A 140588-nucleotide genomic window follows, 5' to 3' on the forward strand; every position below is an offset into this window, starting at 1 on the left:
CTGCCTTAGTCCCCATTTCCCCTGCCTCATTTACATGCTGACTGGAGCGGAGACAGAATACACATCTTTAGGGTGTTAATCCACTCCCTTCTCAAACTGCCAGCTCTAGGAAGAAAGCACCCCTGAAGAGGCTAGAGAGAATGTCAGAACCAGCAGAGGCAAGTGGACAACAACCACAAGGGAAGATAAGGGAGAGTTAGAACGTGCGTCCCCTTTTCTCCTCTCAGGCAGTAGCTACCACTGTTCTCTCCCCACAGTTGCCATTTTGAACTTCACATGAAGAATCATACAGGGTGTGATTTTTGTGTATCTAGCCTCTTTCACCATTTTATTTGTAAGAGCTAACGTTTCCTTGACAATAACTTGTTTGTTACTGTCGTGGGATAATTTTATGAGTAAGCAACTACTGACACATATATTTGATAGAGACAGACTCTCATTCCCTTCAGGTACTGGTTATGAGTGATTTGGCTGGGATTTTGCTTTCAGACAGGGTATCATACAGAAAAAAATAGTCTTGAACTTCTGGTGCTCTTACCTCACAACATGCAAAGTTTATAAGATTGAAAGACACAACCTTAAATTATTTACCTAAAAAACGTTTTGAGGTTTAAAAAGATAGTTTTAAGGTGGTAACACATAATAAATGGTTTAGGTATAAAACTTAAAGATAAGATAAATAGTATAGTATTTTCTTCAAATATGCCAAATACAAATGGACTGAACATTGTGACTGCAATTCTTACCTGATAACTGTTCTTATTATATAGTTTTCCTATGTTAGAATTAAAACTTTCCTTTTTATTTAGACAAAAGGGGGGGAGATATTGTAGAATAATCTTTTTGTACACTGTGAAGATGTGTCACTCTGATTGGTTTAATAAAAAGCTGAACATCCATTAGCTGACAGGATTTCCAGGCACAGAGGATGCTGGGAAGAAGGGAAGAGTCCTGAGGAGACACAAAGGAATCATGACATGTAGGAAATGTTTTAACAAACCATGAGCCACATTGCAGCACAGAAATTAATGGAAATTGGTTAACTTAAGTTATAAGAACTAGTTAGAAACAAGCCTAAAAATCAACTGACCTTTCATCACTAATAAGAACTGTCTGTGCCCTGATTTAGGAGCTGGCTAGTGGGACAAAGAAAGTTTCCTAATTTCTTTCTCCAAGAGTAGATTGTCAGTTCAAATGAATGCTGCTCTAGAGACAAATGAAAAGGAAAGCAAATCTTGTCACAGCCTCTGGAATGAAGCCAGGGCAGCCCTAAGGGGAAAGTTTATAGCTCTAAATCCTCAAATTGAAAATCTGAGTGATAGCCAGTGGTGGCATACACCTTTAATCTCAGCATTTGAGAGGTCGAGGCAGTGGATCTCTGTGAGTTTGAGGTCAGCCTGGTCTACAGAGCGAGTTCCAGGACAGCCAGGGCTAAACAGAGAAACTCTGGCTCAAAAACACAAACCAAAATCAAAATAAACTCAAGAGATATGAAAAATGTAATGATGAACCCTCAAGGCTCTCAGAAAGCAAGCAGCTACCCCTAAACATAGTAGACAGGGGAAAAAAAATACAGTTTAGGAAAGAAAGTAGTGAAATTGAGATTAAAATGACAGTACACAAAATCAAAGAGCTGGTTCTTTGAAAAAGTAAGATAAACAAGTTTTAGCTAATGTGACAAGAAGACAGACATCAATAAAATTAGAGCTCAAGGGTGTTGCTACAGTGATTGCTACTGAAATAAGAACATCATTAGAAATTACTGTGAACGACTATACTCAGAAATGCTGGACACTCAGAGGAAATTTCCTAAGCTCATGTCATCTACCAAGATGAAGCCCTAAAGATACAAAGAACTTCAACAGTATGCACACAAGTCACGGTCCTTGGGTGGAGGTCAGAGGATGCTTGCTGGGGTCAGTTCCCTCCTTTCACCATATGGGCCCTGGGCTCTAACTCAGGTCACTATGCCAGCTTGTGGCCTTTACCCCCTGAGCCATCAGTGGATGCTCCTTCAAGTTGTCACTTGATTACTCTTTATTTTGAGAGACTCATAGGTTCATACATAGTTGCAAGAAATAATGCAGAAAGATTTCATGTGCCCTTCAGCCCATTTTACTCATTGGCACATCTTACATAACCATAATGCAATATAATAACCAGGAAATTGATTTCACCAGTTTTACACATGCTCACTTGTGCATACGTATTTAAACCTCTGTGATTTTATCACATTGTAGGTTTGTGTGACCACCACTTAGGTCATGAGACTGAAGAGTCATCACCACAGTATACCCAATGTTACCCTTAACCTTGGGCAACCATTAATGTGGTCTCTGGTTACGTGATTTTCTCCTTTAAGAATGTTTTATAATCAGAATCATTTTATATACACATACACTCTTATGTGTTTTTATTGGCCTGGTAATATGGCTTAGTGGGCAAAAAACTGCTGCCAATACTGATGACCTGAGTTCAAATCCCAGAACCCCATATGGTAGATGGAGAAGGTATCTGAACCATGGTGTATGTTCATGTACACACACACACACACACACACACACACACACACACAGTGATGGTTAGGTTTTGCTTGCTTGACACAAGCAAAAGTTACCTAGGTAGAGGGCCTCAGTTGAGGACTTACCTCTATTGTGGGCCTGTTTGTGGGATGTTTTCTTGAGTTAAATGATTGGTGTGGGAGTACCTAGCTCTCTGCGGGTGGTGCCACCCCGGAGATGGTCTTGGGTTTTATAAGAAACATATTAAGCAAACCAAGGTTTTGATTTGGTTTTTGTGTTTTGGGTATGCCCAGGGTAAGCCCTGGGAATACAGATGAGTATGTCCTGGCTTGGAATGCTTGGTTTCCTACCACTGAGTTGTAAGTTTTCCATGCACTTTAGCTACATGTCTTTTCTCAGATGTGTCATAAGTACTGGAGATGTAACCCCATTTGTCTAAGTAGTTCCCTTCCTTTCTGCTGTGACAAGTGCTTGAGCTTTCTCCTATTGAATAGGACATGTACAGTAAGATGAGTTGCTTTCATTGTAACTAGATTAAGAAACTCCTAGGGCATCAGTGATGCAGGCCTTTGAGTGTGTGTGTGTGTGTGTGTGTGTGTGTGTGTGTGTGTGTGTGTGAGCATCCAGAGAGAAGTGAGGGATGTGTACAGCATCATCTCATCCAGTGGGGATGGGGCTCTGGGTTGAAGAAAAAGGGAGGAAGAAGCCAACTGAGTGCCACCATTGCCCTTCCTCTGCTTTCTGATCTGCTGGGATAGGAGCCAACAGCCTTCTGCTCCCATGCTTTCCCCACCAGTATGGGCTGCATGCTCTGAGCCACAAGGCAAAGCAAACCAGTCTCAAATTGCTTCTTTAAGGTATTTCATTATAGTAACTAATACAGAAAACTAGTACTGGGAGTGGGGTCTCTACTGTGGCTTCCTGACCCTGTAGTATTGCTAATCCCAGCAGTGGAGATAAGACCACTACCACAGTTTAAAGCTAAATTTGAAGCAAACTTTAATAAAACACTGACTAGGTGGATGGACTCTGGTCCGGTCCATACCAGGGTTCCCAGGAAATGGCCCCGAGTCACATTTTGCAGGGGCTTAAGAATTAACTACATATCCCATGAGCTCTAATCAGGGACAAAGGCACATCCTGACATATTCCCTGTCCCCACACATCCCACCTACATGTCATCAAGCACATCTGGTGCAAATGTGTCAAGCACCCTTATTTAGGGGAGTGAGCACATGTGGTTTTCTCCACGTAAACAATCCCAGACTACTGCCTCTTCCTTTTATGACTCTCAAATCCTGGGATTAAAGGTGTCCAAGTGCAGCCATCACCTTTGTGTGAGCTATTTCTCTTTAGGTCTGGGCTAATTACATGTAGTTCAGTGTGGCCTTGAACTAACAGAGATTCATCTGCTATTCTCTTGAGTCCTGGGATTAGAAGTGTTTGCTACCACCACCTGGCTCAATGGCTAGCTAGTATACCTGCTGGAATTAAAAGTGTGTATCACCATTGCCAGACTCTATGACTTATGGCTAGCTTTATTTTCTGTACCCTCAGGCAAGCTTTCCTAAATCATAAATAATATATCACCACATACATGTGCTACGAGCACTTTCCTGCCAGACTGGTCCCACAGCCATGTCAATCCCAAAATAACACCCAGAGACTCTATTAGTTATAAAGCTCTTAGCCAGTTACTAGCATTTCTTATTGGCTAGCTCTGTCTTAAATATTAACCCATAATCACTAATATATGTATTTATACATGGTCCTACCTTACTAAGAATGCCAGATTCTCATCCTCTCTTCCCAAGATCACATCGAGATGCCACTACATTTCCCAGAATCCTCCACCTCTCCTAGTCCCACCTATCTTGTTTTCCTATTTGCCAAAAGTGCTTTATTCATTAACCAATAAGAGAAGCATATTTACAGAACGCCATCTTTCATCATACATGTATGTATTTTCTCTTTCCAACTGATTCTCTTCTACTTTCTGGCCAGTGGCCATGTCAAGAGCAGCATAGGCAATTGAAATTCAAGGTGACGGTGTTATGCCCAAGCCACAAAGACCCCCAGAAACCACCAAGGAGGCAGACTCACCAAACTGCAAATGCAAAGCTTTATTGTTTAATCCTACTGGTAGGGATTTCGTCTAGCAAGCTGATGCAGCAGACTCCAGAGAAAGTGGCCACCTAGTCTACTGAAGGAGTTTTAAAGACAAGAAAAGAAAAAAAAAAAAAAAAAAATCACAGGATTACATCAGTAGGCAGGAAGAGGCAGGAGTGGGATCCTGATTGGTTGACATTTTGGGGAACAATTAGGGAAACTTCTCTCAGAGTCAGGGCAACTGGTTAATCTTCTGATTGGTTGGCTACAGATGGGAATTTGGTGATTTCTATGGCTTTGCTTGTTACTTGCAGGTAGCCTGTTCTCATTGGTTGGTGCTGGGAGAGAGCATTCTGTAGTTCCTATGGCTTGTCTGTCTCTTGGAGGTGGATTGTTATACATAGTTTCCAGGTACCAAGATCCTGGACTTTCTAAACAGTTTCCAGGAAGATTGTCTTGGAGTTTTGCTTACAACACAATCTCTAAATTTCCTTGAGGCTAGGGGGAAGGGCGGACTGGGTTTGTTCTGAAGGTTTTCCCACAACCTTTACATTTATATGGTTTCTCTCCAGTACGAATAATAAGAGTTAAATGGGAACTTAAGGCTTTGCCACATTTATACAATTTCTCCCCTGTGTGAATTATTAGAAGTGAAGCCTTTGAGTTTAGTTTACCCCTTTCAGTCAGCCCACCAGGAGGAAACTCTCTGATGGACCAATCTTAGTTAAGCAAGGCTATGAAACTACAGAATGTCTTTTTCTTCTTGTGTCTTTTTTTTTTTTTTTTAAAGATTTATTTATTGTGTTTACAATGCTCTGCTTACATGTCTGCTTCAACACCAGAAGAGGGTACCAGACCCAATTACAGATGGCTGTGAGCCACCATGTGGTTCCTGGGAATTGAACTCAGGACCTTTGGAAGAGTAACCAGTGCTCTTAACCTCTGAGCCATCTCTCCAGCCCCCTCTTCTTGTGTCTTTACATGTTTGCTACTGAAATATTTCTCTGTTATCTATCTAGCATGGTGTGAGTGGATGTGCCTGTAATGTGGTGTGTTCATTTTATGAATACACCCTCATCTTCTGGACATTTTATCTGTGGATTATCAAGAAGATGATCCCTCCCTAAGTTGTACTGTCTAAGCTGATAATAATCATAGCTTATTCAGAGTTTTGATGAGAATAAAAATAAATACAAAAATATGTGTCACAGCCACAGTGTATGAGTTCACCTTAGGAGCTGTCTTAGATCCCAGCTCAGGCTGATGATGAAGGAAAACATTTGAGTCCAGGAGCCAGGCTGGCTCTAGTTCTCTTAATGCTGAAAGATGCAGTCACAGGTTTCACATGCACCATTAGCTGAAGCAAAGCTTCAAAATAATGTCAGGTTAGACCATATACCTTCCTAATAGTTTAAAGATAAATAACCCCAGAAAACAATCTAAAGTTCACAAGGACACATAGTTGAGCTGTCTGATCATTAGGCTAGGGTCGAGAATACCAAACAGCCTAATTGTTCCTAGCTTTCCTTGCTAGGTCTGGTTGATAATCAAAGGTAATTCCTCAAACCTGTTCCTGACATCAACTTTCTGATACAAGAAACTATTGATGAATCCACTGAGGATTCAAAGTTCAGCTGTTTTTAATGTATAAAAGTTGAAGTTTATGACTCTCTTAAAATCCTTCTAAGATTACCTTTCAAGATAGATAATTTAGTGATTTTTTTTCTTCCTCTGTAACCACAATTTGCAGCCTGACTGAGAAAATGCTCCTTGCTTGCTTGTGATCTAGATGTGAGTTGTCGGGATGATTTTTTAATCATCTGAGAGAGATGAAAAACATGTTTTTACCTATAATCATTCACTTGAGAAATGGAATGTAGCCCCTTTGTGACCTCTGTATTGCCTGACAAGATTCTGTTGGAGTATATAAGCTGTAGAAAAACATGAGATGAGTAAGAGACAGAAACTGTCAACAGAATATGTGTCCTTTTCCCTCTAACCCCTCACATAGAAAAGTCTCAGCTGCCGCCAATGCTGTGGATTTTCCCTTTGAGCCCTGTGCAGCCTAGGGGCTGGATCCTCCCAGACTGCAATAATGTTCATGTCTGTTTTCCCTTTTTTGTTTGATGTGCCTCATTGAATTTCCTCAACCTGGATATTTACAGGAACACAGCACCTTATCAATTGCTACACCACTAAGGAAAATGTCCCTCCCCAGCCAACATTAACTGCCTATAGATCAACAAGGAGCTTTGTGAGCCCCTCCCTGACCTCATCAAGTTCTTGGCCCCTCAAACCCTGCAGCATTAGCCTGCCCCTGCCCTGGTGTTCTTGGAGCTCCTCCTTTCATCTGTGTCCAGCTTGTCTCAAGCTTCCTTGATGTCATACTTGGTCTGATTATTGCATCTCCATTCCAGGAGCACCTGCCAGCACAGGCTGCTCACGTGCAGCTGTAGAGTATCTGAGCCTGTACCTAACTCTTCTGTGGGGTCCAAGGTGCAGGGCCCCAGGAAGGGCTAACAAAACAGCAGCTGCTTTATTTGTACTTTCTTCCCCCTGCCAGCCTAAGGAACAGCAAACCAACACTTTGTGATCTCATTCCAGGGGATCCAATGTCTTCGGGCCTCTGCAGGCATAATGCATGTATTCTGTGCACAGACATACACACAAAACACCCATACATATAAACATTTTTTAAAAAAGACACCAACAATAGATCACAGAAATGATTCTACCCAAGTCTAGCTTAAAGATCTAATGACTTTATTGGAGTTACTTACAGAGGCATAGAAAGCCCATTTGAGCACGAAGCTAACTCACAAAATCTGCCTCTCTAGAGCTAGCATGCATGCAGCTCCACAGGCTACAGGGAAGCTGCTCCTAATCCAACAAATGTTTATTGTTGAATGACCTTGGGGAGGATCTTGTGAAGCATTTATGTCTATGAACCACATGCATGCCTGCAGCTAACAGAAGAAAGTATCAGATCCTGTGCAAGAGCAGTCAGTGCTCTTAACTACTGAGCAGTCCTGGTTCCTGCACATGTGTGGCACACAAGAACTCATTCAGGCATACATACAGATGCTAAATAATGAATGAATGAATGAATGAATGAATGGAGAGAAAAGAAGGAAGGAATCTACAATAAACACATTTTACTAAAAGGGATGATAAAACCCAGAAAAAAATAATTAGGGAGGCTACACACACACACACACACACACACACACACACACACACACACACACACAGTTTTACCCTATATGTGTACCACATGTGTGTGGGCGGACTATCATATGGGTGCTAGTAACTGAACTCAGGTCCTCTGTAAGAGCATCAAATGCTCTATTCTAATAGTGCCCTAGAACTTAGCACCATAGGCTCCATGGAGGTAGTACCATTCAAGCTGCAAAACTAAGCAGGTACACAGAGTACCACCTGCCAAAACTAAAACAAAGGCCTAATCCATCAAGTCCATGGTTCTGAACAGTGAATTCATCTTGTTCTTTTGCTTCTGTGGTTGTGCTTATGGCTAACTGTTCTTGTTGACTAAAGTATGACAACCCAGAACATGGATTTTGTGCTTAAATTCTCACCCTGAGAAAGGCTCCTAGCTACATTGAGATCCCAAACACCCAGTGTAGTCACTGGCTGCCTAATACTTTCTATTACCTGTGTTCAAGCAGTGTTCTCTGTAGACATCCCACAACGCTTTCAGAGCCATCTCGCCAGCCAAATTGGTTTTTTTCCCTCAAAGATAGGGTGTCTCTAGCTGAGTGTGGCAGCACATGTCTTTAAACCTAGCACTTGTGCAGCAGATGCAGATTTAATTTCAAGACCTGTCTCAAAAAAAAAAAAAAAACCCAGTGTATCACTATGGTGCCCTATCTGTCCTGGAACACAATTCACAGACCAGGCTAGCCTTGAACTCAGGCTACCTGCCTCTGACTTTGTAGAACTGGGATTAAAGTTCCACATGTGTCACCACTTCCTGCTTGAATGTAGTTTTGTGTTGTTGGTTTTTTTGTTGTTGTTTTGTTTTTCCAAGGTAGTTTCTCTGTGCATTCCTGGCTGTCCTGGCACTCCGTCTATAGACAGGCTGGCCTTAAACTGAGATCACCTACCTTTGCCTCCCAAGTGCTGGGATTAAAGGCGCATCCCACCACCGCCCAGCTTGAATGCAGTTCTTAAGAAGCCAGTTTTGGGTCTTTTGCCTCTGAGGATTGCTGGAGACAGGATCAGCTATTTCAGCTGGGTAGAGGCCACTCTGACTTGAGCCTGCCCACCACATCTTTCCTGGGTGACCTCAGGCTGCCATGAAGCCTTGCTGCTTCTTCACTTCCTGATTGTGAAGGAGTCTTCTGGAAAACTTCTCTCTTATCCATCAGAAACCAGGGTAGGCCTAGTCTGGATTAGTAGTTTACTAATCAAGGTCAAGGGAATCCGATGGGAAACAGCCAGGACCACAGGCTGCTTCTTCCTCCAGTCATTGGGAGCAGAATCAAAGTGCATAGGAGGCAGCCTCTCACCTACTGAGCTACATACATCCCCAGCCTGGTTCCTACAGCGCACAGTCTCGTATGGCCCTGCCTAGCATTAGCAGCTGAGGATGACCTTCAGCTTCTGATCATCCTGCCTCCACCTTGTAAGTGCTGGGGGTTGCTGGCATTCATCACCATGACTGTTACCCAGGTGGCCTTGAATTCCTGGTCTCAACAACCTTCCTACTAAGTAATGGGGATTATAGGCATGTACTTCCATCCTGGCCTCTTAAAATTATTTTTTATGAGTCTTCACCTTCATGTACGCCTATGTACCAAGTCCATGCATGGAACTGGAGTTACAAATGTTTATGAATCACCATGTGGGTGCAGGGAAACGAACCTGAGTCCCCTGCAAGGGCATCAAATGTCCTGAACTACTGAGCCATCTCTCCAGCCCCAGTACACCATCTTTTTAAATAAATAAATGTACTTATTTATTGGGGGGGGGGAGCCAGTTTTGGGGACTGGAGAGATGGCTCAGGGTTAGGGTTAAAAGCACCTGCTTCTCTTCCACCAGACCTGAGTTCAGTTCCCAGCATCCATACAAAGTGGCTCACAAACTGCCTGTGAATCCAGCTCCAAGGGATTCAATTCCTTCTTCTGCCTCTGTGGAAACTAGGCAACCATTCGTGTGGTGTACATTTTTGAAGAAAAAAATATAGAGTGGGTGTGGAATGCTTTACCCGTAAGTAGTGAGACAAAATCCCATTGGGAGTGTCTGACTTCTCAGTAGTTAGCAGCATGGCTGCGCAGAAACTCAGCTTGGCTCCAAGACCAGACACAATGTGCATGGGGGTAAGCTGCTAAACCAGCAGTCCATCATTCTATGAGAGGAAAGCTGAGCCACGCCCGGCCCGTGAGCCACACTCACCAGGGCAGCCACTTCTCCCTTTACTCTTGTAGTTGTGTTTCTAGCACTCTAACTGTATCCAGCCAACACCAGGTATGGACTAGAGTAGTCACTGATGGGAGTGTGTGTGGTACACAGTCTCCCTTCAAGAAAGCAGCTCCCACTGTCTACTTAAGTGCTGCCAAGCAGCCAGCCCTCTCCCACTACACTGCCTCAGCTGGAAAGCTCACCAGATCACACACCTTCCCTGAGCTGCAGCCATGACTGGTTTGGCACTGTTGTATAAAAGACCCACTTTCTTTGCCTCAACCCACAATATGACTATTCAGATCCTGGGCTGGGAATGTAGACAGGTGGTAGAGCATTTGCCAGGCACACACAAGACCCTGGGCAACTGTTCATCATTAGCCAGCTTCACAACCATACATACTTCTGATGTACCAAACCAGGATGTCACAAACGAGAGTGATTGTCATACTAAAGTCTTAGCATATTAATGAAATACATTTGAAAGTAAGTCTTGGACTACTATTTCCAGTTATAATCATTTACTTATCCCACACCGAATTTGTTCTTTCAGGATATCAGGTTGTCTTCCTCATAGCTCCAGGTGCATAAAAAGGGCTACCTCTAAGATTTTCAGAACCAGATGGTTTGTGCTCATATGCCAGCCTTGGAAGGCTAAAACAGGTGCAGTGAGTTCAAGGTCAGGCTGGGCCACAGACACCTAATCCCAATAATTACTTAATTTAGGCAAGAATTAATCTTTGCAGGGCCAGGTGATGATACATAGACTTGGCTGGTAAAGGCACTACTACCAAGTCCAACAACCTGAGTTCATTTTCTGGGACCCACATTCACAAATTGTTCTGAGTCCCACATATGTGTCACTGCCATGAGAGTGTACACATTCACACACACACACACACCTTCTAGGTTATCTCCTGCGATTCTTCAAGAAGCAAACAATAGGTAAGATTCCAGTACTTTCAGTGAACTTGAGGCTGGCTTTATGGCTTAATCTATATTTTCTTAGTGTAGACCATTTTATAGCTTTCCTTTAGCAAGCATCTCTTATGATATGGAAAGAAATTCATTAATTCCAGCAACTGTTAGAGGCACAGACAATAATATCTCTAAATTGGAGGTCAGCACGACAAATCCCAGGAGTAAGAGGGTTGCAAAGGAAAACCCTATCTGAAAACTGAAAACTAACGGGGGGGGGGGGAATGGGGAGAGACATGGCTCAGTAGCTAAGAGCACCAGCTGCTCTAGCAAGGACTCAGGTTGATGAACTGCTTGTTATGTGAGCAAGAGGACCTATGTAAAAGCATGATAGGACAGTGTGCCTGTATTCCTAGCACTAGGGAGACGAGGATTTCTGGGACTTGCTGTCCAGCCAGTCTATCCAAACTGTCATGGTCCAGATTCTGTGAGATATACTCATCTCAAAAACTAAGGTGACGAGGGATTGAAGAGGATATCTGGTGTCCACTTTTTTCACAACATAAGCACACTTGGGTATGTGAACCTGAATGCACACATGAGCATACAAAGCAATTGAACACATTCTGATACATGAGGCTCTAATAGTTTAATAGTAGGTACCTAGCTACTATTAATATACATGTATAAAAAACTGGTTCCCAAAAAGGAGCTGATAGGACCTGGAAGATGGCCCAACAGTTTAAGAGCACTTACTGCTTTTGCAGAGGACCTGGATTTGGCTCCCAGCACCTATACAGACCATGTGTAATGCCAGTTCTAGGGAATCTGATGCCTTCTCTGGCCTCCTTGAGTACCAAGCAGGCACAACATCCATACACATACAACTAAAAAAATAACCAATCTTTGGGCTGGAAAGATGGTTCAGAAGTTAAGAGTACTGACTGCTCTTCCAGTGGACTCAGGTTCAGTCTCAGTACCCAAGGGTAGCCCACAACTGTCTAACTGCAGTCCCAGGGGACCTGGTGCCCTCCTCTGTTCTCCACAGGTACCAGACACAAAACTGGTAGACAAATGCAGCAAAATACCCATGCACATAAAAATAAATTGTTAAAATAAAAACCAGTAAATAAAAGAGGGCAAGATAGCTCAGAAGATGCTGGGCAGTGGTGGTGCACACCTTTAATCCTAGCGCTCAGGAGGCTGAGGCAGGCAGATCTCCTTGAGTTTGAAGCCAGCCTGGTCTACAAGGTAAGTGAGTTCCAGGCAGCCAGAACTGTTATACAAAGAAACCCTATCTTGAAAAAAAAAAAAAAAAAAAAAAAGCTCAGTAGGCAAAGGTGCTCGCTACTATGACAACCTAAATTCAATCCAATCCCTAGAACTCACAAGGTAGAAAAGGGAACAGACTCCTACAAATTGCCTAACCTTCAGACTCATGTTTTTGTATGGACACCCCCGACACACATACACACAAGTAAGCACCAATGCCAGGCTAAGTTGTTTCCTAGGTTGAAAAGGCACACATAATCAATCACTGAACATGGGAGCACCACCATGGAGGCACCGCCTATAGTCCTGTCTTTAGAGGCTGATGGATCTCTGTGAGTCTGAGGTCAATTTAGTATACTTAGTCAGTTACAGCTCAGCTTGGCCTGGACTGAGACGATCTCAAGAAGAGCACAGAAAAAGTAAAAACAGCCTGTGTACGTACGTACACACACACACACACACACACACACACACACACACACACACACACACACACACACGATGCCAAGCATTCCGGCTCCCCAGTGCTTTCATGTGTTTGTCTTCTATTTTATGACAAAGATAGGTTCAGTATTTCCTACTTGTCGGGTAATAATCAAGGAGAAACCACAAGTGACATTGCATTAGGGAATTAGGGGAATCACCACTAACTAGTTTTGAGACCAGCCTGGGGTACCCAGATCATGTCTCAAAACTTCACTTGAGTTCTATTCCATAAATTCCCAGAAAAGCTTCCTTGGAATTTGGCACCCTGTAAAGACACACCATTTTTTGTACCTTCATAGGAAGCTAAGCCGAAAGGACTCCTGGTCCTTGGTGTCCTGGGCCACTGCTCAGGTCTTCAAATGTTTCTCAACCTGCCTGCACACCCCCATCTCTTCCTTACTGGTTTTTTCAGAGAACGCAAATGTTCCTCAGGAGTTTGCTCTGAGGTTACCAGGGCCTAGAGCTTTCTTCTGACTGTGATAACTGGTACCTGGTTATAGTTTTTGTATTTGATATTCCATCTGCTATTATGGGGGGGCACTTAAATGGATATGAGAGGACAACTCTGACCTCAGCTCCTCCTTACAGCTTTATGTAGATTCTGAGGATCAAACTCTTATCATTAGAGGCTGGAGGGGTGGCTCAGCAGTTAAGAGCACTGGCTACTCTTCTAGAGGATCTGGGTTTGAGTCTCAACACCAACATGGCAGCTCACAACAATCCGTAACTCCAGTTTCTGGGGATCCAATACCATCTTCTGGTCTCCATGGGTACCAGACAGATAGGCATGTGATATATATATATATATATATATATATATATATATATATATATATATATATATATGCAGGCAATTACCCATACACAAAACTGTTTTTGTTAATTCTCAAAACAGGGTTTCTCTGTGTAGCCCTGGTTGTCTTAAAATTCACTTTATAGACCAAACTGGGCTCAATCAGAGATCTACCTGCCAGGATTAAAGGTGTGAACCACCACCAGCTGGTCCATATACAAAAACTTTTTTAAAATCATGAAGTGCCCTTACCTGCTCAGCCATTTTGCCAGACCCCTCATAATTCTCTTTTGAGCCAAGCATGGTGGTCCATACCTTTAATTGCAGCAAGGACAGGCTGAAGCTAATGGATCCCTGTTGAGTTTGAAGCCAATTTAGTATACTTAATGAGTACAGCCCAGTGGTGGTGCACACGCCTTTAATCCCAGTACTTGGGAGGCAGAGGCAGGTGGATCTCTGTGAGTTCAAGGCCAACCTAATCTAAAGATCGAGTTCTAGGACAGCCAGGGCTACACAGAGAAACCCTATCCCGAAAATCAAAATAAGTGCACGCACGCATGAATGAATACAAATTCTTTGACCTATCAGACATGGGCTGTTCATTACAAATCAGCTTGTCCCTAGACTGCAACCATGGTGCTGTTCTCTCTCTCTCTCTCTGCCCCCCCTTCCCCCCACCCCCACTCTGCACTCTGCTGTTCTCTCTTAGTGACAAAGGAAAAGAGCCCGAGGAACTACCTGTGGGGGATAGAGAAGGAGGAATCATCTGCAAAGCAGGGAGTGGAGGACAGTCCACAGTCCTTCAGGTCAGCAAAAGGAAAAACTTGCCAAGCTTTATTCGGGTTGTAAAGGCTGCAGACAGCACATCTGAGTCTATGTCCACCCCTCTTTACAGCCCCCTGGGCAGACTCAGCTACTCTCCCTCCAGTCTCACTTCTTCTCTTCTTCTTTCTTGTCCTTCTTGCCTTCCTTGGTGGCCTGGGAGGCCAGAGAGCCCATTGCATTTCGAATGGCTTCATTGTTGGGATCCACACCTGGAAGGTTCTCTAGCACACTCTGAAGGAACTCCGGGTCTTGCATCACATCATAGTCATCCTCCTCCTAAAAAAGGGGCACCATGAGCCGGGGCACATGGGGCAGCAAGTGGGGTAGCAAGGAGTGTACAGTATAAGGGACAGAAACATGATGCTGCGCACTCCTGCCTACAGGGTGGGGAAGTCCCACCAAGGGAAGGAAAGGGACAAGTAAGCAAGACCCATGCCCATAAATGGCATGAGCTTTATTGACCACAGAAGCCTGAGAACTCTGCTAACTGAGCACAGAGGGTAAAACCAGACACCACCATATGCAGCTTTCCTACTGGGAAATACCCAACACTCCTTCTCCCAGACTTTTTTGGGAGGAATCCTATAGAACTATCCAGACCACTCCCACTAGAAAATTCCAGAACGATAGCACACTTCTCCAATTTACTGTTACCCTGGCAAGGTTTACAGAGAAGATAACACACATCTACGTGTTTCCTTCCTCAGAGGCTTCATTTATGAAATGCTAGGGAAGAATGGCCCCAGGCCTCAAAGGCTGAGGATCTAAATCCAAAGGGATCTCAATCCTGAATGAATCAGAGGGTCACTGCTGGTTCTCACCTTGACTGGCTCAGATGTGTCCATGGCTGAACTGGCATCAATGTCAGCTGACTCTGCTTGGCCAAACTCTGAGGAAAGGAGAACAGCAGTGTGCTCAGTGCCATCCATCTCTTCACCCACCCTCTACCCAGGCCCTGCAACACAGGCCCTGCTCACCTGCCCCCTGCAGTGACATCTGCATGGCATAGGCAATCTGCTCTTCCTCAGTCATGCTGCTTAGGTCAGGAAGCCCAGCACGGCCAAACTCCTGCTGGCTGATGGTCATCTTCAGTAAGGCATCGTCCGAGTCTGGGAAAGGACAGAAGGGCAGGAAAGACCTAGTGGACATTCCACAGGGCTGACCATGGCATTACTCAAGCTTGGCCCAGGCTTCCCCATCCAGCTCCACCCTCAGGCCCGGGACTTCAGAATCCACCTCTTTCACCTTCAGTCCCAGACGTAGCAATTCCAGCCTCGGCTGCAGAGGCTGCAGCCGCCCGCCGTGCCTCCTCCTCCTGCCGCTGCCGCTGCTCTTCCATAGAAACACGAAGAGCCTGGTAAACAGCAAGACAAGATCACTACTGGGCTGATGCTGTGGCTAGAGAACCAGGAGGGCACCTTCCGGTTTATCACAATGGGAAAGAAGCTATGACCCTCAGAAGGGATAAGGGTAAACGGAAGCAGCAGACAGGGCCCAGCATTTAACTAGGAAAAATGAACAAGCTAGAGTCCTACAGACACAACTACAGAGAAAGGGAGAGAGGGACTTCGAAAATGATGGTACAGAAGTGCTTAGCATTGTCCAGTCCCACAACTGGGTATGTGTAGAGAGGGTCAGTATTTGCTTACTAGGGCCAACTCAGGATCAGCACTGGGGTCTACTCCAAACTCGAAGTCACTGGCACCAAGACCCAGCATGGCACCGCCTTCACCGGCCAGAATAGGAGAACTGATGAGGGCATCAGCCAAGCTGGGTCCAGGAGGCACCGTCACCAGATGTGATCCGGTTCCATCCTTGCCATTCAGTGTGTTCACAAAGGATGTCAGCTTCTCTGTGTTCACCTCCTGCAGAGCAGAGAGCACAAGACAGCTCTTTCAGTCAGTGTTCCTCACAGCTGAAGCTGTCTCCAGAGTGCCAGGGGACTCTAGGAGAGGACTGCCCTGTTCATAGCCAAACGGACTGGACCCATGCCTACACTCCTGACTTACCTCCTCCCCAAAATTGATGATGTCAACATTCACTTTTTCTTTCTTGAGGCGTTTGGCTAGTTTCACCAGCTAGGAAGTAAGGGAGAAAAATCAAGAAACTGATTGTATATAGTAAGCACTGAACTAGCCTCACAAATACAGAAATTCAAGGGAAATCACACATCCACCTTTCCCCCAGATGATGAGCCCAACACCTCTGCCCAGTTCTAAGTGCTTCGGGACATTTCCAAATGTAGGCTCTGCCTGGAGGGCTGTCTGTGGACTCACATCCTTCTCGTTGTCCTCCACAGGGCTACCCACGAAGGCAATGATGCGCATCTTGTGATTCTTGCCCTGGCGGTGCTTCAGAGCCAGCTGGGAAAGGAAAAGCGTCAACCACAGGAAGCCCACGTCCCTCCTCCCTGTGTCACCCTGCTCCTTCTCTTCCTTACGCTGTAAGTCTACCATCACGCTCATAGGACATGCACTCCTCTCCTGCTGGTGAGCCTCAGGTAGATCAAAGTGTAAGACCAATTCTCAAGTCTAAGGCTTTTCCCTTCACATTCCTCACATTCATCCCGTCCCATCCTTCCTATACTGAGTAAGCTTCCTCTAGGTCAGTGGTTCTCAACCTGTGGGTCATGACATGGTTTGGGATCCAAATGACTCTTTCACAGGGATTGCCTAAGATCATTGGAGAATACACATTTATTCACATTACAGTTTGTAACAACAGCAAAATGAGAGTTATGAAGCAACAACAAAAATAATGTTATGATTGGGGGGGGGGGTCACTATAACACAAGAAATGTATTAAAGGGTCACAACGTTAGGAGGGTTGAGAACTACGGCTCTAGGCCAACTCTAACTCCAGATTACAGTTCTGAAGAAAAATGATCACTGATTCTCACGGCAGGGAGCCAGCAGGACTCACATGGGCCACTCGAATGCCGGTGCAGAAGGTGATCTTGCCCTTGGGTTGGACAGTATGGAGCTTGGAGAGGATGCGGCCAGTGTCAGGGGTGAGTGTGGTCAGCACTTCACAGTCACTAGGTGTGAGCAAAGCACAGGGGTTCGGGTCACACACGGTCTCCCAACCACTCCCATTCATCTTTTCTTTTTTTGGTGGGGGTGGGAGGGTGGCATTCAAGACAGGGTTTTTCTATGTAACCCTGGCTGTCCTAAAACTTGTTCTGTAGACCAGGCTGGCCTCTGCCTCCCAAGTACTGAGATTAAAGGTATGCACCACCACCGTCTGGCTATTCATGTTTTCTTTAGAGACCTTAAAATCAACTCCTCTCCCTCCCTTGGCTTTTTGAGACAGGGGTTTTGTGTAGCCTTAGCTGTCCTGGAACTCACAAAGATCTACCTGCCTCGGTAGGTAGTGCTGGGATTAAAGGCATGAGCCACCACCGGTTCAAATTTAATCACTTTTAAGATAGGGTCTCTTGAAGGGCAAGATGCTGCAAGCCTTTAATCTGCCCTAGGGAGGCAGAGGCAGCAGATCTGAGTCTGATGCCAGCCAAGGCTATACGAGACTGTCTAAAAAAAAGAGGAAGTTGAAGAGATAGCTCATTGGTTAAGGGCACTTACTGCTCTTATAGAGGCCCCAGCTTCATTTCCCAGCACCCACATGGTGGCTCACAATCAGTTATAACTCCAGTTCCAGGGATCTGAACCCCTTTTCTGACTTCTGTGGACACCATGCATGCCCATGGTGCATATACACAAACAGAGCAGGAAAAATATTCATACACATGAAATACAAAATAAATAAATTTTAAAAAAGAAAGGAGATCCAAAAGGTTAGGGCTAGAGCTAAGTGGCAGAGCACTTCTGTAGCACACAGAAGGCCCTGGGGTCACCCTCAGCATAAAAATGACAAGAAAAAGTTAAAAGCTGAGCATGGTGGTGCAGGCCTGCAGTCCCAGAACCTGGGAGGCAGGAGCAGGAGAGTCTACCCAAGTCCAGGGGAGCCTAAGGTACACAGCAAGTCTGCAGTCAGCCAGGGCAATGTGTAAAACCCTGTGTGGAAAAGAAAAGTCAACAAATCCTCCCCACCCAACAAGCTGCACTGCCACCTGAAGGAGGCAGAAAAGCAGCCTGTGCTATCCACAAGGGCAGCCACCTACAAACCCACCTTCACAGCCCCACTCCTGGGTCCCACGTACTTGGCCAGTGTGATGAGGCCCACGTTATTCTCAGGGTTGCTTCGGGTCTTTGAGTGACATACGATATTGACGGCATCCTGCTGGGCCTGCAGCCGGGTGGGAAGGAAGTCTCCATTCCGCATGTACTCACTGTTGTCCACACTGCCGGATGAGGGGGAAAGAGATGAGGGGGGGAAGGGGAACCAACACTAGAGGGTTCCCTGAAACAGAGTTAAGGACACCTCCTGCCAGATACGCCGTGGCATAGCAGTGAGTGAGTGGCTTTCAGGGTTAAACACAGAATCACTTACAACTCCTATCTTGACAGAGTATATAAGTCAGGTGTGGCAGCACACATCTGTAACCCTAGAACAATGAAGATGGAGCGAGGAGGATCAAGAGTTCATGGCCAGACTCAACTACATTGTAAGTTTGAGCCAGCCAAACCAAACAAAACCAAACCAAACAAAAACCCAGAATCAAGATTATATGAAATATAGACTCCATCTTCTCTGCCTTTCTGTCTTGAGGTGGGGCAGAGGGGATCAGTCGCACAATCCACCACTGAGCCACATCCCTGGCCCAGGAGCAACTCGTGATGACCCTCAAGGTCTAGGAGAGTTCTTCCAGCCAGTGATACAGCCTGTGCTAAGAGAAGGGAGCAGTGCCAGGAACTAGACATGTTACTCGAAGCAACACTCTGCTCAGTGATGACTTTTCCACCTTATAAAGCTTTATCTGATAATAGGGAGTTACTGAAAAACAAGCAGAAATAGGAGTATCAGGTAGTGTTGAGACACGGGTTCATATTCTCATTCTGCCACTCACTTTTAAAACTGTATTTATGTGTATAGCTGTTCTGTCTGCATCTGTGTACTCAAACCATGTGCACGCTTAGTGCCTAGGGAGGCCTGACGTGGGTGTTGGATCCCCTGGAACTGGAGTTAGACTGTTTGAAAAGCATGTCAATGCTGGGAATTGAAACTGTGTCCCTTCTAAGAGTGGTCAGTGCTCTTTTGACTACTGAATATTACCCCAGACCCTGGTCGATTTTTTTTTTTTTTTCCCTATAAGAAAGTTGCTTATTTCTCCAAGGTTCAAGTACTTCACTATTTTTTGTAGGGCAGGACGAATATTCAGACATGTGCTTGCCACAACATGCATGTGCAAGTCACAGGACAACTTTTGGGAACTGGGTCTATCCTTCAGGCGGTGGAACAATGGAGGCTTTAAACACAATTCATATGAACAGCTAAGAAGTGCAAGGTCTGTGGGCAAGAGTAGTGAATGGCTAAGGATGTGGGGAATGGCCGGACTGTGAAAGGCTTGAGAGGGAGAGAAAACTGACAGTGAGCAAAGCAGTTGTGCTGCCCTCACAGCCACTGGGGAAGGAGAGTGGCTACTGCTGGAAAGGATACCTTATCACCTATGCATGCATCCCTGAAAAAGCCACACTGCCCATGTGAATCCCAGTATTCCAGCAGCAGGACTACAGGGAATTCCAGGTACGGCTACAGAGCAAGCTCCTGTCTCAAACAAAAGAAAACACTGCACGACTGCCTGGCTTTCCCTGTCTCCAGTAGGTATGAATAGGGTAATGTTATTTGTGTTTCGTAGAACTGCTTCCCCTCAGCAGCATTCCCTTCTCACCCTCACCTCCAAAATCATTACAAAGTTGGGCTTAAAGAATTACCTGACCTTCCCATGACATAATTTTAAACTGAATAAAGCAGAGATGCAGTTCTGTGCTAGTGTGCTTGTCTAGCATGGACAAGGCCCTGGCTTTAATCCCTGGTACTGCAAAATCAATCAATCCATCTGTCAGATACAGGACTGGCAACAAAGCATGTCTGCAGGCTCAGCTACTTGGGAAGTCAAGGAAAGGATTTCCTAAATCCAGGATTTGGGAGCCAGCCAGGGCAACATACTGAGATCCCATCCCTGTTCCCCACCCCAACTCTCTCCCAACCTCAGTCTCCCTTAGAAGCAGGGTGAGCTTTCTATGCTGAAGATGACACTGAACTGACCTTCCTGACTCTGCCCTCTAAATTCTGGGATTACAGGTATGTGCCAGCACATCAGGCTTGAGATAACACAACAGCAAAAACAACAGAGCAGCTGGGCAGTGGTGGTGCACGCCTTCAACCCAGGAGGCAGAAGCAGGCAGATCGAATTTGAGGCCAGCCTGGTCAACAAAGCAAGTTCCAGGACAGGTTCCAAAGCTACAGAGAGACCCTTGTCTGAAAAAAACAAAAGAAAACAACAAAAACAGAAAGGAAGGGAGAGAGGGAGGGAGCAAGGAAGGAAAGAAGAAAGGAGAGTCTGACAAGACAAACATCAAAACACATTCATTTTAAGTAGCCCCTATAGAGAACTGATGCCCAGAAAGGAGGGAGACCCCGTGGAAAACAGGAGGGCTCTCTCTCATCAATCTGTGCCTGGGCAATTACACTGACACTAATGTGTACAGTCCTAATCTTTCCTTTTACATAGCAATCTAAACTGGAGGGCGGGGGTGGAAACAGAACTTCATTATGTACTCCAAGCTGGCCTCAAACTCATGATCCTTCTGTCTCAACCTCTCCTGTGCCATGACAGGTGTGTACCACAACACCTGGTCAGATTACATACATACATACATATACTTTTTGTTTTTGTTTGTTTTGTTTTTCGAGATAGGGGTTCTCTGTGGTTTTGAAGGCTGTCCTGGAACTAGCTCTTGTAGACCAGGCTGGTCTCAAACTCACAGAGATCGGCCTGCCTCAGCTTCCCTAGTGCTGGGACTAAAGGTGTGCGCCACCACCGCCCGGCAAGATCATTATTTTTAATTCAATGACAGTTGGTATGAAGGTCTGCCTCCATCACTCTCAAAATCTTCTCCACAAGGCACAGAACAGAATGCAAGCTCTTCAGCTGTGATTTCTTCCTACAGCCATCCTTTCCACCTTAAACCAACATCCATGTTAAGGCCATTCTGCTCTACCCCCAACAGTAGCCTTCCTCAGCATCTACACTCTTCACAGCTCTTAGATTCTGAGGACTTCCCAAATGCCATGGCACTACAGAGCACACCACATATATCCTACCTACTTATTCCAAGAGACACATGGAAGTTACTACAATTCTCCCAGAATGTGCAAAAGATGAAGTGCCAGAAAAGACTTTGGATTCCAAACCATCTTCTTTCTATTCTAAGGTGCTCTCTCCTAGAAGTGAACAAACTTAGAAAACAAAAATATATGACTTGAGACTAACTTTTAATTTCAGACGATTAACAAGTAACTTTTAAGACTTATTTTTATTGTTTTTAATTTTGTGTGTGTACCTACAGAGGTCAAAGGCACTGGATCTTCTGGGCCTGCCAAGAAGGCATCTGTGAACAGTACAATGTGGGTGATGGGGACTTAACTCCTGCCCTCTGAGGGACAGCAAGTGCTCTGAACCACTGAGCCACTCATCACCCCAAGTAACTTTTAAGAGCAACATTTGGGTTGTAATTAAGACCACTTTCTTTACTAAAAGCTACTCATTATTTGCCGGAAATTCAACTTGAGCTGGGCACTCTGGTTGTGCTATTTTGAGGTAGTCTTGATAGGTAGTCCTGACTCATGGAATCCCCTGCCTCACCTCCCAAGTGCTGGAAATACAAGCTTGAACTATCAAGTCTGGCAACATCTTGTATTTTAGTCAGCAGTGCTAGCCAATCTCCAATGAGAAACATGGGCTTGGTGACTCAGGCTTATAATCCTACACTCTCGTGAGGTGTAAAGAGAACATTCCAAGTTCAAGACCAGCCTATATATCTTCTGGAATAAAACTTCAAAGTCAGCCTGAGCTACAGTGTCAAAGTCCATCCAAAAAAATAACAATGATGAACTCAGCAGCGGTGGCGCACACCTTTAATTCCAGCACTCCAGAGGCAGAGGCAGGAGGATCTCTGCGAGTTAGAGACAAGCCTGGTCTACAAGAGCTAGTTCCAGAACAGCCACAGAAAAACCCTATCTTGAAAAACCAAAACCAAAACAAAATTGATGAGCAATAATAAATGTAATAAAGAAGGGGTGTGGCTGTAGCTCATTGGTAGAAAGAGCACTTTCCCAGTATTCACAAGGCTCTGGATCCAATTCCTAGTATCTATCTAAAATCCCTCTTTTAGCCATGAGAAAATATATGTCCTCAGCATAATTATTTTGTTGTTGTTGTTTTTCCAAACAAGGATTTTCTCTATTGTCCTGGAACTAGCTCGGTAGACCAGGCTGGCCTCGAAATCAGAGATCCGCCTGTCTCTGCCTCCCGAGTTCTGGGATTAAAGGCGTGTGCCACCAACGCCTGGCTCTCAGTATGATTTTTTAAATTTCTTTTTCTTTTTTTTTTTCCTTGTTCTCAGCTTCTAACCAAACTCATAACAAGTACTCATCCCAAATATAAAACTGATAAAAGAGTTAATTCATCGGAGAAGAGCATTGTACAATCGCTTTAAATTTGACTCCTGCGTATCACGACCACTTAATTGCTATGTGACTTGAGCAAATCACCCAAAGGCCTTCCGACTCATTATGAAATGAAGGACTATTTTCCCTGAACGTTGTGATGAGACTTGCAAGAGAAAAAGTACAGGGAAAGGCAATGAAGTTAGAGACAAGAGGCTGGAACAGTTGGCCTCTCCTCCTAATGACCTCTGCTCCTAATTCCTTTACGGGAGACACGGAGAGCAGGGTCTGAGAACCAGGCTAAAAGCAGGCTGGGCTGGAGAACCGGGGTTCCGGGGCCTGCGTTCCTGGGCCGGGATGACTCAGGGAGTCGCCGGCCTGTCTCCCGTGGGCCCCAAGGCCACATCTCGCCCGGTGGCCTCATCCCCACCCCAGGCCCTCGGGCCTCGGCGCCATGAGCAACCGCGACCCGGACGCGCCCCCCGGCCAGGTCCGAAGCTCCTCACCAAACCATAGTGCTCTCCAACACCATCTTGCCACCTTCCCTCTGCCGACCGGCTCCGAGACTGTCTAACAACAGCGCCTCCGATTGGCTCGGCGCTCGGCGCCAACCATAAAACTCGGCCTCCACGCCGCCCCGCCTCCACGGCCCCGCGGTGCGTTATGGGACTTGTAGGCGCTACAGAAAAGGAAAGGCCAGTAATTCTGTGGCACCTACTTGCTACCTTCACTTCAGAATTAGCTCTTGCAGGCTCCTGCAGCTGCGAGTGCTCTGCACAACTGAGCCAGGCGTCAGCACTCTGCAGTCTGAGAAAGGAGGGTTATAATTTATCCCCTCCTATGCTCTTCTTCTCTTTTGTTTACTTGGGGTTTTGAGAAAGGACGGCTGCATATTTTCTTTGGAGCTGAGGCTGTATTCCTGGTCCTGACTCCCCGCCACATCTACCCCCCCCCCTTACATCCCACACACACCCCCGCCTTCACCTCCCAAGTGCTATTTACAACGTACACCAACGTACCCAGATCTGAACTGCACTTTCAAGGCCAATCTGGGCTCCACAGCTACATAATGAGACTGTCTCAGACACACACAGACACTCATACATGCACACACTACTGTGGATATCTCAGTTTGAGCTTGATCTTTTAAAAAGTATAGGATCAGTAATCACATTCTAACTCTCAGCTTCCCATTGCACTTTGTCCATCCAACTACTATAAACACCTATACCCACCTGGGACTGATAGTTGATGCCTTTAATCTCAACACTCCAGAGGTAGAGGCAGGTGGATCTCTGTGAGTTTGAGGCCAGCCTGGTCTACAAAGCGAGTTTGATTTGTTTGTTTGGAGACAAAGTTTCTCTGTGTAACAACCGTGGCTGTTCTGGAACTCACTCTATAACCAGGCTGGCTGGCCTTGACTCACAGAGATCCATCCACTTGCCTCTGCCTCCTGAGTGCTGGGATTAAAGGAGTGTGCCAACAACCGACTATTTTCTTGTTTCAGAGATTTATGTTTACATTTTATTAGTGTGTGTGTGGGGGAACAGGGGTTTCTAAAAAAAAATTCTAGCTTGTTTGTTTGTTTGAGTCTGTGGCTTTGGAGGCTGTCCTGGAACTAGCTCTTGTAGATAAGGCTGGTCTCGAAGTCACAGAGATTTACCTGCTTCTGCCTCCCAAATGCTGGGATTAAAGTTGTCCATCATCACCACCTGGCAAAATTCTAGCTTTTTAAAAAGACCTAATTTTTTCTCCCTACAAACTTGCATGTGTGTGTGCTCACCCAAACCAGAAGGCATTGGATCCTCTGAACCTGGAGTTCCAGGACAGCCAGGGCTGTTATGCAGAGAAACCCTGTTTCAAACAAATAAAATAAGAAGAGAAAAGGACCTATAATTGACCCAGATTATTTCAACATTTAATAATAAAGAGAACATAAGAAACAAGACAGTATGGAGGTTGAGCAGCATCCAAGAGAGAAGTAGAATCTCAAAAACCTAATGAAGAAAATGTCCCCAGGACTTAGATGGTGTTGCAGCAAAGAGCACTGTGGGATGGTCTTCAAGAGGTCCTGAATTCTGTTCCAAGCCTCACATGGCAGCTCACAACCCCCTGTAACTCCAGAACCAGGGGATCCAATAAGCTCTTTTGACCTTAGATACCTACATACAATTCTCTCTCTCTCTTTCTCTCTGTCCCTCTTTCTCTCCCTCCTTTCCTCCCTCCCTCCTCCCTTAACACATACAGGTAAAAATTCTAACCAGGTGGTGGCAGCACACACCTTTAATCCCAGCACTTGGAGACAGACGCAGGCAGATCTCTGAGAGTTGGAGGCCAGCCTGGTGTACAAAAAAAGTTCCAGAATAGCCTGGGCTGTTACATAGAGAAACCCTGTCTCAAAAACAAACAAACAAATACGTAAATTCTAAAAAAAAAAAAAAAGAATAAAATGCTTCAAGGAGGAAATCAAGGGATGCCAACATGCCAAGAAACATGACAACATTTATTTAGCAACATGGAGAATAGTTGTAGCTTTGACAAGAAATGCTTTGGGTTGTGGGAACACAAACTCTTAGTTCACTAGACAATAGGGTAAAACATGTGGGGGTGCATGCCTGTTGCTCCTGGCACTTGAAAGGTGAAGACAGGAGTGTGGGGAGTTTGGCAGTCTCAGGCACATAGGCAGCTCTAGGCCACACTGGGTTATACGAGACCCTATCACAAAAAAAAAAAAAAACTACAAATGGTCTCTTCAGAGGCTAACAGCCCACTTCTTCCCTGCAGAGTATCTCCTCTGTATTCTCACATTACTTCTGTACAAGACTTCACTATTGAAAAGAAAAAAGAGAGGGGCTGGAGGGATGGTGTGCTGGTTTGAATGAGAATGGCCCCCATAGGCTCGTAGGTTTGAATACTTGGCCACCAGGGAGGGACAATATTTGAAAGGATTAGCAGGTGTGGCCTTATTGGAGGAAGTGTGTCACTGGAGATGGACTTTGAAGTTTTCAAAGCCTAAGCCATGCCCAGTGGCTCTCTCTCCTCTTGTGGATCTGGCTGTAGAACTCTCAGCTACTTGTCCAGTATCATGTCTGCCTGTGTGTGGTCATGCTTCTCATCATGGACTGAGCCTCCAAGACTGCAAGCAAGATGCAATTAAATGCTTTCTTAGTTTTTTTTTTTTTTTTTTCACTCTTTGCTCTTTAGAGGCATACCATCCAACTCCCAAATAAATACACAGAAACTTTTTCTTACTTATGAATGCCTACGGTTAAATGAGGCAAACAGGACACCAAAAGGAGTGACTGCAAACCTTGAGAAGACAAGGTGGTCCAGTCCTTCAGATTATCCTGATTCACAGAAATGTCTGCTGGATATGCTAGGCCTCTATGGTTAGCTAGTGGCAAGTTCCATTCTCTGACACCCCCCCCCCCAGACAGGCTTTATTTGTGCAAGAAAGATATTACCACAAATGCCTGGCCTTAGCTTGGCTTATTTCTAGCCAGATTTTCTTAACTTTAATTATCCTGTCTACCTTTTACCTTTGGGCTTTTACCTTCCTCTATTTCTGTATGTCTATATTTTCAGTCCTTTGTGTTTGGCTGTGTGGCTAGGTGGATGGCCCCTGGCGTCCACTTTTCCGCCTTTTCTCGATCCCTCTCTTCTTGTTCTTTCCTCCTATTTATTCTCTCTGCCTGGCAGCTCTACCTATCCTTCTCCTGCCTAGCTATTGGCCATTCAGCTCTTTATTAGACCAATCAAGTATTTAAGACTGACAAAGTAACACAGCTTCTCAGGGTTAGACAAATGCAACATAAAATGGAACACATTCTTGAATCATTAAACAAATATTCCACAGCATAAACAAACATAGACACCTAATGCTGGAGGGGATGTAGGGATAGGGCTTTCATTCACTTTTAGTGGGATTGCAAACCGCTCCAGCCTGTATGGAAACCAGCAGGGAGAATTCTCAAAAAGACAAAAACAAATCTGCCAGAGGACCCAGCTATACCACTCCTTGGCATATGCACAAAAGACTTGACAGTTCTTCTGCACAGACCCTTGCTCAGCCATGTACATTGCTGCTCTATTCAAAGTAACTAGGAAATGGAAACAACCTAAATGCCCTTCAACTGATGCGTGGGTAAAGAAAATGTGCTGCACACATACTATGGGGTTCTTTCTGGCTGTAACATGGATTCATTCATGAACCTCTCAGGTAAAAAGACGGAACTGAAAAAAGTGTCATATTGAATGAGGTGACCCAGACACAAAGAAAAATGTTTCATGTTCTCTCTCATCAGAAGCTCCCAGCTCCAAATCCTCAGATGTGAGCACATACCCTGGAGTAACTGCATAAGCCAGGAAAGTAAGAATGGAAGACTGCTGGGTTAAGAGTTAAGGGAGAAATAGAGAAACAGGGTACATAAAAGTGATGTGATTGGGAAATGGGAAAGGAGGAGGCTTTCATTAGGGAGGGGAAAGGAGACAGATACAGGCAGGAAGATGGGAACTTGACTGGGGGTGTGTGGAAAAGTCATAAAGAGTCATGTTATCAACTATTTACCTTTTAAAAACACAAAACTATCGGGTATTGGTGGCACACACCTGTGATCCCAGCACTCAGGAGGCAGAGGCAAGGGGAGCTCTGTGAATTTGGGGCCAGTCTGGTCTACAGAGCAAGCTCCAGGACAGCTAGGGCTATAGGGAACCGAAACACCAAAAACATAAAAGTAAAAGAAAAAACCCCAAAACTATAATACTCATAAATTTGTCTATATAGTTTAAATGAAAATTTCCCATCTGAGCTGAAAATGCTCTCTCCAAGAGCCAAAGACCACCTAACAAAAAAGCCATCTAACATCAACAACAGGTATGAGGAGCCCTTTTTGTTGTTGGTCAGAGTTGCCCAAGAGACTCCCAAAACATTACAGGCTATTGTTATTGTCCTTGGGTGCGTGCGCCAGAGGTAGAAGATAAAGACCCTGTTGCTGAAGACACCATGCATTTCAGAAGTAGGGCCCAGAGGCCACTGCGCTGACCTGATCATAGTGTCACTTCCCTGAGGACTAGCTCTCAAGGTACCAGAAGGAACCATGCGAGCTTCCAAAGGAGGGAAGCTAACAAGAGTCTTACCCAGGTATGATGCCTATGAACCACATCAATGAAAAGCATGTCATGACTACTCTAAATGTGCAGTAGAGGCATGTAGACCTTGGTGGTAACCAAGGGCCCTCTGATTGGCTTTAATCCTGCTCAACAAGAGGAAACCATGCCCAGTACTGGAAAACCAGGGCTAGTGAAGTCATGGATACTGGAGGATAGCCTGCAATCACCACTTTACTAAGCCAGCATAATCCTAACTACACCCTAAATATTTATCCTTAAGCCCACAGATAAGTGTGGTCCTCACCCCTCATTGAGGCAACTTCTTTGCAGTAAATGGAGACCATTACAGAAAACCACATAAATCAAAATGCAGTTATGGAGCCCAGGCCCAGTGAATACAACCATAATACACAGGGATCACTGTAGAAGAGAGGGTAGAAAGATTGTAAGACCCAGATTCAGGGAGTTTGCTGGGAGACTGTCTGTCAGTGATGTCAGAAACTACACCATAATGTCTCACCAACACGACTGCCTAAACATGAACTGAACAAGTACAATACACGTGCCAACGTGGACAGGGAGCCCGCGAGGCCTCAACCCTACACAAAGAACTACAGGCAACTAAGGAATGCTGGGGGCAGGGGGTCTTTTCCCAGAGAAGAGTACACCAATTGGTTATCCAATACACAATTATGATGATATTTATGATTTATTAAAGTTTATCTGAGGATTCAGAAAGCAATGCCAGTTTCAAGCTATAGAGATTAGGCAGTGGTGATATACACCTTTAATCCCAGCAGCCAGAGAAGCTAAGAGGTGGTGGTGCACACCTTTAATCCTAGGACTCAGGATTAAGAGATAGATGAATCTCTGTGAGTTCAAGTCCACCCAGATCTACACAAGATTGATCCAGTCCTAAAGAGAAACAGCTCACACAAAGATGTTCTCAGCACCTGGGATTACATGCCTTTAATTCCAGCACTAGAAGGGTATAAAAGATAGAAGCAGCCCTGGGCATTGGTGTCGCTCACATTTAATCTCAGCACTCAGGAGGCAGAGGCAGGTGGATCTCTGTGAGTTCGAGGCCAGCCTGGTCTACTGAGTGAGTTCCAGGACAGCCTCCAAAGCAATACAGAGAAACCCTGTCTCAAGGGAAAGAAAAAAAAAAAAAAAAAAAAAAGGAGCAGGGTCTTCAGTAGTCAATATTAGACATTCATTCTCTAGTCACACTGAGGATAGAAAGACACTGAAATCTCAGGATTCTCCAGCCATGCTAAGTAGAGGTTTCATTTGCAGTTTGGTGAAGCCAGAATAGCATTTCAGTCTGAGGTAGAGTGAGAGCTAGTGGCTTGGCTGCTTTGTTTTTCTGATCTTCAGCTTGAAGCTTGAACCCCAATATCAGCCTCTGGGTCTCTTATTTTTCATGCTACAAATATGTAAATTATACATATACATATGCAAATAACAGCCATCAACAGCCATCAGTGAGAAATGGCTATGAATTTGGAAGAGAAGGGTGTATAGAAGAGCTTGGAGGGAAGAGAGGGAAAATGTCAAAAATAAATTTATTTTTAAATAGTATATGTTTGTGTGCATACAGTGCCTACAGAGGCCAGAGGGGGGGTGTCAGAGTCGCTGGGACTGGCATACCAGACTCCACATGGTGGTTCACAACTATCCGTAACTCTCTTCTGACTCTGAAGACCCCCCCACACACACACCACGGTGAATGTACATACATACACAAAGGCAAAACATATACATAAAAGAAATACATCTTAAAAAGCCACAAAATTTCACAAAAATATCTTTTAATGAAAAAAAAAATAAAGAAAAAACTGATAACTGGCCAAATACTTGGGAAGACAGAGTGTTTCGAGTTCAAGGCCAGCATCACAACATAGTCATTTCAAAGTCAGCCTTGGCTGAGACCCTGTTCTGAAAAAAAAAAAAAAAAAAAAAAAAAAACAAAAGGATAGAGCAAGGACTAGGTGGGTAAAGGTGCTTGCTACCGAGTCTAAGGATGCAAGTTCAACACTAGGACCTATACGGTAGTGGTAGGAGAGAACTACCTTGATGCCTTGACCTCTACTCATCCCATACTAATAAGTGTGAAAAAAAAAAATAAAAGTACCCTAATATGCAAAAGTTAGCAGGGTATGGTGTGGTTCTACGCTCTGGGGGTAGAGGCAAGTGGATCTGATTTTGAAAGCAGCCATGGTGAGCTCCAGATTAGTTGAGGTTATGCAGCAAGACTATCTCAAACAAACAAGAAAACCCACACAAGTTTTTCAGGCTTACAGTGTCGGTGTCTACCTGAATCTATTCCAGTGTCTTAACCAGAAAACATGAAGACCATTTTCATTCTTTTTCAAAGCAGGGTTTCTCTATATTGCTTTGGAACCTGTCCTGGAACCCGCTCTGTAGACCAGGCTGGCCTCCAAACTCAGAGTTCTGCCTGCCTCTGCTGGGATTAAAGGCATGTGCCACCAATGTCTGTTAACCATTGTTATTCTTAAACACCTTTGTGCTTGAGATTTTTGCCAACACTTCTGGCCCGTATTATCTACTCTAATTTGTTTTTTGAGAGCTTGTTTGGAGGTTCCAGCAGGAGAGCGCTACTCATATGCCCTTGACAGAAGACTGGTCCTTTTTTATGGGGCAGGAGTCATTCTCACTGCTCCATGTGCATCTGTAACAAAAATAAACAAAAGACCCAGAGACCGATATTGGGATTCAAACTTCAAGCTGAAGACCAGAAAAACAAAGTAGGCCACTAGCTCTTCGCCAAGCCTCAAACTGTAACCTCTCCTTAGCATGGCTGGAGAATGAATGCCTTCTATGAATACTGAAGACACTGTTTATCTTTTATACCCCTCTATTGCTGGGATTAAAGTAGTGTGATCTGTTACTTTTAGACTTCCAATCTCTAGTATCCATGGGTGTTCTTGAACTCAGAGATCTGTCTACCTCTTAATCCTGAGTCCTAGGATTAAAGGTGTATGCCTGGCTTCTATGGTTTGTGGCTGATTTTGGTTTCTGAATCCCCAGGCAAGCAAGCTTTCACAAATCATAAACAATGTATCACTATGTGCATCCATTCCGAGCTACATGCTTTCCAGAGCTATGCACATAGTGTGGGATGAAAGGGACACCAGCTTAGCCAGTCACATCAGCCAAATCTCCCCTAGAGATCAATGGGGTGACATGTCACAGCCAGATTGCTCTCACATGTTTTTGAGATAGGACCCTTGTATACCAGGCTGTCCACAAACTTGCTATACTGTCAGATGACCATGAACTTCAGATCCTCCTCCGTCCACATGCTGAGTTCTGGAACTACAGGTGTGTAAACCACACCCTTCATGTGACGCTGGGAAACTAAACCAGGGCTTCAAGCATGCTAGACCCACTGTCCCTCGATGTATTTCCGGCCACTCTAACTTCCACTAACTTCCACTATTTGTTGTGTATCACAGCTCATGATTTTGTGTATGCATTTTGCTCCTGTTAACTCTTGATGGCCAGTCTGCTTCTTTTGATCTCCATGTTCCATGTATTAGTCAGGAGCTGCTACCAAAGTTTATAATAATATTATTATTTTTGTCATTAGTTTATTATCAAGGAAATTATTTACATGATATAGTTCAGAATTCCAACAGAATGGACAGCTTCATGTGACACCATTTTAACAGTGATTTTAGTACCCATACTTCCCAAGAATGTCACCATCTCTAAGTAAGGAACAATCCATGTCATCACTTTGGCGCCTCCATACTCTGGGAGAACTTTGCCTCCAACTTTCACACTAACTGGTTGAACCTCTCCACCCTTCCCTTTCCTGCCTGATCTCACAGCTACTGCTGCTGCTCACAACACTTTTCTAGAAGCATGCTGCCACCTTTGGTTACAGTCTCAGATGCATTCATTTCAACAAATACTCAGTAAGTGAAGAAACTTCCTAAAAGCCCGTCCAGCTAGGATTCTTATAATCATCTTCACAGGACAGGGAATATTGGTGTGAAAAGAACAGTTTTAGTTGTCTTGCTTGCTGTGCAAGAACAAGGACCTGATATACAGAAGGCAGGTGCAGTGGTACAATCTTGTAAGTAATCCCAGCCCTGGTAAGACGCTGAGATAGGGGGATCCGTGGGGCCCACCGGCCAGCAGGACTGCCTATTCTGGTTGGTGACCTCTAGGCCAATGAAGAGACCATGTTGTTGTTGTCGCCCCCCCCCCCCAGACAGGGTTTCTCTGTGTACTGTTAGTTGTCCTGGAGCTCACTCTGAAAACCAGGCTGGCCTCAAACTCAGAGATCCACCTGCCTCTGCCTCCAGGTGCTGAGATTAAAGGCGTGCGTCACCATCCAGCTGAGAGACCATGTCTATAAAACAAGGTAGGTAACACTCCTGGGAAAGGAACTCAAGGTGATCCTCTTGCTTCCACACACACGTAACCTGTACATATGCGAGTGCGCACGCACTCACATACCCAGAGAAAGAGAGAGAAAATCTGACTCGAAAGCTTTCCCATTTTCAGGCATTAAGACGAGCCCAGCTCACTTGTCTAGTTTCACACTGAAGAACCTAAATGAAAATTTATACAAGTTTTATCTAAAAAAAAAAAAAAAAGAGAGAGAATCATTTTGTGTTGCCTGCATTCATATATATGCATCACATACATCTGTTATCTAAAGAGCCAGAAGAGGGTGCTAGGTCCTCTGGGACTGGAGTTACAGAGGGCTGTGCTGGGAAGCACACCAGCAAGTGCTCTTAGCCACAGTCCTCTCTCCTGCCCCAGAAAAAGACCTTCACTTAAGAAGGGGCCTCACAGTGGTTAAAAGCTTATTGCTGCTCTTCCAGAGGTCCTGAGTTCAATTCTCAGCAACCACATGGTGGCTCACAACAACCATCTGTAATGAGATCTGGCGCCCTCTTCTGATCTGCAAGGATACATCAAAAGAGGAAAAGAAAAAGCGTGGGTGACACACACCTTTAATGGCAGGGGCAGGGGCAGGGAGTCTCCAGAGAGAGTTCCAGGCCAGCATGGTCTACAGAGAGTTACAGGACAGGCTCCAAAACTATAGAAATCCTGTCAAAAAAAAAAAAAAAAAAAAAAACAGCCTCTGTGATTTTCAAGAGAACCACACTAGGTTAGTCAGAAGGGTTTCTAGAGACAACTGATATCTTACTCTCCTCACTCTTCCTCTTCTCTTCAACCCAAGTCAACTCTGAGCTTTGGATTCTCAAACCCTGTCAACAAACTGAGCTACAGTCTACACAAGGTTTCTTCATCAAGTTCAAACTGATCCGATGCGGAAGAGACCGCACAGTTGGGAACCGAAGCCACTGCTCTCAGCTTGCGTTACAGCTGTTGAAGGGTTCAAAGGCTGGGTGAAGATCTCATCCATGTGAACCCAAACAGCCTCAGTGGAGGAGGGAGCAGGAGCAGAGGCCGACAAGGAGGTGAGATTTCGCATGCATATGATGCACACATACGAAAATCTACTGAGCCAGCACCATCAAGCTGGGTCTAAAGTGATAGAATTGTAAGACATTAAAACCAGATATTTATTACTTTTATATTGCATTTGTCATTTTTCAACAATACAAAGTAGAGACAAATAGTAACACTCCATAAAAATGTTGAATCCCCATGTCCTTTCCCTAAGTCCCAGCCCTCCCTCCAATATCCCCTCCCACCCCTTACAGAACTCTGTCCTGAATAAAACACTTAAATACATCATAAATAGTAAATTATGAAAAAAATAGCAAGAATTGTTTCTTTCCTTCTTGTAAAAAAGAACATGGCAGCAAAGACAGGCAGCCAGAAACTGGCTGGGGGTGTCTAATATAGACAGTTACTTGGGGGATAGGCTAACGTGCTATCAAGGTGGGATGGGATGGAGAAACAAGGGGAGATTTCAACAGCCTGCCTGAAACACTGTGCATTGCCCCAAAGGCCGGGACCAGATGGACCACAAGCCTGAGAGGGAGGGGAGGGCTTGTGAGGCCCCACTTCCAGCTTCTCTACACAGAGCAAGGGGCAGGCCAGGCCTCACAGCAATCACCCTACTGAGGGAAGTCTGCGGCTCCCCAGGAGCTTAAGAAAATATTCTCTAGCCTCATAGATACAGACTGCCTGTTAAACAGACACAAATGTCTCCCTCCACCATAGCTCCACAAAGAGCACAATACTGCTGGAAAATAAGGGAAGAACAAAGAAATCTCCTTTGGAGAATGTTCTAAAATCATTTGATAATTCTTTATATTTAGAAAAACTATTAGAATACATTCCAAATTGCAAAATAGTAATAATTACATGACCTGGCAGTGAGTAGAGTCCTGCTAAGGTCTACTCTGCTAACATGGCTGCCCCACTGTCATCACAAAGGTGCAGGTGGCCATACCTCATCCTCTCTACTCCCGACCTCATCCTCTCTACTCCCGCAACGCTAGGTTGGGGAAAGGGAGCAGCTTATGGCGGGGCAACCACAGCCTTTCTGCTTCACCAACACTAGGGCTCTTCTTAACACTTACAGAACTTTTATCTGAGTCTGGCTCGAATTGATGTCGTGTGCTGTTTGTTCTTTTCCTTTCTTAAGGAAGAAGGCTGGGAGTAGGATCATCCTTACTCTCCCCCCAAAACCTTTATAAAAATCACTGGGGTCTTCTCAAAGACCAGAGGGAAGAGCGCAGGCGAGAACAATGTCCAGCTAGTCTATCCTGAGGAAGTTTAGAGTCCAGCTCCAGGTGAAAGGCGAAGAGAAGAAGACCACCTAGTCCAGCAACCCCACATCTGCATGAAGAGTCGGGGTTTGAAAAATATTCAGTTACAGATGTCACGAGTGGCCCAGGGAAAATTCATGCCACCCAATTCTAGAGTGGTGGGGACACTGCTGTCCTCAACTGTCAAAGGCACTAATGCCCAGAGGAAGGGGGACACTGTGTTGGAGAGCCCTGCTAGCTCCACATTTCTCTCCTCTTTCGATGACCAAGAAGACAAATCAGCATTCCTGGGGCAAGGGCTGACATCTTGGGATCAAAGCAACAGTGAGTCTTCTTTTAGGGACTCTGAGGCTCACTGCTCACTGGAAAGAGAAAGAATGCAAAGTTAACCAAAAACACGAGTCAAGGAGGCAGGAACAGAATTCAAGTCATCCTAGCTAGTGAAACTGACTTTTTTCTTTCTCTGTTTAGTTTCAGCTTTCAAAGTATGAAGTCCTTTTTGTTTGTTTTATTTATTTTATTTTGACACAGGGTTTCTCTGTGTAGCCCTGGATGTCCTGGAACTCTGTAAACCAGGCTGGCCTTGAACTCACAAGAGAGCCACCTGCCTTAGCCTCATGAGTGTTGCGATTAAAGGCATCTGTCACCACGCCCTCCTTCAAGTATGAAGTTCTAAAACCACAGGCAAAATCTCACTACATAGTCCTGGCTAGCCTGGAAAGATCAGGCAAACCTTTGTAGTCAGATGTCTCCCTGTCATGACCGCGCAGTCCCAAAAAACTATTAAGAGGCTTAATATTACTTGTAAGTGCTTAGCAGGCCTTAAACTCTGCCTTCTAAGTACTGGAATTACTTAGTGCCATCATACCTGACCACGAAACTTTTAAAAAGCAAGGTTCAAAAGGAATACCAGTATGTCCCAATCAACTTTCCCTCTAGTCCATCAGTGATTCTCTTTACACCCTTCAGGCAGTCACCTCCCTGGATGCCAGATACTCACATGGGTGAACTCTGACTCTGCAACTTCAAGCTTGTCCAAGGTTGAACTAACAGGAGAAAAGAGAAAAGAGGTAGAATTGGGGGGGGGGGGGGGCCTGGAGAGATGGCTCAGAGATTAAGAGCACTAGCTGCCCTTCCAGAGGTCCTGAGTTCAATTCCCAGCAACCATGTGGTGGTTCACAACCATCTATAATGAGATCTGGTGCCCTTTTCTGACCTGCAGGCAGACATGGAGGCAGAATGTTGTACATAATAAATAGATCTTAAAAAAAAAAAAAAAAAAAAAGACAAAAGGGTCTACGGGTATAACTCAAGTGGCAGAACACATGCACAGCATGTATAATCATGGCTTCCATCCCTAGCACGTCCTCTAAGGTCAATTATATTGTCACTTCATATTTCTTTTAAGATTCAGACTACACAAGTGGGCTGAAGAGCCTGGCGTTGGTGGCGCATGCCTTTAGTGCCAGCACTCAGGAAGCAGAGGCAGGTGGATCTCTATGAGTTTGAGGCCAGCCTGGTCTACAGAGCGAGTTCCAGGACAGGCTCCAAAGCTACACAGAGAGATCTTGTCTTGAAAAAAAAAAAAACAAAACAAAACCCACAAGAAAACAAGTGGGCTGAAGAGCCGGCTCAGTGGGTAAAAGCCTAGCGACCTGAGTTTGACCCTTGGAATCCATACCAAGGTTGAATACTAATATCACAGAAAGAAAACCTAAGAAGTGGGGCTGGAGAGATGGCTCAGTGGATAAGACGACTGACTGTTAATTCTCAGCACCCACACAATCACGGATGGAAGGATGGAAAGACAGAAAGAAAGGGAGGGAAGGAGGGATGATTGTGCATGCCTATAATCCCAGCTACTTGGAGGCTAAGGCAGGAAGATTAATAGTTTAGGGTCTGTGTAGCTTCAGAGTGACCTCAAAGCTATTCTGGGAAACCTTATGAGATACTGTTTCAAGATACAAAGTCAAAAGCCCAGGTATGAAGAACACACCTTAATTTCAGCATACAGGAGACAGTGTTTCTGTGTAGCTTTGGAGCTTGTCCTGGAACTCACTTTGTGGACCATGCTGGCCTCAAACTCAAGAGAGTTTGCCTTCCAAGTGCTGTGATTAAATGTGTTCCCCTCCTCCCCCAACCTTCCTCTTCTATGTGGTGCCAGGTATGAGCATTGAATCTCACAAATTCAAGTTAAACATTCTATTGCTAAGCTTCATCCCCCAGAGCTGAGGTACAGGCTCAGTTAAGACAAGTGCACAGTAATACCTAAACTCCCAATTCAAAGAAAACAAGTCAACAATGTTCTTTATTTCTAACTGCTAAGCTTTGGGCTAATTTATCTTGTCGATACATAATTTGTATTAATACATAATACAATTCCTCTATGTGGTGTTACCCTAACAAAAAACTTCAATATAGCGTATGGTTATGGAACCCAGAGGCAATGGTGCTTGTCTACTAAGTACCTCACACGGTAATGCAGGCACTGGGAAGCTGATGATATAGAGGACTGCTGTAAGCACAAGGGAGGCTTACATGACAAAGTCAGACATCTCACAAGCCAACATAAAGGCTGCCATCAAGCCTGACAACCTGAGTCTGATCCCTGGAATCTACAGGGAAAGCTGTTCTCTGACATATGTGTGGCATATGTACTCCTCCCCTAACATAAATAAATGTGAAGAAAATTTAAAATTCAAAGATAAAGGTCTAAGCATGGCATGGTTGTCTTTAATCCAAATACTCAGTGGCAGGCAGATCTGTGAGTTACAGGCCAGCCTTGTCTACATAGCAAATTCCACACTAGTCAAAGTTTCATAAATGAGACCCTTTCTCAAACAACAAAATAAAGTTAGATACAGACATAACATATATGAAGCCCTGGGTTCTATCCTCAAGTACCACTAAAAAGCAGACAGAAGCTGCAGGTATGTCTCACAGATACTCTAAAACGCATAGGGCATATGAGAAAAGTGTTTGTGGGCTAGAGAGGCGCTCAATGGTTGAGAGCATTGACTGCTCTGGCGGAGGACCTGAGTTTATTTCCCAGCACTCACCCAAATGACAACCACCCAGAACTCCAGTTCCAGGGGAATCAATGCTCTCTTCCGTCCTCTGTGGCACTCGCCATGCCCATGGGACACATATACATGGAGACAATATACTCATACACATAAATAAAGGGAAAAATAATTAGGGAAAAAGAAAAAGGGATTTGTACAGAGTCACACATGGAATGAGACCACTATAATTTTACCAGCAGCAGAAACAGTGCTAACTTAAACCAAAATGGCCTGAGATAGAGCATCACCAAGGGATCACTAGAGGCTGCTACTTGAACTCAGAGATCCTTCGGCCTCTTAAATGTGAGGACTAAAGGCACTACCATGCTAATCTATAACTTTTTAAATGTAAATAAAATTTGAAACACGAGATTATCGACACATCCTCCTCTAAATTCTATAAAGAAGCTAAATAGGGGCTGGAGAAATGCCTCCATAGTTGAGAGTACTGGCTGCTCTTCTAAATGGACCCCAGGTTCAATTCCCAGTGAAAGGATGGAAAAATACAGCCTAACTCTCCAATGACCATAGGAAGCTGAAAGTTTAGAAATACTACCTAAAAAGCCCTAAAAACCTCAAATTCCAGACCCTCCTCTGCCAGTAAATAGGCAAGGTCATACTCTTTGCTGTTTACATCAGACAGGCCCTTGGGTACGTAATCTTGGCCTAGTAAGTTAACAGAAAATGAGCTGGCTAACCACTTATCTGACTTTGTAAACTGCTTGTGAAACCCCCACCCTCAGTGACCTATGTGTGGGCTTTGTTATAATATAAAAACTGTCTCAATTCTGCCCTCGAGGTCCTATGACTGTGGACCCCAGTGCACTTGGAATAAAAATTCCTGTGCTATTTTCATCGAGACCGCTTCTCGTGAGTGATCTGGGCTTTCACCTTTCCTGAGTGGGAGCGTGAGGTCCACGCTCTGCAGGTCTCTCACCAGCACTCACATGGCAGCTTCCAGGGGATCTGACACCGTCACAGACACACATGCAGGCAAACACCAATGCATATGGAATTAGAATAAAAAAATCATTTAAAAATATTTAAGGAGTAAGGTAGTGTGGCCCATGCCTTTAGTCCCAGCCCTTGGGAGGCGGAGCAAGACGGATCTCTGGGAGTTCCAGATTAGCCTGGTCTACAAAGTAAGATCCATGACAGCCAGGACTGTATACCAAGAAACCCTGTCTCCAAAAAACAAACAAACAAACAAACAAAAATGTTTTAGAGGCTGGAGTAATGGCTCAGCAGTTAAAAGCACTGGCCATTCTTCCAAAGGATCTGGGTTCAACTATCCAGTTCCAGGGGATCTGGCATCCTCACACAGACATACATGCAGGCAAAACTCCCATGTACATAAAAAATAAAAAACCTTAAAAAAATTTTTAAATGAAAAAAAAAAAAGTGAAAATAAATTCTAGCTATCCTAAAACAGAAAGACTCAAAAGACAAAATCCAATGGTGAAGTGAAACCAAGTGCCATGTAGAATGATTTCTATACTCTGAGACCTAACTGAAGAAACACCAATAGCCCCTAGATTTTAGAATAGCTAATGATTCTTCTGTACCTTCTCTTTGTTTACAGCATTGAAGATAAAACTGAGGGCCTTGGCTATGTTAGGAAAATGCTATACCACTGAGCTGTACCTCTAGTCCCTGAATTTTCACTGTTGAAAGCAATGTATATAGCATTTTCTAGTGCCTTCCCACCTGTATGATGGGTCCACAGAGGAAGAGGAGTACTTGAGCTGTGCTTATGAAATAGTACCCAGGGAGCCCTTTCAAAACCAGGCTGTACCCCTTGTGCTTGAGCCCAGAGAGTGCTATGACTACAGGCAATCACAGGCAGGTGCCACCATGCCCAGCGATTGCTGCCAGCAGTCACAGCCTTAAGTCAGTAGTAAAAACACAGCACAGGAGACAGTGTCCTACAATCTTTCTTTCTTTTTTTTTCTTTTTTTTTCTTTTTTTGGTTTTTCAATATAGGGTTTCCCTGTGACTTTGAAGCCTGTCCTGGAACTAGCTCTATAGTAGGCTGGCCTCAAACTCACAGAGATTCACCTGCCTTTACCTCCTGAATGCTGGGATTAAAGGCGTGTGCCACCAATGCCTGGCTATGTCCTACAATTCTAATAGGTTTTTAGAATTCCATGTCTTGCAGGCCGATGGTGGCGCATAGAGTGAGTTCCAAGACAGCTAGAGCTGTTACAGAGTAAACCCTGTCTCAAACAAACAATAAAGGTTAATAAAAAGAGCAATTCTATAGTCTCTATGCAGACACACCTCTCTCACACATACTAACAGAAGTTGGTAGCTATGCTCTGAGTTGCTCAGTAGAGAACCCATGTGACAAAAAGAGGGTCTCTTCAGTCTTGCTCCAACAAGGCACCAAGTAACATCACTAACTGCACTGATGAGCTTAGAAGGAAGTCCTCCCACTTGAGGGCATGATCTCACTCTTTGCCAAAAGTTTGATTACCACCTCTGAGAAATTTTAGCTCAAAAACCTACATAAGCTAAATTTGAATTCTAACCCAAGATACTATGACATATGTTTTCTTTTGTTCAGCTTTGCTTTGAGACAAGGTTTCATACAGCCCAGATGGGCTTTGAATTCCAATCTTCCAGCCTCTATCTCCCTAGTGCAGGGATTAAAGGTGAGCCCCAGAACACCCAGCTATGTTTCTTTTAGGTTTTTCGAGACAGGGTTTCTCTGTGTAGCCGTGGTTGTCCTGGAACTCACTCTGTAGACCAGAATCTCCTTGAACTTACAGAGATCCACCTGCCTCTGCCTTCTGAGTGCTGGGTGGGACTAAAGGCCTGTGCCACCACTGCCCAACTGTGTTTCTTATTTTAAGCCATTAAGCGTGGGACTGATTTATTATGATGTAATGGGTAACGTATTAGCTAATTAAGTCATGATTATTATACTAGCCTCTTGAACGCTCCACTGTTGACAGGGACGGGAGCACAAAACTGTAACCTAGGACACAGGACACCTGATACAGAAGAGTTGCCCATCTGTCTCACAATCAACCAAATACTCTCTCAGCCCAGACACACGGGGGAGGGTCTAAGCCCTGCTGCAAATGATATGACAGAATGGAAGGTCTCACCCTCCCCGGGAAGCAGAAAGGGGATGGAATAGGGTTGGGTAGGGAACAGGGAAGGAGGGGAGGGTGAGGGAACTGGGATTGACATGTAAAACAAGCTTGTTTCAAATTTAAATAAAAAATATTAAAAAAAAAAAATCCAACAATCAAACAATAAACTTTCTTTCCTTCCTTTTTTTTTTTTTTTTTTTTTTTTTTTTTTTTTGAGATAAGGCCTGTCTCTGTTACCCTGGCTGTCCTGGAAATCACTAGGTAGATCAGACTGGCTTTGAACTCTGAGATCCACCTGCCTCTGCCTCCCCAGCACACCATGACACCCAGCATAGACTCTTGAAAAACATCAAAATGAAGATTTCTGAGAACCTGAAAAAGATCATAGAGTAACAGACCAAGAAACTAACCTCAAATTTAGTATTTGCAAAGGCTCTCCAACTCCAGGTGAGAAACTGGGGCCAGGAACAGGTGAGCCCTCACTGATTTCCTCCAAAGGTGGAGTCTGAGGTAAGACATCAGGACGCCCACGGTGTACATCTGGGGGGGGGGGGGGAGAAAGATCAACCAATAAGGAATGAATGGATCTATAAATGAAGGATAGTGTGCTCAGGGAAACAAGGAGAAGGTGCAGTGACTGGAGGGGCATGGAGACTCGTTCCTGCAATCCCAGTACTTAGAAGGCTGAGAAAGGAGGGCCATGAGGTTGAAGGCAGCTTGGCTACATACACAGTGAATCCCAGGAGAGCCTGGGCTACATAGTACACCCGTCTCCAAACAGCTGGGCTTGGTGGCGCACACCTTTGGTCCCAACACTTGGGAGGCAGAGGCAGGAGGATCTCTTGAGTTTGAGGTCAGCCTGGTCTACAGAGTGATTTCCAGGACAGCCATGGCTACACAGAGAACCCTGTCTCAAGGGGGGAAAAAAACAAAAACAAAAAACCCAAGACGAGTTAGCAGGTTACTTTTTACTGTATAGAAATGGGGAGTAGAGGTCCTGGCCAGAGTGTAAGAACTCAGAAGGGAGGGAGGGAGAGAGGGAGGGCATGTCCAAACGCAAGGGGCCCTGCCCTGCCCTGCCCTGCCCTGTGCTGGCGCTGACCTGGCTCCACGGCTGCCTGTGTTGTCACTTGTGCCTTGTGCTCCCCAGACACCGATGGCTGGTAAGTAACGCAGGAGTTGCCGCTGGGGCCTGATCGCCGAGAGAAAGACGAGCCAGACCGAAACTTTTTGGAAGGAGAAGGCTTCACTTCAAAAGGGAAAGAGAGAGCCTACTTAGCACCCACCTCAGAAACCATCACCAAGACAGACACCAACTGCTAGTCTCCCCGACACATATACAAGCTGTTCTGAAGCAAAGGCAGAAACGGGTTAATGTCAGAAAAGGTGGCCTACAGGTTACTTACTACACAGAGAGGAGTCAAGTCATCTCACTTTGGAAAGAAACAGAAAACTTAAAATGAAAGTGACAAACACAGCCTTCCGCTCAGCTTTCACTGATGGAGTATGTTTGTTCTTTATTAACGTCACCCAGTAAAAGCTACAGACAACACATCTCTACCCTTCTTAGTAGAGATGCATACAGCACTGTAATTTACATTGGGGCTTCACACTGAAAACAGGTTTCTATGCCTCACAGCCGATCTGTGATGTCTATGTTCTCTTCACCTCACTAAAAGACAACTGATGCCTATCATGACAGCAAAGGAGGACTGAATCTGCCAGTGTCAAAACATAGAAAGTTTGAAAAGGAACACTGGTGCTTCTGTTTCAATAAAGTTGTGGGAAAAGACTAAAAACTCCTTCAATAGTCATCAACAAGGCTTCAACCACTTGAACTAACCTAACTCCTGGCCCCTGGACACGGAAGGAAAGATAAGAACACTGTTAACATCTTTGCCTGATCTTTCTATACAAGCGTCTGCTTTAGACACCTAAGCCTGCGTCACAAAGTCTACAAGGACAGCTACACATTTTTTTTTTCAGTCCCACCAGTTCCCCAGAAATGGCCCTCACCTCGAGGATACATGTAGGGAGAGCCAGGGGGAGCAGCAACTCGGAAACGACTGAGACAGACAGTGACTGACACAAGGACGAGAAGCAGCGCTCACAGGATGTAGGAAGAGCAGGAGAGGCCTCTGGCCTTGGCAGCTCCCTGACAGAGGTGTCCTGCCCACCATCTCTTGGGGTAAGGGAGCCACTGGGGGTCATCTGGTAGAAGCCACTTACAGGGAATCTTCTTGAACACTGTGTTGCACATGAAGCGCTGGAACCGTTCAGCATAGAAGCCTGGACGATGCACTGATACTGTGTCCTGTTGAAAGGAAGAGATGACTACAGAGTTAAACAGAAAGGCCCAGCAAGAGGCTGTGTCATCCTATGGCCACGTTCCCTTAGACCGAAACTGTACCAGAAGTGTAAAACCCAGAAATAAAATCATATAGAGAAGATACTGAGGAGGCAAATGGCAAGAAATGAAGAGATGAAGAGGCCTTTAGCTGACTGCTATACTCACCCCATCATGTACCAGTGCTTTCCAAGAGTGCTCCAACTTCTTAACAAACCTGATAAGAAAAATATGTATCACACATTGTTTTTTAAAAGAAAAGATCATTACAATAATTTATTTTAGAGGGCTAAAAAAGGCCATGATACCAGAAAACCTTAAACATATAAACACTGGGCAAGTACACCCAAAGAACGGCCATGGTAGTACTTATCCCACCTGGAAGCCAATGCTGCGTCTAGCTAAGCCGATTAAATGAACAGGACAGTTCAGTGATGAAACACTTGCCTACATGTATGAGGTCCTGGGTTTAATTGCTAGAAAAGCTGAGCAAGGCAAAACAGCATTAATGAATTGTGATGGAAAGGTAGGTAAGGTAGTAGCAAATCCTGTAACTAAGCACTTGGGAGATTGGAGCTGGAGGATTGCCATGAGCTCCAGGTCTGCCTAGGCTACAATGTGAGACCTTGTCTGAAAAACAAAAACAAAACCTGGACAAACAATAAACCAGAAGAAAAATAGAAAAGAAAGCTAAAGGAATAGAAGAATAAAGCCAAGTAAGTATAGCTATACTTGTGTAAGAGGGCTGGTGAGATGGCTCAGTGCATTAAAGTGCTTTGCTACCATGTCTGATGACCGGAGTTTAATCCCCAGAATCCACAAGGAAGAGAACTGACTCCCACAAGTTGTCCTCTGACCTCCACATGCCCATTGTAGCATAAACACACACACGATAAATAAGTGTACAAAGACTTTAGTGGTAATAATCAGTACATCAAATATTGAATAGCCAGCCCACTTTAGTCCCTGTCATGTGTCAGGAATGATCCTCCCTCATCTCCACTTCACTGCCCTTAGTTCACAGGCTGGTCATTTTTACATAACACAGAGATCTGTTTTTCCTTTGTAGGAATGAGAATGTGCTTCCAGCTATCTCCCCATATGGAGGAGGACTCAGCCCACAGATTTCTCAGAGTCAAGGCAGATGGAGTACTCCACCCACTGTGTCTGAGGACTGACTCAGTATCCCACAGAAGGTATGTATCACACTGAAGAGGTGGTGAGCCAGAAAAACCAGGGAACAGTTCTTAAACTCTATAGGTAACCACACTGTGACTACTGTTCTTGTATCATAAAGAACTTTACAAAGAACACATCTAAGCCTGGTAGTAATGGTGCACGCACTAAGGAGGCAGAGGCAGGCTGATCTCTGAGTCTGAGTCCAGCCTGGTCAACAGAGTGAGTTCCAGCAGTCAGGGTTACACAGAAACCCTGTCTCAAGAAAAAACAAACAACAACAACAACAACAAAAAAAAAAAAAAAAAACAAAAACAAAAAAAAAAAAAAAAAAAAAAAAAAAACATCTAAAAGTAAGCTAGGGACTGGAGAGATGACTCAGCAGTTAAGAGTACTAGTTGTTCTTGCAGAAGATCTGGGTTCAGTTCCTAGCACCCACATGGTGACTTACAATAATCTATTAATTCCAGTCCTAGGGGATCCAACACTCTCTTCTGACCTCCATGGGCACCAGACATTCAAGTGGTGCACATACATGGACAAAGACAGAACACTGACATTTATAAAAGGGGGGAGGGGGAAGGAAGGCCAAGGCCAGCAAATCTCTGGGTTTGAGGCCAACTTGGTCGGTCTACAGAGTGAGTTCTAGGACATCCAAAGCTACAAAGAGAAGAAAATAAACTAAAGAGGGGGAAAAAATAAAGAACCTTGAGTGACCATAGCTCAGTGCACCCTGTCCCCCAATCTGTGACCCTCATGTCCCTCACCTGTAAGACTGCAGAATATCAATGATGCCAATATAAAGCAGGAGCCTTTCCCCTTTGTTATTCCGGGCAGGGATGCCACCCATGCTGGAAAAAAGAAAAGAGTTAGAGACATCTGTTCACAGCCTCTAGAGGCGTCTCCTAACCTCCAGTCAAAGCTGGCCATGGAACTAAGAGCTAAATATAAATGACTCACCCTCCAGACTAAGACCCCTCTGGACATGTATAACAATCTCCTCATACTTCTCTCTCACACAGCTCCATCAAAGAGACTGAAATCATGACTACTCAGCAATTTTGGGACTACTCCCCAAATAAAAACAAACATGCTGGTACTTCTGTATCTTCATTTGTTCCCACTAAGATACTTTTCTTGACAGTCATGTTATAATACACCTAAAAATGAAACATCTGAAACTTTTAGTACCACAATCATTGGATAAACCTAAGGCAGTAAGAAACCTTCCACAGAGAAGCCTACGGTAAACTGTGATAAAAGTTCTAATGTGAGCCAGGTGCTGGTGGCACACACCTTTAATTCCAGAAGAGGTAGGGGATTTCTCCATTTGAGGCCAGCCTGGTCTACAGAGGAAGTTCCAGAATAGCCAGAGCTATACAGAAACCATGTCTCCAAAAAAAAAAAAAAAAAAAAAAAACCTAATATGATTTACAGATGCGCACCACAGCCTAAGTGTTAATATTTTCATCTTACACAACTCTTCAAACTCACTCACACTTTCCCTTCCTCTTATATTCTTTTATTTTCCCTCTCTTAAACTCTTATGAAAGAATGGCCAATTGCCCCATGAGTGTTAATGCTGTTGGCCTCACTGTGAGAAAAGCTACTCTTTTCCACAAGCCAGGTGCCTTTAAGAAAAAGTACTGTGAGAGAGAATGTGTGACAGCTGTTGGTCCTAAGCCCACTCACTGGTCCTCAGTCTCCACAGTGCCGCCCCGTCGAGCCTCGCCCTGGATGGATTCCATGGCTGTGGAGTAGAGAGCCTTCTGTGGGGCTGGTCTTCGAGTGTCAACTGCGTATTGTGCTTCATTGTTAATGGGCTCTCGCTGTGCATGATCTATGTTGTGGATTGACATCAGGAGGCTATAGTCCATTATCTTGAAGCTCTGTAGCACCTAATGGGAAGAGAGGACAAGGTGAACAAAATCTGGGAGGTGTCAGGACCTTTTTTCAAGTTTTTATCTCTTGCGTAACCTAACTAAATTCAACAGTGAAATTCCAGATAATCAAGGCTTTGCTCTTAAAGAGCATATCACTCTGGTATGTCTTTATTTACACTCCTTTTCTTACCTTTCTCCCATTCAATTAATGGAACTATTTTTTTCAGTACTGGAGATTGAATACAGGTCTCTGGCATTTATCACTAAGCTATATTCCCCAACCTCCCTTTACCCTTTTAAATTTTAAGATATAGTCTCACCAAGTTCCCCACAATTGGAATTATAGGCCTGAGTCATCAGAGTACCCAATGCAACTTATTTTTTTGAGTTCATTTTGTCACTTACAAGAACACTGTCTTTTTACATGAAGGACTATGTATCTGTACTGTAAAGAGTCTGTGACAATAGGCTGAGATCTTATCTAAGCCCCATTCCCAACACTGCATAAATTGAGCAGGGTAGCATAAGCCTACAATCCCAGAACTTGGGAGATAAAGACGGGACCAGGAATTCAAGGTCAACCATAACTACATAAGGAGGACAAGAATAGCTAGGGTTACCAGAGACACATCTCAAAAACACAAGGGGAAAAAAGTACACTGTCAGAGCAGATCTGTGGTGGGACATTATAGAATCAGCTTCAATTTAGTTCAACATTTACCAAACACAAACATAAAAATAAGTACAATACAGCAATACAGTACGTGTGTTTACATGATAGAAGAGCACAGAGAAGTCGAAAAAAGATCACTGGGGGATGTGTGTACAGGAGAAGCAGCACACATCTTTTATACCAGCATTTGGGAAGCAGAGGCAGGCGGATCTCTGAATTCAAGGTCAGCCTGGTCAACAGAGAGAGTTCCAGGACAGAGCTATACAGAAAAACCCTGCCTCAAAAAACCAAGGGGGGGGGGGGGAGTTAGAAAGCTGGGTTTACCGATATTTACTTGTAATCCCCAAACTAGGGATGCAGAGTTAAAAGGATATGCTAGAGGTTAGAGGCAATGGACAGGAAATGGAATGAGTAATACTGATGGTCTAGACGAGTGGTTCTCAACCCCTTTAGAAGGACAATTTTTTCTTCTTTTTGGTTTTTCAAGATAGGGTTTCTCTGCATTGTAGGATGTTCTGGAACTAGCTCTGGAGACCAGGCGGGTCTCAAACTCACAGAGATGCGCCTGCCTCTGCATCCTAAGTGCTGGGATTAAAGGCATGTGCCACCACTGCCTGGTTTAGAAAGACATTTTCACAGCAGGCACCTAAGACCATGGGAAAACACCAATACTTACAATTCATAGTAAGAGCAAAATTACACTTATGAAGGAGCAACAAAACTAATTTCATGGTTGGAGTCACCACAACATGAAGGACTGTATTAAAGGGTTGAAGCATTAGAAAGGGTGAGAACCACTGGTTTAGAATATTACCAATCAGCAGATACATTATACAGTTGTGAAGTGTTCAACAGCACTCAAATTTACAAAATGGAGATTTGGATTTGGCAGGCCAAGACCAAAATCTAAGCAACAACGGCTCTGTAGTACAACTAAGTTACGTTTCCCTATGAATGCTAAGCTAGCTCAACAAGGAAATGTAGCCCAGGTGGGGAGGGTAAAGGACAAAAGCAAATACATAAAGGACCAGCAATGAGGCAACGTAAAAGTCATCTAAAATGTGATCTGGGGGATAGAGAAGAGGCTCAGTGGGAAAAGTGCTTGCTGCACAAACACGTGGAGTTGAGTATGGGTCCCCAGCACCCAGATGAGAGTGCACGTCTGTAACCCCAGAGCTATGAGGGAAGGGTCAGTTGGTCAGCCAGTTTATATGAAATGGCGAGACCCAGGATCAGTGAGAGACTTTGTCTCAGAAAAGTAAGGTGGAGTGCCACATGGAAAACACGAAATGCTGACCTCTGACCTCTACATGTCATACACAGGCAAGCTCACACTCATACATAAATGGCAGCTTACAGCAAAGTGCAACTGCACCCCTCATACACATAAACATACTCCCCAAAACAAACAAACAAACAAACACACACAGCCCAGGGAGCTAATGATCTGAGTTCCAGCTCCCATAGACTAAATGCTACAGAATCACCAAGATTTTTCAATGAAAATGATTTCTGTGTCTGAAGTAGAAGAAAATATAGCAACTCACCAAACAGTCACGCTGCAGAGTCTTACACAGAGCACTATACATGTCAGCATCTAAAAAAAGACCGTCAGGGATATCTTGTAGGAAGTCCAGGTCTTTAAAGGTAGGGAGAAGTTTTTCTCGTTCTTTCTGAGAAGCCCGCCGTTTATAAGTTGAACCCTTCAGGTCATATTTCATATGCATTTTGACTGACCGAGGTAAGAGATTGTTCATCACCACGATTCGTATGTTCTTGCCGCCTGCTTGCACACAGTACAGTCCATAGAATTTAGGCAGCAAAGTTCGAGGGTTTTGGTTAAGATTCTAAGGCATAAAAGTAAGACATGGTGAAGCATGTTAGCAGATTTTCAGTGAGACTTAAGGCAAAAGTTGCTACCTACTGTTCCTCTGCTTTACAAGGGATTTTGGTAAAATGTGTTGGCCTATATATTTGTTCATAATCTCTCATGGCATCTAAGAGAGTTTAAAGAGAAAACAGCAGGGCTGGAGAGATGGTTCAGCGGTTAAGAGGATTGGCTGCTCTTCCTGAGGACCTGAGTTCAATTCCCAGCACCCACATGGTAGCTCACAACTGTCTAACTCCTGTCTGATGGCCTCCTAACCTGCAGGCAAAACACCAATGTGGATAAAATAAAAATAATAATTAAAAAAATAATCAAATCAAACATTAAAAAAAAGAGAAAAAAGAGAGAGAGAGAAAGAAAGAGAAAACAGCATTAAGCCAGGCAAAGTGGTCACCACCTATAATCAAAGACAGAGGCAGGAGATTCAAGAACCCAAAAATGGCTTTAGGCTATACAGGAAGATCCAATAAAAGAGTGCCAGTTTAACATTCACAAAGCCTTGGGTTCAATGCTCAGCACCATGTAAAACCCAGTGTGGTGGTGGCACAAGTACTTGGAAGGCTGAGGAAAGAAGATTTGTCTCAGAAGCCAGAAGCACTGAAAAACCATCTGTCTTGACTTCTATCTACCTCTAAGTTCAAACACCAACATTAAGACAAGCACTGGTATTGTCGAGGACAGCCTCTGCCAGTGCTCCTCACTTACCATGTAGTACCCTGGAAGCAACTTCTGCAGAAATTCTGCTTCTTTATGCTGGACTGTCTTAATGATGAACTCATCATCACTGGACACATAGAAGAGGGAACCACTAGCTCCAGAGTTGGAGAGTTCAATCAATGGCTCACTGCAAAGGGAGTACTGAAAATAAGAGAAGACATTAAGAGTCAATGTGCCTACCCATCATAGAAAGTATGTATAGATTCACATCAATCAACACTTAAGCAAGATGGTAGAAGAGGGAAATTCCTTTAGGAATATTCTTATCTTAGAATCACAGGTTCTGTGATTAGAAACTTACCAAGTAATCATCAGGTCGGATGCCAAATAGCTCTCTAAAGTAACGGAAGGCAACAGGTGCATAGGTCTTGAAACGAAAGTCATTGTAATGATGAGCTGGTGTGAGGTTGCTCCCTTCACTGTGGGGTTAAATATAAAGAAGCCTTAACTTCTCAGACCCCATCACTCATGAGTCTACCTAGACAGATGCTGAAAGGAATGCCCAACAATACTTCTCAGAAGCACAGCAGGGACGATGAGTCGATTTGTGGGACAAAGGCACAACATAGGAGAATAAAACATAGGACTTTGTCATTAAAAGGGTTTTTTCATTCTTTTTGCTTGAGATAGGGTCTCACTATGTAGTCATGAATGGGCTCTAACAAATAGAAATTAGTTTGCTTCTGCCTCACAAATGCTGGGATTAAAGGTACCACCAAACACAGCTAATTCTGGGTGGATGAATGTTTTGCCTGCATGCATGTCTGTGCACCATATACATGCCTGGCAGTTTTGCAGCCAGAAAAAAAGGTGTCAGATCCTTTGGAACTGGGTTTACAAATAGTTGTGAGCAGAAATGTGGGTGTAAGGAAATGAACCTAGGTCTTTTGAAAGAGCAGCAAGTGCTCTAAACCACTGAGCCATCTATCTAGCTCACTTTTTTTAGATTACATTTATGCAGAGAGAGAGAGAGAGAGAGAGAGAGAGTACCCAAACAAACATGCCTTGGTACATTGTTAAATCACAGGAAAACTTGCAGGATTCAATTATATTCATCATGTGGGTCCTCGGGATCAAACTCAGGTTAGGTTATTTGGCTTTACCTTTACGTGCTGACCCATCTCCCCAGCCTAAATAAATTGTTTGTCTTTTATATAAGACTTCCCATTGGCCAGAGGCATATGACAAAGTTTGCTCTCTAAACTCTCTAATTACATTTACACTATTTACAACAAGGTTAAGAACTGACAAGCTTAAATTAAACTAGAACCCTCAAAATTGCCCTGAGGTCTAGGACACTCTCTTAAATGTTAATTGACCTCTGTACCTGGGAAAGAAGATACTCTCCACCACGTAGAAGTCTTGCATGAGGACATCTCGCTCTGGCTTGGTACTCAGGCTGCCCACTGTGTGGGTGATGCCTAACTGGATGGCACCTTTCAAGGCTGATGAAGTTGTCTAAGAAATAGTAAAGAGATTATAGAAAATGTTCTGGTATCAAGTCTAACCAAAGTCTAGGCATGGTGGCACATGCCTATAATCCCAGAACACAGAAGCAGGAGGACTGCCTTAAATTCATGGCCAGACGAAGACCCTGTCTATATTTCAACTCTGAACTTGCTAAAAGGAAAAATAAACAAAAGCCTGACCGTACTGATAATAACCAAGGAGAAAACTGGGAATGGAGGCACACACCTGGAATCCCACCACTTAAGACAAGAAATTTACAAATTTAGGTAAGATTGGGCTATACCTGGTTTTAAGAAACTAATCCAATCAACCAAACCCACAAAACTCATGATGGAAATATAAGGAGAAACATTTGAAAACAAATGTCCTTCCAATAGTTCAGATAGAATTTAGGCTAACCCAGTCCTCTACATTGCAATTAAACCTAGAAACAAGAAAATGGAAGATTCAAAGTAGCACAGAGGATATCTGTGCTGGTCTCAGTCAGGGAAGAGCTCCATTACTACTACCTGCCCTGGGAGTAGTTGGGCCACTCCAACTGTTTAACTCATCTGACATAGAATATAACAAAATTAACAGAGATTCTGATTTGGCTGTATAGTTATAGAAGCTTTGGTCCTCTCAAAGGAGGACAAATATTTAAAGAACACTAAGGTAGTAAAACACAAACAAACAAACAAACCCTGTTAATTAGAAAAGAAAACATGGCCAGGAATGGTGGTGCATACCTTTAATTCCAGCACTTGAGAGACAGAAGCAGGAGGCTGGCTCTCTGTGCATTTGGAGGCCAGGTGGGTTTACATAGAGTTCCAGGCCAGGCAGTATTACACAGATACACACACACACCACACACAATCATACACACACACAACAACACACGGCACATGAAAAATTCTACTTATATATGAGTGTTTTGCCTGCATGTATGTCTGTGCACATGTGTGTAACAGCCTGGTCAGAAGGAATCAAATCCCATGGTATTGAAGCTATTTGCTTGTGTTTGTGGATGAAAAGATACCGGAAGACTGGTTTTTAGTCACTCTGCAAATAACCATTGTTAATATATACAAATTTGCTCAGTAATACTGGCAACTTGAGAATAAATCAGAGGAAAAAAAAGGGGGTCTGTGCACACCCTGAAACAATAACTCAGCAGTTAAGTGCACTGGCTGCTCTTCCAGAGGGCACAGCCACCCACATGGTGACTCATAACTGTCTGTTAACTCCACTTCGAGGATATCTAACACCTTCTCTGGCCTCTTTGGCACCAGGCATGTAGTCAATGCAGACATACATGAAGGCAAAACACGCATAATGCTAAAAATACTATTACATTCAGTCGGGCAGTGGTGGTGCACCCAAGCCTCAACACTAGGGAGGCAGAGACAGCCTGATTTCTTGAATTCTAGGACAGCCTGGGCTACACAGAGAAACCCATTCTTGGCGGGGGGGGGGGGAAGAAAAGGACATTAAAAAACATCAACATAATACTGAGAAAAATAAAAACAGTAAAATTTCAGAGGGGAAAAAGTATTAGAGGTGAGTGATAATTGGGTCTAGAGGTGATAACCAAGTCTGAGTTCAGTCCCAAGCACCCATAAGAAGGGATCACAACAAACTAACTCAAGTTCCAAGGGGTCCAACCTTCCATAGCAAGTTCAAGGCCAGTCTGGACTACATTATAAGGCCCTGTCTTAAAAAAAAAAAAAAGGGGGGGGGGGAGTGGTGGTGGCAGCACATACCTTTAATCCCAGCACTCGGGAGGCAGAGGAAGGTGGATCTCTGTGAGTTCGAAGCCAGCCTGGTCTATAAAGTGAGTTGCAGGGCCACCAGAGCTAAATAGTGAAACCCTATCTTGAAAAACAAAACAAAACAAAAAAAACAAAAAAAAAAAAAAAAAAAAACAAACTAAAAAAAAAAAAAAAAAAAAAAAAAGGGGGGGGGACAGAAACAGAGTTCCAGGCAAGTGTGGTGCATGCCTGTAATCTTCAACAAATTGGGAGAAAAAAGAAGGTCTGCAATTCAAGGTCATCCTCTGCTACAAGTGAGTCTGGGATCAGCCTGTGTATACAAAACCCACTTACAAAAAGGAGAGAAACAGAACAAAACAAAAACTTGGATTTCCTGTGGCAAGGGGAAAGGTGGCCTTTTAGGACTCAGCAATATATTTGTATCTAATAATGAAATCCAATTTCTTCCACTCAATGAAAATATCAACCATGACTGGGCATGATAATGCACAACTTTAATCCCAGCACTTGGGAGGTGGATCTTTGTGAGTTAGAGCTGGCCTGGCCTACATAGTAAGTTTGAGGATAGCCTTGGCCTTACAAAAGTTTTTTTTAAAAAGACAGTATCAATCAACATTAGAATTGTTATTAGTAAGTCTCCTTTAATCACCCATATCAAAAGAAAATAATTCATTCTTTATGAATTAAATTTTAAAATACAAGTTACATTATGTTCATTGTCAGTAAATAGGCTGGGTGTGTTGGTGCACACCTTTAGTTCCAGCACTCAGGAGGTAAAGACAGGCAGATCTGAGACAGCATGGTCTACACAGAGAATTCCAGGCCAGGCAAGGCTAAATAGAGAGACCTTGTTTCAAACGAAACAAAACAAAAATACAAACCAACAAACAAAAAAAGAAAAAACAAATGGAATAGTTTGTAGAGGACATATCAAGGACAGTGCTGGCCAAGCATGGTGGCACATACCTATAACCTAAGCACTAGAGAGGCTGAGGAAGAATGCTACAGGGAGTTCAAGGCCAGCCTCAGCTACATAGTGAGTTCCAGGCCACCCTGGAGACACTATATTAAACAAACAACCAAAAAATCTAATATAGTAACAGTATTGCCTTTGATATATTACAAAGTAAGATGTCCCATCCAGTCTGTCTAACTTACCTTTTTATATGTAGTTTCTCCAGAGGGATCAACACTTCGGTGGCCTATTTTCTTGATAGGCATGACAGAGGCATTAGGTCCCTAAAAGAAAAGAATTAAGATTAATACATGGCCAGGTAGTGGTACATACTTATAACCCCAGCATTTGGGGAGGAAGAGTTAAAAGGATTATTAGTGCAAGGTTATCTTAGGCTACATAGTGAGCTTAATGTTAACCTGCGGTATAGTCTCAAAAGCCCAAAAAGATGACAGTAATTTTATAAACAGTTCTAGTGATAGTATGTCAAAAAATTGATGAGGCTGGATAGACAGCTCAGTAGTTAAGAACACAGGCTTACAAGCTCCTTAATTCCTGTTCCAGAAGATCTGAAGGCTTCTTATCTCTTTGGGCACCAGGCATGCATACATGCAGGCAAAACATTTATATAAGTAAACAATCACCCCACTGCCCACCCACCAAAACAAACCAGGAAGTTGGGAGATGATTCAATGGTTAAGAACATTGGCTGCTCTTTGGGAGTATCTGAGTTAAATTCCCAGCACCCACCTGGCCACTCACAACCCATTTATTACTCCAGTCCAGAGAAATCCAATACTTTCTTTGGCCCTCCATGGGCACCAGGCACATATGGTTCACATATACACAAATAGACAAAACATTCATACACATGAAAGTAAAATTCATAAATATAAAAAAACTTAAAGAGTAATTTTTTAAAAAGGTAGAACCAGTCATGGTGTCAAAAGCCTTTAATCCCAGCATTCGGATCTCTATGAGTTTGAGGCCAATACTGTCTACAAAACGAGTTTCAGGACAGCCAGCACTATTCCACAGAGAAACCTTGCCTTGAAACAAAATAAAACAAAAGCTTTTGGGGCTAGAGAGATGACACAGAGGTTAAGAGCACTGGCTGCTCTCTCCAGAGGTTCTGAGTTCAATTCCCAGCAACCACATGGTGGTTCATAACCATCTGTAAAAGATCTGGTAACCTCTTCTGGACTCAGGCACACACGCAGGCAGAACACTGTACACATAATAAATAAATATTTTTTTTAATGGTTTTTCAAGACAGAGTTTGTAACTGGTTGTGTTCCTGGCTGTTCTGGAATTCATTTTGTAGACCAGGCTGGTCTTGAACACTGAGATCCGCCTACCTCTGCCTCCCAAGTGCTGGTATTAAAGGTTGGAATTAAAGGTGTTGAACAACACAGCCGGCAATAAATCTTAAAAAAAAAAAAAAGCTTTACAGGAGAAGCCTTCTCACCAGCTTTGAAGAGACTCTCAAGAATATGGTATGACTTTGTATGCCACCCACCTAACAGCTCCAGAAATATAAGAATAAACCATCAGAGCAGACTCTAACTAGCTATTCCCAGGAGTTGATATGCCAGTGCAAGAAACATGAAGTTACTCTTCACATCATCAATATCCATCAAGTTAGGAAGACAGAGGACAAGACTAGTGAAGATAGTATGTCACAATATTAAGACCGAACAGTCAAGGCCCTTAATAAAAGGGCAAGGTTTAATAAAAGGGCAAGGTAGTGATCACCTTATAAGCCCAGTCAGTACTTGGGAGGCTGGAATGACCATTTCAAATCCAATCTTGATTACATAGTGAGTTTGAAGTTATGAGATCTAAAGTAATCACGATCAAAACAATAAGAAGCATATTACCTCAAAGACCTTGAAAGATATTCTAAAGAAAAGCCTGAAATCTCAGAAAAAATTGCCAGGTCATTATTCTGAAACCTGACACAAGCACAACAATGAAACAAAACTAAGAGGGGATTAAGAAATCGCCATGTGGGGAAAGGATAGCAAACTGAAATATTCTGCACAGAAAAGATGGGTACAAACATGGCTGCAATCCCATCATTTGGGAGGCTGAGGCAAGTGGAAGTGCCCAAAGTTACAAGTTAGTTCATGTTCTATACCAGGTTAGCCTGAGTACAGAGTGAGAACTGACCCCCCAAAACAAACAAGGATTGGGCACATAGCTCCACTAGTAGAGTGCCTGCTCAGTCTATGAAAAGTCCTGACTTCCATCTGAAGCATTGCAAAGCCTGTGTGGTGGTGCATGCCTGTAATACCAACACTGAGGAGGGGAGGTCAACCTTAAATAAACCTTAAACAAAACACAGTGGGAGGCCAGAGCTGGTTAAATAAGACCCTGCCTCAAAAGTAAATAAGTAAATAATAATCCAGTAAAACTCAAAAAACAAAAGATATGCTCAATCAAAATAAAATATTATGCCAGGTATGGTGGTACACACCTTTACCCCCAGAACTTAGGAGGCAGAGGTAGGTAGATATCTGAGTTTGAGGCCAGCCTGGTCTACAGAGTGAGTTTCAGGACAGCCTGGGTCACAGAGGAACCAAAAATTCAGTATATATGATATTACTGTATCAGAGATTTAAATTCAGCAAGTAAAGAGACCACAGCTTAAGCATGAAGACCAGTGTTGAGATACCCAAGTAAAAGCTGGGTAGAAATAGCAGCCCATTGTAATCCTGCACTTGAGAGGCAGATAGGGTCACCAGATCAGACAGGCTAGCTGACTAGCCAAATTTAACTGAGTTACAGGTTCAGCAAAAGACAGTGGAGAGTCATCTACACTGAGTGTGTGTGTATACAGAGACACCTGACATCAACCAACCATCTCTACCCACACATAAAAATACAGTGCTCCCACACCACACATGCACACATACCAAATATACATATACATTATTAAAAAAAAAAAAAAAGCTAGGGAGTGGTGGCACTCACCTTTAATCCCAGCACACTGGGGGCAGAGGCAGGAAGATCTTTGAGTTTGAGGCCAGCTGGTCTACAGATTGAGCTCCAAAACAGCCAGAGCTCTTACACAGAGAAACTGTGAACAAACAAAGCAACAAAAAAAGCCAGGCATGATGATCATGACTTTAATCCAGCACTCAAGAGGCAGATAAATCACTGAGTATTTGAGGTCAGCCTGTTCTAATTGTAAATTCCAGGACTTCCAAAGCTACAGGGAGAAACTGTATCTCCAAAAAAACAAAAATGAAATCAGAAACAAAATCTCACAAATTCCCAACAATAAAACAGAGATGTAGAGAGGCACGCTGGCACATATAATCTCAGTGCTCCAGAGGCTGAGAAAGAAGGATGAATCTAAGCACAGCTGGCCTATACAGTATATGCCTTGTCCCAATAATTATGTAATTTCTAGTAAACAAAAAAGATGCAAAAATAGAATTGTCTACCTCTGGGCTATATCCTCAGCCTACAGCGCTCACCTATCACACGAGACTCTGTATTTGGCACCCAACAACATGACACTCCCACTCATCCACCCATTACATAAAGAGGGTCCTGTCTTTTCCACAGCATTCAAGAAAACATGGCTGACTCTCACACGAGGCAGATCAAGAGCAACTCAGTGACTGGGCAAAGAAAGTGGCATGTGAAAGAAAAAGCAGGAAAGCAACAAGACTAAAAAAATAAAAACAGAATAGTAAAAATTCTGGCATTAAAAGAAAGAAAGGAATGCTGCAAAAATTCCAGACTACGAGCACAAGTGAGAGGTCACACATACTGATCTTCAACAGACCCAAAAGTGAAAGACTTGTAAGAAGCTGAAGAACGAAAAGAAACACATTCACTACTGGACTCAGTGAAGTTGGAACTCAAACTTTTCTGTACAGTTGTTGTAAGGATGGAAAAATTTAGCCTAATTCTCCCTAGACTCTACCTCCTAGCAGTGAGTAGGCAAAAGGTCACATTCTTGACTGTTTACGACAGGGCGAGTTTACTGACAGCACCTGTGAGTGAATGAACACAAGAAATGAGCCTTGTCACACTACCTAGAAACCCTAGCACAAGCAGACTTCCTGGGCTAAGCACGGGCTTGGATAGTTCAAATTAACTGGTCTGCACTGGATGCTATGAGATGATTGGTTTATGATGTACGGGCTTTGTTGGAACCCTATAAAAGCTGTCTGAACCCTGTACCCAGGATTCCCAGTCCTCTACCCAATGTGGAGTATGGCTGTGGACCCCAGTGCACTGGAATATAAAAGACCTCATGCTTTTGCATCAAGACCACTTCTCGTGACTGATTGGGGGGGGGGCGCCTTTCCTGAGTAGGGGCATGAGGGTCCAAGCCCTCCACGGGTCTTACATTATCTTTGCACTAAATCCTGTAGTCTAGTCAACAACTATTCTACTGCTACATTTAGAAATATGAGATTATGACTCTTTTCATGCAGTTGCATGTGTTTTTCTTTGAATAAATTAACAAGCCAAATAAATGTCTGTCTCTCGTCACTGACACACACTGACACACACTGACACACACTGACACACACACACACACACACACACACACACACACACACGGATCCTGTCTAACTCTCAAGACATAAACAAATGGAAAATAATAGTCATGTCTACCCCATAACCCAATGCAAAACCATAAACTTCCTTAAAATACCATGAGATATTTTGCATTTTTCCTTTTTTAAGGATTTATTTATTTTATATATTATATATTTTTATTTATTTTATATATTTTATATATGTGAGTGCTCTGTCTTTATGACAGAAGAGGACATCAGACCCACTATGGATGGCTGTGAGCCACCATGTGGTTGCTGGGAACTGAACTTAGGACCTATGAAAGAACAGTCAGTGCCTTAATCACTGAGCCATGTCTCCAGTCCTTCAGTTTCTTTTTTTGTGACTCAGTTACATGGTTCTCATGTATTAACTCTGTAGATGGCAGCAGTGGGCTGTGTTGCCAGATGTTTGGACATACTTGGACAGATATTCTTCTGTGCTAGAATTATACTTTTAGCAAACAATGAATCAATTAAAACTCACCTCAGATCCTATGGTTCTCTTGATTCCAGATGCTGCTGCTTAAAAAAAAAAAAAAAAGAAAGAAAGAAAAAATCTTAAGCATATATACAGTCATAAAACTTCTACCAAACTCACTGTGAGGATCAAGGTTTAAGTCAAACTACACATGGCCATGAACTACTTACTGCCTCTTGCATCAATATCAAATCCTTTTGAATAGCACTCTTTTAAAAAAAGCTCATTTAAAATAAAATTGCTGACTTATTTATAGTGTGTATGTGGGTATGCACCTTGATCATTCATGTAGATATCAGAAGACAACTCTGAAAAACTAGTTATTGCCTTTGCCTTTTATCTGTTTATTTATTTTGGAGGAAGTCTCCCTTCTGACTCTATGCTGCTTACTTCCTAGTTCCTGGCTCATGAGCCTGCCCTTACTCTATCTCCACCCATTTCTTGCCAGAATTACAAAAGTGGCACCACATCTAGGGATAAACGTGCTCAGGCTCACATGGCTATTGCCTTCACCAGCTGAGCCAATAGCACTTTTTAAATGTTCTTTCTTCCTCTTCCACACCTACAAGAGCTTTATGTATATCCCTTTTATTGGGGGGGGGGAGGCTTTCAAGACAGGGTTTCTCTGTGTATCCCTGGCTGTCCTGGAACTCACTTTGTAGACCAGGCTGGCCTCGAACTCAAAAGAGATCTGCCTGCCTCTGCCTCCCAAGTGCTGAAATTAAAGTGTTTACCACCACAACCAGCAACTGTTCTTAATGCATTTAACCATCACAGAAAATGTCAGTGACACATGGCAGAAAGACAAAGAGCCCAAGAGACAGACAGATACCCAAGGAGCTCAGTCTGGTAGCATATGCCTATACTTCTAGCATTTCAGAGGTTGAAGCAGTATTAGCAAATCAAGAAGCTTGCTAGTTCAAGGTCAGAGTATGTTACATAATAAATTCCAGGCCCAAACAATACAATAAAAAGATTTAGCTCCACAGATAAGACCAGAACATCAGACTAGGACTGAACACTTGCCCAGAACATACAAGATCTAAATCTATTTCCCAGTACTGAGGGTTGGGGGTAGGGTGGGGCATGCCTGGAAGACCTAGCAGTACTGGCCCATAATTCCATCCAGCACTTAGAAAATGGAGACAAGACCAGACTAGATTATACAGTGAATTCAAGGCGGTGGTGGCGAATGCCTTCAGTCGAAGCACTTGGGAGGCAGAGACAGGCAGATCTCTGTGAGTTTGAGGTCAACCTGATCTACTGAGCAAGTTCCAGGACAACCTCCAAAGCTACAGAGAAGCAGGTGGATCCCTAAGAGTTAAGGCCAGTCTGGTATACAGAATGAGTTCTAGGTCAGCCAGAGCTACATAAACCCTGTTTTGAAAAAACAAACAAACAAACAAAAAGACAAGGTCTCACATAGCCTGACCTCTAACTTTTGATCAAACATAGAGCAAGGCTAGTCTTAACACTTAAACACTGTCTGGAACTAGAAGTACATACCATCACACCTACCTATTAATATAAAACTTAAAAGCTTACAAATACATCTCAGTTCTTACTACTCCGTGTAGTAAGATTTAAAATTTAAGAGACACATTTACCTAACTTAAACTTGGTTAGATGCTGACTGGCAGATGGGTCAGAGGGTGAAGGTTCCTACCACCTAAGTCTGATCCAGGACACATGGTGGAAGGAGAGAATAGACACCTGAAACTTTTCCTCTGACCTTCATAAGGGTGCCATAGCACCCAACACCCTCCCCTGAACAAAGAAATGTAATAATACTAATTTTAAAATGTAGACAAAAGCCTTAAGAGAAAATTTTGAATAGTAATTCTTATTAAGTGTTTATTTTCAAGGCTTCAGAGCCAGGAAGGCTGCTTAGAGGGAAGGGCACTTGCCAAAGTCTAATAACTTAAATTCCATCTCTGAAACCCCCATAATAGCAGGGAGGAACTGACTCTCATAAGTTGCCCTTTGATTGCCCCATACATGTGCTGTTGTATGTACACCCTCACACACATGCAAATATAATAAAGGTTCTACTATTGAATTGCATTTACAGCCACAATTATTTTTAAGTTTGAAGATATAACAATACTGTACTGTTATAACATTCTACTGCCCCAAAAAAGACTATTTATCTATAGAAATACTTTCTTCCTTTTTGGTTTCAGAGGCAGTAAGACTGGCCTTCAATTTGATACGTAGGTAATGGTGACCTTGAGCTCGGGATCCTCCATTATCCACCTCCCACATGATGGCTTGCGTCACCATGCCCAGGTCTACAGAAATATGTTCGGAAGTGTTTGTCAGTGAAATTATAAAAGAATTGAACTTATCTAAGACATTCCAAGATAGGGAGGAAGGAGATTTGGGGAGAGGGGAATGTAAGAGAGCAAGAGCAAGGAAAAAAGCAGATAGGTGGGGAAAGCAAGTGAAAGATGGAGAAGAAAAAAAAAGAGAAGGGAGGGAAAAGAAGAGAGGGAGGGAAGAAAGCTGTGATACCATTTGTTTCTACTATTTCCACCATCCTGACAGGCAGAGATAGAAGGATCTGTGCTACATTGCTACATGAGTTCTTAAAGTCAGCTAGATGTCCCACTTCACAAACAACAAACCTAGGGATAGCCAGGCTTAGTGGTCCATGCGTTTATCCCAGCTTGGGAAAATGACGGGAAGAAGCAGGTGGTCTATACAGTAAGTTTCAGGACATCCAGGGCTGCAAAGAACTGTCTAAAAAAAGGGGGTGGGGCACTTTAGCAAGGCATGGTTGCCCATGCCTTGAATTCTAGCACTTGAGAGAGAGAAGCAGAAGGATATCTGTGAGTTTGAGGCCAGCCTGGTCTACATTCTAAGTTCCAGGACAGCCAGGACTATATAGAGACTATCTCAAAAACTCAAAGAATAAGAAGAAAAAGTTGGGCCTGCTGCTGAGTGATAGTAATCCAAGCACTTTGAAGGCTGAAGCAGAACTACAGTGAGTTCCAGGCCAGCTTGGGATACATAGTTCTAGGCCAGCAAAGGACTAAATAGCAAGACTTTTATATAAAAATAATTAAGAGTCTGGCATAGTGGCATATGTCTTTGATTTTAGCAAGCAGAGGTAGGTGGATTTCTGTGAGTTCAAGGCCAGCCTGGTCTACATAGAGTGACTGATCCAGGACAAGCAGGGTCACACAGAGATCCCATCTCAAAATAATAATAAAAAAATAAAAGAAATTAAATAAAATGAAGTTATTTAAGTAGAATCTGAGTACTTAGTTCCCCTCTTGTCACAAATAAAAGTATGGTCATTTCCAAGTTAGCAAGCCAACATACAACAAATATGTTTTGTTTTTCAAGACAGGGTTTTTCCATGTAGTACTGGCTGTCCCAGAACTTACTCTGTAGATCAGGCTGGCCCTGAACTCAAGCACTCTGCCTACTTTTGCCTTCCCAGTGCTGGGACTAAAGGTATATGCCACCAACAGTCAGATATGACCTTTTTTTTTTTTTTAAAGGAAAGAGCTGGGTGTGGTGGTGTATGCCTTTTAACCCTAGCACTTAGGAAGCTAAGCAGGCAGATTTCTGGGAGTTCGAGGCCAGTCTGCTCTACAAACCAAGTTCCAGAACAGCCAGAGTTGTTATACAGAAAAATCCTGTCTTGAAAAAAGCAAAGGGGGGAAAGCTTAAGGAAAGTAAAGAAAGGCCTTTGAAATTTCCGTAGTTTAATCTTCCTTATAAAGTAAGAGTATAGAAGTAACAGATAGGGTAGAAGTACTTAAAGTCATAGATCAAGAACAGGGACCTTTCAGTTCCAACTTTTCTTCTAAGTCATCTTTTTGTTTTCAATTTTCTTACTACACGAAATTAGGCTAGGAAAGGAAAATATGAACAAAACTGAATGTTCCAAATGTAAGTTTCACATTTGCTAACAGAAAATGCGCTTTCTTCTCTTAAAATAACTCTTCAGAGCCAGGCAGTGGTAGCCTACTCCTCTAATCCCAGTGTTTGGGAGGAGGAGGAAGTATGAGAGTTTGAGACCAGCCTGGTGTAAACAGTGAGTTCCAGGACAGCCGGTACTATGCAGAGAAACCCTGTCTTGCTATGTTGCCCAAGTGGTGCTCTTACCTTAGCCTCCTAAGTTGCTTCCAGCATGCATCATCACAACTAGCTCAGAAGGTACAGCAAGTATAGGTATTCTTTATAGTTTTGGGTTTTTTTTGGGACAGAGTCTACCCAAGTTAGCCTAGCACTAGTTATATAGCCCAGACTGCTCTCACAAATGTATGGCAATCCTCCTCCACTAGCCCCCCAAAAGCTAGGATTTATAGGAATAGACTAACAAACACATTTCAGAAAGTACCTGTTTCTTTGCTTAAGATGTTAGTCAGGCCAGGCATAAGGGCAGATGCTAACATTTGTGAAGCAGAGACAGGCAGATCTCTGACTTCGAGTTTGAGGCCAGCCTAAGTATAAATAGTTACATGACAGCCAGAACTACATGAAGAGACTGTCTCAAAAAGAAACAACAAAAACAAAAAAATGTCAGTCAGGCACATGCCTTTAATCCCAGCACTTGGAAGGCAGAGGAAGTCAGAGCTCTCTGAACATAAGGCCAGCCTGAGTTACATAAGATCTTGTCTCCAAAAAAAAAAAAAAAAAAAAAAAAAAAAAACAGCAAGGCTGGCAAGATGGTCATCTATCTCATCTTCTGAACCCAGGTAAAAGTGAGAGAGCTGAGTTCACATATACTCTGTCCTCCACACATGCATGTCCCCTCACAATCTCTCTACACACATACACGTTCAGTAAAATTTAATAAATAAAATAGTAAAAATAAAAATCTAAACTGCATGGCTTTCCACTGTTTTGTTTATAATAGACCAAAAGACTTCCAATAGATATACTCAAGAGTTTCTTTTAGACATCTTACGCTTGGGTACAAGATTAGTTATTAATCTTGGCAAAAAAAAAAAAAAAAGTATGTTAACAGGGCCAGAGATATGGGTTAGCAATTAAGCACTGACTGCTTTTCCCAGCACTCCCATGGCAGCTCACAATCATCTGTAACTACAGTTCCAAGGGATTCCATACCATTTTCTGGCCTCTACAGGCATCAGTCACTCGGGCTACACAGAAATTCATGCAAGGAAACACCCATACACATACACATTAAAAAAAAAATTAACTTTACTTCTAAAATATTTTCTTCTAACTTCTAAAATAGTTTCTGAAAGAATGACTAACAATTCATATAATATGTTTGTGAGAGCTTTTGAAGGAAATCAGAAAGATTAAGTTCCTTTCTGTACTATTCTCTCCTTTAAGGACTCTGGGGTCAGACAGAATACACCCAGCAAGAAACATCTAGTTTACAGCCAAGGTAGTTCACACGGATAGCAAGGGAAGAGCAGGGCATCTAGCAGAGTGGTGTTCCTCTTCCCTGTTCAAGGCACTGGGTCTGAGCCACAACACCAGAAAAACAGACTAGCAGGGGGCAGTAACAACACAGTGCATGAGAATATGTACTTCAGAAGAAAAAAAAGAGAAGAAGAAGAGGAAAAAAAGAATAGGGGTTTTACAGTTCAGGCATTTAGATTTGCTAGGTCTCAACATTTACTGAGTATGCAAATTGAGCAGTTTGGTTAAACTTCTCTAGGCCTTGGTTACTTCTTCCATAAAATGTAGAAATAAGGCCTGGAGATAATACAAACTTTCTTGCTTTCTTTCTTTTTTGGTTTTCAAGACAGGGTTTGTCTGTATAACAGAGAACTTGCTTTGTAGAGCAGGCTGGCCTAGAACAGAGATCCACCTGTCTCTGCCTCCCAAGTGCTGAAATTAAAGGTGTGCACCACCCCAGCCCAAGAATACAAACTATTTTTGATAGTATATTCAAATCTAGAAGGACTTGGAGCAATCTCCTGCAACCCCCCCCCCAAAAAAAAGAAAGAAAAAGAAATAGCATCATGTGCCTCCACAAAGCTGTTATGAGAATCACCAGAGTTGTTATGAGAATCAAGTCACATAAGGACTTGTAGTAATTGTTCTAAAAACACTATTAATTACCATTAGTTACCACTGTGAATGACTGACTGTACTTGTTTGGTCATTTTTGTTGTTGTTTTTTTCAAGACAAGGTCTCACTCTGTAAGCCAGCCCCACCTATGACTTATGTAGCTCAGGTTGGTCTTAAACTGATGGCAATTCTCCTGCCTCCCCTTCCTGAGCACTGAGATTAAAGGCTTGAGACATCATACACCATGCTTAGGTATAAGAATACATTTTGAAACCCCCTCTAGAGGATGGAAAAAATTAAGAAAAATGAAATGTGTAACATAAACGGAGAAAAAAAATCAAAAGGAAAAACCTGGGTCTAATTTACTGAAACAAAAGCGAGATGGGGTACACATCCATGTTAGAAAGCACTGTCCTGGCAGAGCAGCACCACATACTGTAACTGTTATGGGGAAAGAGCTGGCTGCTAGCTACTCGGAGGAGCTCATGCTTCTTTAGCACAGACACACATCACATCTACCTCTCTTACAGTGAACCCCACAGCACAGAAAGTTGAAACCTAATAAGAGAAAACAAAAAGTTATCACTTAGTTTGGGGTACTATTTGCTTACTAGACTAAATATACTCACATTAATTAATAAAAACCTCAGTTTCCAGCATTGTACTGTGAACAGGCTGCTTTGTCACTCAAGTTAATTGCTCCTATCCAGAGATGTAGTTCTGGAACACAAATTCCAGTAGCTGACAGGTAGTGGTGATGCATGCCTTTAATTCCAGGACTCAAGAGTTGGAGGCCAGCCTGGTCTATAGAGTTAGTTTTAGGACAGTCAGAGCTATTGCATGGAGAAAGCCTATTTCAAAAAAAGCAATAATAATAATAATAATAATAGAAACTCCGGTAGTCACAAAATTTTTACTTCAAATCATTTAACTCTCCAGTGAATTCCAACTGGAGAAAATTTTCAGATATAAAGCTATTCCAGGGAGCTGGAGACATGGCTTGGAGGTCAGGAGCACTGGCTGCTCTTCCAGAGGTCCTGAGTTCAATTCCCAGCAACCACATGGTGGCTCGCAACCATCTGTAACAAGATCTAGTGCATACAGGCAGAACACTGTATACATAATAAAATCTTTATTTAAAAAAAAACTATTCCATGCACAGGCTTCTATAATGGATGCACATACAAGGATATTCACCGTAGCAGTATATGTAATAAGTAAAAATGTACAGGTACTGTATTGAAAAGATCAAAAGTGAAAAAGGATAAATAAATCATAGGGTAGTTTACAATGGAATATTATATAACCATTATTTTATATAATAAGCATTATCTTTAAGCACATGTTTATATATAGCTTAGATAGCATGCCATACTAAAAATAAAATATTTTAGTCAGTATCTTACTATGAAGTCCAGTCTGGCTTTGAACTCAGAACCTTCTGCCTCAGTTTTCCAAAATCTGGCATGACATGTATTATCTACTACACCCAACTCCACAGTAAATTATTGAACAACAACAACAAAAAGTTTTAAAAGAAAGCATAATAAGGGCTGAAGAAATGAATGCCTCTTCCCAACACTCATAGCTCTGTAACTCCAACACCTACTTATTCATATATATAAAAGGTCCTCAAACATGGCAGTGTCTACATGCTGGTATCAGCTTGACTTGATTAGTTTCTGTTTTTCCTGAACCATAGATAAACCTTTTATAATCAGCACGTTTTTGTTTTTTAAAGGTTGATATTTTTAATTGTTGATACACACAAGGTCTTTCTGTGTATCCTTGGCTGTCCTGGAACTCACAGAGATCCTCCTGATGGGATTAAGGCATGCACCACCACAATCCAGGTTAAGATAGATTTTTATTTTATATGTATGGGTATTTTGACTTTGTTCACCATGGGCATGTCTCATGCCCATGGAACCAAAAGAGGGTGTTGAATTCACTGGAACCAGAATTACGACAGTTGTGAGCTAACATGAGGCTGCTGGTAGTTAAGCCATGTGAACGCTGCAAATTGAACCTGGGTCCTCTGGAAAAGCAGCCAATGCCCTTAACCATTGAGCTATCTCTCCAGCCCAAGAAGTATGTTAATCTGAATATTGTAAACTAAAGAGACATAAAGCTTTAGTGTCATTCTCTTTGTTTTAAAACCTTTAGCTCCCGATATTCCAGTGTTCAACAGCTGTTCAACAAACCACCACCACCACCCAAACACACAGTAACTAAGTTTCATAACAAAATCACTGTCCTATGCTGCAAAAATAAATTAGAAGGAAAAAAAAAAAAAAAAAAAAAAAAAAACTGAAAAGATGCCTAGAAGGCCAATTAGTAAAGGTGCCTGTCATGATACCTGACAAACTGAGTTCAATCTCCGGGACCCACATGGGAGGAAGAGAACTAATTCCTACACTTCATTCTTTGACACGCCCCCCACAAATGTATGCACATACATACATACATGGAAAAAAGTATAAAAAAAATAATAATAAATAGAGGAGACTAGAGAAATGGCTGATCTGATTCCATGGGCTCCAATGCCTCTGCCATTTGAGGACACCTGAACTCAAGTGAACATGCCCACACACAGACACATATATACATAACATCAAATCATTTTTCTTTCTTTTTTTGTTTTTTTTCAAGACAGGGTTTCTCTGTAGCTTTGGAGCCTCAAACTCAGAGATCCACCTATCTCTGCCTCTTGAGTACAGGGATCAAAGGGGAGTGCCACCATCTGGCTCAAATCATTTTTTATGACATACTACTTTGGGATACCCTACAATCTTTAAAAAAAAAAAAAACTATATAAATACATATATGAGACTTCTCTGAGAGGGAAGCATGGCGGTTGGGAAATAACTCCACAGGTAAAAGCTTTTGCTGTACAGGCCTAACAACCTTAGTCCAACCCTTAAAGCCATGAGGGAGTCAGATAAGTAGTAAGGCTGGAAGCCACTCCCAAAGTTGTTCTCTGACCTCCATATGCACACCACGGTATGCACACACACTCACACAACATAAAAACCTTTAAAAAAAGACAACTATCTTTCAAATTATTAATGGTCTCTTATAATGTTGATACTCCATATTTACATATCTCATAAATGTTACAAGTTGAAAAATATTTTTAAAAACTGAACAAAACAGGATCTGGCAGAATGTGGTATCACAATCCAATAATCCCAACACATAAAGTATCAGGAATTAAAAGCCAGCTTTGGCTACACAGCAAATTCAAGGCCAACACTATTTTTTCCATCTCAAAATCCCAGTATAAAAATAAGTAATAAAAATAAGGTGTGCCACCACCCAGTACTTGGGGAGACAGGTGAGTTCAGGGCCAGCCTGGTCTACAAAGCAAGTTCCAGGACAGCTAGGACTGTTACACAGAGAAACCATCTCGAAAAACAACAACAAAACATAAGGTCAGAAATCATTGTTACTAAAATGACTTCAAAACTGATGAAACCGAATAAAATTCCAAAGTGCAGATAATCCATTTGTTCTCCCTCTCCCTACCTTTGCAGCTTTTTGAGAAAAGTCTGTTTAGATAGTTCAGTCTGGCTTCAAACTCATCCTGCCTATGCCTCCCAAGGACTAGTATTACAAACATATGTACTACTTGCATATCTATTTGTCTGTGCACCATGTGCATGCCTGGTATCTCTGGAGGGCAGAAGAGGGTTTCAGATTCTCTGAAACTGGAGATGCAGGAAGCTGTGATCTGCCATTATAGGTGATGGGAACTAAACCTAGGTTCTCTGGAAGAGCAGCCACTAGTTTTAACTGCTGAGTTATCTCTCTTGCCCATTCCCCTCTTTTATATTATTTATGTGCATTGGTGTTTTGCCTACATATACGTCTGTGTAAGGGTGTCAGGTCTTGGAAATTACACATAGTTGTGAGCTGCCATTTGTGTTGGGAATTGGACCCAGTTCCTCTGGAACATCAGCCAGGGCACTTAACCACTAAGCCATCTCTCCAGCCCCTTCTCTTGATCCCTTTAAAACAAACAACAACAAAAACAGGATCTTATTTTATTGCCCAGGTGGCCTAATACTCACTATGTAGCTCAATCTGGTTTTAAACTCACAGTAGTCCTCCTACCTCAGTCTCTCAAACTGCTAAGATTACAGGTATGCACCACCACACCTAGCTATTTAAACACTGAGTAACCCTATACCAGTCTAGGGAAGCATTTCAGTTTAGCGCTCTGCAGCACCCTACTTTGTGTTTGTAGAGGAAAGGATACTGAAGGAGTGGTTTCTAGTCACTTCACAAAACACCAGTCTTAGGCTCTACAAATGTATTTGGTAATACCAGGCAACATGAAACTAAAATTTCAAATTAAGAATTAGAAGACTAGCTGGGAGGTGATGGGCAACACCTTTAATCCCAGCACACTGAAGGCAGGAGCAATCTCTGTGAGTACGAGGCCAGCCTGGTCTACAGAGTGAGTTACAGGACAGGCTCCAAAGCTACAGAGAAACCCTGTCTCGAAACAAACAAATGGGCTTAAAATAATAATAATAAAATAAGGGGTGGGTGATAGAGGAACAAAGGATGGCTCAGCAGTTAAGAAAACTGGCTATTAAAAAAAAAAAGAGGGAGAGAGAGAAAGAGAACTGGCTGCTCTTCCAGGGGACCCAGCCACCCATATGGTAGCTCACAACTGTCATATAACACCAGCTCCAGGTGATCCAACACCTTCTCTGACCTCTGTGAGCATATTCATATGTAGTACATGAAGGCAAAACACCCATAATACTAAAAATAATACTAAACTTAAAAAAGAAAATGTCAGTTAAGAAACAGGAGAGAAAAATTATCAACATGATTCTGAGAAGTGTGAAGGCAGTGCATTTCAGAGGGAAAATGTACTGGGTCTGGAGGGACAGCTTAAGGGTTAAACGTACTTGCTAACTTCCAGAGGAACTGAGTTCAGTTCCTAGCACCCACAACAGGAGGCAGCCTGCAACACAGGATCCAAACACCCTTTTCTGGCCTCCTTGGACACTGGCACACATATGGCATTTACACACACGCACACACACAAATACACATAGATTTAATAAAAGTGAATCTCTAGAAATAAAGAGGTGATAGTTTAAACAAAGATATATTCATAAGTAAGTAAATCTGAGTGAGCTGGGCTGCCCCTAGTATGTGGAACAAACTATTGAGTTGGCCTCAATAGTAAAGCCTCTCCCAGCACTTTCAGAGGAGAAGCATTTCCTTTGGAGATGCGATGACATCATCTACCAGCCAAGAAACTAAAAGACACTGTGTGACTGACTTCAGTGTTTGAAGTACACATATAATTTGCAGATGCTTGAGGCTAGCCGGACGTGCATTCCTCAGACACAAGTAGTTTTGCCTGAACAGGTCATAGACAAGGTATTCCAGAAACTCAATCCAATCCTTACCAACAATACAGAGTAAAACTGTAACTTTTAGGAGTTAACTTAATAAAAAAGAGCCAAAATTAAAATACAAACACCCAGCAAAATAAAAAACTAAAAACTCTCTACAGCAAAAAAAAAAAAAAAAAAAAAAAAAGACAAAAAACAAGCTATTTTGCTGAACTATCCAAAACACCTCTTTGCTCCCATAATTTGGAATAATGAAAATCATTCTAACTATACTCCTCAGGTGGGAGGCACAGTATGTTCTCCAAACAAAAACACTCAGAAATACCAACATGCTTCAGAGAAGTACTGCAGATCACACAGTTGGTTCTAAGTGACAATGTTAGAAGACAAAGAATGACACTGCCTAGGCCTAGTGACACATGCCGGTAATCTGAGTACTCAGAAAACCAAGACAAGGGGATCTCCAGATCAAGGCCAGCAGAGACTACATAGGAAGACTGTGCTTCAAGAGGTTAAACAATAACTAAAACTGGCTGGACGGTGGTGGCACACACCTTTAATATCAAGCAGAGGCATGTGGATGAGTTGGGGATAAGCCTGGTCTACAGATCCAGTTGCAGCAACAGCCAGGGCTACACAGACAAATTTTGTCTTGAAACACCACTACACCCTCCTACCCCTACCTACCACCCTCCACCCCCTAAAACAAACAAATAAATAGACAAACAAAAACACCACAATATACAACTGGACAGCACACTTTTAACTCTTGCACCCAGAAGAGCAGAGTTCAAGATCTGCCTTAGTACAAAGTGAATTTGAGGCCAGCCTGGGCATAATAGACTCTGTCTCAAAAGAAAGTGGGGGGGGGGAGGAGGGGAACTGAACCATAACTATCTCCATAACTAACTGAATCAAAGATTTAAAACAAGACACTGCAAAGAAAACATCAATTTTGTTTCCCAGCAGTATCAATTTTCTCTTCTCAGGGAAAGTCAAAAAAGTCAAGAGCGGGCCTAAAAATAAAAGCTCAAAAGTAGTTTGAGCTGGGGGGGGGGGCGCGTGAGGGGTGGAGGAGGGGACTGGGGGATAGTGGCGAGCCTTTAGTCCCAGCATTCAGGAGCAGGAGGCAAGACAGACTGATCTCTGTGCGTTCAAGGCCAGCCTGGTGTACTATTTGAGTTCCCATGGAGCCAGAATTGTTATACAGAGAAACCATATCTCAAAACACACACGCACATGCACGCGCGCGCGCGCGCGCGCGCACACACACACACACACACACACACACACACACACACACACACACACAAAAGGTTTGACCTGGATCAGCAAGATGGCACATCAGGTAAAGGCACTTCCATCAAGCCCACAATCCTCAGAATTCCGGCAGTGGAAAGGACCAACTCCGCTGCCCCCACAGCTGTTTTCTATTCATACATGCACACCTGGCATACCCCACTACCAAGCCACCAAATACATGTAAACATTTAGTTTAGTCTACCAGTCCTGTCACCCAAGAGCCAACATATTATCAGAAATACCAAAGAATGAGCCATAAGTTTACCAAGATCCTTGTTTGTTTGTTTTTTGTTTTTCAAAACAGGGTTTCTCTGTAGCTTTGGAGCCTGTCCTGGAACTCACAGAGATCCATCTGCCTGTCTCCTGTGTGCTGGGATTAAAGGTTTTCGCCACCACCTCCCGGCTTTGTTTGTTTTTGTTTTTTGAGACAGGGTTTCTGTGTGTAACAGTCCAGTTGTCCTGGAACTAGCTCTTGCAGACCATGCTGGCCTTGAACTCACAGAGATCTACCTGCCTCTGCCTCCTGAATACTGGAATTAAAAGTGTGAGCCACCACCCAGCAAGATCCTTTTTAATAGCATTCAATCTCTACTGAGCACCCTTGACCCTAGTAAAACCCTAAACATCAGCTGCCTAATTTAGGAAATGAGGAGGTAAAATTAAAATAACTATTTCCTTCTAATGAACTTTTACTTACAGTACCACAGGGGCAAATTTCACCATATCCCATGGCACCAATATTTTGCTCAAAAAAATCTTTTTTTCTCCCAAGACAAGATCTCACTGAATAGCTCTGGCTGTCTTACAACTCATCCTGTAGACCAGTCTTGAATTCACAGAGATTAGCCTACCTCTACCTCCATGGAGTGCTAAGATTAATGGCATACGCCATCATAACCAGCCAAGTCCTTTCCCCCCTTTCGAGACAGGGTTTCTCTGCATAGCATTGGCTGTCCTGGAACTCACTCTGTAGACCAGGCTGGTCTTGATCAGCCTGCCCACCTATGCCTTCTGAGTGCTGGGATTAAAGATATAAGCCACCACTGCTTTCGATGCAAATCTTAAAAGACCCAAGCCTTCTGAATTAGCCAGCCATAGTCAAGAGGCATTTAAGATTTTTGACAGATTGCCACCTCCCAATTCTATGTCCAAATTTGGGTTTTTCTTTTTGTGATGGGGAGAGTCTTTTTTGCTTTATAGACCTAGCTGTCATGGAACTATGTAGAACAGACTGGCCTCAAACTTGTGGCAATACTCCTGGTTCTGCCTGAGTCCTGGGAGTCATACAACTAAAGCATATGTCATCACACTCCACTCTGGTTCTAACTATCTGGAGTTTTGCAGGATTAATATACATATATTCCAGGGTTGACAATATCACTCAGTGGTAGAGCTTGACTAGCTTAAGCTTGCATTCAATTGTGGTACTTGGGGGAATGGGATATATGTGACCAAAATGCATGCATAGTTCAGCAGAAAAAGTTCAGCTTCTATGATTTCAAGACAAGAATTGCCCCAACCAGCAAAATAAAAATATAGGCAGCCGCTAACAGAGCTTCCTCCACAAAGCCTACCTGAGACAGAATTCAAAAATTAACTCTGCCTTTTCTTTCTCTATAACACTGGGCTTTCTCAGTTTTTCTGACCTCCATGCCTAACTTCAAAGGCATGACTATGGGGGCTCAATAGTTACTGGCTGTTCTTCCAGGGATGGGAACTCAGTTTCCAGCACCTGCACTGATTATAACCACCTGTAACTTCCGCTACAAGAGCTTACTGAGACTTCTGACCTCTGCAGGCACCTGCACATATGTGGCATACACTGACACAGACCACACAAATAAAAAATTTGACTTTCTCTCCATGTTACCCCTAGCAAATAGCAGGATTTTCAGCTTTCCCTCCCTGTTGTCTTCTCTCAAACTCTAACAGAGATTTATTAACTTATACTGTGCAGGGATGGGCTGATACACATATTCTAAAAAGACCTCTTCCTCTTCCCTCATAACTCCCCATAGTTATTCCATCTATCCTAATACCATCTCTGGAACAGAATATTGGGCTTAATAGAGAGATTCCCTTCACCTGGGTGACTATAGAGAAAACAGTATACTTCACCAATGTGTTTTTATCTTTTGGTGGGGGGAACCACCCAAAGAAGAGAGGGTTTTTTTTTTGTTTTGTTTTGTTTTGTTTTTTCCCTTTTTCTTGTTTTGTTTTTTTAATGACAGGATCTCATGTTACACTGGCTGGCCTTGAACTCTTAATCCTCCTGCTTTCTGTACCTCCATACCTACCTAGCCTTGCTATCTTCTTTATTTATTCATTTATTTACTTTACTTACCAGAAGTAAGCCTGGTCTACATAACAAGTTCCAAGCCAGTCATGGCTACATAGTGAGACTCTCACAGGAAAAAAAAAAAAAAAATCAAACAGAAAAAGGTTATTATGTGTCATGGAGGTGGTAGTGATACATTTCTTTAATCCCAGAACTTGGGAGGAAGAAGCAGGCAGATTTCTGAGAGTTCAAAGCCAGCCTTCTCTACAGAATGAGTTCCAGAACATCCAAGGCTATACAGTAAGGGGGAAAAAGTGGGGAGATTAATAAAGAAGCTGCTTTGGCCTATAGCAAGGCAGAATAAGGCTGGGCCAGAAAGCCAAACTGAAAATACAGAAAGGAAGAGGGGACGGAGTGAGAGGAGATGCAAGCAGTCCCAGGAGAAGCAAGATGCTAGAGGACAGGTAATGCCACGAGCCATGTGGCAAAATAGATTAATAGGAATAGTTAATTTGAGTTCTGAGAGCTAGTTAGTAATAAGACTGAGCTAACTAGACAGTAGTGGTGCAAAACTTTAGTCCCAGCACTTGGGAGGAGGAAGCAGGTGCATCTCTGTGAGTGTGAGGCCAGCCTGGTCTACAAAGTGAGATCCAAAGCTACAGAGAAATCCTATCTCAAAGAAAACAAACAAACAACAACAAAAGAAAAAGACTGAGCTTCTTTTCTGTGTGTTTATTTGGGACTAGGTAGTCAGGACAAAAGCTCCCTGCTCCCAGACATTGGTGGCAATGTCTTTAATCCCTGTACTTGGGAGGCAAAGGCAGGCAGATCTCTTGAGTTCAAGGCCAGCCTGGTCTACAGAGCTAGTTCCAGGACAGGCTCCAAAGCAATAGAGAAACTCTGTCTTGAAAAACCCAAACCCAAAACAAAACAAAACAAAACAAAACAAAACAAAAAAAAAAAAAAAAAAAAAAAACAAAAAAAAAAAAAAGCTCCCACTCCCATTTACAAAGGAAGTTTATAAATTAAGAGATCAACCTGGTTAACACAGGAAGACTCTATCTCAGAAAAAAAAAAGTCAGAGTTGGTAGCTCTCTCCTGCACATCTCAACTATAGGAAAGATATTAAAGGAGGATCACATCAAGTTCACAAGACCTTAAATGAAATCTTGGCTCATAAAAAAAGCAAGCAAGCAAACAAAAAAATACTCCGCCTTATCCAGCTCTGGTTCTCGTTATCTCTGTTCGTACCACAGGCCATGGTTTCCATTATATGATCAAAGAAAAACAAGCTAATAAAATATTTAATAGCTTTTAGGTAGCACATATTTCAGCAAAGGTATTAATCAGAAGAGTTAGTATCAACCCAGGAGTCCACAGACAACAACTATAACATACTATTTTGATGCTCAAAGCTAACTTTTAAGTATACATACCAACTAATCTCAGATATTAAACACCTATAAAACAAACTATAATTATACCTGACACTGAACTTAAACAGACATGGCAGAAATATTTAAATAAAAACAATGACATCCTGAAAAGCTAAGTGTGGTTGAATTTACCTGTATATCAGCTACTATAGTAGTCAAAGGCAGAAGGATTGCTTGGAGTCCAGGGCCAGTTCAGCAAAATCTGATGTTCTTTATTATTGTTTAAAAAGATTAGGCCATGGCTAGAGAGATGGCTCAGTGGTTAAGAGCACTGGCTGCTCTTCCAGAGAAAGAGGGTTCAATTCCCAGCACCCACATGGCAGCTCACAACTGCCTGGCACCCTTGCACAGACATATACACAGGTAAAAATGTCAATGCATATTTAAAAAAAAAAAAAAAAGATTAAGCCAGCAGGATGGCTCTGTGGGTAAAGGCATTTGTCACCAAGTACACAGAAGTCTGAGGACCCACATGAAGTAAGGAGGAAAAACCCAATGCCTATAAGCTGTCCTCTAACTTCCACTTATGAGCACATACACACAGACACATAAATACATAAACTCTCAAAATTAAAAAAATTAATTTTTAAAACAGAAGGAGGCCTCATAAAACACATGTGGTAGCTCATGGTTGATTAAAACAATCAAAAACAAAGCATAAAGCAAACAAATCCAAGTGTGAGACCAAAATGGGCTATAACCCTACCTGACAAGCCAGAGCTACACAATAAACCTTCCTCAAAACAACTAGCTTGCTGGATGTGGTGACACACAACTTAAATCCCAGAACTTCAAAGGCAGAGGCAGGCAGATTCTGAGCTCTAGTCTACAAATCAAACAAAAACCAGCTAGCTAGACAGAGAGTCGGTATAGGAGCTGTAGAGTGACTATTTCTGAACTGTTGTGTGAAGCAGAACGAACTAGAGCTCAAGATCATCTATGGCTTCAAATATTTTTCCTTTGGCTAGTCAAATGTGACTTTAATCACAAAGCTCTTATTTTAAGGAAGCAATATACACCTTGGCAATTCACTCCCTTTGTAAGTTCCACTCTAATTTCAAATCAAGACTCCAAATAACTGGGCTAAGGTGACAAATCATCGTTTATTAACAATCAAAGCATAAGAACAAGCACACTATGATGGTTACTTTAAGATAATTCATTTATAATTGCCTCCTCCAGATTCAAACATGGTAACTATTTCAATGGAAAAGACTGTAAATATCATTTAAGAGCTTATGGTTTGCCTAATGTGATGAGGCACACCTGCAATCCCAACACCAGAGAGGCAGAGGCAAGAGAATGAGTTTGAGGCCAGCCTGGTTTACAGAATGAGTACTAGAACACCTAGTGCTGTTATATACAAAGAAACCCTGTCTCGAAAAACAAAAAAGCAGCCAGGCAGTGGAGGCTCCTGAGTGTCAGCACTCAGGAGGCAGAGGCAGGTGGATCTACAAGAGCTAGTTCCAGGTCAGCCTCCAAAGCCACAGAGAAACCCTGTGTGTGTGTGTGGGGGGGGGGGGGGGGACGCGGGTAGGGAAGAAATAAAAAAGAAAAAAAATCAAGTAATTTAAAAAAAAGAAAAAAATCAAATAGTTAAAAAAAGAAAGAAAAAAGATCAAATAACTTTTAAAAAATTGTCACTTTAATAAATATTATCCTTTTTCACATTTAGAAAGCAACAAGAATCCTTATGGCTCTTAATGCTTTTAGAGGAAAGGCAAAAGCCACCTCTCCAAGAAACTAAAAATAGAAGCACATAAATAAAATTGCAGCTGATGAAGAGGGTATCTATGACCATGTTTCCTCTGTCTAGGCCGGGATGTTTAAGGTAGAACTCAAGCCAATCCAAAATGGTAAGGACAAAAACCCAGGCCTAAGAAACATAATCACCTCTCCAGAAAAGCCAACAGTCACTGAGGGACACCTGCCATTCCTGACAGAACCTCTAGAACAGGGTCTGATTCACCTCCCATACACACTTTCCCTCCTACGCACAAGCTGTGGCTTTTCTTCGTGGGCATTTTCAGACTCCAATCTCTATTAATCTCTAACTACTCGGACCTCTCTATATTGCCCACTTCCCTTGCGATTTCTTCACACATCATCGTGAGCATTCCTATAATCCATATCCTATTATGCAATATTTCCCCACAGCACAGAGAGGCACACAACCCCTCCCCATCTTTCTTTCTGAGGCCTAACTACAGGCCTCACTTAGGCTGTCCTACAAGTCAGGCCTCCACTTCATTCACTTGCCCCGTTTTAGGGTCTTCTCCCACCCCGTAATCTTTTGACACTTCAAAGTTTTTCTTCTGTGCTGGCTGTGGTACACTCCTGTAATCCCAGCACTAGGAATCTCAAGTCAGTCAGGAAGATATAGGAAGTGCCTCTCTCAAAATACAAAACAACAAAACTCCCCATTCCATTCCTTCCCAAAGTTGTACAGTCTACAGATAGGAGTCACCAAAAGAGTTAATTTGAGAAAATATGTATGTGTGTGCGGTCAAGAGTAGAGGGGAGGAGGGATGACGCATATTAGGGGTAGCACTCTGAGGGGAAAGGCCACTCCAGTGACTCTTACTCCCAATAAAATTCGCTATTCCCTAACTATTCAGCACTCAAAAGCACTCCATGACTCTTCAATACTTTTAAGGCCCATAGTCCCCTTAACGTTTTGATCTATTAATTCCACAATAAACTTAGCCTCTACCTCACACACACACACACACCCAAAAAAAAATCCCCTGTATTTACCAATACTTCATTTACGCTACTTTTAAATTAAGATCCTGGGGATTGAACCCAGGGTCTGATGCATGATAGACAGGACCTCCACCACTAAGCTGTATCCCCAGCCTCCACTGACTTTAGTTTCTCTACTCCTGTTTTCGTCATTTCCCTACCTCTAACCTCCTCCTCCTCCTCCTCCTCAAAATTCTCAACGCAGTCGCCTCTAAGACACAGGGCGGGCGTTTGTGTCGACTTCTATTTTCTCAGAGCCCCTCATCCTTTCCCCCAAAGTTCTCTACATCTCTCAAAATTGTCTATAACTTCAAAGTCCGGTCTGTTGGGGAAACCACTCGGACACCCCCATCTACAGGTCCCTTCCCCGGACTCGCTCTTGCTCCCATCTCCCAGTCTTCCCTCGCCGGCTGCCCGCGCCCCACTGGGCTCACCTGCGGTACCGGCAGGGACCCCGGTATCAAGGGATGAAAACCCGGCCGCCGCTGGCCCCGAGGAGGCGGACGCCATCTTGGCAGCCCCCTCCCCCTCAGCGGCCTCGCTCCCTTTCAATCCGGCTCTTCCTTTTCTCGGAATCGAATCTTCCCCACGTCTATTCACGGAACCCGCGTTCTGCGGGCTTCTCACAGGCGTCGTTCGGGCTCCGGGACCAGCTCAGGACCGCACCACCTGCCCGGCATGGAGGAGAGCTCCCGAACTGCTCTCCGCAAAAGCTACCTTCGCTCAAAGACAGGGACACTCGAGCCGGCTGCCGGGGTCGCCGCGTCTCGGCTCAAACAAACCTAAAGGAGAAAGCAGCAGCAGAAGTCCCCCAAACGCACACCCCTCCCCCTCCTCCCCAGACACTGCCTGTTTACCGCCAACTCCACCGCCGAGCTCAGGGTGGGCGGCCAAGGAAACCCCAGTACTGCGCTTGCGCCCCACCTTCTCAACGCTCCATCCTTCAATCCAGAAAGAAACAAGGCCAATCCGGAGGTGGCATTGGGCCACGTGACAGATCACGTCACACCCTGAGGAATCCACGGCGGAAGACCGTGTGCGGACGGTGGCTCGATAGGCCAATATAGGTTCGTATCTTTGACGGTGTTGCGTTCAGCTTGCTGTGAATTCTGGTTGAGAAGAACTGAGCGCTTCAAATGACAGCCCTGGAAAGAATCCAAGATGCAGCTCTGGTGCCAAGTCCGAGATGCTAAGCACTTGTGTACTACAAAACATCACAACCAACAAGAATTCTTCAAGCCTTTACTTTTTAAAGTGCGGACTTTTGACACCTTCCTTCTCAAGACCCGACACTAAGCCAGGCGGGCATTGGTGGCGCCTGCCTTTAATCCCAGCACTCGGGAGGCAGAAGCAGGTGGATCTCTGAGTCTGAGATCAGCCTGGTCTACAGAGCCGAGTTCCAGGACAGCCTCCAAAACAATACAGAAAAACCCTTTCTCGAAAGAAAAAAAAAAAAAAAGAAAGAAAGAAAGACATGAGACTAGATCTGTTTTGTTTGCCTCAAACAATGCTAGGCACAGTGATGAGTTCAGTAAATGTAAATGTTTGAAAACAATATAACAACAAGAAAAGTAAGAAACATACATTTAAAAAAGCAAACTTTAAAAGACCAGTGAAATAAACTATAGAACTCAATCAGACTGCATCACACAATCTTCTCCGGCTCCAAAGTCCTTAGCGTTCAGTTGCTAATTATCTATGCTCCAAAGGGCACGGAAAAACAGAGGGATCCCATTCTAGTCTAATGTTCTATGAACCCTGTCAAGTTTTAGCAAAGAACCGTGGTGGCTGTGAACATTGTAGGAGCCCTAGTGAAGACCTCTAAACAAACTGAGCTTCTGAAGAGCAAAGACTGCTTCCCACTTGTATGTCCATCTCCTGTCAAGTCTTTGTACCAGGAAGGCACTTAGTAATTTGAGAAATGAATAAATAAAAAGGCATGGAAAAACAACCCTCAGATTATTGGCCATAAGGTGCCCTGGATACCTATCCAGATATTTCTCCAAAGGGAAACCATCGAATATCTCCCATTCATTAACCTCAGATTTCTTCCTCTTCCTTCAAGATCTAAAATATTTGTTTCCTTACTGCCATCTGCTGGATTCTCTCTGCTTCCTTGGGTACTGAATGTACATTGTGAGGAGGTTGCACTGAAGCATTGTATGTTATGCTACACTTAACTAAAGTCTTCACCCAGCTCAATAGCATTGTACTGTCTCACAGGTACTCGGTAAATACCGTTGAATAAATTGCCCACATTTCCAGAAAAGGCTTGCAGTTGCCTGGAACTGTCAAGATGGGTCATCAGATAAAATACCAAGCCTGATGACCCCATGATGGGATAAGAGAATTGATCCATTCCCATTTTCCTCTGACCTCCACAAGCATGAGTACACACACCCTACATTAATTAAGTGTAAATTCAGCTAATACTATTTCCTAAATTGTTAAAAAAAAAAATCAGCCAAGGTAGAGATTAAAGCTTTTTCTGATTTTGAAATTGCAAATAAGCCAATAAGACCTGAATGGCTAAGGCAGTTAAAAAACAGAATTTTCTTCCTATAATTTTATTTCAGCCCTGAAAGAAAAAATCCACTTCACACCTTCTTAGTTGCCTTTGTTTCTACCTTAAGTACCAGAAAATGGCCACTGTTATCTCTCCACCTTGTGTTATTTGTTTACTTGTATCTCCCTCATAAAACTGTGGTTTTTTAGAGTGAAAAAGATGCCTTTTCCTTTTTACTGCTCAAGAATGTGTACTATTCCTAGCACATATAAGGTTCTCTAAATATGTCTTCTAAATATATAGATGGATGAAGGTGAAATTCAAAAATTAAAATTAAGAGTTAGGATTAAAATGTGGTAAAGCCAGGTATAATAGCTCATGCTTTAATTCCAGTACATAGCCAATTCCAGAACAGCCAGAGTTACATGGTGAGGCCTTGTCTTAAAATAATAACAATAATATAATTATTACTTAAAGATTTGGGTGTGGTGGTACATGCCTGAGGTCCCAGGTACTCAGAAAGTTAAGGGAGAAAAACCTTGATTTGCAGAACAGCTAGGCAACAGGCAAAAGAGCATGTCCTCATCTGGAGGGTAAGCACAGCAAAAAGGAGAGCTAGGAATGTTTCAGAAGCATTTTTATCCCTAAGTCTCTCTGCCAAAGCTCCTACTCAGTCCCAGAGTTGTCCTCTGAGTCATGGCGCTACTCTTCCCTAGTAACATTCCTGGCATAGCAGAATTGAGGTGATGTGGCACGGTATGGAAGCAGGGGCAGAGCTGAATGCGTGGGCTTGGTCCTCCTGAGGAAATGGAGAAGGGAGTTCACCGATACATACTTTCAGGACGAAGGCAATCTGATGACCTCAAAATCAGGCCATCCATTCAGTCTTGAGTGCATGTGTGTTTTATCAAAGCACCTCTGGGGGCTAGGGATATAACTCAGCTTGCCTATTTTGTCCAAGGCCCTGAATTTAATCCCTGGCCCTGGAAAAAAAAATTAAAAAGAACAGTAAAAGAATGAGTGCCTTATTAATTTATTTCATTAATTACCTAGTCCCAACTTTATGCCAGACACTCAGAATTCCTAGTATAGACAGATACAACCCTTCTCACTTGGGATGTACCTCAGTAGTTGAGTGCTTCCCTAGCATTCTTGAGGCCTTGGGTTCAATTCTCAGCAATAAAGGGAAGAAAAAAAACAGCAAAAGGGAAAAAAATTCATCTTTCAGCCTAGTAGCATGAAACACTCAAGGCAGACCAGTTCAGGTCTGACCTGGTTAGTACTGAATCCCAAGCTAGCTTGGATTACATAATGGGACCCTATCTCAAAAAACAGCTCAGTGGATAGAGGTACTTGCCATCTAGCCTATTGACTTTGAGCCCCAGTCAGTTTTCTTTCTTCCTCTCTTTTCTTCTTCCTTCCTTTCTTTGTTTTGATGTTGTCTACGACACAGGGTATCAAAAACATAGTCAAAGGGAGAGCCAATTCCTACAAGTTGTCTTCTACTGTCCACAACAGTACAGTGGCATGTGCTTGCACACGTGAACACACACACAGTTTTTTTAATGTATAAAAAATTTAAACATATTCTTTTTTAAAAAAAAAATCAAGAAGGGGCCTAGGAGTAGTGGTGCATGTCTTTAACTTTAGCACTTGGGAGACAGAGGCAGGAAGACTTCTGTGAGTTTGAAGCTAGCATGGTCAAATCAACAGAGAGAGTTCCAAGGCAGCCAGAACTGTGTAGTGATACCCTGTTTCAAAACCAACTATATTGGGGCTGGAGAGACGTCTCAGTAGTAAGAGCACTGTCTGCTCTTCCAGTGGTCCTGAGTTCAATTCCCAGCAACCACATGGTGGCTCACAACTGTCTGTAGTGAAATCTGGTGCCCTCTTCTGGCCTGCAGCCATACATGCAGCAGAACACTACACATAATAAAGACTGGTCGATCAAAAAATGTTTAAAAAAAGACAACTATATTTCCTAACTGTATTTTCAGAACAAACAATGAGAACAAAACTTGACACAGCTTTGACAACACAGACTACTTGAATTTGGAACTATTCCAGAGACTCTGGGAGACATCCTTTCCAGGATTATGGAAGCTGTGTCTAGAAAGAGAAAAATGGGTATTTGGGAACACTTCACTGTCCTATAGAATTTAAAATTTGCCAAAAGGAGATGAAAGGAATACTAAAGCGAAGGAAAATTCTGGAAATGTGACAGAGAATGAAGTGATAGAAGAGTGACACCAAAATAGGATGATGTAGCAAGGGGTAAATCTGCGGAGACAGGGAGAAGACAAATTAGGAAGGACCTAGAGCAGTGGTTCTCAACCTTTCTAATGCTTTGACCTTTTAATGCAGTTCTTCATGTAGTGACCCCCATCATAAAATTATTTTCATTGCTACTTCATAACTTATGAATTACAACATAAATATCTGGTTTTTTTTTTTCTTTTGAACAAGGTTTCTCGTTCCAGAGCCTGCCCTGGAACTCGCTCTATAGACCAGTCTAGCCTCAAACTCACAGAGATCCACATGCCTCTGCCTCCAGAGTGCTAAGATTAAAGGCGTGCATCACCATCGCCTGGCTATATCTGTGTTTTCTAATATTTTAGGCAATCCCTGTGAGAGGGCATTTGACCTCCTAAAGGGGTCATGACGCACATGTTGAGAACCACCAATGACCTAGAAGCTCATGCTAATGACAGTTTCCTACTAATGTTCACTATGAATTTACTAAATGCTGTGCTAAGCAGTTTACAAGGGTTACATCCCCTTCACCTCAATAATCATGTCTCATCTCACTTTACAGATGAAAAATGTGAGATCCAGAAACAGAAAGCTACTTGTCATGTGTCACACTGCTATAAGACTTTCAAGATAAGTCTGTTAATTTTTTTGTTTTGTCCACATCTTCCTGTTCAGTCTCCCTCCAAAGTGTTGAGATTACAAGTCCAAAATATCACACTGGGCTTTTGTTGTTGCTGCTGCTGTTTGCTTTTGTTATTGCTGTTTTGAGGCAGGGTCACATTTTGTAGCCTGGCTGGCCTAGAAGTTGCTTTGTAGAACAAGCATAGGTCTCTAATACATAGAGTTCCCTGGCCCCAGACTCCTGAGTGTTGGAATTAAAAAGGTGTGGAACACCAGACCAGGTACTTAGTTGCCCGTGGGTTGTTGCTGTTGTTTTTTTGTTTGTTTGTTAGTTTTGTTTTTTCTTTAGACAAAAGCTTTCTATGTGACTAAGGCTGGCCCAGAACTTCCTATGGTAACCCAGGATGGCCATAGATTGTGATCCTCCTGCCTCGAACTCCCAAGTGCTAGGGGTTTCAGATGTCTGACACCACCCCTGCTTTTAAAGTACTGTTCTCTGTTTGTTTGTTTTCTTTGTGATAAAGGTTTCTCTGTATAACCCTGACTGTTCTGGAACTCCTTCTGTAGCCCTGACTGGTCTCAAACTCAGAGATCCACCTCCTCCCCAATGCAGGGATTAAATGTATATGCCACTACCAGGCACTATCAGGTTCTGTTCTTAATCACAATAATGTTGGTTTTAAGCATGCTAGGGGTAGAATCCAAGAACGTGTAAGCTAAACAAACACACCTCCACTGTTATATCCCGAGGCTTCTTTTCATCTTTTACATTTTCAGGCAATTCTACTACACTAACTAGGCATGATTTGAATTTGTGATTCTCGTGCCCTATAGTTGGTGAGAGTATAGGGCTGTCATTGGAATTTTAGAGGAGGAAAGTGAAAAGGCCAGGATTTTTAGGAAGGCTTCTATTAGCAGAATTAAAATCAAAATGGTGGGGGGGGGGGAAAGGAACTTGCAGCGGGGCCTAGTGGCACACAGCTTTAAATCCAGCACTCAGGAGACAGAGGCAGGAGGCTCTCTATGAGTTCGAGGCCAGGCTGCTCTACATAGACAGTTTCAGGCCTGCCAAGAATTATGCGGCGAGACCCTGTCTGAAAACAAAAAACAAACAAAAAAAGTGGGTGGTGTGAAGGGGTAATCCTGGTACTGTTCCTAGGCTCTGCCCAAGAGCAGCCAGGTCAGCCTGGTGAAGAAGGCTTATAGAGGCTAGGTTTAGAGCCGTTCGACGCTCGGCTGCTTTTGCCTGTAGTCGCTGGGCTTCCGTCATTGGCTGCCGCCCACAGGAAGTAGTGTAGAGCACCGATCTCCGAGAACGCGAACTGGGCCAGGGGTTGCGGGTGGCGGCACGGTCTGTGTAGGCGGTATGAGTTTGGCTGGGGGTCGGGCCCCTCGGAAGACCGCTGGGAACCGGCTTTCTGGGCTCCTAGAAGCAGAGGAGGAAGATGAGTTCTACCAGACGACTTACGGGGGTTTCACAGAGGCAAGAGCCGGGCCCAGGAAGGAGGGGAGGAAGCGGAATCTTGAAGGGGAAACCCTGGACAAAGAGGAAGGGGGCGGGGAGCAGAGGTGTTCTGAGAGCTAATGTCCTGAGTCGGGAGGGACACTGTGTGTGTGTGTCTGTGTCTTTGTCTGTTGTCTGCTTTTTCTTATTTACAAAAAGGAACCGCTTCAGAAACAAACTTAATTAGCATATCCCGTTTTCAGCTTTCAAATCACTTGTGTACGGTTTTCTTAGATAACCCTTTATTGACCGTTCTAAGAGAATCCATTTATTTCCATCATAGAAACACAATTTGAGTTTCTAATTAAATTTGGCTTCCTTCCATTCTCCGGTTGGTTTGTAAGGTCTGTAAGGTTAGAGTTCAGTCTGTTTTCGTTCAGGACTACCTCTTGTCTAAACTTTTATTAATAGGAACTATTCTTTGAATATATGTTGAACAACCATGTCAGTGTACCATATGTGATAGGTTGTGATGGGCTCTTTGGAAACATATTAAAAGCTGACTGGGGTTGGGACTGTATTTTGTGCCTTAGCAGTAGACCACTTGCCTAGTAAGCCCTAGATCCTGGGTTACCAGCCCCTGGCAAAAAATGAAAAAAGGAAGCCCCATCCTGCAGGGGAACTGTCTGGGTTCACAGTCAACAAAGAAACTTTATGATGAAGACTTAAAGTCAAGGGAACATGAGATCCTATGGTAACGGAGAGGTTTGTGCTTTGTTTTTTAAATTGTATTATGTTTGTGTCCTTGCATATGAAGATCAGAGGACAGCTTGGAGGGATTCAGTCTCTCCATCCATCATAGGAACCCCAGGAATCAAACTCAAGTGGTCAGGGTTATACTGCCAGCTACTTTACCCACACTATCTTGAATGCCCCAGAGTGGTTAAAGGTAGGCACTCATGGGGAAGGAAATAACATTTAAACTGAGGACATTATAAAAAGCAGGCCTTGGTTGGATGAAGAGTCGGGAAAGGGAAAGGTTCAGTTGGAGAAGAAGATGAACTAGTCTGTAGGGGCACTGAAGCCCTTCTGTGACACCTACAAGTCTGCTTTTGTTCTCTGGGAGAATAAAGATTGGGACAGCTAGAGGGTATAGGCCTGAGCTGGATTTGTTTTGTAAGTTTTTGTTTTGCTTTTTTAGAGACAGGGTTTCTCTTTGTAGTAGCCCTCCCTGGCTGTATTGGAACTCACTATGTAGACCAGTCTGGCCTCACAGAGATCCACCTGCCTCTGCCTCTCATGCCTAGCTTAGGGTGCCCCTCTCCCAGGAGTGACACTCCCCATGTCACCCTGGAACTTGCTTTGTAGGCCAGGCTGTCCTGGAACTCAGAGATCCACCTGCCTTTTCTTCCTGAGTACAGGGATTAAAGGTGTTGCACCACTATACCTGGCCTTATGTAGTTTTTAAAAATGGGATTACTTAACCAGCCTCAAAGAGTAGGCAGCCCTCTGCCTCACTCTCTTGAATCCTGGAATTGCAGGTACTTGTCACTACCCTTGGATTCCCTCTCTCACCTCCCCAGTCATTATTAGGACATAATGAAGCAGCATTAAGCAGTTTGACTTCTCATTTAGAGGTCTGAGATGAGGCATCAAAGTTCCATCATTACATTTGTGGCTACAAAGATTACTCTAGAGCTGGTAGTCTCAGGGAGGCTGGGACAGGAGGGTCACCTCCAGTTCTAAGCCACATGGGCTGTTTTTCCAGTTCCATCCTGACTCAGCCATATATATAACTATGAGTAAGGAGGGCAGTGGCAGAAAAGAAACCTGGACAAGGGCTGGGCTGGGGATGTCACTGTTGTTCGTTGTTCAGAGATAGTTTGCTTAGCATGCCTGAAGGCTTGGGTCCCATCTCCCAGCACTGGGATGGAGGTAGATACTGGACAGTGTTGAGTAGAGTTGAAGGGAGTTTTTTGAAAAGAAAAAAAAACAGTGGACAAGACTTTATAACTAGCTAGGAGCCTCTACAGCTTTAGTAAACTAGTTTAAAATAGATCTCTCTCATCTTTCCTCCAAAGTTCATTTTCCTATTCCTGTCATTTTATGAGATGTTATTTTTATAGGTACACCTCATGCTTCCAGAAATGAATTTAAAGAAAGGTTACAATAGAAACAAAAATTGGGAGCAATAAAAATAGAAAATGAGCAGAACAAAATATATCAATGTATGAAATTTTCAAAGACTAAATAAAAATATATATATTTTTTTTATAAATCAGAAATAGTTCCAAGAATCTATGCTAAAATGAAAATGATATTTGATGACTCTGAGCTTCCTAGCAGCCAGACTGAATTTGTTCTTTTGTAAGACTGAAGTATATGATATATTCAAAAAAGACAAAACTTATTTAGCGTTAAATTCTAGGGAGAATGTGTCATTATTTCCTTACATGAGGTACAACTAAAGTAATCAGGGGGTTGGTAGATGTAGAGCATTCTCTTGTTGTGTATTAAAGACTGGAAAAGATCTTGCCCAGTGCTACGACAATAAATCCATAATATAGTAAAAATATTAAGAATGGGCACACTAGTGGGAACTTGATCTACCACTCTCTGGTAATGTGTCTTAATACCAGGGTAGAGCTGAGGGAATTAATATGTTCTGAGTCTCTTTCACAAACATTAGTTAGGAAGACTGGTAGTCACTGGCTGGCTTAGGGTTTCAACCATTTGCTATTTGCTTGCTTTGGCAGCATGTGTACCACAGTTAATCCATTAGTTTAATCAGTGATTGAAGAGAAGCTTTGCTTGAGGTGCTACCCAGTCCAGCTGACTTCTCCTCATCAAGTGATTTCTCCCCCTTTCCAGTGAGGCTGCCATTCAAATCTTAAACTGCATTATCGCAGGTTGCACTTGAGGTCCTGTACTCTAGTCCTTCTAACTCCCAAAGCTTTCTGGAACATTCCATGAATGTACCCCAGATTCTCAGTGGCCCCCATTACCCATAGTAGTATTCACATAGCTTTCTGTTCCAACTCACATGAAGAACACATTTCTTACTGAGCAGTGGTGGCACACGCCTTTAATCCCAGCACTGGGGAGGCAGACGCAGGCAGATCTCTGTGAGTTTGAGACTAGCCTGGTCTACAAGAGCTAGTTCCAGGCCAGCTTCCAAAGCCACAGAGAAACCCTGTCTCGAAAAACCAAAACCAAATCAAAACAAAAAGAACACATTTCTCTCAGTAACTATGACCAACACTGGGATAGGTCAGGAGGTAAGGAGATGAGGGGGCTGAGACTCACTGATTAAGTCCTAAGTTTACTACTTTGACATTTACATTTTTCCAAAGATAAGAACACTTGATGCTTTTGCAGGGGACCTGAATTTGGTTCCCACCACCCACATGATGGTTTTGTTTTGTTTTGTTTGACAAGGTTTCTCCATGTAACAGCACTGGCTGTCCTGAAATTCTAAAGATCAGGCTGGAATCAAGCTCACAGAGCTCTACCTGCCTCTGGCTCCCAGAGCACCAGGATTAATTAAAGCGTGTGTCACCACTGCCCAGCTAATTTATTTTTATTTTATGTATATGGTTGATTTGCTTATATGATTGTTTATGTAGCAAATCTATGCACTGCCGGTGGATATCAGAAGAGGGTAGGATCCTCTAGAACTGGAGTTATGGGTGGTTGTCAGCTGCTGTGTGGATGCCTAGACCTGAACTGAGGTCTCCAAAATTGCAGTAAGTGTGGTCTCTCTAGCCCCAGTTTCCATGTTTTTGAGACAGGGTTTCATGTTCCTTACACTGGCCTCAAACTGAGAGCATAGCCAAAGGTGACTTTGAATTAGTTTTTTTTGTTATTGTTGGTTTTAATTTGTTGTTTATCTCTATGTTTGTGTGCATTGGTGTTTTGCCTCTATGAGGGTGTCAGAGCCCCTGGAACTGGAGTTACAGACAGTTGCCATGTGGGTGCTGGGAATTGAACCTGTGACCTCTGGAAGAGCAGCCCGTGCTGTTAACCACTGAGCCATCTGTTCAGCCCCCAGTGATTCCCCCAGATTCTACCTCCTTTGCACTGAGATTGCAGTTGTGCAATTATACACCCAGTTAGTACAATATTGGGGATTGAACCCAAGACCTCATTCATACTAGATAAGCATTCTACCAACTGAGCTATTTCCTCAGCCCTTATTTAGTTTGGGCTTATAATCCAGGTTTGACCTGAACCTCTAATTAACCAAGGAATTTTATATCTATGTTTCCTTATTTTAGAACTTATTTGTGGTTTTGTTTCAAGTAGAGTCTCAGTCTGTAGCTTATGCTATCCAAGACCTTACTGTACAACACAGGCTCCCTTCAAACTCACAGCAGTCTTCCTGCCTAGGCTTCCTGAATGTGGGATTATAGTCATGAACCATCCTGACTCATGGCTCAGCTACAAGTTCTTTTCATAGCTATGTTCTGTCCTTCAGTAAATGAAGCCAAACCACATCCTTTATATAATACCATTAATTAACATGGTATTATAGATGATACAGGCCAGTCACCTGTAACCCTGGAAGGCAGTGATTCTCAACTAGAAACCATCATCTAGAAAGGCTTTTTTCTATGGGGAGTGAAAAGCTAAATGGGAAAGAATCCAAAGTCCCTGTCAGGGGAGTGAATTAATCCACTTCCTCCTCCAGGAGCATTAACAGTGCCAGCCAGTTCCCATCTCCCTTTGTCCTCAGGAATCTGGAGATGATGAGTACCAGGGAGACCAGTCTGATACAGAGGATGAAGTAGACTCTGACTTTGACATTGATGAAGGAGATGAACCATCCAGTGATGGAGAAGCAGAAGAGCCGAGAAGGAAGCGCAGAGTCGTCACCAAAGCCTATAAGGTACAAAGGACCCTTGTTCCCTTAGACACCAAGGAAATCTTTTCTGTTGGGGGTACTTCTATTTATTTGTTTGTCTTTATTTATTTCAAGGCAGGGTTTCTCTGTGTAACAGTCCTAGTTGTACTGGAACTTGCTTTGTAGACCATGCTGGCCTTGAACTCGAAGAGATCCACCTGCCTCTGCCTCCCGAGTGCTGGGATTAAAAGTTGGCATTACCACCACCCAGCTGATTTTTGTTTCTTGTAATGTAGCCCTGGCTGACTTCAAACTCAAGGAAACTTGCTTGCTTCTGCCCCCCACGTGCTGGGATTAAAGATGTCCACCACCACCTCCAGCTGCTTGGATGGTCTTAATTGTGTTCCCTCTTGCTGGACATTGGTTTTCTCAGATAAAATCCTCACCTTTACCGTTATCTCTTCTGTTTTCTGGTATCTGATTCTGATTTGTCCCCAGGAGCCTTTAAAGAGCTTAAGGCCTCGGAAGGTCAGCACCCCAGCAAGTAGCTCTCAGAAGGCCAGAGAGGAGAAGGCTTTGCTGCCACTGGAGCTACAGGATGATGGCTCTGACAGTAAGTTTAATCTACTGACAGAATTTAAGTGTGATGACTAAATGTTCTGTCTGCACTATGTTTAACTAAGGTTGATAACTGTTTTATCATGTAAGGATGGTGTGTGTGTGTGTGTGTGTGTGTGTGTGTGTGTGTGTGTATGTATGTGTGTGTGCGCGTGCGCGTGCCAGCCTTCTTGAGTGTATGTACACTTGTATGGGCAGATGCATATAGAGGCCAGAAGAGCTAGAGTTACAGTTATGGGGGGTGGAGGCTTGTTACTTGAGTGCCAATATCTGAGCTCCAGTGGTCATGATTGTTCAACAAGCATTTAACCACTGAGCTAGCTCTTCAACCTGGGAAAATCCTTATTCTTAGAAATATATCTGGTCTGATGATGCAGACCTGTAAGCATAACTACTCAAGAGGCTGCTGCTGGAGAATCACAAGTTCAAGGCCGATTTAGTGAGAATGTCTCAAAATAAAAAATATGAGGGCTAGCCAGGACTCTGGAGGTGGAGGCAGGCGGATCTCTGTGAGTTTGAGGTCATCCTAGTCTATGGAGTGAGTTCCAGGACAGGATCCAGGATAAGATGTCTCCATAGGTAAGGGTGTTGGTTGCCAAGCTTAATAATCTGAGTTTTGTCCCCAGGAACCACATGGTAGAACAAGAGAACCAACTCTGAAAATACTCTGATTTCCACATGTGCTAACACCCCATAGATGAATGTAATCAGAAAGTTTAAGGTACTAATAAAATATAATGTATGAAAAGGTCTGGAGATGTAACTAATGGTAGAGTCCCCATACCACAAAAAAATACAATAAAGAGAAGCTGTATATAACTTAACTCTTGTCATTAAAAAATAATATATAGAGTGAAACAAGTGTGATGTTTATAATAGATGATGTGATTAAAGGCTGTAGGCATTGTATTATTCTTGTTAACTTTTCTTGTAAGCTTAAATTGGTTTTTGATTGTTTTTTTGGTTTTTGTTTTTGTTTCTTTTTCATTTTTAGCAGGGACTGGAGGCTTAGTGGTTAAGAGCACTGGGCGTTCTCCCAGAGGACCTGAGTTCAATTCTAGCACCCACATAGCAGCTCACAACTGTCTGTAACCCTCACACAGACATACATACAGGCAAAATACCAAAACATATAAAATAAATAAGTTGGGGTGGTGGTGATGCACACCACTTGGGAGGCAGAGGTAGGTGGATCTCAGTGAGTTTGAGGCCAGTCTTTTCTACAGAGTGAGTTCCAGGACAGCCAGGGCTACGATGTTGGAAGTCTGTCTTTTAAAAAAAGAAGAAAGTAGAAATGAATTCAAAGAGTTCTTCCCATGGTACTTTCTGCAGGTCGGAAGTCTATGCGTCAATCTACAGCTGAGCACACACGACAAACATTCCTTCGGGTTCAGGAGCGGCAAGGACAGTCCCGGAGGCGAAAGGGTCCCCACTGTGAGCGACCACTAACCCAGGAAGAGCTGCTCAGGGAAGCCAAGATCACAGAAGAGCTCAACTTACGTTCACTGGGTCAGTCTGTGATTTGGGGAGAGCAGAGACAGTGTGGTGCATAAGAAAAACTGAGACCTGGGTGACCAGAGAAATGGAGATTGGAGGCGAAGCAATTAGCAAGCTCCCACTTAATAGTCCCAGCTTGCCAGTGGCAAAGGTGCAGTCTTTAACCCCAGCACTTGCTGGGGAGCGAGAGGCAGGTGGCTCTCTGAATTCAAGGCCAGCCAGAGCTACATAATGACACCATGTCTCCACCACCACCATCCCACCCCAAATTAAAAAGGGAAACTATCATCAGGAATTGTATTTCATCTGACAACCAGACAGACTCTTTGTGTCTGCGCTAGGAGCAGGTTGTTGGGCTGTTTGGGGTTGGGAGGAATATGCCAGGAAATGAGTGGGTTCTTATTGCTAGGCCTCTTCCTGCTTGAGATTCTTTGAGTACTGAGTGGGTAAGGACCTGTGTATATTTGAGAAAGGAAGGACTTCTATAGCTGGCCAGAGTAGCAGTGATTAGATTAATAATTAAGATCACAGGACAGGGCCCAGTGAGATCTGTGATGGATCGGCACTTGCCAACAACCCTGTTGACCCAAGTTTGATCCCTGGATTTCACATGACATAAGCAGGGAACTGACTCTGGCAATTTGCTTTCTGACCTCTAATGTGTGTGCACATGTGTGTATATGCATGCGTGTGTGCGCACGTGTGTGTGCACACACACACACACACACGCATAAATACATGAATATAATTTAAGTAGATCAAGGGCAAGGGTGTGGAGAAAGGTAGACTGACCCTTCCCTTGTTCTCCTGTTGGCCTTGAAGAAACCTATGAAAGGCTGGAGGCTGACAAAAAGAAGCAGGTGCACAAGAAGCGCAGATGCCCTGGGCCTGTGATTACCTACCATTCGGTGACAGTGCCACTTGTTGGGGAGCCCAGTCCCAAGGAGGAGAATGTGGACGTGGAAGGGTGAGTGAACCCCGTCTCCCTGGCTTCTCTTAGAGGTCACTCACTGTGTAGCCCAGGCTAATCCCAAACGTGTGATCTACCTGTGTCTTCCTCCTTACTTAGTACTGGGATAACAAATGTAAATCACCATGCCCAGGTTTTCATTTACTCATTTGTTGGTTTGTGTTTTGTTGGTTTGTTGGTTTTGAGACAGGGTTTCTCTATGCAGCTCTGGCTGCCCTAGAACTCACCCTGTAAATCAGGCTGGCCTCAAAGTCACAGAGATCCACTTGGGAATAAAGGTGCATGCTCCACTACCACCAAGCATTTTCTTTTATTTCAGTTAACTGTGTATCAGTATTTTACTTGCTTGTATATTGGGTCTGGTGCCCATTGAAGCCAGAAGGAGACAGATTTCTTGGAACTGGTGGTGTGACAGGTGGTGTGAGCCGCTGTTTGGGTGCTAGAACTGAAACCCATGTCCTCTAGGAGAGTAGGGGGTGGTGCCCTTAATTGCTGAGTCATCTTGCCAGCCCCATCCATGCCCAGATTTTTGTTACTGAAACAGGTACTTGTTCTGTCCAGTGGCTTGAAACTCAAGGGAGTCATCTTCTCTCAGCCTCTTAAATAGTGACATTACAAGCATGTACCACCACACACACCCACAGCCTGATTTCTTGCCTTCTCGGCATTTTGTGATTTTTTTTTTTTTTTCTTTCTGTCTTTTGCCCTCAGACTTGATCCTGCTCCTACAGCTTCTGCACTGACTCCACATGCTGGGCCTGGACCTGCCATCCCTCCTGCTCACTGCTCACGTACCTTCATCACATTTAGTGATGATGCAACATTTGAAGAGTGGTTTCCGCAAGGACGACCCCCAAAGGTCCCTGTTCGGGAGGTCTGCCCAGTGACCCATCGTCCAGCATTGTACCGGGACCCTGTTACAGACATACCCTATGCCACTGCTCGAGCCTTCAAGATCATTCGTGAGGCCTACAAGAAGTATATCACTGCTCATGGACTACCACCCACTGCCTCGGCCCTAGGCCCTGGCCCCCCACCCCCTGAGCCACTCCCTGGCTCTGGGCCCCGAGCCTTGCGTCAGAAAATTGTCATCAAGTAGATACTTGCTCCTTAGCAACGTCATTTCTCTGCCGACCTAGCTCTCAGTTCTGCCTCTTCCCTTTGTCCTTGCTGATCTTTGCTGTTTTTTGTTTTGTTTTGTTTTGATTTTTCCATCATTTCCTCCCCCAGTTCATTCTGGTTTTGTTGTGGTGTTTTTTTATTCTAATAAAATGGTAAAATCCTTTTTGTATGGTATATAGGATTGCGGGCAAGATATATTTGTGAATGCATGAGTGTATTTATATATTTGGGTTGTTTTAGTTTTGTTTGTGCTAGGATTGAACATTGAATGTCTGGCCTCATTCATGCCAGACACGTGGTTCACTACTAGGTTACCCCCTTCGCCTTGTTTGTTTTCTCTTTCCCTCCCTCCTTCTCTCTCTTTTGAGATGGGGGTCTCTACATAGCCCAGGCTGGCCTCAGATAAGATCTCCCTGCCTTTGCCTCCCAAGTGCTAGAATTAGTCTTGGCAGTCACACCTGTCCCTAGGCCTTTTCATTGTTTGATAGTACTTGCTAGAGCTGTTTTTGGATTTTTTGTTTTGTTTTGTTTTTTCATCTATATGGGTGTTTTGTTTGCATGTATGTGAATACAGTATGCACATGTGATATACACAGAGGCCAGAACATGGGATTGAATGCCCTGGAATGAAGTTACAGACTGTTGTAGCTCCCATGTAGCTGCCAGGTCATCTAGAAGAACAGTGTCTTTTTTCTTTCTTTTTTTCTTTTTTTTTTTTTAAAGATTTTATTTATTTATTCTGCACACATGTATCTCTACAGGCCAGAAGAGGGCACCAGATCTCATTATAGATGGTTGTGTGCTACCATGTGGTTGCTGGGAATTGAACTCAGGACCTCTGGAAGAGCAGCCAGTGCTCTTAACCTCTGAACCATCTTTCCAGCCCTCCTTTTTTTTTTTTAGTTGTTATTTGTTTGTTTTTGTTTTGGTTTTTTTTTTTTTTTTTTTTTTTTTTTTTGAGACGAGAATTCCTCTGTGTAGACCTGGCTGTTAGGAATTCCCTCTGTAGACCAGGCTAGCCTCAAACTTTCAAAGATCCATGTGCCTCTTCCTCCCAAGTCAAGTACTGGCTTTAAAGGTATGTGCCACTACTACCCAACCTTTTTTTTTTTTTTTTTTTTTTTTTTTTTTGAGACAGGGTGTCTTAGGGTTTCTATCGCTGTGAAAAGAAACCATGACCATGGCACCTCTTATAAATGAAAACATTTAGTTGGGGTGGCTTACTTACAGTTCAGTGGTTCAGTCCATTATCATCATGGTGGGACATGGCTACATGCAGGCAGACACAGTGCTGGAGAAGAAGCTGAGAGTTGTACGTCTTACAGGCAGCAGGAAGTGGTCTGAGTATCACACCAAGCGAAGCTTGAGCATGTATGAGACCTCAAAGCCTGCATCTACAGTGACACACTTCCTCCAAGGCCACACCTACTCAAACAAGGCCACACTTTGTAATAGTGCCAGTCCCTTTGGGGGCCATTTTCTTTCAAACCACCACTCAGCATCTCTCTGTAACAGCCCTGGCTGTCCAGGAACTTGCTTTGTAGACCAGGCTGGCCTCAAACTCTCAGAGATTCACCTATCTTTGCCTCCCAAGGGCTGGGATTAAAGGCATGCACCGACGCCACCACCCATCTTTCTTTTTTCTTTTTCTTTTTTTTTTTTTAGCAATTTATTTTATGTATATGGGTGTTCTATCTTTTTGGGCATCAGATACCATTACAGATGGTTTGTGAGACACCACATGCCCATGTGGTTGCTGGAAATTGAACTCAGGACCTCAGGAAAAACAGCCAATGCTCTTAACTACTGAGCCATCTCTCCAGCTTATTTTTCTTTTTTCTTTTGGGGGTGTAAATTTGAGATAGGGTTTCTCTGTAAAACAGTTCTTACTGTCCTGGAACTTACACTGTAGAGCAGGCTGGCCTTGAACTCCTAGAGATCTACCTGCCTGCCTCCCGAGTCCTGGGATTAAAGGCTTACACCACCACCGCCTGGCTCTTATTTTCTTGCTAAAATTTCCAGGGCTAATTTCAGATTCCCAGGCTCAAGCAGTTGTACAGCATCAACCTTCCAAGTGCTAGGCCTAGAGGGGCAAATGTCCTAGCGTATATTTATTATACAAAATAATAGGCTTCATAAAGATGCTTTTATTCAAGCTAGCATATATATTTATTATACTTAACTGGGTTGTCCATAAGTAATTCTAAAGTATTTGTTCTTTAAAGTTAAATTAAAAGATCCTTACATAGAGAGAGAGCGTGTGTGTGTGTGTGTGTGTGTGTGTGTGTGTGTGTGTGTGTACACGCATGTGTCAGGCATATGGAGAGGCCAACCAGTGCCTTCTAGGCTATCAGAAGTCAGATCCCCCCAGTGACCCTTCAGTCTCTGTCGCCCACAGGAGCAGGTTATAGGTATGTGTGAGATGACAGGCTTGTTACGTTGGTGCTGGATGTCAACTCCAAACCTCACATCTGCACAGCAAATAACTGCTTGAACCATTCTCTGTCCTACCCCCCTTCTAAACAAAGTCTGCTCTGCATCCCATGTTGACTTTGAACTCACTGTGTAGTTCATGCTGGTCTCCATCTTGTAGCAGCCTTGCCTCAGCCTCTCCCGTTGCAGGAATACAGATGTGAAGCACTAACCCTGAGTGAACTGACACACCACCTTCCTTCCATTCGATGCTTGAAAGGAACAGGTACCATACAGTAAAGTCATCTGATTCTCCCCTGGAGGACTCTGCCTGTAGGAGACGAGGTGTCATGGCTGATACTGGCCACTAGAGGCTCTCAGGGCTGGGCAAGGTATGGGGTCTGTGTATATGTGATCTCCCACCACTCCCCACCTGGCCAGAGCTAAAATAATAAAATGCTGAGCTCACTGCTCCCCACTCTCTCCACCGGCACCAGACTCCTCCTGCTGACCTGACCGGACAGTGCCCTAGTAGAACAGACGGACCAACGGGCAAGGGGAGGTGAGAGGTGGCAATTAGGAGGAGTAGGTGGGAAAAAAGGGGTCCTGTGGGTGAGGGCCTGGTGGGAGATGGGAAGGGTGGCCCTAGGAGAAGGGAGCTGCTGTCTTTGCCTGTCACTCGTGTGTTTCTGCCACTTCCCTGTCTTGACTGTATAGTTTCTGTTGTCAATGTCTCCTTTTCGGGATCATCTTACATACTGAGCATGATATGTGCAGAGCTTGAGTGCATTTTTCCCACTGGAAAAGATTGTGCAAGTTAATCCCCCCACTACCTCATTTAGAAGGCATTTTTGCCCAGTGTTTTAGTGTCACCTTTCTGGTGACAGACTATGGGAACTGAGTGCCTTCTGAGGCCATATTGCCCTTCCCCCAGTCTGGAAGTGCCCCAGCTTCTAAGCCTTGCTTTCCCTTACGGTTTAGCATTTTAGCAAACACAAAAAGTGACATCTTGGTCCTTTACAATCAAGGAGGAATAAGAGGCCACCACTCCAAACCAACCAATTTTCCTTGCTTACTCAGTTTCAAAAAAAGGTCTGGGTAATAGGAGAGAGGAAGAATTTCCCTGAAGCTCTCTGCCACCCCCTCCCACCTTTCAATAGGAACTGGGCATGGAGCCCGCTGTGCTGGCAGGCCTCCAGCAGCTGGGCTAAGGCAAGAGACACTGTTGGATAAAGTTGTAGGGGAGAGTGCTGCCAGGATTTCTCTATCACACAGTGGGCGAGCAGACCCAGTCTGGAGCCTAGAATGCCCAACCAGAACGACTGGAAAGTACAGGAACAGGGAGGGATTGTAACAGTGAACAGCCTAATTTTTCCACCCAAAGTGTCTAGTTCAGTGTTCTAACCATGTCTAGATTTATCGTGTCCTCAGTGTCCATGTCCAACAACTTTTCCCATATCCCCCCACCCCAGGCTGTGGGTGTCACAGAGCGGGGAGGGGGTAGGGGCCACCATGTCATCGTATCAGAAGGAACTGGAGAAATACAGAGACATTGATGAAGATGAGATCCTGAGGACCTTGAGCCCTGAGGAGCTAGAACAACTGGACTGTGAGCTACAAGAAATGGACCCTGAGGTAGGGGTACAGCAGCCCAGGGACGGGGCATCCTACTTCCCCGGGGAGGAGTGGTGGGCTGGACCAGGGCCTGAGGCAGGGTACCAGTAGGGGTGTGGGCCTCCCTGCATATGTGGGAACGATAGTGGGTGCTAGATGCCTGAGAACAGGGCTACCAGCAGGACCTGGAACCCAAGAGGGCCAGAGAAAAGATGTCTCGAGGGTGCCTGATTTGTTCCCCAAAACTTATCCCTAAGAATATGCTCCTGCCAGCTGGACTGCGGCAACGAGACCAGACGAAGAAGAGTCCAACCGGACCACTAGACCGAGACGCCCTACTGCAGTACCTGGAGCAACAGGCGCTGGAAGTCAAGGAGCGTGATGACTTGGTGCCCTTCACTGGAGAGAAGAAGGGTATGGGCACCCTAACTAACACCTATGCTTCACAAACCAAATGACTGTCTCTTGCACCTCCCCGGTAGCTTCCCTCTCACGGCTGGCAGCCATCTGTCAGGGACTCAGGTCCCAGACAGCTGCATGCTAGTTTGTTCTTCGAAAAAAAAAAATTTTTTTTTAAATGTTTTGTTTGTTTTTTTTGAGACAGGACTTCTCTGTGTAACAGCCCTGGCTGTCCCAGAACTCACTCTGTAGACCAGGCTGACCCCGAACTCACAGAGAACCACCTGCCTCTGCCTCCCGAGTGCTGGGATTAAAGGCGTGCACCACCAACACCTGGCTTCGATTTTCTGATTTTTGAGGTAGGGTCTCATGGTGTAGCCAGGGTTAGCGCTGAGCGATTGGTCCTACTAGTTCAGCTTGCCAAAGGTGACAACAAAGGTGACATTACAGACACATGTCGCCTCATCAGCTCGTACTCGGAGTCCTGTGCTTGCAGAGAATTAAGGCTCCAATCTGACCCCACATGGAGAAGGAAAGGAAGGTGGAGGCTGCCATCCTGGAAGAAATTACCTTTACCTGAACTGTCCTCATCTCTCATCAGGTAAACCCTATATTCAGCCCAAGAGAGAAATTCCAGCAGAGGAACAGATTACGCTGGAGCCGGAGTTGGAGGAGGCACTGTCCCACGCTACAGATGCTGAGATGTGTGACATCGCAGGTGGGCAGCTGCGGGAAGCTGAGGAAGGCGGGGGATGGGACTGCTGGCATCTTTATCCTGACATGGGACTAGAAGGAAAGGCCTGCGCTAGGACACAGACTCCCGAGGAAGCCTAGGGCTTTTGTTGTTGTTTTTGTTCTGAGACAGGGTTTCTCTGTGCAACAGCCCTAGCTGTCCTGGAACTCACTCTGTAGACCAGGCTGGCCTTGAACTCACCTGCCTCTGCCTCCCAAGTGCTGGGATTAAAGGCATGTGCCACCCACCACCAAGGCAGTGGCTTTTTTGTGTTTTTCAAGACAGGGTTTCTCTGTGTAACTTTGGAGCCTGTGCTAGAACTTGCTCTGTAGACCAGGCTGACCTCAAACTCAGAGATCAGCCTGCCTCTGCCTCTGCCTCCTGAGTGCTAGAATTGAAAGTGTGTGCCAACACCCGGCTCCCAAGGCAGTGTTTATCAACTCTTCTTGTGTTTTGCTTGCACTTTGGTTCATTCTTGGTTTTTTGTTTGTTTGTTTCTTTGGGTTTTGTTGTTGTTGTTGTTTAATTAGTAAGTTAACATCAAGAGCACTTTACGGATATTGTACAGGCAAATGAAAATAGAGCTGTTGTGGTGGAGGCCAGCAGAGGATCTTCTCTGCAGATGGCCCTCACCCTCTAGTGGCTCTTCAATGGCCTTCCCTGAGCCCTCTCAAGTTTTAGAAATCAGGGTGAGAAACTCTGCAAGAGCAGAAGAGAGGTCAGGCTGTAAAACTGCTTCAGGAGAGTCAGGCATGAGCAAGGCTTGGGTCAGGTACCTTAACTCCTGTGTCCCTCTGTTTACCTCACCAGCGATCCTGGGCATGTACACACTGATGAGCAACAAGCAATACTATGATGCCATCTGCAGTGGAGAAATCTGCAACACTGAAGGCATCAGCAGTGAGTGTGCTGGGAAGCATGCCCACCCCCACCCCCTAGAGCTCTGGACAGGCAGGCCAGCAGCTAAGAAGAGGTTGCAAGTGTGAGACAAGGCGCAGGAAGGTGTAGAAGGCCAATGGGGAGACATGATGGGGGATATGCTGGGGTTCCCTCTCGCTCTTATCCCCATCAGGTGTGGTACAGCCTGACAAGTATAAGCCAGTACCAGATGAACCCCCAAATCCCACAAACATTGAGGAGATGCTAAACAGAGTGCGAAGCAATGACAAAGAGCTGGAGGAAGTAAACCTCAATAATATACAGGTATTGGAATCCTCCTAAATAGTAACAGGCATAACTGCTGAGGCGTGAGTCTTAAGTCCATCATCCTGTGCCCCTTAGGACATCCCGATACCTGTGCTAAGCGACTTATGTGAAGCATTGAAGACTAACACCTATGTCCGCAGCTTCAGTCTGGTGGCCACAAAGAGTGGTGACCCCATCGCCAATGTAAGGCTGGCTGACATCTTCAGGCCTCTTCCCATACATCCCCTGTCATGCTCCCCTGGTGAGGGCTGTCTTCATGGGTCACACTAGGGGGTGCTATTCCCATCATGATTTCTATGGCAGCCCTCAGACATCTGTACCCTTACTCCTCTGGCTCACAACTCTCAAGTCCCAAACGCATCACCCCCGTCCCCCAACCACCTTCTCTAACCCTGGACCCCACCAGTCACTTTACTCTCCATGCTTTTACCAACTCCCCTATCCTGACTCCTGCCTCAAAAGGGCTGATTCCCTCTTGTTCCCATTCTGCTCCTCAGTCACCTATGAAACTGTCCCCTAACCCTAACACAAGCCCCTACCACCCAGGCGGTAGCTGACATGTTGCGTGAGAACCGTAGTCTCCAGAGCCTGAACATTGAATCCAACTTCATCAGCAGCACAGGGCTCATGGCTGTACTGAAGGCAGTTCGGGAAAATGCCACTCTCACTGAGCTCCGTGTAGACAACCAGGTCAGCATTCCTTCCCCAGGGCTTCAAGCAGCAAACACCCGCTGAGCTCCTCCCTGAGCAGCACCCTCTTTGCCCACTCCACAGAAGAAGCCTCTTTACTTCCCAGCGGCCCACAGGCTGGGATGGTGAGCAACCATACAGATCTGATAGCTTTTACCTCTCCATTCTTAGCGCCAGTGGCCCGGTGATGCGGTGGAGATGGAGATGGCCACTGTGCTAGAGCAGTGTCCCTCTATTGTCCGCTTTGGGTACCACTTTACACAACAAGGACCACGAGCTCGGGCAGCTCAGGCCATGACGCGGAACAACGAGCTGCGTAAGTAGCTGTAGACCCCCCCTGGGTAGAGGAGAAGGCAAGTGTGGAGATTGGCAGATACTCCTGAACACAGATTTCGTGATCAATATTGGGTGGCTGGCAAGCACGTGGTGATAAACGAGCAGAGAAATAGATACAAAAGTCTTTCTTGGTCCAGTACACATCTATAGAGAAGGATGGAAGCTTGGCGTAATAATACCTCTCATTTACTTTCCAGTGTGTATTCTTGATTTCATTGTTAACATGGGACAGGCCCTTCAGGTGGCATGAGGCAGCAATTTACAAATCTGCCTAAGGAAAGGGAAAGGGAAACATGCCCTTGCTAAAATGAGATGGAGCTGTGTTTACCATTCTTCCTTTACAGGTCGCCAGCAAAAGAAGAGATAACAGCACCTGTCCTTAACCAGCAAGAGATGAGAGGCCTGGACATATAAAGCCTCATCTCTCCCATTTCCTGTAAATAAAATCCCTTTTGTTCACGCCGCCTGTCTCCTTCCTTGGGTTGGGGTGGGAATCTTGGCGCTACCCCTCAAGGGTTACTGCCAGTTCATCAAGGGATTATTTATACTCTGGGGATCAGCAGGCAGGGAGGTTCAGGTTACTAGGAGGAGGGGGAGCTCTGTCCCTTGTGTTCCCCATAAATCTGCCAAAGGCTTCAGCCTCTTCACAGGGTACTTGGCCTCGGTCCTCTTTGCAGAGAGGTGGCCAGAACCCCTTAGTGTTCATTGGCAGTCCACATGTGAGCTGAAGAAAAAGGACTGAGCGCAGAGGTAGGAGGAGTCAGTCCATGAGACTTATTAATAGGGCACCAGGCTGAACGCAGCTGACGCTTGGCAAAGCTGTGTAGGGAATGGGGGAGGGGAATGGGGGAGGGGTCAGAAGTATGAGGAGCCATGAACATTGCAGGGAAGGAGTGGCCAGGCTGAGAATGAACAGACTTAAAACCCTAAGATGAACAAGGAACCTGACTGGAAGATTATTGGGCTCCCAGGACTCACTGTAGTTTATTTGTGGAACAAATTGGGAGAGGGTTATTAGTCCAAGGGGAGGTCAGGGGGTTCTTCCTCATCAGAGTCAAATTCAACATTTTCATCTTTTATCCATCGACCTTGTCCATCTGGGATCCATCCAGAGCTGGAAACATCAGAGAAAAAAACAACTGGTCAGGCAAGAGTTTTATGAAGAAGGTTTATGGTACTTGGTTCTATCCCTGGGACCCACAGGGTAGAAAGAAATGACAAACCCCTATAAGTTGCCTTCTGACTTACACAAGTATGACCCTACATAAATAAATAAATAAAATTTTAAAAAAAGTTACTGTTGACAAGAAAAGAGCAGTTGGGTTGGGTTGAAAAAAGTCAGGTTGGGAAAAATGAAGGAAACCCGAGGAATGTGATCCAGCAGACTAACCTTCGGAGGGTGAGGTAATGGTTCAGGGCTCGTCGTTTTGTGGGGCTCATGGGTGCAGAGGCCAAGAGAGCTGATGACTCTTTGGCATGTGACTCTGTCTTAGTCTCAGGTTCCCTACTGATCATTGCACTCTGGAGTCCAACCTCTGGGGCTGGCAAAGAAGGACTGGAGACAGAGGGAGCAGCGGCTTCCGGTCTGGGGAGAAAAGAACACAAGCCTGTGAAATGCAATGAAGGAAAGCAGCAGCTTCCCTGTGCCTCCCAAGCCCGAAGAGCAGTGTTTCCTAAACTGAGTTCCTGAGGTTTTTGGTTTGTTTGTTTTTGGAGATAGGAAACAGGGTCTCACTACATACCATGGTTGAGAGCTCCACCTGCCTCTGCCTCCTGAGTGTTGAGATTAAAGGTGTGTGCCACCACACCCAGCTTGAGTTCCATAAGATCTTAAATATTCTACATGTGAAAGATTTTGGAATCAGAAATTTGAGAAAAGCCAGCTTAACATTTCTAAATGTTTGTCTCATGATTTTTCCATAACCAGGTATGGTGTACATACCTGTAGTACATGCAGCACTTCAGGGAGGGGCAGAGGCAGGCAGATCTCTGTGAATTTGAGGCCACTCTGGTTTAAATAGCAGAATTCCAGGACAGCCAGGGATACAAAGAATGATTCCCCAGTCAATAACAAGCAAAAAAGTATACCACCATGCCCAGGTAATTTTACTATTTTTTTTTTTACCCTCGGTAGCCTTGGCTGGCCTGGAAATCAGAGATCACTGGCTTTGCCTCTGGAATGCTAAGATTAAAGGTATGTGCCACCATCCCACAAAAATGTTACTTTTTTTTTTTTTGCATTGTTTTGTTTTTCAAGACAGGGTTTTTTGTTGTTGTTTTGTTTTTTTGTGTAGCCTTGGCTGCCTTGGCCTACTGAGCGCTGGGATTAAAGGCATGCTCCACCACTGCCCAGCTTAATGTTACTAGTCTCTACTTCCTAATCTTTATTTTAAAATCACAGACTATCATTTTTCTTTAAACAACAACCTCCACAAAATTTCTCAGAACACAATTTGGAAAGCAGTTAACTCTAGAGCCATCTATGTCCTTCAACCCTTTTCCACTTCCGGCTTTCCTACTCCACAGACCTGTGCTTCCTCCGGCAGCAACTGTTATAGTGGGGCGCTCTGTGCAGAGCGCTCTGGGTGATTAATCGAGTCTGGGTTAGCAAAGGTGCCTGGTTATGGAGAGAAGAGACACAGTCAGAGCTGTCAGGCAAAGGTCCCTTCAAGCCTGCTGCATGCAGTACAGCCCTGCCTGAACAACGCCGGACTGGACCTCTCACCTCCGCTTTGCTCTCTGCCTTCAATTCATTCTGCTGCCTTGGGTTTTGCTCTGTTTTCTTGCCTGACTGCTTTTTGCCGTAGAAAAGCTTCAAACCTGAGAAGAAAAGCAAAGGAAATACAAAGCACAACACCAGGTGGTCTACCAAAATGTCAAGTTTATTCCTTCATTCCTCCCCTCCCCTGCTTCTCCTATACTTACTGGATAAATGCTTCTTGCCTGCACGGTGGGCAGTTAGCATGGTCAGGGTGTCCAGTACTGGTCGATGTGGGCAGATGGCACAAGCAAATCTAGGGAAAAGAGAAGTGAATGGTAATTCCGTATGTGTTCGAGAGCCGGTGGTTGGGGTGTTACGCTAGATCTCCACCTCTTCCAATCTTCACTTCCAACCAAAAAATCTGCTATACTCCTGATCTCCTTGGAAACAAGTTTGTTGAGCCTCTGATCACAAATCCCCAGGCTTGATGCACCCTTTGCCCTCACCGTCCATCCCGCAGCATCAGCGCCTCATCCTCTGGGATGTAGCTGGCCAGCAAGTCTCCAACTCTTCGTCTCTACAGAGAGCAGGACAGGACAAACGAGTATGTGGGATGGATGAAAAGGAAATATTAGGGAAGTCAAAAGGACAACAGACATTGGGTAGAAGGAGGAGGCATCACTCAGTTCTGGTCCCCTAAAACCCCTCCCCCAGATGTCGCCAGAGCAAGAAAACTGAAGCTAGGCTCTCGCTCTCTCGATTGATTTTTCGAGACAGGGTTTCTTTGTGTGGCCTTGGCTGTTCTAGAGCTAGCTGTATAGACCAGGCTGGCCTCGGACCTCAAACTCAGAGATCCTCCGGCTTTTGCCTCCCAAACGCCGAATTGCGCCACCACTGGTCGTGAGCAGACTCTCACTAGGGCTTACTTTGAGCACATTGAGCTGACTCCAGTCGTCACCTTCCCTCTTGAAAGACATCGCGACTGTGAGTCCTAGAAATAACAAATTATCCCTACGCCTATTTCGCCTCTCCTTCAGGCCACCGTAGGAAGAGTAGGTTATTGCCTTCCCTGTTTCCGGTCTCTTTTCTGGTTGAGCCTTTACTTCCGGGGGTGCGCTTCCACGCATGCACCGCACGAGCCGGAAGACCCGCCTCCAGCGCCCTGAGGGGGGCCTGCATTTCCTATGATGCCCGGAGAACGCTGTGCCTTTTGGGAAATGAAGTCTTTTAGTTATTTTCTTATATATTTTTGTTTGTTTTTGAAAGACTTTACCGTTCACCTGAGTACATGCACTCGCATCTCGAAGGACCAAGGTGTTTGTAGACCAAGAACCTGTATGTGAAGCCGGAGTTTCAGGGTGGGACCCTCCTGATGTGGAGCGAGGCTTCGGGGATATCAGTGGACGGTGTACTGCAAGCTCTCGCAGCCCACAGGCTCATCGTCCACAGCCACAACCCGCCTGGAGTGGGCCTGATTTGCAGCAGAGAGGATGTGGGGGCTCCCGGCAGTGCGGGGAGTGGGCACACACTGAGGGAAGAGAGTTGATGAGGGTGTCTAGGGTTCAAAGGTCAGAGATCAGTCTTGCAAGGATTTGGGGAGGGGGCGTCGAAAGTAAAGGGGTCAGAGACTGACAACTCAGGGAAGATGTTTATGGGCAAGGAGCTTGAGGAAGGAGAAATGTAACCCGCCTGGCAGCCTTCTTAGGGTACGGGCTGTGACCCCAAGCTCGGTAAGCGGCAGCAAGTGTACTGGTGTAGTCTCTCGAGAGCCGGGAGACTACAGAGAGACGTGAAAAGGAATTCCCTGAATATCTGTTATTCCTGGGGTTCGGCCCTCACTGTTGGTCGCTTAGCCGAGCTCTCCTCAGTTGTGACTCTAGATCTTGGCATCTTGAGATGGCTTCTCCCTCTAGACAGCCCCCACTTGGGGGGTCAGGGCTGTTGCATGGGAGCCGCACTCGTTCTTATGGAAGCCTGGTACAATCATCTTGCTCCCCGGTGAGAGAAAGACGCCTGGAGCATCAGCTGGAGCCTGGAGACACCCTGGCTGGACTAGCACTCAAATATGGGGTGACGGTGAGTCTACCAAGGATTGGGGTGTGGTGACCATTTAGGAGAGATTTAGTCCCCAAGAGAAAGTGGGGAGTCCGCTAAGCGGCCTTCCCTGACATTGTATTAGTTATATTGTGGTCTCTGCTTTGTCTTATTTTGTTTTCACATCTCAGTGTAACGCTGTCTGCCCTACTATCCCGGTGGGAGGAGCCGCTCCTTGGATTGGGTTGGACGCGGAGGTGGGGTGGGGGTGGCTTATAGCCATTAACCTATTTGGACCTTGTGTCCCTATCAATGTGAGACTTAAGACGAATAACCAGTTTGATCAAGGTCAAATGACTTGAGTGTCAGAGTAAGATTTAAGATAGGTCTGTCTGACTCTAAGGCCCCTACTATTAACCACACAGGAAAAAATAAAAACTGAAAGTGACTAAACATTTACACAAGTCAGGAAGAGTTGCATTCACAGAGTTCCTAAAGTACCTATTCCTAGTTCTTCTTTCCACTCCAGGGCTGTGCTTTCTTGCCAATGAGGCACAAAACAAGTACCCTCTACACACAGCAAGCATTTCTGGTCACACCTAGGAGAAGTGTGCTGGGCATAAAAATTAAAGTTGTAGCTTTCCCCTCTGTGTCCTGTTTTACCACATACAAACAAATGTTGAATTTAGACAAATTTCCATGTTTGCTGCACTTAAAAGCATTGTAGTAACCCTTCCTGGAGGTAAAGCATGTATATTATGTACATAATGCTCATGTAATTTAAATTTTAATGAGAAATGGAGAGGAAAAATGACTATATAGAAATATTCTCAAGGGGTGGGAAATCAGGAACTATTAATTTTTGTTTGGAATCGAGAGTGGGTATTAGTTGATTTTGTGTGTATGTTGTGGGGGTAGGGTGGATTTTTTTTTTTTTTTTTTTTTTTTTTTTTTTTTGGTTAAGTTTTCTTTTTTCCAGATAGGATTTCTCTTGTAGCTTTGGAGCCTGTCCTGGAACTCCTCTGTATACCAGGCTGGCCTCGAACTCACAGAGTACAGAGTCCTCCTGCCTCTTGAGTGCAGGGATTGACAGCAGGGTGTCGCCTAAGCTGGCCTGGAACTTCAAGTGTTGTATCAGAGCTAGATGAGTGTGAGCAAGGCACTCTGGAGTGCGGGTTTTAGGACTACCATCATACGGGCCTTGAAGACTTGGGAACTTTTCCCTCTCTGCTCCCTTCTGCAGATCTGTGAGCCCACATGTTTATCTCCTTGTTCTCCAGCGGTCTACAAGCCCTTGAAGAGCAGAAAGCGTTTCCTTTCAACTTTATGTCTGTAAATTCCAGCATAGTCTCAATGACATGGAAGTTTAAAAGGTTTCTGAAAGCTACCTGGTGTGGTGGCGCCCACCTTTAATCCCAGGGCTCTGGAGGCAGAGGCAGGAGGATCTCTGTGAGTTCGAGACCAGCCTGGTCTACAGAGTGAGTTCCCCGACAGGCTGTTACACAGAGAAACTTGCCTGGAAGGGGGGTGGGGCATCTTGTGAAAGCCAGGCTTGGTGGCACAGAGCTGTAATCTCAGCGGTTAGGACGCTAGGCAGAGGGGTCAGAGTTCCAGGCCGGTCACATGTAACATGACAAGGGAGCTGGCGAGTTGAGGTGGTAGAATGTAGAATGCACAGGAGGCTAGAGAGAGCGTCCCTGAGCCCTCGCTTGGAGTTTATTGTTTAGGCAGTGAGGAGCCATAGGAAGTTGCTAGCGAGCTGGAGAGTTAATCAGATTCTTCTAGATGTCAAGAGAAAGATACATGTACATGAAAGAGGAAGAGCAGTTAGAGAGACAATCACCCCAGATGAGAAATATTGTGTGGTGTTAGCGGGCAAGCATATGAGAACACGTGAGGGGCCATTTATTTATTTATTTATTTATTTGTTATTGCTGGAGTCTGCTGGGGACCTAACCCAGGACTTGCACATGCTAGGCAAGCCCTGTACCATAGGGCTACAACTGTAGCCCCATTCAGCTTTATTTATTTTATTTATTATTAGCTAGGGTCTCACTATGTGGCTTGCTTGGCTTCACACTTAGAGATCTACCTGCGTCTACTTCCCAAGTGCTGAGATTAAAGATGTGCACTATCATCGGGCAGTGGTGGCACATGCCTTTGAGCTCAGCACTCTCTGAGTTTGAAGCATTTATTTTTAACGGTTTACTTTCATTTGTGTCTGGGCGCCACGGGTGGGGGGGGCGCCTGGTGCCACCAGGAGCTAGAGTTACAGATGGCAGTGAGCCGATATTGGGTGCTGGGACCGCAAGAGCAGCAAGTGCTCTTAACCACTAATCCAAGTCTTCAGCCCCTCAGTTTTAATTATTAAAACTGTAAATACTAGCTGGGCGTTGCTGGCGCACACCTTTAATCCCAGCACTCAGGAGGCAGAGGCAGGAGGATCTCTGTAAGTTTGAGACCAGCCTGGTCTATAAGAGCGAGTTCCAGAACAGCCTCCAAAGTGACAGAGAAACCCTGTCTCAAAAAAAAAAAAAAAAAAAGACTGTAAATACTAATAGGTTGTTTTGTTTGTTTGAGACAAAGTCTCATGGAACCTGAGCTAGCCTCAAACTCATTTAACCAAAAATGGCCTTGAACTCAAGATCCCCCTGCGTCTCCATCCAGAGGACTGGACTGTGTGCTATGCCACACCCCTGTTTTGATGGCTTTTAAATAAATGAAAGGGTATAGGTCATTTTTTTTTGTTTTCTGCCTCAATAATTTTTAAAAATGTGAAGGTGACCTGTGACTAGAAAATATGAAAACTATAAAACAAGATTAGCATCAGCCCTTTATCGTTTAGCTAGTTTGTTATGGAGTCAAATAAAATTGTACAAATTACTTACCAAGTTTGAAATGATGGCTTAGGAAGCATAAACCACAGCGCAGCCTCTGGGCTCACTCAAGTGCACATGTGCCCACCACGCACGCCATTAGTAAAAGTCTAAGGTCCTAAGCCAAGCTTGTTTTGAGATTAACCTGGTCTACATAGTAAAAAAGAAGGTAAAAAGCATGAGCTGCTATATCAGATGTGAGCTTTACTGTCAGTCATTAATTTTGGGTGATTTTTTTTTTTTTAAGATGGAACAGATTAAACGGACAAACCGCCTTTATACTAACGACTCCATCTTTCTGAAGAAAACTCTCTACATCCCCATCCTGACAGAGCCCAGAGATCTATTTAATGGTTTGGATTCTGAGGAGGAAGATAATGGAGAGGAAGAGGTACGGCTAAGTAAGGATGGTGGTGGTTCACGTTCAGCAAAGAGGAAGAATCAAGAGTCAGGTTCAGGCCCGGCCAACGGCGAAGCCCTCCCACCTCACCAGGAAACCTCCATACCCATCCATGACCTTTCTGCCTCTGATTTCCTTAAAAAACTCGACTCACAGATCAGTCTGTCCAAGAAGGCTGCTGCCCAGAGGCTGAGGGAAGGGGAAAGTGGGTGAGTCTCCAGCTGTCCCTGTCAGTCCTTACACAGACCCCTCTCTCTTACCTAAGAGGTGACCAAGGTACCTGAAGAATCCCCCATATTTCCCAAGATCATGAGCAGAGCCAGGGACACCTGGAGTGGGGGAGGCATTGGGAAAATCGGTTGTGTGGATTCTGTGTTCTCACAGTTCTCACTAATGTAAGAACTGTGCAGCAGCGTTAGGACAAGCAGCGTTCCAGAAGCCGTTGAGACAATTCGGAAGGCAGCCCCTGCACCTTTTCACGCGGTCCATTCCCGGTGCTCGCCTCACTGTGGCTTTTTCCTTTGCGTGCCCGCAGGATACCGGAGGAGGGCGCAGGTCTCCACCTCAGCTCCCCTAGGATGCAGCAGCGAGCAGTCCTCGGTCCCGTGCCACTGACCCGGACCTCTCGGGCCCAGACATTGCGGGATCAGGAAGATGAAATCTTCAAACTCTGATGTCCCAGAACTGATGAGAAGCAGGGTGTTGAAGGGAGGGCTGAGGGGGAGGAGGCTGAGGCGGGGCTCAAGCAGGGCTTCCCAGCCTGCTTCACCCCTCTCTGGCCATCTTGCCCAGCCTTTTGGTGGAGACTTCCTCAGCCGGGGATACTTTCTGGCAAGAGTGGGGGATGGGAACAGAGCTCTTCCCAGTTCTGAATCTAGTGCTCTCCTTTAGATTCAAAGGCTCCTTTACACCCTTGCTGTCCCTTTCACCGTTTCCTGGTTAGAGCAGGGCAGCACAGACCCTCCCCCATCTCTAATGATGCTACCTAATTTATTTGGTGCTATATTGAAGTGATATTTATTTGCTAGATCTAACTCCTTCCTCCTCCTAACTGAAAAATGTGATTTCTGTGTCACTGAAGAGATGGAAATCCAGGGAGAGGGCTGGCTGGCTGGCTGCCTGTCTTTCCCACCTCCCTAGCCGAGCATGTTACTGAGGCCAGGAGAGTCGGGAAACTCATGCGCTGTCTTTCCCACTCAAGGTAAAGGATAGGGGCTCGGTCATAACTGAGCAACTCCCTGGGACCCTTTACAACTCTTGGCTCTGAGGAGCAGCAGTGGGGTAGGATGCTGCCTGCCTGAGCTCCAGTCCATCACCCACCTTCCGCTCCTCTGCTTGGCCTGTGGTGGGGCCAAGGGGTGGAAGAGGAGGCCTTGGGGTTCGAGGAGGCAGTTGCAGAACATGTTCCCAGCCTGTCTATGCCTGGCTCCTCACTGCATATTTATCCATAATCTGTAGCCCTGGATCTGTCGTATGGTTTGTCTTTTGTTCCTTAAGCTGAAGAATGTGTGGCAACTCAGTACTTCGGGAGTCGCCCGACTCCTGCTCAGGAATGGGGGACGGTGAGGCGATTGTTGTTTCCAGACCTCTCCTCTACATCCAGTCTGAGTACGGAGCTAGAGATTAAACAGTGAGCCCTGTGCATGTTTTAGTGGTTTTATTTCCCCTGTGCTCCCCTACCCCAGCTCCTTCTAGGAACTGGAACAACTCTGCTATGTGTCCAAGTGCTGCCTCCAGCTCTAGGAGATCTAGGTGGACTCTGACGGCCACCTTCCTGCTTCTGGCCCTCAGTGCCCCCGTGGTTGGGTTTGTGGAAGAGGAGGATCCTTTTGGGGGCAGTTCTCCTGGGAGAAGCAGATCCAAGTTTCACTTCCTCAATCAGCTGTTCCCTTTGCTGACACTGGATGGGAGAGCCGCCTCACTGAGCTCAACATAGCTTTCCTCCCAGCACATTCGGGTGGGGGTTGCCTTGGTGTAGGCAACACTCTTGGGAGGGAATGAAGCCTGCGGGAGGGGGGGGATTGACAAGCGTTTGTGCATGGTTAGAAAGCCCGGTCAGTCATTTTGCCAAAGTTCAATATGCTGGGTTCTGGATCCTCAGAGCTTCCCCTCATCCAGCAGCTTCCGGAGCCCATCACAAATCTTGCCAAGGTGTTGGGTGAAGTCAGGCCCGTAGAGGGCAGCCAGCAGGTCAGGGTCAGAGTAGTGATCAAACACGTGTCTGATGCGGTCATGTGACTTGGGTGTGAGGTGGTGCTCTACCAGCTCCAAAAGAATGTCCCGGCACTCCACGAGCAGGCCTGCTAGCACAGCAGCCTCAAAGGTGAAGTCCACCTCACCAAAGCTAAGCGCGGTCATCGCGCCCTGCCGCAGCTTCTGTCGAAACCGGGAAGCCAGGGCCAGCTCCTCAGGACCAAAGCAGCCGCTGCGGTGCAGCACAGCCACCTTGACTGCCACCTTGACCAGGTCTTTGATCACCCGCTGTGCCTTGGGCCGGCTGTGCGTGTACTCTTTGGACACACGGTAAAGCTCATCCAACACCTCGCTGCTGGTCTCGTCGATAAAGAGATGAGCCACGGACCGACCAGCCATTTTACTCAGTAGCTTCTTCTCCGCTTGAAGTGCCAGACTCTTTGAGCTGAAGGACTCCATGGTGCCGGGGGAGGCCACAGGCTTCCTCAGAGACACAGAGAGAAATGGTTTTCACCCATTTTCATTGCTCTGGCTGCTTTGTCCTCCCTCTCCCCTGGGCCCCTCCATCCTGTAAGCCTTGCTTCTGCTTTTCCCCTTCATTTCTCTAAACTAAGACGTGTGTCACCAGAACAGCACAGAGGAGCAGGGAGAACCTTGGCTGGAGGGGTTGGTATAACTGGAGTGTTAGGGCAGGAATCTCCTGCCACAATGGAGAGCGGAGAACCATTTGGCAGGGTTCGAACAGGTCCCACTTTTGGACACTTAACTGTATATTCTGCATCAAGAAACATAGGTATACGCAGGCGTTGGAGGCCCACGCCTTTAATCCCAGAACTGGGGAGGCAGAGGCAGGTGGATCTCTGTGAGTTCAAGGCCAGTCTGGTCTACAGAGCAAGTTCCAGAACAGCCTCCAAAACAATACAGAGAAACCCTGTCTGGAAAAAAACAAAAAGAAAGAAAGAGACATAGGTATTGTCCTCCTGTTTCCAGGCTTGAGATGAAAAGCCTGTGTCAGTTGGAGCGCCATACATAGTCTTAGAAGAAGCAGGAGCTATTAGGGTCTCCAGAACCCTAATAAGAACATTTGGCACCGGGCAGTGGTGGCTCGCACCTAGCTCTTGGGAGGCAGAGGCAGGCAGATCTCTGTAAGTTCAAGGCCAGCGTGGTCTACAGAGTGAGTTCCAGGACAGCCAGAACTACACAAATCTTACCTTGAAAAAAAATTAATAAATTGACATTTTCAGACACCTACTGTGTGCCAAGTGAACTCCCTCAGTTTTCCAACTCCAAAAGGGCAATAGTCCTATTTTACAATGAGAAATCCAGGCAAAGATAACTTTTTTGTTGTTTTTGAGGCAGGGTGTCTTTGTGTGTAGTCCTGGCTGTCCTGCAATTCACTCAGTAGGAACAGGCCTGCCTCTGCCTCCTAAGTGCTGGGATTAAAGATGTGCACCACCACCACCACCCAGGAACACTAAGAGAATTTAAACTACTTGTCTTAGTAAATGATAAAAGCAGGCTTCAAGGAGCTGGAGAGGTGGCTTGACTCACACACTCAGAGACAACTCACCATCGCCTATAACTCCAGCCCCAGGGGAATCCAACACCTCTGGCCTCCACAGCCACACACACATACACATACATAATTTATAATAAAAACAAACTGTAAAAATAATTTTATGCTACGAGTTAGATAGTCCCCCCAGGCCCCCTCCTGACAAGGAGCGGTGCCAATGAGGTCGCAGCCCACCAAAGAAGGCTGGGACCACAGCGCTGGGGTCTGAGCCGAGCCCTGGTGGTACACATCCTGTGCCTAAGTCCAGGTCCCTCTCGCCATGGCCCTCCCCTGGGCTGCTTCTGCTTGTTTTGCTTCTTACTTCCCCCTCCCCTGCTCTGCAGGATGTGGCTGTGACCACAATGAGGAGCAACCTCACCCTGTCCCCCAAACGAAAATGAGAGTCTGAAGAGGCAGGGAGGTAGCCAGGGGGCTTTCTCCCCAGCTGAATCACTCCACTAGGAACCCGCAACCTTGATTTGTTACTGGCTTGCCCTGGGCTTGGTCCACCTGTCCTCTACAGTGGGGGTGATTGTCCTATCTGAGCCTGCCTTCCCTCCTGCCTTCCTGCTTTCCGTTGCCCCTGTTAGCATCTCCAGTTAGGACCCAGGCCTCTTGAGTTCTGTCATTTGCCTTCTTTTTCTAGTCTCTATGTCACCCCCATGGGCTAAGCTTTCACTTTGGGTCACTGTACTTCCATGTCCGACCATACATCTCTAAAGCTCTGTCATTCGCCATTCGCAGGTGCATACCTCCATCCCTCATCGCTACACCCAGCTCTCATCCCAAGCCAGCTCTCTCTTTCAGGTATGACTTGCCCCATCCACTAAAATGGTTCTTATGGAAAGAAAAGTAAGGGTAAGTAGGTAGGAATACCCTGTCACTGTCACCCCAAAACCCGCCCTTCTGTCAAGGCCAGTCTCTCACCTGTGGGGTGCAGGGTTCTGGGCGCTGGGTGCCAGTCTTGCCTTAGATGTTCCTGAGAGCTAACAGAATGGAGAAGCTCCTAAGTTAGAGGCCCTTTGGTCTAGCCCCACCCCAAGCCCCGCCCACCCACTCTCAACCTCCGGTTCATCACCACTGTCACCAAGGAGGCCTGTGTCCCAAGAGCAACCTAGAAATAAGACAAAGGTCAAAAGGAATGGAATTCTGTAGGAAGCACCAGCTCTGAGGTGGGAAGGACCGACTGCGCACCCTCCACTTAAACTGACCTCTTCTTTCTTGCTGCCTAATATTCTTGTGGTACTGAGAAGGATGCAGAGCCCAGATTTTTTTAATGCGGGAGTGGGTGAGGGAAGTACTGAAGATCGTCGAGTGGTGCAGTAGAACAGCATTATCACAAGCATCTTCAGGCCCGGGCAGGTAAGCTTGGCACAGACTGTCCTGGCTGTCAGTACTGGCCTGAGGCAGGTGTCCCTACTAGTTAAGGCTGCTGATCTATATGTGACCAGTAGGTGCCAGCATCGAGCCTTAGAGGACCGGGTACTGAGCGAAGCAACTGTTGTAGGGCCTAGGAAATAAGGGCAGTCCAGTTTCCAGTGAGGCAAAAGTATCTGTTATTAAGATTCTAGCAGTGGGCCAGGCAGTAGTGGCCCAGGCTTTTAATTCCCGCACTGGGGAAGCAAAGGCAGGGGGATCTCTGTGAGTTCAAGGACAGCTTGGTCTACAGTAGTTCTAGGACAGCTAAGGCAACACAAACAAACAGTCTTATTTAAAGTTACATGCCTTTAATCCCACTAGCACTCAGAAGGCAGAGGTAGGTGGATCTCTGAATTCCAGGTCAGCCTGGTCTACATAGCAAGTTCCAGGCCAGTCAGGACTGCATAGTGAAAACCTGTCTTGAAAAACAACTACCTATAACTCCAGGTATTCTAATGCTTTCTTTTGGCAGACTCATCTGCACACACATGATCCCAAACAACATGTGGGCACACACACACACACACACACACACACACACACACACACACCTTTTATTTATTTATTTGGGGGGGATTCCGAGACAGGGTTTCTCTGTGGCTTTGGAAGCTGTCCTGGAACTAGCTTTGTAGACCAGGCTGGTCTTGAACTCTGTGAGCCTGCCTTTGTGCGCCCCCCCCCACCTCCCGAGTGCTGGAATTAAAGGACTGTGCCACCACTGCCCGGCCGAATATTTTTTTTTAATTTATTTAGTTAGTTTTGGGTCTTTTGAGACAAGGTCTCTTTGTGTAGTCCTGGTTGTCCTGGAACTTGCTCTGTAGACCAAACTGGCCTTGAACTCACCAGGAGTTGTCTGCCGAGTTGCCGAGTGCTGGGATTAAAGGCACACGCCATGACTGCTTGACTAGCCTGTTTTGTTACAGCACCAGGGCCACCAGCCCAGGAGCTCACAGTGAGCTGGGCCCTTCCATATGAACTATCAACCAAAAGCTACCATAGCTGAGTGGCACACACCTTTAGACCCAGACTGGAGAGGCAGAGGAGCTCTGTGAGTTCAAAGCTGGCCTAGTATACATAGTAAGTTCTAGGCCAGCCATGGCTACATAATGATAGTGAGAATTATCCCTGTGTAGCCCCAGCTGTCCTGGAACTCATTCTGTAGACCAGCCTGGCCTCAAAGTCAAAGATTTGCCCATCTCTGCCTCCCAACTGCTGGGATTAAAGGCATGTGCCACCACTCCTGGTCATATTTTTATTCTTAAATAACTAAAGTCCGTGGAAATTGGAACTTAGCCTATAAGATGTTTTTTACCATTCCTGTGAACACCTGAGTTTGATCCATAGCACTTAGCTAAAAATACCAGGCAAGGCAGAGCACACCAGTAAGACCAGTGCAGGAGGTAGAGAAGGGGGGTTGAGTGGTATCTCACTTGTTAGCCAGCCAGTCAGGCTGTAATGAGATAGGTCTCATTATAGATGGTTATGAGCTACGCTGTGATTGCTGGGAGTTGAACTCAGGACCTCTGGAAGACCAGCCAGTGCTCTTAACTGCTGAGCCACCTCTCCAGCCCCCAACCTCCCTCCAGGGGGCACACTGTAGGGTGCCTCTCTTCTGTGCTAAGTCTTTACACTTCTGACCCCTTTGCCTGGAACTCTCTTTCCAACTTCCAGAATGTACCCCTTCCCTGATCCAAACATCCCTTTCGGCGTCAGCTCAAAATCTTCATTCTGTTGATACTGAGACAAGCTCTCACTGTGTAGCCCTGGGAACCTAGAACCTGAACTGTCTGTGTAGAGCCTCACACTTCTGCTTTCCGAGTGAATTCTGGGGTTACAGGTGTGTGGCAATCCTTTGCTCTCTATACTACAGCAGACTGTGTTACGGAGTTCACCAGCAGTGCAGACCTCCCCTATTGGAGTGTGTACCACTCGGTGTGGAGCAGTGTGGGGGCCAGAGTGATGGTGAGTGTCTTCCTTCATCCATCTCTGCCTTATGTTTTGAGACTGAGTCTTCTTCCTTAATTTTTTAAAAGTATATTCTTTTTTTAAAGGTTTATTTATTATGTATACAGAGTTCTGCCTGCAAGCAAGAAGAAGGCACCAGACTTCATTACAGATGGTTGTGAGCCGCCATGTGGTTGCTGGAAATCGAACTCAGAACCTTTGGAAGGACAGGCAGTGATCTTAACCCCTGAGCTTTTTCTCTAGCTCCAAGACTGGGTCTTCTACTGAAGCTGGGGTTCACCTTTTTGGCTGGAATTGCTGGCCACTGAGCCCCTTGGGTCCTCATGAACACTGCCCCCCCCCCGCATGTATACCACTGAGACATGTGTCTTCTGGTATTTTCCAGGGGTCCAAACACAAATTCAGGTCTCTATATCTGTGCTGCACTTTCCCCCCTGAGCCGCCTCCCCAGCCCCATGCCTCCCCAATTGTAATGTGTGACTTTATCAATCACTAGACAGCGAGCCTGTGAGGACATCTGCCTCATCCTCCTCATAAATACCTTCTGAAAGAGTAAGCTCAGAACACATGAGTCAGGAGACAAGGTGCTGGCAGTAAACTTGCTTGGTAAGCTATTGGACAGGTAAGCAGAGTTCAATCCCCAGAAACCATATAAAAAAATGAAATGGCCAGCTGTACACTTCAGTCCCATGGCACTGGAGTGGCAGAGACAGATAGATCACTGTGGCTCAGTGGCCAGACAGCTCGCTCACTTGGCTAGCTCCAGGACAAGGAGTGACCCTGGCCTATAAAATAAGGGTGATCTAGACCTAGCGACACACACCTTTGATCCCAGCACTAGGCAGCAGAGGCAGTGGATCTCTTTGAGTTGGAGGCCAGTCTGGTCTAAGTCTCAAGTTCAACCAGGGCTACTTAGTAAGACTCTACCTCAAAAAAGGGGAGGTAGGGTGTGCTGACACTTGAGGAAAGACACCTTAGGTTGACGTCTGACCTCTACATATACATACATGCACTTGCACACAGATGAACACACACAAAGAATCGAGATGATAAGGAAGAAATGGTAGGAAGATAAGTTATGTCATGTGAAAATGTTCTTATAGGGAAGGCTTGATATTTTGTTATTGTTGTTGTTGTTTTGTTTTTACTTTTTGAGACAGGGTTTCTGTCCTGGATCTTGATCTGCAGACCACGATGGCCCTGAACTTACAGAGATCTCCATCTTTGCCCCCAGAGGACTGAGGTTTTGGTGTACACCACCACTAGTCTGTCCCAGACCTCCCCCATTTTTTTTTTTTACCTTGTTGGGAAATTTACCCAAGCCTGTGTGTGCTGGGCAAATGTTCTTCCACTGAACTGTTATCTTGAGCTCCTCTTTTAATGCATACCCAGTTCTAGTAATAGGTGAACCAGCACACAATTAGCAGTAAAGTTAAAAAGTAACAAGGGGCTTTCAGAAACAGAACAGGCTGGAGAAAACAGGCTGGTCAGCAGTTAGGAGCCCTGGGTTTAGTTCCCAGCACTGCAACCCAGTCCTCTGCAACTCCAATCTCAGGGAAGCTGGCTATGCCCTCTTCTGGTCTCTGAAGGCACTAGGAATGCATGTGGTACACAGATATGTATGCAGACAAAACACCCAAATACATAGAATAAATAAATAAATGAAGGCTGGAGAGATGGCTCAGTGGTTAAGAGCACTGGCTGCCTTTCCAGAGGTCCTGAGTTTAATTCCCAGCAAACAAATGATGGCTCACAACCATCTGTATGGAGATCTGGTGCCCTCTTCTGGCCTGCAGACAGATATGCAGGCAGAACCCTGTTTACATAATAAATCTTAAAAAAAAAAAAAAATAGCTGCGTGTTGGTGGCACACAACTTTAATCCCAGCACTCAGGAGCTCTTGAGTTCAAGGCTAGCCTCCTTTATAGAGTGCATTCAAGGACCAAAGAGAAAAGGTCTTGAAAAAGACCTTTTGGGCCCTTACAAGAGGAACAGATGGTATTAACTATAGCTATCCCAGGCTTCTGGGTCCTTCTGTGTTCCTGGGTGATTTGATGCTACCTCGAGTAAATTAAACAAATATGGTGATGCATGCCTCTACTGGCACACTTTGGCAGTAAAGAAAGGAAGATTAGCCATCTTCGCTACATAGTGTGTTTCAGGCAGCCTGGACTGCTTCAAACAAGAACAAAAGTCTAAGCATTCATGCACCCTGGCAGTCACAGTGGCTCATGCCTGCAATGCCAACATTCAGGAGACTAAGGTAAGAGATTGCTGAGGGGAACCAACCTGGGCTATGGAGTAAAACCCTCTCAAAAACTACATTTACACACATACATGCATACAAAGAAGTCTTAAAAGGTTAAATGATGCCTGGTTTGGGGGCACATACCATTAATCCTAACCTTTCAGAGACAGAGGTAAGTTGATTTCTGTGAGTGTAAGGCCAGCCTGGTCTACTTGGAGAGTTCAAAGCCAGCTGGGACTTCATAGTAAGCTCAAAAACAAAACAAAGTTAAATGATACCTTTTGTTTTTATTTCTGTTGTTGCTTTTCAAGACAGGGTTTCACTGTGTAGCACAGGCTATTCTGGAAATTGTAGGCCAGGCTGGTCTCGAACTTCCAGAGATCTGCCTGCTTCTGCCTTCCAAGTGTTGGATTTAAAGGTGTGTGCCACCACCGCCTGGCTTGTTTTTAAATTTTTAAAGTAAAAGAGTTTATTAAATATGCTGCAAGAGGGCATCAGGAGAAACAATCATTTGATTTTTGTTTCTTTGTATGTAGCTCAGGCTGGCCGTAAACTCAGGGCTTACCATATACTAAGCATGACAGCCATCTGGCTTATCCTTAGCCCAGTTCAGCATGGGGAGGAGCAGTTTCTCTCATCAGTCAGGCAGGAATTCAGCCTCACAAAGCTGGAGCTGGTGCATGGTTTGTAATCCACCCCACTCCGCCTTGTTCCTTTTCATCCTTGATGCATCTGTTTATTCCTCTACTTATATGCTTGCCACACATGATAACCAAATGCTAGGGATAAGAAGACAAAAGACAGGATCCCTGCTGCATGTGGTGGCTAACAAATGTAAGCACCCCGGAGGCTGAGGGAGGTTGCTGTGAATAGAAGATCAGTGCAACTACATAGTGACAGATATGAGTGACTTAGTGAGTTCCAGGCCAGCAGGACGAGAGAGTGAAACCCTGGTTGTTGTTTAATCAAACTTCCTGTTTGTTATATTTCTCTGAGGAAAAACATCCATTGGCCTTTTGGAGAGAATTTATTTGCCAGAAGCATAACTTGTCATACTCTTGCTGGAACCAGCGCACGCACAGCCTCTTTGCTGGTTCTGAGTTTGACTCCATGGCAGCCTGTCCTGTGTTCCAGGCTGTGCTCTGCCTACTCAGCCACCACAGAGAAGTCCAGGCCCTAGATCCTAACGCCTGAGTAGTAGCTGATACCCAGGTCTGTGTGTTCCTGGACTCCACACCTGTTTCCAGCATCTGGGAACTTATCTTTTCAAAGCTCATACTTAGTCCCCTCAGAGTTTTTCCAGGATTTTATCAGCACTGGGCCCTCTGTGCAGTGAAGAACAGTCTTCATTTTTCCTGATGTCAAAGGACCTGCTTTAGCTTTGGAAAATAGAGGTGCCTGGCCTTGTCTGCCCAGGCAGGTCTGTGTCTGCTCATCCACACTCAGACATTGAGGCAAAGCTTGTGGATTCGAAGTTCCGCACAGGTTCCGCTTTTCAACCCGATCCTGTGCTGTGCTGTGATGGGGGACAGGAGGAGCAGGAAGAGCAAACTTCCTTTTTTTTTTTTTTGAGACAGACTCACTAGGTAGCCTTCATTAGCCTAGAATTCACTGTGTAGACCAGGCTGGTTTCGAACACACAGAAACACAGAAATCTGCCTGCCTCTGCCTCTGCCTCTGCCTCTGCCTCTGCCTCTGCCTCCTGAGTGCTGGGATTAAAGGTTTGTGCCAACCCACCTGGCTGACCTCACTTTTAGACTGAGTGGTGAGTACATATTAAAGTTAATATAGACAACCTGACAAATTGTATATGTGGGACTTAGGCGCAGCAGAAAGTTGGACACCTGATTTCTTGATGGGCAGTACACAGTCATTGTAAGGGGGGAGGATTATCTCCATTAGAGAGAATGCACAGGAAAAGAGGGTCCCTAGAGAGTGACCTTAGAGACCACCCACATCAAGGAGAGGTTGAGGAAGCCATTCACAGATTTGAGAAATATTCATTAAGCCCGCTTGTCAAGGAAGGAGAGAGAGGTCGGTGGAGTCAAACGCCATAGTGGGGACAAAAGGCTGAAGAGCTGTTCAAGAGCTGATGGTGGCCAGAAGGTCACTGGCAGCCTTGATAACAACAGTGTCCGGGACCAGAGGAAGCAAAGAGGGAAATGATTCAGGACTAATGAGAACCAGAAAATGATCCAGAAATGACTTATAACTCTGGAAGTCACACACTGGAGCAAGAGTAAGTTTGGAACTTGAGTCTGTTTTGTTTTTGATCTGCTCTAGCTTCAGGGTTCTCCTCTGTGGGAATTACAGACATGTGCTGCTATGGCTGTCTGAAATCTTATTGCTTTGTGTTTAACATTAGGGGCTGAACCAGTGCTTTGAGTTTGGGGCAGCACTTCAGTGATGAGCTGCAGTTGCAGTCCTAGTTCATTCCACACAGGACCTCTCAGTATACTCAGGCTGCCCCCAAATTCCCAGCAGTCCCCCTGCCTACCTCAGCTCCTAAATACTCTGACTACAGGAATGAGCTACAACTCTCTACTTTGAATTTTTTCCCCTTCATACTGGTCTCAAGTTGCCCAGGCTAGTCTTGAATTCCTGTTTCTCCTGCCTCTGCCTCCAAAATGCTGGGAATCATAGGCAAGTGTCAAAACCTATGAGACTGGAACACACACACACAGTGAAGGAAAGATTTCAGTGAAAAAGAAAAGCCAGATATGGTGGCGCACGCCTTTAGTCCCAGCACTAGGGAGGCAGAGGCAGGAGTTTGAGGCCAGCCTGGTCTACAGAGTGAGTTCCAGGATAGCCAGGGCTACACAGAGAAACCCTGTCTAGAAAACCAACCAACCAACCAAACAAACAAACAAAACAACCAAAAACAAAAACAAAACAAAACAACTAAACCAAACAAATGGCCAAACAAAAGGAAAGGATTAAAAAGAAAAAGAAAGAAGGCCGTTTTTGATGGGCCCGTTTCGATGGGCCGTTTTCTTGTCTGAGGGTGACACCCCAGTAGTAAAAAGTAACATGTTTTCCTTAACCATGTATTGTTGAACCAGTGAAGTCCACAGAACCCTGAAAAAAGAAAGAAAAAGGGTTGTTGAGATGGCTTGGTAGTCAGGCGCACTGGCTGCTCTGGCAGAGGACCTGGGTTCAGTTCCCCCACCCACATCACACCCACCTACAGCTTCTGCTTCAGGCGTCCAGCAGCCTCTTCTGACATCCAAGGCCCTGCATTCATGCGGTGCGCAGACATGCACACAGGCAAAACATACATAAAATAAATCTAAAAATATAAAGGAGAGAATGGCTTGGATGGTGGCATAAGTCTATAATCCCAGTCTATAATCTATGTTTTTGCTCTGCTTTTTTTGGGGGAGCACCACCCAACTCCCAAATAAATCACATACACACACACATACACACAGACACATACATACACCCACAGAGAGACACACATACACACACACACACACAGACACACAGACACAGACACACACAAACACACATACAGACACAGACACACATACACATACACACACACAGAGAGACACACACATACACACACACAAACACAGACACACACACACAGATACACAGACACACACAAACACACATACACACACACACACACACACGGAGGCTTACTATTACTTATTTCTACTTTTTCCTAACTAATTACCTGTGTACCTTTTCCCTCTGGGCTTTTTTCTTCCTTGCTTCTGTATATCTTACTTTCCTTCCTACTCTGTGCCTGGCTGGGTGGCTGACCCCTGAAGGGCTTCTCTCCTTGTTCTCTTGCTCTGCTTTCTCCCTCATTTCTCCTATTTATCCTCTCTGCCTGCCGGCTCCGCCTGTCCTTGCTCCTGCCTGCCTCGCTATTGGCTGTTCAGCTCTTTATTAAACCATCAGGCGTTTTAGACAGGCACAGAATCACAGCTTCACAGTTCATCAGATGCAGCATTAACAAAAGTCACACACCTTAATATAATATTCTACCACAATTGGGAGGCTGAGACAGAAAGATCACAAATCCCAGGCCAGACTCTCTCTTAGAATAATTATCATCCAGGTGATGATGGTGCACAAATTTGGTCCCAGCAGTCAGGAGGCAGACAGGAGGATCTCTGTGTGTTTGAGGCCAGCCTGGTCTACAGAGCAAGTTCCAAAAACACAAAAACAAAAACCCTGCCAAGGAATTTGGAGGTCAGCTTGAGCAACAACTCAGTCTCCAATAAATAAAAGAGGTATGATTTAAAGATGTAGAATTATCTTCCTAAGTAGAAAAAAATAAGTACAACTTCCAAGTAATGTGTTAACAATGAATACTTATTAGCCTGGCATTGTAAGTAAAGGCAGAGGGTTCAGGAGCTCAAGGCCATCTATGTGGGGCTATGTGAGGCCCTGTTTCAAAGAACTAAATGTATGTCTGGGAAGATGGTTCAAGAGGTAAAAGGGCTAGCATCAGGATCATGCTTCCCAAGACTCATGTAAAAAGCAGACGTAGAGGTAGGTGCCTGGAGCCCATGCGCCTCAGCAGCTGTGGGATGGAGACAGAATCATCTGTAGGCTAAAAAGCCAGCCTGGAGTATACAACCCAGCAGCAGAAAGACCATGTCTTGGCAAGCTGGAAGCAGAGAACCGATTTCCAGAAGTTGTTCTTCATTCCGAGCCAGGCTCACGTGTGAACACAGGCACAGATACAATTCTAAAAACTTAGGAAAGACATTAGTGTCTTCTGGGTGTGGGCTTTGTGCCAGATAGAACTGGTGAGCAAAGTAGACATTCTGCATAAGTGTTGGGTAGAATGGGCTGAGGGAGCTGGGGCGTAGTGACACTGGCCAGAAGTTACAGCTACTTGGACGGCTGGCGCGGGAGGATTGAAGTTTCAAGGCCAATCTGGACTAGAAGCCAGCCTGCAAAATTTATTAAGACTTTGGAGAGAGAATGAGAGAGACAGGGAGGGAGGGAAGGAGGGAGAGAGAGAGGGAGGGAGGGGGAGGGAGAGAGGGAGGGAGGGAGAGGGAGAGAGAGAGAGGCTGGGATAAAGCTTAAAGCTGCTCAGTGGTGGTGGCACACACCTTTAATCCTAGCATTCAGGAGGCAGAGGCAGGTGGATCTCTGTGAGTTCAAGCCTAACCTGATGTTCAGAGCGAGTTCCAGGACAGCCAGGGCTACACAGAGAAATCCTGTCTCAAAAGAAAAGTATATATTTTATGTGTATAAATGTTTTCCCTTTATGTATGTATGTGCACCGTGTGCATACCTGGTGCCCACAGAGGTCATTAGATTCCCTGAAACTGGAGTTATAGACAGTTGTGAGCTGGAAACTGAAATCCAGTCCTCTTCACAAACAGCCACTGAGCCAACTCTCAGCCCAGTGTTGGTTTTCTCGTTTTCTTTATTAATAACTAAAAAAGGAACAAGACTCTTACCTTGGTAAGTTATTCTCTTACTAAGGAACTTAAAACATATCACACTGCCTCCAAATTGTTTACCCATCCCACCGTGGTGATCCATCCTCCTCTAACCAGATTCCTCTTTCCTGTTTCCTGCTTAGAGATCAGTGTCTTTTGCACACAGGAGCCTTGCATGACCTTTCGCTGTCTGCACTTCAGGCTGCGTATTTACCAAGTAAAAGCTTTTGCTTAAACATTGCCTCTTAGAAACGTTTTCTCCCTCCTTCGGGCTGACTCCCATCAAATTTCCCTGTCCCTCAAGATAAAATGTCTACAACAAGCTGGGAATAAAAATCACAGTTAGAATGTTTACTTAGAATATTATCAAGGGCTTGGTTTCTTTCCCAGAACTGAAAAAAAGAAAGCAACTAAAATGTATCCAATACTTCTCTTTACAAACACCAAGAAGTGTGTAGGCTGACCTTGAACCCCTCAGCCAGACTCCACCTGCAGATATTATTGCCATGACAGGCTTTTGGTATTGCTTCTTAATTTTTTTGAAGTTTATTTAGATTTATTATTTTATGTGTATGAGTTTTTCTTTTGTTTGGTGATTGATTGATATATTTACTTTGAGATGGGCTTGCTCATTTCTCTGTGTAACCCTTGCTCTCTTGGACCTCATGTAGACTAGGTGGGCCTCAAACTCACAGAGACCCTTCTGCCTCTGCCTCCTCAATGGTGGGATTCAAGGTGTGCACCACCACACTCAGTATGTAACAGTGTGTTGCCTGGATGTATGTATGGTGCTCAAGGAGACCAGAAGGGGGTGTTGAATCTCCTGGGATGTTTTTTTCTTTTTCTTTTCTTTCTTTTTTTTTTTTCTTTCTTTCTTCTCTATATTGTTTTCGAGCCTGTCCTGGCACTCACTCTGTAGACCAGGCTGGCCTCGAACTCACAGACATCTGCCCGCCTCTGCCTCCCAAGTGCTGGGATTAAATGCGTGTGCAATCAACACCTGGCCGGCCCTGAGACTGTTGTTATGGATGATTGTGAACCACCATATGGGTACTGGGTCTTGAACCTGGGTCCTCTGAAGGAGCAATCACTTAGCCATCTCTCCAGCCCTAGTATAGATTTGTAGTCACTTAGTAAATGTAGTTCTTGTTTTAACTCAGACAGCGATGGTAGTCATTATCTTTCTTGTAAAAGTTTTATTATAGCTGGGCATAGTGGCACACACCTTTAATCCCAGCATTCATGAGGCAGGGGCAGGTGAATCTCTGAGTTTGAGGCCAGCCTGGTCTACAGAGAGTTCCAGGACAGCCAGGACTATTACACAAAGAAACCCTGTCTCACCCCTCCAAAAGAGTTTCATTACACTCCATTATTTAGTGTTAGTGTGTGTGTGAGAGAGAGAGAGAGAAAGAGAGGAGGGAGAGAGAGGAAAGGGAGAGTGTGTTTGACATGGCACATGTGTGGCAGTCAGAGCTCAATCTGCAGAAGTTGATTTTTTTTTCACCATGTGGATCCTAGAGATTGAACTCAGGTTGCAAGGCTTGGCAGCAGGTGCTTTTACCCACTGAGCCATCTTTCCAGCCTATGTTAGTCATATTTTTTAAATACTGGGATAAGCACAGTAAACTGTGCTTGAATTGTTTAATACCAATTGCATTGAATTAAAAAGTTTGATCTGTCTTAAAATCTGAAGAATTTATGTGTCTTGTTTTGTTTGCTTGTATGTTTTTTCAATAGAGTTTCTCGGTGCAGCCCTGGCTGTCTTGGAACTCCCTCTGTAGATCCAGACTGGCCTTGAAATCACAGAGATCCACCTGCTCTGCCTCCCCAGTGTTGGAATTAAAGGTCTGTGCCACCAATGCCTGGCATGGAATTGTATTTTAATCCATATTACTATCCTATCCAGGAAGTACATATTTGAATATCTAAATCCCATGTTTGAAGCTAGGAAACAAGTTTACATATACATATTTTTCTCTTAAGACTTCTTTACAATCTTTAGAACATTCCCTAACTCCCTTTCTTTCATTTTTCAAGACAGAGTTTCTCTGTGTAGTTCTGGCAGTCCAGAATCTCTAATTAGACCAGGCTGGTCTTGAACTCACAGAGATCCTCAAGTATCCTCTGCCTCCTGAGTGCTGGGATTAAAGGTGTGTGCCACTAGACCTAGCCCTAATTGTTGCTTTCTTTTTGCTGTCTGTATTTATTATCACTGTTTCATACATGTGTGATGTATGTGAGTGCTGCAGTATGAATGGAGGTCAGAGACAAGTTGGTTCTGCCCTTTTCGCCATACGTTCTAGGTGTTGAACTAAGGGCCTCAGGGTTTTGAAACAGTGCTTTTACCCATCAAACTCATTAGCTGGCTTGTGTTCCCTATTTTACTGTCTACCACATCGCTTTGTCTCCAGGACCCTTCAACAGTTCATCATGAGTAGGTGTTCTCGTTCTGTTTATCTTATTGCTTCCCCTGACCTTCAATGTATAAGTCTCTCCTGCCTCTCTCTCAGTGCCATGTCTGTGCATGAATCGTTTTCACTCAGGACACAGTCTGGTTGGCAATATCCTTATTCTGTTCAGATCCCCATTTGGTTAAGGCTAGTGTAGAAATAAGCAACTCCATATTTTTTTCTCCAGTCCATAGAACAAGCTATGGGTGGAATTGCCAACTCAGACAACACCATCTGAGAAGGCCAATGTCTCCCAGGCCACCTACATTCCTGGGAATTTTGAAAATATCTTTTGTCTCAGCCCCACGCGGGGAAAAATCTTAGCAGGCAAAAGCAAGGTAGAAGCTAAGCAGTATTGTCTGAAGTAGCCTTATTCTTCCTCTTCACTGACATTCCTCCAATCAAAGGCTCTTTATTGGGGTTTAAGCGGTTTTGCCGTTTGAAGTGATGTCCAAAGACCCTTTGACGAGATGGGACACACTAATCTCTGCGGGGTTAGGGAAGCTGGTTACTTTCTCCCTTTCAGGTCTCTGTATTTTTCTAAACCAATTAGCCTTAGTCTCCACCAGGCTTTGAGCTTTAGCCCTCCTACTTGTCCTCTTTTGTCAACCAGTTGTCTCCTGATAGCCAACCCCCTAGCTGTCAGGCTCCTTAGTTCCTGGCATGGTGGCTCAAGGCCGACCCGTTCTGGCTGTAGAGGTCGGCTGAGAGGAGATGATGAGCACTCGATAAATCGGAGCACACTTTTCGTTTCTCAGGCCTCCACCCCCAAACTACATGCAGGCCTTCTTATTGGGGTCAGGATGAACGTGAAACAGAGAAAGCATATGCGGATGCAAAAGAGACACAGGCAGAAGCTTAGCAAGGAGAAATGTGGAGTGACGAAGGCGGGAGACTCCTTAGAGAACAGGGTCGCCTAAGTCGCTGATGGAAGTGAGGATCGCGCAGGCTCTGACAGCCCAGCCCAGCTGAGGCCCCCTAGTTTCCTGTCTCTCTTCTCAGGTTGTCCTCCTTCCTGTCTGTGACATTTCTGTTCAGGGGCTCTTCTCCATCAGCCTGTCTCCGTCTGTGTGTGTCTCGTGTCTGTGTCTCAGCGACTGTCCGTGGGTCTTTCCATCTCGTGCCTGACTCTGGTCACCAGCTCACCCTCTCGGCTTGGCTCTGGGTGGACTGTGAGCTCGGCGCCCCTCCTCCCTGCAGTACTATTGGTGGAAAGGTGGCGGGTAGGCGGTGTCTAGCCCGTCACTGAGCACACTATTGGTCATAGGGACCGAGAGGCGGGCGGGAGGCGGGTCTGGCCGGGAGGCGGGCGGGGCGGCTGGGGCCGAGCCCAGAGCTCCGGGCGGTCGCATTGTTTTCCTCCGCGGATCTGCGGCGGGAGTAGGGGCTCCCACTCGGACCCAGGAGTCTCGTAACCCGACAGCGTCCTGGAGCCTAAATCTAAGCACTACCCAGGCGGGACGCCCGTCGCATCTCCCCTGAGCCCCAAACACGGACTGCGAACTCTGTGCAGCGCGGAGCTAGGGGCCGCCCGCTGCACCCTGGATCTCGCTGACCCGGATCTCGGAGCAAGTACCTTGGGGTAGGGATGTAGCTGCAGGGAGGGGCAGGAGCGCCGCAAGAAGGGGGTCAACCTTCGGAGTGTCACGGGGACCCGAGTGGGTCCAGCATGCCTGGCAGAGAAAGGGTCGGCGGATTTAGGGTGCGTGGAGGAGGGGACCGTGGCCAAGCCTAGATGCACTGCTGGGCGGGTGTAGGCTTCTTTTCCGACTGGTCGAAGTCGCGTCCCGCTAGATTGGGGGTCACGAAAGAGGGTTTTGTTTTTGTTTTTGTTTTTGTTTTTTGAGGCGCGCAAGATGCAGAGGGTGGAAAGCCCAGCATCTTGCCTCTCCCGCGGGAAACTGAAGCTCTGAGACCTGTAGCGAAGTAGACCCTCTCGACGCCCCTGCAGGGGTAGCAAAGGGGACAAGTGGTTCTGGACTTTGGTGTCAGGGTTGCTTCTTCGTCCTTGTGCAGGCTGGGTCCGAGCACTCCCAGGGGGAGGGGTCGGCTTGGGCAAAGAGTCCACGAGTGAAGCCCCGGAGAGGCATCAGTCCCGGTGCCCACCTCCACGCTTCACCTCACTCCTCCCCCGGCTTTGTTAGACTGGTCTCCCACGGATGAGAGCGGGCCTGGCGACAGCATCCTAGCTCACCTACCCGCGACGCGCGGGCCTAGGGCCCGCCCTCGGCTGTTCTCAGCCTCTGGCCCTGTTTTCCTGGTCTGGGAGACCCGCCTCCGTCCCCCAACCCCAAATCCCATCCCCACTCGATCTGCGCCTGCAGGCCCCTCCAGCCCCTCCTCCCGCTAACGTGGCTCCGGGACCCGGTCCCGGTCCAGACGTTGCTACCCGCCCCTCCTCGGAGCCCCGGATCCAGTGAGGGGGAGACACGTCGAGCCCCTGGCCCCAGGCCCACCTCACGCTAAGCGCTTGCAAAGCTCCAGACACCTGGTTTATCGACGTTGGGGGGTGGGTCGGAGGGGGAGTAGGTACAAAGCCTGGGACTGAGAGGAAAGGTAGGGTGAAAGGGTTTTGAGGCTCAGCATACCCCTGAGCCTCCTGAGGAAGGTGGGCTGGGGCGGGCGACCATGCCTATGGCTTCCTGCTATTGTCCCCAGCCGGCCTCCCAATCCCTCTCCCAGCTTCTCTAGACAGGGCTATGACCTCGGCCACTCCTCAGAGGTGGTTGTCTGGCTAAAAGGAAAGAAGGGAGATGTTTCCTCTTTCTATCCAGAGGAGGACTTGAAAGGAGAAAGAGTGGCCAGGTCTCTCCTTGGGATTTCTCCAGGTCACAGCATGCCTGTCCCCAGGCCAGGGATTGGATGGGAGCCACCCAGATGTTGCTCCCCCAAACAACTATGGGAAGCCCTCTTAAAGATGTATCGTACTTGAGTCTTGTGGGCCAAGGAAAAGGCCAACCAAGTGTTTTTAGAGGCTGGACTAACCCAGCTTAAAGTGAGCATGTGTAGGGGGTCCTTAGTGCGAGAGGGTAGGTGGGAGGGAGGCACCGTTTGCTCTCCCAGGAAGGAAGGGGATGCTATCAGAGCATTTTGCTTGGAAATGAAGAGCATGCAAATTAGATGCAAATTAGCTTCTATTGTCCCTAGCTAGGGCGCTTTTGCAGGAAGGCTGTTGGATTCTGAAGGTTTTAACATGGGAGTGGTCATCAGGCCCTATAACTCCCAGACAACCCTTTTCCCAAGACTGGCCCTGCAGTTCTAGGAGTTCCTGGCTAAGGGCCAAACACTACCCTCAGTATCTTCCAGGGCAAAGCCATCCTCATTTTGTAACCAAACAAAATGCGTCTCCCAACAGCATCTCCCCCACACTAATTTCAACAGCTTTCCCGCAAATTTGCACATTTACTTTTAAAGGATGTGGTAAAGGGAGATGTGATTGTTTTCCCCCTTCTTTTGTCCCTTCTTTCCTTAGATCAAAAGGCATCTATTCCCCTTCATCCCCGACAGGACCCACCACCCCAGGTAAGGAAAAGGCAACAACTCCTGAGAGCAGGGGCTAGAAGCAGACTCTGCTAGGGCCCGGGAGGAGGGTCTGGGTGTTCTCCCTACTTTCCAGAGACCAAAGTTGTTTCCAGGGTGAAGATAGCAGTTGCCCAGGGCAACTTGAGGGGGGGCAGATAGGAGAGCATAGAAGACAAGCTGCGTCCCTTTCTCTTCTCCTGGGAGGACCAGCAACCGGAAACACTGGTTGGGGGAGGAAGGAACACTTGGCTTTTCAATGGAGGGGGTCCTCAGCTAGCTAACTGCTCTGCCTCTGGGGAAGGGGGGGTCATTAGGTGTTTCTACTCTGTCCCTTCCTCCAGCTCTCTTGGGGACCCACCTGACGTCAGCCTCCCCACCAGTGACGCTTGATTGGGCTTGGGTGGACACTTGGGTCCTGGCTTCAAGAGTGGCATTATTGGGGAGACAGAAGGGGGCTTGCCTTGTAAGCCTGGAGTTTCTCCTTTAGATTTGGAATGGGCCACTAGTAAGGCTTGTTGTGATCTGTCACAAAAGAAGGGACTCCTAGCCCCCTGACCTGATTAAGGGAGCCTCTTCAGCCCCTCAGCTCAATTCTAGGGAAGGCGGGAAGCTGGTGTGCACTCCCCACCGGGGTCCAGGCAGGGTCAGCTGGCGCTCCCCACCGGGGTCCAGGCAGGGTCAGCTGGCGGGAGGCTGATGTGCGTGGGAAGGAGACCTGTCTCACCGCTCCTTTCACCATATCCGTCTTTTCTTGGACTTTGGGCTACAATTGCCTGTCATTGAATTATTTATATTTCAATTTCAGAGGCAGCCTGATGAGGGAAGAAGGGGAAAGCGGGGCACGTACAGCCATTTCTCCTCACCCGTCCTTTCTATCCTTCGCTCTGCATAGGGGGTGGGTCTGCTCTTCTCCCCTCAGTGAGAACGTGCATTGGTTCTTAGGAGCCAGGGAGGCAACAGGGGGCTCCAGGCTGGGAGGGGGCACAGTGGTCGAGGGAAACAGCTGCAGCCAGAGCTAAATTTAGCCTCTGATCTGGCTTTGATGCAGATTCATTTTTGGCTAAGACAGCCCCTCCGCGAACACCCCGTTCCCTCCCTCCCCAGCTTCTTCCTCAGCAATGGGAATGGCCCCTGAAGTATGAGCTTAGGCCAGGTCAGTGACCCCCGGGCTGTTTGTCCCTCTCCTTCTGTTCTTTCTCAGCTTTACACAGGACCATGGCTGCTGCACAGCTGCCTCTGCCTGGGCTCAGTGCCTGCATTACTCCCAGGGTGCTGTGGGGGTCTGTGAGGGGAGGGGAGAGCAGACTTGGTGCCCTCTTCCTCCTCCTAGTGCCAAGGAGTCACTATTTATAATTTTAAGGCTTCAGTGTCTAATTATAGCTGAGAAGGGGTTAGCACGAGGGGGGCCGGGAGGTGTCACCCACTGAGTGTCCCAGACCCAGGCAGGAGAGAGGAGGAAAGGAAGGCTGGGAGTGGAGTGGCAGCGGATCTGTTCTGTCCTTACCTGGGGTCACACCAGAGCGGCAGACTTCACACCAACCAGTTTGGGCCAGTTGGAGGGAGAAGGGCCTTGAGCGACAGTGACAGCTGGCTGGGAGAGAGGCAGAGATGGCTCTTTTGCCCCACCCACAGGGTCTTCTGGGGATAGACCTGGGGAGGAGTCTGCCTGCCACGGTATAGAGAGAGCTTAGTCCCTTCCCCCACTTCTCTGTTTCCCTTCCAGGGCCAGCATATGGGTAAGGGGGTACCCCCTGGGGCTTGAGCTGCCCCGCGCAGGATGCCCCGTGCCCCCCACTCCACGCCCTTGCTGCTGCTGCTGTTGCTGTCACTCCCCCGCGCCCAGGCTGCCTTTCCCCGGGACCCTATCCCTCTGGTGAACTCTGACCTGCGAGGTGAGTACTCCACTCACTTGACCCTCTAGGTGGTGGTGGTGGGGAGCAAGTAGGGGATGAGACCCCTGTGTGGGAGGCCCAGCCTCAAGAAAGCAAAGAGAACCGTCAAGCTCAAGCGTGGAGCGGAGGGGAGCAAACAGATGGAGTGAGTTGGGAGCGCAAGATTCTCATCCCTGGGTTCTGTTTCCTCACTCAGAGGTGGTGTTGCTAGGTGGCTAAACAGTGTGACCCTAGCTGTGCAAGGTGCAAGCTTCCAGTTGCTGCACTTGGGAGGTTGAGGGAGGAAGAATGCCAGTCGGGATTACAAGGCAAGACACTGTCTCAGTCAGACAAAGGAGCCTATGAAGACTGTAAGGTGTTAGCCAGACCAAACCATAGCAGGTTTGAAACCCCACCCGGCTGCTCACTAGCTGTGTGATGTCGGTTAATGTCCTCTAACGTTTCTTTGCCTCGGTTTCCACATCTGTAAAAGGAAGGTAATCATAGTGTTCTACCTCGCGGAGTTATTTAGAAATTAAGTGAGATAATAGATTTAACACAGATGAGGCACAATCCTGAAACACTGTCTGGCCCAAATTAAGCTCTTTATATGTGTGTGTTATTCTTAGCTACAGAGTGAAATCCTGTGCCAGTGTAGTGGCTCCCAACCTCTCGCTTTCCTCTCTACCCATCAGAGAGCCTGGTCTCACTATGATAGAAACTGTAAACCCAGAGTTTCTGAGAAGTTCACCTGTTTGGGTCTGTGTTATACATGTTGGATTTATAGTCATTTTAGCTGGGCTATTGGAAGTGATTGTTAGGGGATAGATAAGAATAATAGCAAACTTACTTGCCTTTAATCCCAGCACTTAGGAGGCAGAGGCAGGCAGATCTCTATGAGTTTGAGGCCAGCCTGGTCTACAGAGTGAATTCCAGGACATCCAGGGCTAAACAGAGAAACCCTGTCTGGGAAAAAACAAGCAAACAAACAAACGGAAAAAAAAAAAAAAAAAAAAGCAAAGACAAACTCTCCATCAGATGCAGTTCTCGTTCTCGTTATCGTTAAAGTCATCTTTGAGCCTGTACCCGCAAGTTCCCGCAAGTACCAGTACCTGTGGCTTCCGTGACAGACCAGGTGGACAATGGAGTTGGTTAGAAGAGGGAGGAGACTTGAAGGGTGGGGTGGCGAAAAGTCTTGAGGGAGGACTTGAAGAAGAAAAAGATTTAATTGTACATATGTGTGTACAGGAGCTGCTGTGTGACAAAACTTTTCCTGGGGAGACAAACCCTTGTCTAGGCACCCCAGATAGGACACGACAGCCCCCAGAAAGGCGATGAGCTTTATTGGGGTGGCTTACAGGAATATAGGGGAGGGGTTACTTTATGGAGCAGAAATGATTCAAAGACAGCTGCATCCCCACAGCCTACCCCAGGGGTGACAGCTCACAAAGCAGGGGACCTGGAGCTCACTGCAGAGCAGTGTGCAGAGGTCCTTTCCAGGTGTCAGTTGCTGTCTTCCAGGCAGCTTGGCTGCTGTCTGCTTCTCGCTCATCTGGTCTGGAGGTTTTTTTCTTCTCCTTCTGTCTGAGAGTATTCTTTGCAGCTCAGCTTCTCCGAGGGGGACTCCGAGCTTGTATTGCTTACTCTGCCCTTTGTGAATCTGACCGGTTTCAGGGAGTTCTTGAAGTTCGTTTTTATTACTTGCCTCCCTGTATAAGGAGCTCCCTGGCAGGATGGAATGTTTTAATTTCACGGAGGCCAGAAGATGTAGGAGCTGAAGGTGGTTGTGAGCCAATTGATGTGGGTGCTGGGAATTGAACTCTGGACCTCTGGAAGAACAGTGCATGCTTTTAGCCATTTAAGCCATCTCCAGCCCCTTGAAAGGAACATTCTAATTCAGAGGTGGTCCTAAGAAGGGGCTTATCTCAACTCTGGAGTCAGACAGGCGTCACATAAACCCGCTGCCTGCCTTGTAGGCATGTAAGTCCCTCCAGGTGCCAAGCCTTGAACTGGGGCCTATGTGAGTATAAGGCTAATACATTAAGCAAGGTGTGTCACTCAGATAACTCACAGCATGTGGTTACAATTAAATGCTCATTTGGAGTTGTCTTTGTATTGGTTTGTTTAACATGCATTGGGTGCGGTGCACATGCTATGGTGTATGAGAGGAGATTAAAGCACAACTTGGGGAATTGGTTCCCTGCTTCCAGTGTTTGAACTCGGGCAGTCAGGCTTGGCTGCAAGTATGTTTACCCTCAGCCATTTCATTGTGCCTTCCCACCTTTCTCTGAGAAGCATCTTGCCTTGTATACTGATCTGGTACTTGCTATGTAACCAGGCCTTGAGCTCTCAGCAGTAGTCCGCCTTAGCCTCCTCAGTGCTGGTGTGCTCCTCTATGCCTAGCCTCTGGTATTGTTTTTAGTAATAGATTTTGGGCATCTCTTCTCTTCTGCTCTGTTCATTGTTTGGTTTTCTCTGGTAGGAAAGGGAGTTGGAAAGTGTGTATTATCTCAGCTGCCATCCTCTAGGTACTTCTCCGTTATCCTGGTTCCGGGGCCTGGAGGATGATGCTGTGGCTGCAGAACTTGGGCTGGACTTTCAGCGATTCCTGACTTTGAACCGGACCTTGCTTGTGGCCGCCCGGTAAAATGGCCGAGGCACAGTTGTGGGGCAGACATTGCATGCTCCTGGGCAGACATGGGATCTGCATGGCCACTGCAGCATCTTGCAGGGGACACATGCAGGTGCACAAGCCATGGGACATGGACATGCTTGGACCCAGAGAACAGATGCCAAGGCGTGGAGTAAGGGGGAGGCTAGGGAGCAGGAACTTTGTGTGACTTGGTCCTGAGCAGGTGACCGTGGGTAGGCAGGGGACTAAGGAGCTCAGGCAGGCAGGTGCCTCGGCTCAGCTCTGACCCCTCCTTACCTACCCTTCAGGGATCACGTTTTCTCCTTCGATCTTCAAGCCCAAGAAGAAGGGGAGGGGCTGGTGCCCAACAAGGTGAGGGGCTGTATGCGAGGAGGTGCAGGCAGGGAGGCAAAGCCGGGAAAGGTGTAACGGGGGGGGGGGGGTCGTGTGGGTTGAAAAGGCACCTAAAAGGGGTCACAATGCGAGGAGGGTCCTGGTCTTTTCAGTTTCTGACATGGAGGAGCCAAGATGTGGAGAACTGTGCTGTCCGGGGAAAGCTGACGGTGAGGAGTGGAGTGTAATTGGAGGGAAGGCAAGGACCGCCTCCAGGTAGTGCGCCATCACGACCAATCCTCCCTTTTCCATCCCAGCCCAGAGAACAAAGGGGATGAAAGAGAATCCACAATTTTTAGTTCCCTTGACACACCCCAGCAAAGGGAGAAGGAGGCTCAGAGAGACCAAAGAGCTTGGTGAAGGCTAAAGGGCCAGTAAACAGCTTGAGACTTCAGCCACATTGCTGTGGCTCAAGACTGGCCACCGCCTTACTTCCTGTGACCCTTAACTTTCAGTCCCAGGCATGTTACTAAGGTAGAATTTTGGGTTTTCTAGGACGAATGCTACAACTACATCCGTGTTCTTGTTCCCTGGGACGCGCAGACACTCCTTGCCTGTGGAACAAACTCATTCAGTCCCGTGTGCCGCAGCTATGGGGTATACAGGAAGAGGGCTGGGGAGATTCCAAAATAAGCAATCAGTTTGGTGGGAAGAGATGGGCGGGCATCTGGGCATGCAGAAGGGGCGGGGGAAGGAGGGGAGTGGGCTGTGGGACCACATTTCTAAGACCCCAAGGTTCCAGGGCCCTGCCTCCTCTGCCCCCAGATAACATCGCTGCAACAGGAGGGTGAAGAGCTGAGTGGGCAAGCTCGGTGTCCCTTCGATGCCACCCAGTCAAATGTGGCCATCTTTGCAGGTGTGCACCTGGGCATGTGCAAGCAGGCATGTGGCTGGAAGGAGCTCCTCTCCCAACTTGTTTTTTCCCCCATGTCCTTGAGTAGAGGGTAGTAGGGGCTGGGACCAGGCCTGAGTAGCTGTTTGGGTACACCAGTAAGAGACAGATTGCAGATCTTGAGCCCTGATCCTGCTCCCCTCACCCCTGCAGAGGGCAGTTTGTACTCAGCCACAGCAGCCGATTTCCAGGCCAGTGATGCTGTAGTTTACAGAAGCCTTGGACCTCAGCCCCCACTCCGTTCTGCCAAGTATGACTCCAAGTGGTTGCGAGGTCAGTCATCCTGGGGGGCAGCCTGCACCTGGGGGTACACCAGGGCTGTGTGGGGTGGTGGCAGGGCGTTTATGGATGGGCGGGGAGATAGTATAGGGCACAAGTCCCTGAGCATGTCTGGGTGCCCTTTCCTGTCACGCCTTACCTTAGAGCCACACTTTGTCTATGCTTTGGAGCATGGAGACCACGTCTACTTCTTCTTCCGAGAGGTGTCTGTAGAGGATGCCCGGCTGGGGAGGGTAAGGAGTTGGGCACCAGGGGTGGGTAGCTGGAAGGCTCTTCTGGGTCCTAAGGACAGTTCTTGGTCTTAATCTCCAGAACAGATTCCTTGGACTCTGACCCCTCCCCAAATCCCTCTGCATAGCCTTCAGCTCTCATCTACCATATCTGGCCTTACTTTCTTCCTGACCCAAACTGACCTACCACACCATTCCCTTTCTTTGCTGTGACCCATATACTTGCCTCTTGGGGCTCTTAACTCATACCGACCTCGCAACCTTCCAACTGCCATGTGGCTCTCTGCTCTCAATGTCTTTTCTCAGGTGCAGTTTTCCCGGGTAGCCCGGGTGTGTAAACGTGACATGGGTGGCTCACCTCGGGCCTTGGATCGCCACTGGACATCCTTCCTTAAGCTGAGGCTCAACTGCTCTGTCCCTGGGGACTCTACCTTCTACTTTGACGTCTTACAGGCCTTAACTGGGCCTGTGAACCTGCATGGCCGCTCTGCTCTCTTTGGGGTCTTCACTACTCAGACTAATAGGTTGGTACTAGGCTGTGTGATCTAGTTCCCTACCCTACCAACATTCAAATTCTCCTTTCAGTGTGTACTGAGGAGGAAACTCCAAGCAAGGCCAGTTTGCTGTCCTGGCCACCTTTCCCCCAGTCTCTGCCTCTTAACTTGGTGCACAAAGGGCAGCTACCACAGCTTCCCCCGCAGGAACTGTGCAACCCCTGTAAACACCTACCTTGAATCTTTGCCTTCCTCAGCATACCTGGGTCTGCAGTGTGCGCCTTCTACCTGGATGATATTGAGCGTGGGTTTGAGGGCAAGTTCAAGGAGCAGAGGAGTCTGGATGGGGCCTGGACTCCTGTGTCTGAGGACCGAGTCCCCTCCCCCAGGTACCCGGGATGGAGGTGGCTTTCACGGGGCAGAAGCTGTGGTTGTTCTTAATATTGGGTCTGAGGAGGGCTAAGGTACTGTGGCCTAGGGATAAGGCTAGCACTGGGTTGGACTAAGGAGCTGCAATAGGGAAGGAACGCAGCAGTGCAAATGTGTGCTTGCAGGGGAGTAAAGGTTACCAACCATGTGTGAGCACGGGGGGGGGGGCACAGAGCTTAATTAACCCCATTCTCTACCCTAAGGCTGCCCCTTCCCATGTGCCCACCAGGCCAGGGTCCTGTGCAGGTGTGGGTGGAGCTGCCTTGTTCTCCTCCTCTCAAGACCTACCTGATGATGTCCTGCTCTTCATCAAGGCACACCCACTGCTGGATCCTGCTGTGCCGCCTGCCACCCGTCAACCTCTCCTCACTCTCACCAGCAGGTAATGGCTGCCTCCTGCCCTCAGCCGCTCTCTTCTTTCTCTTGTGGGGTCTACCAGGTAAACCACAGTGGCGTGGGGTGGGACTTGTGAAGGAGTAAGAGCAGGAATGAGGGCCTCGGGCTGTCTTGGAGGTGGTGTCCTCACCTGAAGCCTGTCGCTCCAGGGCTCTGCTGACCCAGGTAGCTGTGGATGGCATGGCTGGGCCCCACAGAAATACTACAGTCCTGTTTCTTGGCTCCAATGATGGGACAGTGCTGAAGGTGCTACCTCCAGGGGGACAGTCTCTGGGACCTGAGCCTATCATATTGGAAGAGATTGATGCCTACAGCCCTACCCGGTGAGTGCTTTGTGTGTGTGTGTGGGGCAGACCCCTGCAGGGTCGAGGTGGGATGGGTGTGGGGTGGGCAATGGGGTTCTCCAGGGTTGCTTTGGCAGCATTAGAGGCCTGGAGGAGGGAAAGGATTCGGTGAGAGCTCCACTGTGCTGGATAGAGTAGTTCTATAGGTTGTGCCCCTTCTCTGCTTGGCCCTTCCTTTCTCCCATAGACTCTTCTAGGAAAAGACAGCCTCACCTTCCCCGTTCTGACTCCCTATGGCCTCACATTAGGTGCAGTGGGAAGCGCTCGGCCCAAGCTGCCCGGCGGATCATAGGGCTGGAGCTGGACACTGAGGGTCACAGGCTCTTTGTGGCCTTTCCTGGATGTATCGTCTACCTCTCTCTCAGCCGCTGTGCCCGGCATGGGGCTTGTCAGAGGTGAGAGGAGCCTCAGGTCAGATGCTTCCTGGGTTAGTAGGAGCACAGAAAAATCCCCAGTCTAGAGGGTGGCAAGGAAATGGAGATGGCGGGGAGTAGTCTGAAAGTATGCTGCCATTAGGGTCTGCAACAGACTGGGATGGATGGATGGAAACATAGAGCTGGGAGTCCTTGTAAGCCAGGGCGAGCAGAAATGGCAATGGCATGGAATGTGGCAAATGCAAGGGTCCCAGCCTCACACAACTCAGTTTCTCTTAGGAGCTGTCTGGCTTCCCAGGACCCATACTGTGGATGGCATCGATCCAGAGGCTGTGTGAATATCTGGGAACCTGGTGGGTAAGTGAGGAGCCCTGGGACTCCTGAGGAGAGTGTTTGGCAAAGTGTAGAGCCACAGTGAGCCACCTCCCTTTCATTCTAGGACTGACGTGGATGTGATGGGGAACCAGGACTCCATGGAGCATGGCGGCTGCCAAGGTAAACACCAGGGGACGGCTGCAGCCACAGCTAAAGTTGCATGTGGCTCTGATGGCTTGCGCGTGTGTCTTTCTCAGCGTCTGTACCGGTTACCTCCATCACTTCTTGAGCTTCCCCTCCCCTCATTGCCACCCTGTCTCATAGATGGAGCTACTGGGAGTCAGTCTGGTCCTGGAGATTCTGCTTACGGTGAGTCTTCTTGGCCTCAGTTTCCTTTCCCCCTGCTTAGCCCACACAACCAAATCTGTTTGGGCTATAAGCAGGTCAGCATCCTGAACAGCCAGAGGAGACACAGGAATTCTGGACTCTTGGGTTCCAAAGGGGAGGGGCTTGGTGGCGTCAGGGTGGTGTGCATAAGTCTCACTGGCTCTGACCTGGTCTCTGTTACCAGTGCTTCTGGGTCCTGGCCCTTCCCTTGAGACCCCCAGTTCCCCCAGTGATGCCCACCCAGGGCCCCAGTCTTCCACTCTTGGAGCTCACACGCAGGGTAAGGGGGTTGCCTGGGAGGGACAGAGTGTAGTGTAGAACTGCTGAGTCTTTGAGAATTCTAAGCGGGTGTTGATTGGTGTTGATATCCACTAACACCTGTTTGGGACCTCCCTTCACCACAGCTGGACATCCCAGCCAGTGTCCTGCACAGACAGTTTGGCAGATGTTCTTGGCATGGCTATAGGGGCTACAACTGGGCAGGGGATACCCCAGACCCGTGCTCTAGCCTGTGTGTTTAGGAACCCTGGGAAAAGGACTACCGAGACTGTGGAGTGAAGCTGAGCAGTAGCATGAGAACTTGCTGTTGGCCCGTTCTGTGAGCCACCAACCCTAAAGCTGAGCTGCCTCCCTCCTTCCTTCTTGGTCGGCAGGCGTGCGCAGGGACCTCACCCCAGCTTCAGCCTCCCGCTCCATCCCCATCCCTCTCCTCCTGGCCAGTGTGGCGGCGGCCTTCGCCCTGGGCGCCTCAGTCTCCGGCTTCTTGGTGTCCTGTGCTTGTCGTCGCGCGCACCGACATCGGAGCAAGGACATCGAGACCCCAGGGCTGCCGCGCCCTCTGTCCCTTCGCAGTCTGGCCCGGCTGCACGGTGGCGGTCCTGAGCCCCCGCCTCCGCCCAAGGATGGAGACGCAGCGCAAACGCCTCAGCTCTACACTACCTTCCTGCCCCCGCCCGAGGGCGGACCCCCACCGGAGCTGGCCTGCCTGCCTACCCCCGAGTCCACGCCCGAGCTGCCGGCGAAGCACCTCCGTGCCTCCGGGGGTCCTTGGGAGTGGAACCAGAACGGGAACAACGCCTCGGAGGGCCCGGGCCGCCCACGGGGCTGCAGCGCGCCGGGCGGGCCCGCGCCGCGCGTGCTGGTGAGGCCGCCACCGCCGGGCTGCCCGGGGCAGGCGGTGGAGGTGACCACGCTGGAGGAATTGCTGCGCTACCTGCACGGCCCGCAGCCGCACAGGAAGGGCACCGAACCCCTCGCCTCGGCCCCGTTCACCTCGCGGCCGCCGGCCCCGGAGCCCGGCGCGGCCCTGTTCGCGGACTCCAGCCCGCTGCCGCGGGACTGCGTGCCGCCACTGAGGCTCGATGTGCCGCCCGAGGGCAAGCGCGCCGCTCCGGGCGGGCGGCCCGCCCTCTCGGCCCCGGCTCCGCGCCTGGGCGTCGGCCGCAGGTTGCCCTTCCCCACGCACCGTGCGCCCCCGGCCCTGCTCACGCGAGTCCCCTCGGGAGGCCCGGCCAG

General features: G+C 45.6%; 7 protein-coding genes across 13 annotated transcripts in view; 4 read left to right on the forward strand and 3 right to left on the reverse strand.

The window, feature by feature from the left end:
• Positions 1 to 14322: 14322 nt before the first annotated feature.
• Pip5k1a (phosphatidylinositol-4-phosphate 5-kinase type 1 alpha) lies at positions 14323 to 78813 on the reverse strand. Its single transcript, XM_051199221.1, has 22 exons — positions 78425 to 78813; positions 58848 to 58885; positions 53981 to 54061; positions 50929 to 51059; positions 49903 to 50020; positions 49590 to 49742; positions 48544 to 48843; positions 46133 to 46338; positions 45208 to 45291; positions 43433 to 43481; positions 43147 to 43231; positions 42020 to 42166; positions 41328 to 41457; positions 18506 to 18646; positions 17269 to 17383; positions 16623 to 16709; positions 16356 to 16424; positions 15996 to 16211; positions 15592 to 15700; positions 15324 to 15455; positions 15168 to 15235; positions 14323 to 14622 (listed from the first exon to the last, which is right to left on the reverse strand). The coding sequence occupies exons 1-22, from the start codon at positions 78498 to 78500 to the stop codon at positions 14452 to 14454; spliced, it is 2706 nt and encodes a 901-aa protein (XP_051055178.1). The 5' UTR covers positions 78501 to 78813; the 3' UTR covers positions 14323 to 14451.
• Positions 78814 to 84659: 5846 nt separating this feature from the next.
• On the forward strand, positions 84660 to 94038 carry Vps72 (vacuolar protein sorting 72 homolog). Its single transcript, XM_051198905.1, has 6 exons — positions 84660 to 84853; positions 89550 to 89702; positions 90156 to 90270; positions 91608 to 91784; positions 92595 to 92739; positions 93454 to 94038. Exons 1-6 carry the CDS (start codon positions 84737 to 84739, stop codon positions 93839 to 93841), a joined length of 1095 nt encoding a protein of 364 aa, XP_051054862.1. The 5' UTR covers positions 84660 to 84736; the 3' UTR covers positions 93842 to 94038.
• A 2598-nt stretch (positions 94039 to 96636) lies between these two features.
• On the forward strand, positions 96637 to 101716 carry Tmod4 (tropomodulin 4). The gene is made up of 10 exons (XM_051199054.1): positions 96637 to 96838; positions 97749 to 97911; positions 98148 to 98304; positions 98891 to 99007; positions 99833 to 99922; positions 100095 to 100225; positions 100304 to 100411; positions 100775 to 100918; positions 101090 to 101234; positions 101599 to 101716. The coding sequence occupies exons 2-10, from the start codon at positions 97789 to 97791 to the stop codon at positions 101619 to 101621; spliced, it is 1038 nt and encodes a 345-aa protein (XP_051055011.1). The 5' UTR covers positions 96637 to 96838; positions 97749 to 97788; the 3' UTR covers positions 101622 to 101716.
• Positions 101717 to 102224: 508 nt separating this feature from the next.
• On the reverse strand, positions 102225 to 105035 carry Scnm1 (sodium channel modifier 1). Its single transcript, XM_051198773.1, has 7 exons — positions 104882 to 105035; positions 104462 to 104532; positions 104180 to 104268; positions 103980 to 104074; positions 103783 to 103871; positions 102645 to 102839; positions 102225 to 102368 (listed from the first exon to the last, which is right to left on the reverse strand). The coding sequence occupies exons 1-7, from the start codon at positions 104930 to 104932 to the stop codon at positions 102269 to 102271; spliced, it is 690 nt and encodes a 229-aa protein (XP_051054730.1). The 5' UTR covers positions 104933 to 105035; the 3' UTR covers positions 102225 to 102268.
• Positions 105036 to 105594: 559 nt separating this feature from the next.
• Lysmd1 (LysM domain containing 1) lies at positions 105595 to 110909 on the forward strand. The gene is made up of 3 exons (XM_051198770.1): positions 105595 to 106031; positions 109113 to 109474; positions 109801 to 110909. The coding sequence occupies exons 1-3, from the start codon at positions 105852 to 105854 to the stop codon at positions 109937 to 109939; spliced, it is 681 nt and encodes a 226-aa protein (XP_051054727.1). The 5' UTR covers positions 105595 to 105851; the 3' UTR covers positions 109940 to 110909.
• Positions 110908 to 114030, reverse strand: Tnfaip8l2 (TNF alpha induced protein 8 like 2). 2 transcript variants are annotated; one of them, XM_051198771.1, is made up of 2 exons: positions 113941 to 114030; positions 110908 to 111938 (listed from the first exon to the last, which is right to left on the reverse strand). In XM_051198771.1, the coding sequence occupies exon 2, from the start codon at positions 111915 to 111917 to the stop codon at positions 111363 to 111365; it is 555 nt and encodes a 184-aa protein (XP_051054728.1). In that variant the 5' UTR covers positions 111918 to 111938; positions 113941 to 114030; the 3' UTR covers positions 110908 to 111362. The 2 variants fall into 2 exon arrangements, with proteins under 2 accessions (XP_051054728.1, XP_051054729.1); XM_051198772.1 differs by having other exon boundaries at positions 110908 to 111942; positions 113941 to 114028.
• A 13781-nt stretch (positions 114031 to 127811) lies between these two features.
• Sema6c (semaphorin 6C) overlaps positions 127812 to 140588 on the forward strand; it is a 13703-nt gene continuing 926 nt past the window's right edge. The window contains exons 1-22 of one of the 6 annotated variants that reach the window (XM_051199546.1): positions 127812 to 128097; positions 129988 to 130037; positions 130843 to 130932; positions 131086 to 131190; positions 131761 to 131929; positions 134437 to 134551; positions 134849 to 134912; positions 135047 to 135103; positions 135429 to 135530; positions 135699 to 135789; positions 135979 to 136098; positions 136249 to 136337; positions 136641 to 136858; positions 137086 to 137217; positions 137487 to 137639; positions 137803 to 137976; positions 138246 to 138392; positions 138651 to 138728; positions 138811 to 138866; positions 139011 to 139055; positions 139258 to 139353; positions 139727 to 140588. The exon at positions 139727 to 140588 is cut by the window's right edge and continues 926 nt beyond it. In XM_051199546.1, coding sequence (XP_051055503.1) covers positions 131815 to 131929; positions 134437 to 134551; positions 134849 to 134912; positions 135047 to 135103; positions 135429 to 135530; positions 135699 to 135789; positions 135979 to 136098; positions 136249 to 136337; positions 136641 to 136858; positions 137086 to 137217; positions 137487 to 137639; positions 137803 to 137976; positions 138246 to 138392; positions 138651 to 138728; positions 138811 to 138866; positions 139011 to 139055; positions 139258 to 139353; positions 139727 to 140588 — 2714 coding nt within the window. In that variant the 5' untranslated portion in view covers positions 127812 to 128097; positions 129988 to 130037; positions 130843 to 130932; positions 131086 to 131190; positions 131761 to 131814. Of the gene's footprint in view, positions 128098 to 129987; positions 130038 to 130842; positions 130933 to 131085; positions 131191 to 131760; positions 131930 to 134436; positions 134653 to 134848; positions 134913 to 135046; positions 135104 to 135428; positions 135531 to 135698; positions 135790 to 135978; positions 136099 to 136248; positions 136338 to 136640; positions 136859 to 137085; positions 137218 to 137486; positions 137640 to 137802; positions 137977 to 138245; positions 138393 to 138650; positions 138729 to 138810; positions 138867 to 139010; positions 139056 to 139257; positions 139354 to 139726 lie in introns of those variants that run through there. The other 5 variants (XM_051199545.1, XM_051199549.1, XM_051199548.1 and 2 more) reach the window with 5 other exon arrangements.

The sequence above is a fragment of the Phodopus roborovskii genome, unplaced genomic scaffold (assembly GCF_943737965.1).
Source record: "Phodopus roborovskii unplaced genomic scaffold, PHOROB, whole genome shotgun sequence".
Lineage (NCBI taxonomy): Eukaryota > Metazoa > Chordata > Mammalia > Rodentia > Cricetidae > Phodopus > Phodopus roborovskii.

Bases quoted from the DNA above. Each gene is read 5' to 3' on its own strand.
- Pip5k1a (XM_051199221.1), bottom strand. From the start codon at position 78,500: ATGGCGTCCGCCTCCTCGGGGCCAGCGGCGGCCGGGTTTTCATCCCTT. The intron at 48,844-49,589 runs GTAAGTGAGGAG...TTTATGCCTTAG, and splicing joins TGCTTCCAGGGTACTACATG to AATCTTAACCAAAACCCTCG. The intron at 46,339-48,543 runs GTGAGTTGCTAT...TCTTCCCATTAG, and splicing joins CTCTGCAGCGTGACTGTTTG to GTGCTACAGAGCTTCAAGAT.
- Vps72 (XM_051198905.1), top strand. From the start codon at position 84,737: ATGAGTTTGGCTGGGGGTCGGGCCCCTCGGAAGACCGCTGGGAACCGG. The intron at 84,854-89,549 runs GCAAGAGCCGGG...CTTTGTCCTCAG, and splicing joins CTTACGGGGGTTTCACAGAG to GAATCTGGAGATGATGAGTA. The intron at 92,740-93,453 runs GTGAGTGAACCC...TTTTGCCCTCAG, and splicing joins GAGAATGTGGACGTGGAAGG to ACTTGATCCTGCTCCTACAG.
- Tmod4 (XM_051199054.1), top strand. From the start codon at position 97,789: ATGTCATCGTATCAGAAGGAACTGGAGAAATACAGAGACATTGATGAA. The intron at 100,412-100,774 runs GTAAGGCTGGCT...CCTACCACCCAG, and splicing joins GTGGTGACCCCATCGCCAAT to GCGGTAGCTGACATGTTGCG. The intron at 101,235-101,598 runs GTAAGTAGCTGT...CTTCCTTTACAG, and splicing joins GACGCGGAACAACGAGCTGC to GTCGCCAGCAAAAGAAGAGA.
- Scnm1 (XM_051198773.1), bottom strand. From the start codon at position 104,932: ATGTCTTTCAAGAGGGAAGGTGACGACTGGAGTCAGCTCAATGTGCTC. The intron at 104,075-104,179 runs GTAAGTATAGGA...TTTTCTTCTCAG, and splicing joins AGGCAAGAAGCATTTATCCA to GTTTGAAGCTTTTCTACGGC. The intron at 102,369-102,644 runs GTTAGTCTGCTG...TGATGTTTCCAG, and splicing joins CATTACCTCACCCTCCGAAG to CTCTGGATGGATCCCAGATG.
- Lysmd1 (XM_051198770.1), top strand. From the start codon at position 105,852: ATGGCTTCTCCCTCTAGACAGCCCCCACTTGGGGGGTCAGGGCTGTTG. The intron at 106,032-109,112 runs GTGAGTCTACCA...TTTTTTTTTAAG, and splicing joins CACTCAAATATGGGGTGACG to ATGGAACAGATTAAACGGAC. The intron at 109,475-109,800 runs GTGAGTCTCCAG...GCGTGCCCGCAG, and splicing joins CTGAGGGAAGGGGAAAGTGG to GATACCGGAGGAGGGCGCAG.
- Tnfaip8l2 (XM_051198771.1), bottom strand. From the start codon at position 111,917: ATGGAGTCCTTCAGCTCAAAGAGTCTGGCACTTCAAGCGGAGAAGAAG.